General features: G+C 41.3%; 3 protein-coding genes and 1 long non-coding RNA gene across 16 annotated transcripts; 2 read left to right on the top strand and 2 right to left on the bottom strand.

The window, feature by feature from the left end:
• Nucleotides 1-1,478: 1,478 nt before the first annotated feature.
• On the bottom strand, nucleotides 1,479-7,987 carry LOC128420985 (uncharacterized). 2 transcript variants are annotated; one of them, XR_008332197.1, is made up of 3 exons: nucleotides 7,900-7,987; nucleotides 7,235-7,378; nucleotides 1,479-2,695 (listed from the first exon to the last, which is right to left on the bottom strand). It is a non-coding gene; the product is annotated as an uncharacterized LOC128420985 (long non-coding RNA). The 2 variants fall into 2 exon arrangements; XR_008332195.1 differs by lacking the exon at nucleotides 7,900-7,987 and adding an exon at nucleotides 7,751-7,824 and having other exon boundaries at nucleotides 7,235-7,375.
• On the top strand, nucleotides 7,920-92,828 carry EPB41L5 (erythrocyte membrane protein band 4.1 like 5). Of its 6 annotated transcripts, XM_053403051.1 has the most exons (26): nucleotides 7,920-8,012; nucleotides 12,763-12,947; nucleotides 17,531-17,635; nucleotides 22,224-22,266; nucleotides 24,008-24,086; nucleotides 24,994-25,038; nucleotides 25,773-25,825; nucleotides 28,420-28,540; nucleotides 29,065-29,152; nucleotides 30,054-30,142; nucleotides 31,180-31,249; nucleotides 32,714-32,883; nucleotides 34,065-34,171; nucleotides 35,038-35,065; nucleotides 36,349-36,391; nucleotides 36,657-36,772; nucleotides 47,345-47,517; nucleotides 47,906-47,994; nucleotides 51,816-51,944; nucleotides 53,045-53,106; nucleotides 54,695-54,808; nucleotides 56,404-56,497; nucleotides 57,676-57,753; nucleotides 58,649-58,690; nucleotides 59,823-59,956; nucleotides 60,563-60,917. In XM_053403051.1, exons 2-26 carry the CDS (start codon nucleotides 12,768-12,770, stop codon nucleotides 60,618-60,620), a joined length of 2,310 nt encoding a protein of 769 aa, XP_053259026.1. In that variant the 5' UTR covers nucleotides 7,920-8,012; nucleotides 12,763-12,767; the 3' UTR covers nucleotides 60,621-60,917. The 6 variants fall into 6 exon arrangements, 5 of the variants coding, with proteins under 5 accessions (XP_053259026.1, XP_053259037.1, XP_053259043.1 ...); XM_053403062.1 differs by lacking the exons at nucleotides 7,920-8,012; nucleotides 60,563-60,917 and adding an exon at nucleotides 91,463-92,828; XM_053403068.1 differs by lacking the exons at nucleotides 7,920-8,012; nucleotides 54,695-54,808.
• Nucleotides 65,898-85,470, bottom strand: LOC128420978 (ras guanine nucleotide exchange factor F-like). Of its 2 annotated transcripts, XM_053403100.1 has the most exons (8): nucleotides 85,309-85,470; nucleotides 77,760-77,986; nucleotides 76,249-76,328; nucleotides 73,648-73,726; nucleotides 72,372-72,418; nucleotides 70,083-70,203; nucleotides 68,340-68,520; nucleotides 65,898-67,457 (listed from the first exon to the last, which is right to left on the bottom strand). In XM_053403100.1, the coding sequence occupies exons 2-8, from the start codon at nucleotides 77,920-77,922 to the stop codon at nucleotides 66,761-66,763; spliced, it is 1,368 nt and encodes a 455-aa protein (XP_053259075.1). In that variant the 5' UTR covers nucleotides 77,923-77,986; nucleotides 85,309-85,470; the 3' UTR covers nucleotides 65,898-66,760. The 2 variants fall into 2 exon arrangements, with proteins under 2 accessions (XP_053259075.1, XP_053259084.1); XM_053403109.1 differs by lacking the exon at nucleotides 85,309-85,470 and having other exon boundaries at nucleotides 77,760-78,404.
• Nucleotides 92,829-99,095: 6,267 nt separating the features above from the next.
• Nucleotides 99,096-128,938, top strand: RALB (RAS like proto-oncogene B). 6 transcript variants are annotated; one of them, XM_053403143.1, is made up of 5 exons: nucleotides 99,096-99,254; nucleotides 123,505-123,661; nucleotides 124,956-125,164; nucleotides 126,175-126,352; nucleotides 127,372-128,938. In XM_053403143.1, the coding sequence occupies exons 2-5, from the start codon at nucleotides 123,548-123,550 to the stop codon at nucleotides 127,489-127,491; spliced, it is 621 nt and encodes a 206-aa protein (XP_053259118.1). In that variant the 5' UTR covers nucleotides 99,096-99,254; nucleotides 123,505-123,547; the 3' UTR covers nucleotides 127,492-128,938. The 6 variants fall into 6 exon arrangements, with proteins under 6 accessions (XP_053259118.1, XP_053259154.1, XP_053259134.1 ...); XM_053403179.1 differs by lacking the exon at nucleotides 99,096-99,254 and adding an exon at nucleotides 114,591-114,654; XM_053403159.1 differs by lacking the exon at nucleotides 99,096-99,254 and adding an exon at nucleotides 114,674-114,760.
• The last annotated feature ends 15,241 nt before the right edge of the window (nucleotides 128,939-144,179 follow it).

Genomic DNA, 144,179 nt, shown 5'->3' on the forward strand with positions numbered 1-144,179 from the left:
TAATAAAGCCTATCATATTAATACATTGTAATCCAGCCTATTAACATACTAGAGAAGTAATATCTTATAGGGTAGCAGTATCCCACAGCTCCCAATTTAGAAATGCTGTCCTATCACAGAAAGCACAAAATGCAAGTGCAGAGAGCTGGGGAGAGGTTTTTGATGGAAGTAGTATGGCTTGCACCTTGCCGCAAGCGATGTGCAGATTTAGGTTTGTTGCATCTGTGGAAGGTTGAAAAGCAGCAGAAATGCTTCAGTTGCAGCTGTGCATGAAGGCCCAGAAGAAGGAAATGTCGTATTGTAGAATCTCAGCAGTTTTTTCCATCTGGTGGAGCAGAACTCTATTATTTTTTTGGGAAGGGGCTGCTTGATAGGGGGCAGAGTGTTACTAAGAATAGGCAGTGTGTGGTTGGCAATGGATGGTTACCCAAGCTCCTGAAAGTCTTAGGAGTTCTTGCCATATACCGTATCTTGCAGGTGCTGTTCCTCAGTCTTTGACTTGGCTGTTGGAAAGCAGTGGAGACACCTGGTACTACCTGCACTTTTTAAATTTCTGGCCTTAAACTTGCCTGTATAGTTAGATTCACAGATCACTTAGATCAGCATATGCTGTGCAAGAGAAAGTTCAGCATATTATGCAGTCTCTCCTATTTTTACGTCCCAACGCGTAACAAAATACAGACTGAATCCATGGCATTGTAAATATTCATGTGCAGAGAGAGGGGGAGAGAAGCAGCCCGAGAAAGCAGCTTGGGATGTGCAGGGGAATTGCTCATTGCCCTGGTTATTAAAATAAGCCTCCGGATGTTATCCACAAGGCTCTTGGGGTGTTGAAATGAAGTTGTATGTTGACCAGAGGGTTCAATGAATTGTGTCTCCTTCCCTTTTTGCAGTGCAACCGTAAGCAGTTGATATTCTTCACTGCAGTCCTTGTTGGGCTGAGAAGCTGATTAAGGGGGGGGGGGAGCTTCAACCAAGTGAAGTGACAGATGCCTTATATGAATACAGTGGCTTGGATCCAAAGGCATTCTTGTTCAAGTGGAAAGCACTTGACCACAATTTCTGCTGATTTTCCTCCTCCTCCTACAGACCCTGTACCACATCACTTGCCATGCTAGAAGGTCCCTTGACCCTCAGGAGTATAATTTAGAGGCTTTAGTGAAGAGGAATGGTGGGAAAGCCCATATCTTTGGATGCAAGTTGATAATTAAAAGTCTTGTAACTTTGGATCTGGGAATCATCTTAAATTATGTGTCCTAGATTTCCTGCAGATATCCCTTGGGTCTGTTGTAGTAGCTTGTGTGTATGTGTGTGCATGCATGCTCTTCCTAATTTTAATACCCAGCTGCCATGTAGAAACAAACACAAGCCTTTGTTTCCATCATTATGCAACACTAACTTTCAGTTTGCGCTATTACCGCTTGCAATGGAGGAAAGAAATTTTGGGTACAGATGTTAAATTGTAACCAACAAGTTCATTGTATAACAAAGCAGTTATTTCATTTGTTAAAACTGCAGAGCCAAGTATGGCAATACTGGAAGTGACGTACAGGAAAATCAATATGTTCGCTTTGATTTATTCAATGCCGCCAAATTAGAAGAAATACAAACCAAAGTTAAAATGGTTGCTTCTCAGTCTTCGGAATGGTGTAGTAAAAAGATTAGGAGAAAGTCTTCTTTGCCTATCCGGAACTTTGAATGCTTAACTTTAACAACCCATAGGCTTTCACATCAGTTGCAATCTGAGTTTTTAAGAAAGTTTAGAAAGTATTTGCTTTCAGTCATTGGAGGGCAAGTGGTGAAATTGTATTGCCTTTAAAGCAGAGGTTACTAATCTGTTGCCCTCCAAGATGATGTTGGGACTCTTAACTCCCAACAGCCTTGGCCAGTGTGGCCAGTTGTCAGAAATGATGAGTGTTGTAATTCAGCAACATGCGGAGGGGAATAGGTTAGCCGCCCCGCCTCAAACCAAATGTTCTGGCCTTTGAGAGATTTGAAGACCATGTTAACACTTTGGAAATGGCTCTTTGGAAACAATGTTAATACTATGGAAATGAAGAGACCTTGACGGACATTATTTGGTGGAATTACTTGATATTTAACACATTTTAAAATATTTACTTTTTGCCTAAATTTCTTGAATTTCAAATAGTAGCACTTTATCTAATGCTTTACTACTGACAGAGGTTTTGGAGAAAATAAAATTTGCTACCAGGTTGGAGAGAGAGATACTTAACTGTTTCCTGTTCAGAGTTGATTGGGATTGTTCCTCGTGTGAATTGTTTTATCAGTGCGCTACACTTCTGACCTGTTTTCATCTGTTTTAAAATGCATTCTAGTAAGCTAAACACTGTCTACACTACCACACAGCATACGGACCTTAAATATCAAGGCCTGAGTACCATTCTGTAGTTCTCGTACAGCATCCTGTTTTGTGGTATTATAGCAGTGCAACTGTTGATAAACATATTTCTGGTTTAGGTTTTAAAACCGTAATCATCATAATAATGATACTAAAAGTAACCCCCACAATGTAGCTGCTTACAAGTTCTGATTGTTTTTTCTCGGTGGATTTCATTTAATTTAGTAGTTTGCTGTGCCTAGGGACTCCTGGGTTGGGCAGAGAGTTTTTCTATGTGCTGCTTCTTGGCTCCATCCTTGTTGCTTCCAGACTTTAAAGACCTTTGGGAGTAACCTCTGAGGAAGAATAGGGAGTTGTGGTTAGGGGAAACATCAGTGCTTACTTGGAAGTACTTCTGTGTATCCAGGGAGCTCTCTGAATCCTGGCTTATATATTTATAGCTGCTTAGCATTACTAATATTTGCATAAAACTCTGGAAATTGGGGGTTGGAGGTGGGTATTTAAGTTGTAAATTATAAAGAATAGATAATGCACAAAAATAGTTTTTAAAGGGAAAAAGTTGCAATTCCTTATACACAAAGGCTATAATATGGTTGGAGCAGTTAAAACAATTGGCACTAAGTTCTTTTGTATTCCTCTATAGGAGTATGTCCACAAACTTCCCGGTGCAATTTGAAGGGGCTGGGCTTCAAATTTAACATGAATTTATATGGCTCTGATCGTCCTAGCAAATACTAAAAAAAAAGAAAAAAGTGATTTGTCTAGTTTCCCCACCCCTTTCCTGTCACAGGTGCTATAGTATATGTGTAAATGTAAACCTAATACTGTGTCTTGATCATAATCCACAATCCTTTTGGGTGCCCAAATTCATTTATTTTTGTTGCTAGTGGTAATGAATTTGCATCCCCCCCCCCGGTGATGTTGCATTGTCCAATTCAGTTGGGTGTTGCACTGCCCAGTGAGCTGGCTTTGAGCATCTCAGTAGGTCATCTCTAATATAATTGTGCATCTTCTGTTTACTACACAAGTTTATCTGATATAGATTTCTCTTTTAAATCTATGTGTTTATTTTATTTTTAAGGGGGGAAAACACTATTTAGCTAAGAACCTCTATGCTAAGCAGCAGGAAATGTGCTCCGTTGAAAATGACATGCACTTGAATTTGGTCAACACTGGACAATGAAAAGAATTCAGCATTCATCACTGCAGCTACTGTATGCTTTAAAAGGGCCTTATGTATCTTGCCTGCATTGGGGTAAAATGAGAGTTCTTGCCATTAATAAAGTACACTAATGTTCTACATACTATACCAGCAGCTCCCCAGAAATAAGAGAAATATAACATTTAACAAATCTTGTTTTTAGTCTTAAGAGCAACTTCATTATGTGAAATATATGCTGTTATACATATTTTGTGGATATATTTAATTTTGATTGACAAATAGTTGTCTAGGTACAAACTTGAAGAAAAAAACATAGTTTACTTGTGGATCTTAATTGTTTAATTGCAAAATAAAGATGTGCTTTAGTAATTTAAAGTTTGGAGATTTTTTTTTTTCATTACTGAAAGTTGCTAGATATTCTGCAGCAGTACTGATAATTATCAATGGGTTTTTTGATCTTGGTCTTTGGACAGATTTTTTTTTTGCATGCAAACCGTGAGGGAATTGCTGCTTCATTTGGTTGTAAACTTACAGTATATGGAAATTCAGTGATACTTAAGCATTGTTGATCCCATTGTGAACATGCTGCCCTTACCAGAGTTAATACTAAAGGTGATCTAACCTTGGGGCTATTTTGTGTGCACACACACACACACACACCTCGGTAGTGATAAAAGAGTCTCCTGTATAACATGCTACTGCTGACCACTTTGCTGTTTGATCATGCACATTTATCCTAATGAGGAATAGTAATACTAGTTTGGCATATCACAGATAAAGACAGAATTAGGTTGAAAATAGTGAAAAGCCAAGGCTATGTTAACAATGAGTTTTGGAAACTTAATGTGTTTGTTTGCTTGCTTGTTTGCATTTATTTTCCATCCCCAAGCTCAAGGTGGCGTACGTCCCTCCCTCTCATTTAATCCCCACAACAATTCTGTGAGGTAGGTTAGGCTGAGAGGCAGTGACTGGCCAAGGTCACCCAGGGAGCTTCATGGCCGAGTGGGAATTCGAACACTAACCACTTTACTATACTATAGTGGCATTAACTATAGAGAAATATCAGAAGACCACAGCAGGGTTAAATTCCCTTCCTCCCATGCCGTGTTTCTATTCATGTGTAATGATGAGGGCATACTGGCTACTATAATTAAAAATCAGCTAGACAAGGCCAAACAATGTGACAAATCAGTTTCTCTACCTTGGTGTTCCATTTGCCTTCTACAAATCACAGGTTTCTGCTTCTTCAGGATAACGGGAAATATTTGAGCAGGGGATGGAAGACTACAATTCTCCATTGCCTTACTTGGTGAATCGTGTAATTTGCCAATTATTTTTATCTTAATATTTCAAGAAAAATCTCACATCTCTTACACTATTTTATATACAGTAGTACCTCGAGTTAAGTACTTAATTCGTTCCGGAGGTCTGTTCTTAACCTGAAACTGTTCTTAACCTGAAGCACCACTTTAGCTAATGGGGCCTCCTGCTGCTGCCGTGCCGCCGGAGCACGATTTCTGTTCTCATCCTGAAGCAAAGTTCTTAACCCGAGGTACTATTTCTGGGTTAGCGGAGTCTGTAACCTGAAGCGTATGTAACCTGAAGCATATGTAACCCGAGGTACCACTGTATATATATTTTGCCACATCTTAATTCTGTATCCCTTCTCAATAGAAATAGGCTCCATGCAATCTAGTCCTGAAATTGTTTCAAACAGTTCTTCCAGGTATTTTGCTAAATTGGTATAATCAACCTTTTAATACCTTATCTTTACCCCTATATTTCTCTTTTGTCATCCAGTTCTTCAATTATTTCTTGTATTTTATCTCCCCCCCCCCTTCATTTCTTCCTACAAGTCTTCAGACTGACACTTTCACCTTAGTTACATGTTGATCAAATACTTTAAAAATATTCTTTCATTGTGTTTACAATGTGTAGAACTAGTGCAGATTTGACCTTGATCTCACAATGCCCAGCCACATGCCCACAGAAACCTGCAAGCCGGACATAAGTGCAACAGCCCACCTGTGATTTCCAGCAATTGGCATTCACAGGTACAATGCCTCTGACAATGGAAGCAGAACACGGTCATCTACTTGCTACTGATAGTGTTGTTTTCCACGAATTTGTCTAATCCACTTTTAAGGCCAAGTTGGTAGCTATTACTGCCTCGTATGGGAGCAAGTTCTATATTTTTAACTATGCAACTGATTCAGCTCCATTCAGATGTCCACTAGTTCTAGTGTTAGGGAGAGGAGAAAAACTTCTCTTTATCCAATTTCTCCATGTTGTGCATAATTTTATAAACTTCTATCATGTCACTTCTTTATTCTCACTGCAATCCTAACACTGCAGGGGAAGGCTGGTGCATAGCCAAGGTAGGCAGGTGTCTGTTCAGAGATGTAAAAGATCTTGCGATGCCTCTCGGGCAGCCCAAAAGACCTCCACATGTATTAATGAGAGAAATTTAATTATACCTGCCTTTTAAGTCTCAGGTAAAGGGCACAGGTGATTAGTTTGGACTTCAGGCTCTGTATCACTGAGAAAAAGGAAAGTTCCAGAAATGCTGACATGCATATGACTTTCCCTACAGCATAAGGAACACTGTGCTGCCTTGCTTACCTTCAAGTGGCTTAATTGAATGTTAGGCTGAACACACCTTTTTGGCTGGTATCTGCTAGCACAAGAAGCAACATTACTATTTGCTGAAAATTGTCTTTGGATTTGGGTAGTAGGTGTATGGAACTGGTGCATGTATTTGGCATGTGTGGGGGTCATTCTACACCATACATGGCAGCGAACCCACTTTTACCAATGAATGTACACTCAAAAAAGTGAGGTGGGTCCACTCCTATATCTGAGTGATCAGGGATGGAGAGCCCGGGGGTTCTCCAGCTGAAATAGTGAGTATGCACCTACTTTTCTAGGTTGCTTCCAAACAACCTGTTTGTTGAACATCCTAATTTGTTTGCAGGGAGCTTGTAAGACACCTGTTTTATCAGGTGTCAGGCTGTTATACAGTGCCATGTCAAGCAATTGTCCTGCGCACTTTCCTGTCATTCATCACAGAAGCCTGGGTTTTTGTGGAAGTGGGTTTGCTGCACAATAGCACCAATAGCTCCATGGACAACCTGAATTTGCCGGTAGGCAAATGAATCGGAGCAGCAAAACAAGAGAACTTTTGGAAGCGTTCCTAATAAATTTTGCTTAATGTGGGTTCATTGCCCCTAACATTGTCTTTATGGCATCATATATAGCTGGGTGGATGTGAATGTGGTAATCCTATGCACATTTACATGTGGGAGAGTAAGCCCCCTTGAACCACAGTTTACTTCTAAGTAAATAGGCATAGGATGGTGCTGTAAATATTTTTTGATCATATATGCTGGGGCAAGGAACTTCTGGGCTAAGGGAATGTTGCTTCCTCAACCTAATTCTATGTGATTTAGGGACCCTAGGTAGGAGAAGGGGGGCACGGGACGGGTCTTAATCAAATGGAAGGAACAGAAAGAGGCCTCTGCCAGCTATGAGGTCAGGCTTCTGGCAAAAGGTATCTGTCCCCCCTCCTCCCAGTTCTTCACCCGCAGCGGCTGCTGGACGAGGGGCGGGAAGAGGAGAGATGGCCCTGCCTACCTACCACCAGGATGCACCGTCGCGGATTATCCGCCAGGGAAGGCAGCCTTCTATACATGCAATATGTGCGTCTTTACCTGCGTTTTTTGCACGATGTGTTCGAGATGCACGGAGTTGGGCCGCGTTTCCCACTTGTTCGTGTTATCCGGAGCGCACTGCTTAGCATTTTAATATAAATCGTTGGCTGCGAGAGCTGACTCGGACAATGTTGCTTCTTCCTGCTGATTTAAAGTAGAATATATCAGCGATCAGGTCTTGCAAGGGAATATTTAACCACGGACTTTCTCAACTCGCCTCCCCAGTTGATTGATTGATTGATTGAATTTATATACCGCCCTATATCCAGAGGTCTCAGGGCGGTTCACAGTACACGGGTTTAGCCCCCCTATACCTGGTAACATTAGGGCTGCAGCTCCAATATAAGCAAGGGAGGCGCTTTCCCCCTATGGGTAAAATATGGGGACCTGTTCGGAGCCGGCAGTGTCTTAAACAAACAAATGCATTTGGATTTTTAAAAATGTGACCGGGGGGCGGGTTCGTGTGATGCAGCCAGGCTGCCTCGTGCTTTCTGGAAACGAGAGGTGGTTGTTGACCTGTTTGTTTTGTTGCTGCCTTTCCCTTCTCTCTCTCTCTCGCGGCGGGAGCTGGGAGAGGAGGAGGCCCCAGCAAGGGAGGGGAGGGAAAAAAGAAACACAGGGCGAGGTGGAGGAGGAGGAGGAAAGAGGCGGCTCCTTGGCCTTACTCAGCGGCCATTTGCCTCCGCCCCTCGTCGCTTAGCCGGGAGTCCTTCCCTTCGGAGGCGACGCGCCGGTCGGGAAAAAGCGCAGCTGGGCGAGGAAAAGAAGAGGGAGGCTGGTAGGTGGCTTTGGGCGTCTGGGTCTCGCGGAGGCTGTCGACCGTTTTCTGGAGGGGAAAGGCGGGAAAATAATGTCCGGGTTGGAGGGGGGCCGGGGGGGGGGAATGTGCGCTGAGAAGGTGCGTCTCTCTCTCTCTCCTCCCTGTTGCGTCTCGCCTGTTGCTTGCCTGGCGCTTTCCGAAATCTCTCTTTATTTAAAAGCAACATCCAGCCCTCTCTCTTTCTCTCAGGGTCTCGTTCCCCCAAAGCGACGCCTCGTACTTCCCAGGCGTTCCCGTGGCTCTCCAGCCTTTAGCGGCCGCCCCATAAGTAGCTATGCCTTTCCGAGTGTGGGGCGACGACGACCGCCCGCCTTGCTGACGCTGCCATGCCTTTCCCCAGCCCCTCCGTCCTCACCTTTCCCCTCCCTCCCGTCCCTCCGCCTCCCCCGGCCAGTTGTAAGTTTCTGCGACCTAATTATCACAGCCATAGGAAGCGACGACAAAGGGGAGGGGGGATGGCGGGCGTCAAATCCCGACAAAGGTGGGATTAAGGATGGGTTGAAATGGGAGGCGGGTGCAGAAATCCGTCAGGAAGGGTTAAAAAGTGACCCTTTTCATGGACTGGCTTCCTGTTTACCTTTCCCTGTGTCTTAATCAAGCGCTGTGTTTTCATCGGCTGCGTGTTTAGGTATCTCATTTGAGTTTTGACGGTGCCCTCAAGCTTCCTACCTTTGTTCCCTTCATGTTGTTTGGGAGTGATATTTTAGTTTACTTTTTTCGCCTGACAACGCTACAATCCTTAATATAAGGGGTGTATTAATCCCTGTGTATTCCACCCAATTTCCATTAGTGCATAGCAACCATACTCATTTGCTTCATATTCCCCATCTTTTAACTGTGGAGGGGAATAATGGAAGATGTTTCATCACCTTAGTGTCTAAACAAAGAGGTGTCATTAGTTCAATCCCTGCTCTGTGAGACCTGAAAGCATTTATTTCCTTGAATGGACGTGGATGTAGTTAGTTATGATGGAAAGGTACTCTGTACCTTCTTGGGCATTATTTTCTTCACATGGTCCCATATCTATTTCCTTTCTGGTGTCAGGATGCTATGACCACATTCTGAATGTGTGGTCCTCCCCACTATAGTCAGCAAGTCATAAACAAAATTTGGCTTGCTGGTGAAATAAACCACAATCCCTGGTTTGGGCATAGCAACAAGCCAAACTTCATGGCTGCTTGTTCGTGCAAGGAAAAGAGTGAAGCAACTGTGATCATGCAATGAGTTCTTGTTCACAGTAAGCCATTAACCATGTAGTGTGCAACACTTGCCACCTCCTACCCCACCCTGCTTCTCATGTATATTCATTTCCTTTGTCATAGCCAAAGGAATTTCCACTTACTTAAAACTAGGATCCTCAAAATATGAAATGAGCCCCTATGTGGAGCTGAACAGGTTTTTTGTGGGGTGTGGAGTTCATCATGACTCAGTTCTTACTGATTACTTGAATATGCAAGGAGGTAAAGCATAGAACACTTCTTCCCAGTTTCCAGTCATAATATAGACAGCTCTGAGGCAACCCCTTTGTTTTGTTGACAAATGATGCAGAGACAATACTGCCACCCCCCTTTAAAACGCTCAGTTTTTGCAAATAATTTTTAAAAATCCCTCTTCTTGAAACCTGGTTCAGAGTGATATTTTCCCCTTTTCTAGAGACCAGCCCTGTGCCTGAAACAAAAATACACTCTGGACCCTTCTTGTCTGGTTATAGTTAATGTTTGGAGAGACTAACCATAGTCTCGAGCTATATATTGAGCCTCTTCCCTAAACTGTATTGTTTGTTATTCTTACCTCTACCTCTTGATCTGTCCTGCTATTATCTGTTGGGTATTGGGGAAGTGGTCCTTTTTCCAGTACTACTTTAGCATCCTATACATATCATAGATATGCTGTCCATGGTTATGCCACAATAGTAAAAATATTGTGTGTTATTCAACCAAGTTTTGCTCAGAGTAGACCTGTTGAAATGAATGGACCTAATTTAGTAATGTTCATTAATTTCAGTTGGTCTAACTCTGTGAAACTTAGTTGAATGCCACTCATTGCTGTTATGTGGGTTTCTTCTTTTACTTTAGACATCATGAAACATCTTGTCAGGAGAGGAAATTTAAGCTTGAACAGTTCAAATAGTTGCAGTGCAAGCTGTTCTCTGTTTTGAATATTTGTTGAGGGCTTGTTCAGAAACAATAACATACTGTATGCTTGCCAGTTCTGATATTTGCAGGCTTCACAAAACAAAACTGATTTGTTGGTTGCCTAACCTTGAAATAAATTGGCAGTGTTGTTCAGTTTCTTTAAAGAACAAGCAAACCACAGAAGAGGTCTTAGTTTTTATTGTAAATCACCTTGGAGCTTTCTCAGTGGAAAGTGATGTACAATTCTAAATATTGGGGAGTGTTGAGGTTATTGTGCTTGAGGTTTGAGGGGTACATTTTTTAAAAATAATAATAAAATAGGGAGATACAGTGGTACCTCGGGTTACATACGCTTCAGGTTACAGACTCCACTAACCCAGAAATAGTGCTTCAGGTTAAGAACTTTGCTTCAGGATGAGAGCAGAAATCATGCTCCGGTGGCGTGGCAGCAGCAGGAGGCTCCATTAGCTAAAGTGGTGGTTCAGGTTAAGTACAGACCTCCAGAACAAATTAAGTACTTAACCCGAGGTACCACTGTATGAGGTGGCTTTGCAGTATGATGTTGCACTGACTGGCAGACCCCAGACTTAATTCCAGATTTTGTTCAGTTCTCATTATTGGCCTTTAAGAGCCCCTCTGAAGTCCTATATCAGTCAGACACATGTGTTTTTATTTAATAAACACACCAGTTGCACAACTGGTTACTACAATGACTATGTCATTTCAGCTTTAGCTTGTTCACATGTTGAACAAAATTCCTTGCATGTGTTTTACTGGTTTTCTGAGCTGCTCTTTCATCAGCTTTACATATCACATAAGAGATCATACTGTAAGATATGTGCATCTACCTTGAGGTGAAAAGATGCTCTCGGCAGGTGTGAGTTCCACATCATCTTCGGTCTATGTGTTTATGGAAAGGGGTACAGGGTGGCTCAGCAAACAGGTGTGGCAATGAAAGTGGGTCAGGCATTCTAGTATCTGGTAGTGAGTACTTGTCAGCCCCAGGTTGTATGATGTAGGAGGTTGCACAATAAAGGGCTTTGAACAATGAAACACCTTAGAATAAATATATGTTCTTGTTCTCCAAACCTTCCACTAGCCTATCCTATACGGGAGGGGACAATAGTTCAGTGATACAGCAGGTGGCAAGCATACATAAATGCCAGCTTCAGTTCGGCTTCAGAAGCTTGAATGAAAGAACTTAACTAGAAAAGATCTCAGTCTGAGACCTCTCAAAGCTTTGTAAGTCAAAGTAGACAATATAGAAGCAGGTGAACCAGTTTCAGTATGAGACCGCTCTGTATATGTATAAGAATTCAGAGATGCTATTTTCTAAGCTAGACTGAGTTATTTAAAAGCCAAGGAACAAACCCAGAATTAAAGGAGATAAATGCTTCTTCTTTTTGGGCAGAATTAACATTCTGAATAGAAGTAGATATTATTGGATTATATTGATATTACTAGGGGCTTATGCCATAGTCAATAAATCTGGAGTAGTTAAAAATTTTAATCTTCCAGTTGTGCTAATTTAACCTTTTAAGAATTCCAGCCTCTCACGGTGATAGCATGTGGCAGACAAGCCCAGACAGACAGAAGGTGGAAGGCGTATGTGCCAGTTTATCCTTTTTGGCTCGTAGTGGAGACTGAAACTTCTGTCAAGAGTCCAGATTGTTTGGATTCAGCTATGAGTCATGCAAGGTGCAAACTTTTGAGTGCCCTTAATGTGTACTGTATGTGGGTGGGCTAGCTTCCCTTGTCCTTCCTCGAAACCTTCCTGTAATCTTTATGCAGACAAAATCTGCTTTGTACCAAGCAGAACCTAACATGTGTGAGCATGCTCTTTGTTCTTGAAACAGAAAAGTGAATGTGGAGGCTGATTTTGAAGTCTCTAGGCCCCGTTGTGTCCAGTAAGCTGTGAATTCCAAAGTATTCAAGAACAAATGTTGAACTATTTAAACAACTATGTACCATGCTACTGAGAGGTATATTTGTCTTCTCACTGTGTAGGGTGTAGCTCTATCTTACTTGTGAAAAAGTTGTATTCTAAAACATGTATTTAAAGCGGAGCCTCCTTAAGTAGCCCTTAAAATGATTTCCTAGTGCCATAAAAGTATGAGAGACACTGTGATCTACCTACATTCTTTCTCTCCCTCTCTGCCTTATGGGATTCTGTTGTAAATCCGAACTTCCTTCTTCTTTGTCCCTAGTCCTATTACTAATGTTTTGCAGTCATTAATTGCATGGGTGCTGCAGCCTCAGAAGGATCTGGGCATGCTTTTGAATCAAGCACCTGCAAGTTGACAGCTGAGTTCTTGAGATGTCTTATTTCCAGGTGGTGTCTGAAAGCAGCACTTCTAATTGCTGTAGGGCTGCTAAGTTCTCTTGGCAGGGGAACTGACCCTTTCAGGAGCATTACAAATATCTGCTTTTCTGCTTCTTTTCTATAGTGCATAATTACTTAGAAATTTAGTGAGATGTGAATATTTACCTCCCTTGATTTTGAAATAGTTCATTTGAAAGCCGTTAGACTTTTTCCTTTTGAAACATTCACAACTTTTTATTGGCCTGTTTAGTAACGATGCTGAGTTTCTTTCGACGAACGCTTGGGCGCAGGTCTATGCGCAAACATGCTGAGAAGGAACGGCTAAGAGAGGCCCAGCGAGCTGCAACTCACATCCCTGCTGCTGGAGATGAGAAATCCATAATTACATGCCGTGTCTCTTTGCTGGATGGAACTGATGTCAGTGTGGACTTGCCGGTATGATAATTACATTACTTTTTCAACATGGTTGAATCATGTTTGAGAGAATAATTGTGTTCTTCTTTATCTCAGAATTGAATTAGATCATTGTGCTCATGTCATGGTTTTCAGCCATAGTAGCCACAGTGAGCTGTGTATTACTATCCTCAAGGTTGGATTACTGTAATGTGCTGAACGTGGGGATGCCCTTGAGCAGCAGTTAGTGCAAAACATGACAGCTAGACTGCTGTATGGTGCAGCCTGCTGGAAAGAAATTAATAGTAGTTTGGGACTGCCAGTTTGCTAAATTCAAAGTGCTTATACAGTGGTACCTCGGGTTACATACACTTCAGGTTACAGGCGCTTCAGGTTACAGACTCTGCTAACCCAGAAATAGTACCTCGGGTTAAGAACTTTGCTTCAAGATGAGAACAGAAATCGTGCTCCAGAGGCGCGGCCGCAGCGGGAGGCCCCATTAGCTAAAGTGGTGCTTCAGGTTAAGAACAGTTTCAGGTTAAGAACGGACCTCCAGAACGAATTAAGTACTTAACCTGAGGTACCACTGTAATTGTAACAGGATATACATTTTGTGTAGTTAATGTGCAACACACTAGCAGATTGAAATTTACACATTTCAATTTGTGCTCAATTTCTCTCTTAATCCAAAGCCTGGACATTCCACTTTATGAACTTTGATTTCCAGCCTAACTGAAATTAACAAGAAAAATATGGCATAGCTCTATTCAAGGGACACGGTTAATTTCATAATTTCACTGTTTACTGTGTACAAAGGGCACCAATATAAAAGCACTTTGACAAACATAAGAGATTGAAGCACAGGGACCAGCCTTCAAATTTCTGGTTTTTATTATTTTAATGTTTTCCATGTTCTACTCTGGAAACATTTGAGTTGAAGGGTTAATACACACACAAAGATACATCCATGTTTAATATCCAGATAGATAGATAGATAAATAGATATCCTTGTCTATTTTTATTGGTTCCTTGGTCTGATTTTAGAAACTGCAGTGATGTGAACCATGAAGTCATACCAACACTGTACTGGTATATGGAAAAGGGGAGGATAAGTCGATAGTTACATAACCCTATATTTGTCATTCTTGGCAGCAAGATTTGGAACTGGAACATCTGGCAGGAAGCTGAGCTGACCTAGCAATATTGCACTGGAGAAGCATAGTATTTGCTCTAGGAAATATTTGCTTAAGCCAACACATAAGAGAGTGGGCTGCCCACTTAACAGAGGCAGCTTTCTGATCACCGTTCACTAGTGAATATTACTGATCAAGCTACATACACCAGTTTAATATACCGTATTTTTCGCTCTATAAGACGCACCAGACCATAAGGCGCACCTAGTTTTTGGAAGAGGAAAACAAGAAAAAAAAATATTCTGAATCCCAGAAGCCAGGACAGCAAGTGGGATCGCTGCACAGCAATCCCGCTTGCTGTCCTGGCTTATGGGATAGCTGCGGGCAGCCTCTCCCGGGCAGGGGATGAAGGCTCCCCTTGCCCCGGAGAGGCTGCACGCGGCTAAGGCTCCCCCAAGAGCCGCGCTCCCTTTAAAGAGTGGGCGGAGTGTGAAACGTATGTAACCTGAAGCATATGTAACCCGAGGTACCACTGAATATAAGTGCAATTCTTCCTTTCTTTCTCTCTCTCTGAAGAAAAGTGTATAGATTGTGCATTACCATTTGCCTGTGTTGTAAGCTACAGTGGTACCTCGGGTTACAGACACTTCAGGTTACAGACACTTCAGGTTACAGACTTCGCTAACCCAGAAATAGTACCTCAGGTTAAGAACTTTGCTTCAGGATGAGAACAGAAATTGTGCTCCAGAGGCGTGGCAGCAGCGGGAGGCCCCGTTAGCTAAAGTGGTGCTTCAGGTTAAGAACAGTTTCAGGTTAAGAACAGACCTCCAGAACGAATTAAGTTCTTAACCCAAAGTACCACTGTATAGAGCAGGCACATCCAACTCCCAAGAGAATGCAATCTACTCCCAGTACAAAAAAAGCTGGCAGTGATCTACCCATTGTCATTGCTAATAGTTGTTAAGCTTTTTTGGGGGGGACAAGCCAAAGTTGTTGAGCTTTTTGGAGGGCAGCGCTACAGACAACATTGCTTCTACTTTCAGCGTCCTTTTACATTTACACCAGCTAAGCAGACAGCTAGCACCAGGGGCAGAAGGCGGAGTCATTACTAGCCCGCGATCTACCACTAACGTGAGGCTATTGATCGCGATCGACCTGTTGGACATGCCTGCTATATATCAACCAAAGAGGGCTGCTTTGTTTTAGTTGTGACTACCTGCTTTTTTCAGAAACCTCAGGAGTTGTTAGCAATGATGTGGTGTGGAAATTTTTCCACTGCTTTGCTGTTCCATTGAAAATGTTCTGTTTATTATTATTTCACTGGTAACAATTATGTGTGTTGTTTTGCCTCACATTGTAGAATGTATAGTTACCATTTTGACAGACAAAGGCTTGTGGGGTGGGGTTATATTGCAAAACCCATAGGATTCCTGTATTTAAAAAGTTGAGGCACAATACACACAAAAGATCACTTGCATAAAATCTTACTGTGAATGCAGAGATTGTGAATTATTCTTTTCTTTTTTCAGTAAATGCAGCCCTGTTCTCCATGTCAATTACTTTAAACTTTCTGGCCACAAACAGATTTCACTTTGCAGTATTTTTGTGGGTTTCTTTTTCTTTCTTTCTTTCTTTCCTTTTTTCTTTCTTTCTTTTTTGCTATTTAACCTCTCTGGGTGGCTGGGCATGGGAAAGAGCAGGCTGGAGATCAAGGCGACCCTGGGTGGAAAATTCTAGTAGCTGCATTGTGGATGGATGCTTAGGGACATTCTTTCTTTCGTATAACTTGTTAACATCAGTGCCATTTTTTCTGCACCCAGCTAGACGTTTTGAAGCATCTAGGAGCAATTTCACAATGCAATAAAACAAATTTTAAAATGCATCTATAAAAACAATTTCAAATCCAATACAGATACTGACTAAGATAAAACTCTTCTCTCAGAGGGCTTGTTGAAAGTGGAAGATCTTAACAAACACCAAACAGGCAGTAGAAGTAGTGCCTGATATGGCCTGATAAGATGGTACCTGCAGGAGGCCCTGCCCAGCAGAGCACAATGGATGATTAGATATATAAGGGAAGGAGATGATATTTTTGTCCTGGTCCTCAGCTGTATAGGGCTTTGTGCATCAGTACCAGCACCTTGTAACTAGCCGAGTAGTTAATTGGCAGCCAGAGCTGCAGCACCCATGTACTTTTGGAATAGGGTTCTTAGCCTTCCTGAAACAAGCTATTTGACTATTGTGGGCTTTCATGAGTGCAATGTAAAGTTTGCTGTCAAACTTAGCCTCTCAAGAATTGAGACACTAAGAACATTGTCAGAGCACTGAGAAACATAAATATTTTTGGTGACATTTTTAGATTTCCTCTTCAATTCCGTTTCAAATGAAGTGATTCTAAATGAAGTTATTGAGTGTTTGTGAGGTTATGTTGAACAATTTGTGTGCATTGCAAATCATTTTGTTCGGCTTTTTTGCCTACGCATATTCACATTATTTGTGACTGTAGAGGCCAGAAATGAAATCTGCAATTCCGTGAAGTTCATAGGTTGAAGAAAGGGCCTCTGGACCTCCAGAATTACAGGCTGCATATTGTTCCAATGAGTTCTTAAATGTTTAATGTGTTTATTTTTTCAGTAACTTTGGATTCAGTAATGAATATTAAAAGAAGTTGGGGCAGTGGGAGAGGTAAAACAGTTGGGAAATAACAGTTATCAGGCAGTTCATAAGGGTGCTGAGTTTCAGGACTAGATCAGTAACTTCTGGTTCGTTAAGGTCAGCGATCTAGAGATAGTGACTGCTGAGATTGAGTTTAGGGGAGAAGAAAGATGCTAATGTAGTCCTGAACCTGGCTGTCACAGTGCTGGGAAGGAGATGCTTTCCCCCCTACTATACTTTTGGGGAGAGTGGGGGTGGGGAAATTGAGTTTACAGGATCCATATATTCATGGTACGCATCTCTGAACCCTAATTCCATCTCTGGATAGTTTTAAGCTGTTAATTTTTCTGCTGAACTGGGCAGGGAGTTATTAATCAGAATTGGAAGAATCACCCCCCCCCTTCTCCACTGATATGATTTAATTTTAATTGTGATTTTGATGTAGTTATATTAATTTTTGTGGTTTTAATATATCTGTAAACTGGGGTCTACACATGAAGGATGGCATAGAAATTAATCAGATAAATCTTGTGCTTCCTGGAGGGCAAGAAGCATGTTCAGTCTTCTTCAGGCTATTTTTGTGTACATGTGTGAGAGAGTATAAAGTGAATATGCAGAAACCATTGCCTTCTGTTTTGTTACCAAAATGATAGTCAAAGGCTATCAGGTTTGCTATTAGAAGTAATATAAGCAGTTGACAGAATTGGTGTCTAGAGAGGAGCACTGCATTATTTTTTTTACTGGGATTTCTGAGTGCATGCAGAATTGCCCTCAAAAATAAGGTTAATCATCAACTAATCAGCCTCTTACTAACACAAGTTCCTCTTGTAATTTCAGAAAAAAGCCAAAGGACAGCAGCTGTTTGAACAGATCATGTACCATCTGGACCTCATTGAAAATGACTATTTTGGATTACGATTCATGGATTCTGCACAAGTAGCAGTGAGTGGCATAGGGGTTTTTTCCTTCTTACAGTAGTAAAGTTAATTAAATCATACTAGGCCAAACACAAGATTTGTGCAAGTGTTAAGTTGTTCTTGGTACAACAAAATTTATAGATGAGTTTAAGAAATTGTCCTGAACTTCGGTATAAAACCAGTTTCCCTTTTTCATGTCCTCTGTCCTAGATAAAATAGATAAAAAATAGGGACCAGAGACTTGGTTCTAATTCAAATCTCAAAAATGAGAATATGTTTAATTTTCCCCCCCTTTTAATTTGTATTGAAGTAAATCAAACAAATCAAGACAATAAAATAATAGAAGTTCATGACTTCTGTTTCTTTCATAGTATGAAAAGTATTTTTTTAGTGCCTTGGAGTCTTTGTTGCATGTAATTCATGTTACACCATATTTATTGGATCATAGTTTAAAGGTCCTGGCCGCTTTGGACTGAACCATCAGAAAGGAGGGTCAGAAGGGGGTAAAACCCCCTTGGGCTTTCTGTGGAGGTGTGTGTATGACCTCTCAGTGCCCCAGACCTGATCCATAAAATCTTAATGCAGCATCATAGAAACTTTAAAGCAGGGGTGGGGAAACTCTGCCCCTCCAGGCCATGCTTTTAAAACCACACTTATCTGCTGGTCAACTGACATCACTCTGATGGGGGAGAAAGAAGTTGATTGGCGAGGGGGTTAATTTTGGTGTTGCCTTCAAAGCTTAGTGTCACCTACCACCACTATGATTTGGCCTTCCAGGAGATAAGGATCTGGTCCACGAGGCAGAAAAGGATCCCCACCCCTGCTTTAAGGTCATCTGAGAAAAACTATCATTCCAAATGGCAGATCTGACTTCAGTGCAGTTGCAGTTCTGTGTGCTCTGAGAATGCAGGGCTCTAGTAATCCCATCTTCCAGGATTGTTAGAATTCTTTTTTGGTGTTCTGGTCAGGCACAAAACCTTTCTGGTTTTTGCGTGTGTTGCTGGACTGTTTCTACCCAGTCTTAAATTCATGATTCAGTCAAAAGGCATATGCACCAAGCACACACAATTTAGTCATGATCTTGGTTAATTAAGTGTGTCTGTATATATTACATAGAATTTCACAACTGAGATTATTTTGGTAGTTCTTCATTGCATTTCCACCACCTCACATGCCAGTGCAATGAAAAACTCTTCTGACCTTAATCATATTTTCTTGTGACTTGTTCTTATAGCCTAGGGTTCCATGAGCCTCACTTGATACTGTATGATTTACTTGCTTTAGGCAATTTATATTTGTTTGCATTCAGCTGGTCATTGTGCACTTGGAAGAGTGCATTGCTCAGTCTAATGCAATTGCTTCAGCTTTCTGTTTATTGTGATGCAGTGCTAATGTTTGTCAGGTATATAAAAATGGTGTTAAAGACCATGTCTTTTTTATTTTAATGAGCTCTGCCTTTTATACAAATAGTTGAATCTTGAATGATGTTGATGTAGTACAGGCTAATTCTGTAAGTATAATTTGGGAGTTGTCTTTACAATTCAAGAGACTTTTTTGTTCCAGTGTCTCTGTTGCTTCCCCCTCCCATTGTATTTTTGGTTAACATTGAGTTAGAAGGGACCCTAAACAACACCAATGCAAATAATTCACCTTAGTGCTGTATATTCAACCTTAAACCTACTGCCCAGGAAATCATCAAAAATCATCCCAGGAGGAAAAAGGCTTTTGATTGTATTCATTTTGTAATTACAGCAGGAGGTTCATGGCTTGCAGGGATGGCTAGCAGCCCAATAGTAGGGAGATCTGTGAGTAGCTTGGCTCAGGCCAAAAAAGTTGCAGGGCACTTTCTCAGATTGTAAATTTTTCAGTAGGGAGTATCCTCTGGCTTAATCTTTTGACCCATTACTCTTACCATAACCTTGCCTTGTTTCGTGAAGTGTGTATTTCTGCAGGATTAGAGTTCGTGCCTGACCCTGCTGAATTTGACAGCTGCGGTAGGAAAAGTAATATATTCCAAGCATTGTGTTGCAGTTTACTTGGAGTAAAGTATAGTTACCAAGTGCAACTGCAACATGAGATCAGGTCTCAGTGTCTCCCAGGCTTTGTTCTGTAAAAGTAATTCCCTCCCCCTCTTCTGTGTGCCAGTCAAGCTGAACTCTTGGAGATGGCGCTGGTGTTAGGAACTGAGTTGAACTAAGTGGTGTCGGTGCCTGTCTCTGGTCTGTTAACTGCCTTTCTGTGGAATGTGGAGGAGGTGAAAGAAAACAGATTGGAGATGAAGCAAACTTATACTTTGCCCTACAGTCTGGGAACATCTTTCTTTTTTTCTTTTTTCTCTTTTCTTTTCTTTTCTTTTCTTTTCTTCCTTCCCTGTCCCTATTGTTTATGTATACAGCACCATAGCACTTGTAATACTCTACTTTGGTGGATTTGTTTTCTTACCAAAGGAAACTTATGTTGGATGGGTGCAGACAACTGATGGAAAACTATCCAAAGAAGGCATGCTTATAGTATAACTTCCTATAATTGATTGATTGCATTGAATGAAATAATTTTATTTCGTTCCAAAGCAGTAGGACAGTTCCATGAAAATATCAACCAACAGGCCCTTTTTTATCTTCCTATATAGTTAACATGCTATGTATCTTTTTAAAGATAGTTTTCCAAAGTTTTATTATCTGGCAACAGTTCTACACATGAGTGAAACATCCAGAAGCAGGGCATGCAGAATGATTCAGAATTTCTCTTAATTTTTTTACTAACTTTTAGCTAAATACTTTTCAATTCATTTAACAACCCATTATTTTATTGGTAGTTTCACTTTTGCTTTTGATACCTGAGAAGAAATGGTATGTTAGGAATAAATATTAGTGAGGTCTTGTTTTGTAGGTTGCGTGTGAGTGAGTGACTTATCACAAGCAATGTTGGTCACATTAAGCTGGTCACAGAAAACGTTTTCCCCACAGGGATAAATAAACAGTATGAGAAGTTTGACACTTGCCCATGAAACATTAGCTGTTTTTGTATGTGGCTGCAGATGGGGAAAATTGATTCACACTTTAAGAGAATACAGTTATCTAAGTTACAGATATATTCTTGAAGTTGCAAAACTCTTGTGTTGGTCAAATACTTTAAAACACAGTTCTAAAAAGGCAAACGTTAACTATTTGGCATGCTTCTTGGTTTTTGGTTTTTGTAGGGAAGATCAATCCAGTTAAACCACAAATAGTTTAATGTTATTTGGAGTTCAAATAATATTAGTTAACACACAAATTATTATGTAAACAAGCTTACAAATATAATGGTGGTAATTATGGAATTACCTAACAACAACAAGAACAACAACAGCTGTCATTTAATTATGATTCCACTACTGCTACTCCATTGGTATAGTTTAGGAACAGTTTACTCATGTGGTCTTTGCTGGTTTAGATGAATTTTGTCAAGTTTCCCAAATGCCTAGAAATTTGATGGTGTAAGATGGGTGTATGTTGTTTCATACTGCTTGTAATGTATTTTAAATTGCAATCCTGGGGCTTTGGTATATTATTAGTATTAGTATTAGTATCATCCACATTTGCTGCAGGTGGGATTAGAGTTGCTATAGCTGCTGTCATTGTGAACATCCTGTGTTTAGAGGTGAGCCCATATTTATCACAGGGCTGTATGTGCCATTTTGGGTCAGTCTCAGTCTGGGGGAGTGAGGATTAGGTGATGTCAAGTTGTACTAGCATCAGGTCTGACAACCATCTCCATTATAAGATGCCTGTCGGCACACTATTGACTACAGCATGGGGTGGGGAGCCACGTAATGTATTCTGAGTGATAGCAGTGGTATTTAAAGGAAAGCCTGAGGCCACAGGTGGTAACTCTACAGTATTATATTTGGAATGGTATCATTACATATAAGGATGTTATCACCTAGGAAAAATACTTGGCAGATTTAAGGAAATACCCAACCCGCAGTTAACATATTTTGTGAACTTAGCTGCTACATCCTTATGTTCTGAACTTAATGTGATCTGCAAGTTTTTATCTTGTACTACTTGCTTCATTCCAGCTGCTGAGCTCTCTGAGAGGAACTTGTATAAACAATTCATGCTAATGCTTGTGTCAGCACTTGAAAGAGACAATGCATTCCACAATACTAGTTTTTAAGCGTAACTGTGAGAAAGTTTGTGTGCTTGAATAGAAAGGATGCACTTTTAAGTGAAAAGTTACATTGGCATGCCTTTTCCTTTCGTAGATGGGAGATATAATCTTTTCCATATCTCTTTGGTAAGATGGCAGCCTGAAACGCATTGAAACATATGTTAGAATTCTGACAATCCCAGCAGCTTTCTGGCTCTATGACTTGCAAAGATACATTTGTGCTGCAAATTGCAGATCATGATTTCAGTGCTTGAGAAATTATTAACTTGCCTCTTGAAACGTATTCTAGCAAGCTGTTACAGTCAATTAACTGTAGGTCAGGCACACTGAATATGTTGCTCTTAAAATGCTTTATACTGCTTAGAACTATTTTGGCTTGTTCTGTTCTATGAGTTTCTAATTTGCATACTATATTTTTGTGTTGAAAGCATAAAGTTTATTATTATTAATTTTTCTTTCAGCACTGGTTGGACAACACAAAGAGTATTAAAAAACAAGTTAAAAGTAAGTGAAGTTTGTGTTTTTAAAAATCTGATTTACTTGAGTATCGACGAAGACTTTGTTTCCCCAAAATATACCATGGCAGTATGAAACTGTTCGAAGAACAATGTTGTAATGCCAAGTTTCTGGCATTACAACTGATCTTTGACTCACATTACATTTACTACATGACGTATTGAAAGTTAATTCAGTACAGGGCAAAAAAGAAAAGAAAAAAGGGGCTCCAATTGTTTAAAGATTCTGTAGGACATTTCTTTTTGCACTTTCTGCTTTATGAGTATTACAAAAATGGATTTGGTGAACTATATTTTGTGGTTCGAGGATCCGTACCCCGCGCAGTGGAATGAAACACAAGGACACGTGATATAAGGTTAATGGGCAAGAAAAGGCCACAACTTTATTGATTACAGCAAGTGAAAAGGTATTGGCTTAGGCATTGGATTACGTCAGCTGACTCCACCCACTCGGAGAGGGGTGAGTCTAAAAAACAAGGGGGGGTTATTCACCGGTAGGTGGAGCCTGTTGATGCTAATCCAACTATAAGCTCTCCCCTGATGTCACCGAGGGTCGTGCCATGGCCTCCCGCCACGCAGGCATCGGACAGAATACACGACCGCCGGATTCCTTTAACGGAATACCCAAAAATTGAAGGCGCAGGCGATGGCCACACATAGCCCTTCGACACCACAACACATTATTCCAATGCCTAACCTACCCACCAATACCACGAAAGTTGTGACGATTGCTACGAGGTAGGCGAAAAAACCAAAAAGCCTAATGCCAAATGGAAAAATTCCTACCAGGCCCCCCGAACAATCAGGGCGACCAACCTAAGGTCCATAGCAAGGCCAAAAGAAAACTGGAACCCTGCTCTAAGGGAGTGGAGGGTGGGTGACTCGCGATGGGACGACGAAAAGTGAGGGCTGGAGGCTGGCGCCGCAGCAATTTAGGCTGCTGTACACGCCCCCCTTGAAGGCACCTGGTTGGGTGCCTGGCCGAGGGCGTGGGTGCCAGCCAGGTGAGTGGGAGGCAGGGGGCAAATGCCCCCTGCTTGAGGCGGAGTCCGGCTCCCTGCCACAACCACTCCCCTCTCTTGCAGGGAGGAGAGTCTTTAGTAATCTTTGCTTTGCTGACCTATTGTGATGTGTATTTGTATTTTTTCTGTGACTGATATACATTGACTTTTTTAAAAGGAACTGTTCTAGTAATGTAAATCAAAAGGGGGAAGGAACTTTGAAGATCTGGTATTACAGGTGACCTGAATCAGTGGGTGTTGAGGAGGTGCATGAGTAACATATTCCTGGTTTAGAATTTCTCTCATTGGAAGGAAATGAGGTGTGGAGTCAGCCGCAATAAAATGTTTAGCTAGCTGTCTTCCTATGACACAAACTAACAACTGGAGGTACTCCCCAAAACTTAAGACTGCCTGGGCAGAGTTTATAAGGATTTGATTGGGGTACAAAGCTGAGATTGATGGATTTCTCAGTTCATGGAATAGAGCCTTGTAATATTGGGATTAACCTAGATTTGTCTGTTCTTCTTGGCAAGACAAATCAACTTAATGTAATGAGACTGAGTTGGCTTCTGGTATATAAAACTACTACTGTTTGTTTAGCATTCTCTTTTTTTGCTAGTGTGCTCAGTATTACAGATGGGATTCCCACCCCCTTTGAATTCTGATTAGTGAATATATTTACAAAATAATATCCTTGCTGTCAGAAACCTAATATATTCACTTTTGTAGTTGGTCCACCATACTGTCTACATCTTCGTGTAAAGTTTTACTCTTCCGAGCCAAACAACCTACGTGAAGAGCTCACCAGGTATGTCGTATTCAGTGATACAAACTGGAGATCTCAAATCCAGTACAATGACCAATTTATGTGCGTCTATCACACACACATGCACAGCACCAAACCTGGAAGTGACCCTAAAACATTACTAAAAGGGTGGGGAGGGGAGGGGGGGAACATTTTACATGGGCCCCTCCAATGCGTGCAAGGGTCAAGAACATAGCGTCCTGTGCAAAACAAGGATGGCTTGCTTGTTTGCAGTACATTTGCTTTTTGTGCTGTATCTGTCATACTAATCTGAATATGATTGTTGGCGGTCTCTCTTTTTCCCCGTTCATAGATGAATAAAAATTCCAATCCACCTGGTTATATCTCACTACTGTAATGTCCCTGAATGATAAAATTGCAGGGAAGGCATTTGGGCAGAATCTCACATACATTGTCACAGTTTCAAGGTGTTCCATTCCCACAGTACAGTGAATAGGAGTTCCCAACACTTCAGGGAACTGGTAGTTCTTTGGTGCTGGGCGCTTTCCTTTCTGCTGTGAGTAATCCTTATACCCAGTCCTTCTGCTCTGGCCTTTGCTGTAAATTGGGTCCTGATAATCTTTACAAAATCATTAATGAACTGTAGTTTTGAGGAAACACTGAGCTTTTATAGAAATATTTTTAGACATGTTTGGGAAATCCATCCACCCCCTTTCAGTATTGCACACTAGGAAATCAGAGAAAACAGAAACTACAAATTGGATATTCTTTTATTAGAATTTCATTCTCTTGCGATGAAATATACTGCTCCATGTTTCCATACTTGAAATGAGAGACCACAGTGCGTTATCTCATAATTAAGTCTAGCTGCTGATATTTGCTGCTCTTCTCCAGTGCTGGAATTGTTCACAAACTCATGGATGTTTCTTGCTCTTTCTTCCTGAAATAGATATTTATTTGTTCTTCAGCTAAAACAGGACATTTTGAGTGGCAAGTAAGTACTGTTGATAATTATGCTAAATGAAGGGGGCTTGTCTCTTATCAAATATGTGCAGGAAATTTAGGATACAAATATAGAACATGTGCATCTCCAAGGTGCTGAAAGTATTAGTAGCTACTTACAATGCTTTGTAGCAGTGGACATTAATGGACTCTGGTAGTTATAATTAGCCATTTGTTTAGATTCTTTGCTCAGATTTAGTATTTAAAATTCCACAGTTGCATCTTAGAAATCTTCCTAATTTTTTACCACCTAAAGCAGTGGTTCTCAAAGGGTGTGGCCTGGAGAAGTAAGTTTGAGAACCACTGGCCTAAAGACTATGGTCAGGTTTCTGCAAGGATGTACAAAAGAGGAGAATGGGGATGTGCTGCTGTAGGTGGTGCATAACCTGTGTGATGTCAGTTATTAATGGTTCCTTTAATTCAAATGCAGACTTTTTGGGACAGATTTGGTGTGGCGTAATTGAAGAATATATTAATGATTCCCCAGTCCATATACTTGTAGGATCTAGGCTGACTTAGGCAAGCTTATTTGCTCCTTTAATGTAAAGCGTACATTTCCGAAAATCCAAGTGCTATAGGAACATGGGCTTTAAGTATATTTCTGAGTAATATGTCAAGTTCGCTGAAACGGTTCACTACATCTTCTCCTTCCAAATCGTTGACCCATAATCATTTCCTCATACTGCCGTTAAAATTTGCTTGACATTCTTTTTTTTCTCATTGCAGGTTGGAGTGTCCATTTGAAACAGCTGTGCAGTTGTCAGCTTACATGTTACAAGGTGAGCTGCCTTAAGGGAACAGCCTTTGTGTGGGTGTATTGCTTGAGGTGCAGGACTGATTCGGATAAGACAAGGTTTCCTTTACAGATAGCAAACCTTATGCAAACTGCTGGTCACATTAATTGCCAGGGATTCAGATAAATTACTGTACTTGAGCTATTTCTGGGCATTGTTGCTTTTTTGCTTTAGGGATATATTTTGTAGCCAGAGGATTATAACAGCTGATAGGGCTCAGTCATGTGAGGCTTATCACTAAGATCTTAGCTTTTTCTCGCTACTGTACAATCTAGCACGAGTGGGAAGTATGAGTGGAATCCTGGGGTGTGGACTACCTTATAGTCCTTGTGTAGGAAAAAGGGGGGCAGGCGTGAGAAGAATTAACTTACTTAAGTGAAATAAGTATTTTTCCATAGATGCCTCAGAGCTTTGGTTCCATTCAGAAAAACACTGTGAACCTCATATTGAGATTTGTTGGTTATTTTGGCAAAGCAAGCACAGAATTCTGCACTTTGACCTCTTTACATTTGTACTTACTGAAAGAGCTGTCAGCTTGGAAGTGTTTATTAGGGATATTTTGCAACAGAAATTAAATGTTTTATTCATTACCTTGCATGATTCTGTGTGTGGTGTGCGCGCGCATGCACCTTTATGTCAACAAAATCCTGATTTCATTTTTAAGAGTAACTGCATTACAATGGGTTGTAGTCGCACAGCCTGTGCCTATTTTAGGACTTTAAAACCTTTTTATATAGAAATAAGTCCAACTACATTCATTCAATGAAACCTCTAAGTAAGCATGTCTAGAATTATTATTGCAAGATCGTTACTGCAGAGCAAAAGGAATTTTCTGTGATTCTCATAGTTCTGATTGTAGATAACCGAGTTGGAAGTAGATACTCATAAGTTCCTAATCAGTGATCAGTGGCTGTTAGTCTTGTATCAAATGTAGTTTTTAAAGTTATCTATATTTCCTGTGGGACTTAGAATCTTAGAAAGTATTATATATGCCTGCCAGGTAAAACAGTATGTCGCAAAAAGGTACTTCCCCACACAAAAGGAGCGGGTGCCACTGTGGTCTAAACCACTGAGCCTCTTTGGCTTGCTGATCGGAAGGTCAGCAGTTCAAATCCACACAACGGTGGTGAGCTCCTGTTGCTGTGTCCTAGCTTCTACCAACCCATCAGTTCTAAAGCATACCAGTGCAAGTAGATAAATAGGTACTGTTGCGGTAGGAAGGTAAACGGCATTTCCATGCACTCTGGCACTCGTCAGGGTGTTCTGTTGTGCCAGAAGTGTTTTAGTTATGCTGACCACATGACCCCACAGCCTTGGTACAAAAGGTTATATATGTGGAAATATTTATAAATTAATGTTGATCATTTTTTTAATGTATGAGGCAACGAGGAACACACAAAAAATGTGATTTTCTGTATTGCTTAGATAGGAGAGGGGGACAGACTTTGCGATGTATTCTGACAATCTTTCAGAGGAATTCATAAATTTGCTGTTTGTTGGGATGGTAAAACCCAACTCTTGATTTTTTTTCCTACTAACAATCTATAGATAGTAGTGTTCAGTTGACAGATAAGAACTCAAGTAACACTGGTAAGATAGTGTTGGAAGATACTGGGTTTGATGGTATGGGTAGGCAACTCATATATCTGTGTAATAAGAGAAGACACTTTTGAATCAATTCCCCAGAAGATAGTAATTTTGCAACATGCAACAATGAAGTGTTGGTATTCATGTTTCTGTAGTGGTGGGATGCAGAGATCCAACTCTGTGAAGAGGGCTGCAGCAAAGCCTTAAAGAATTCATGCCTTGATCCCATTTTGGCATAGATTCTGTTTATAAATTTGCATGACAGTAAATGTTTGATTCCAGGCTTTGATGACAGTGCCCAGTACTCAGTAGAATGCTGAGTAGATCCTATTTAAATTAGCTGGAGGTTAACCTAGCTTTGGAAGCAAGCAAGCATCAAGTAAATTATGGATTTAGAAACTTCCTTAACTTCAAATTGAAAGACTCATGAAAATGCAGCTTAAAATATTTATTCAGTAAGCTCAGTTGTGTTCAAGACCCAAGAAATCTATTAAAATATTTACATAGCACAAAATTTAACAAACATGTTATATTATTCAGTGCTTCTTCTTACATTTCCAGCTGCTGCTTTTTACATTTTAAAAGACTGCATTAAAAATTTCATGTTTGTGATGGTAAAAAAAGAAAGTGATCTCACTAAGCATCTGCAAGTCTGAGTATCTTAAAAAAAGAGGAATGAAAGAAGTTAAATAACAATGCTAGTTCCCCCACCAACATACAGTTTCAGCAGTAAATGAAAATACTCTTCCATATAAGTTTTTGTTTGTGTCTATAGTTCTTCCAAAGCTGATTTAAGATTCAGTTTTAACATACCTGTACTAAGATCAAAATACTGATTTCCTATTAAACTGTAAATATTTAAATGAAGTTTTAATTATCTTTGAATAAATGTTCAGTGTGTCAATGAAATGAGTCATTGTAGGCACTTCGGATTTTGCCATTTGCAAATTTGCTTTTGCTAGAATTTTCTTGAAGTATTCTTCTCTTTCCAGCTGAACTTGGTGACTACGACCCTGCTGAACACATCCCTGATATAGTTTCAGAGTTCAGGTTTGTGCCCGAGCAAACTGAAGACATGGAACTCGCCATTTTTGAGAAGTGGAAGGAATACAGGTAAAAAATCTCAAATGGTAAATTGCCACATCCATCCAACGCATACCATTGTATGCATTGCTTGCTTTTGCTGAGTGAAAGGGGACTTTAAATTCCTATGAATACCTTCCTGAGTGTTGGTGTTGTATTTCTGTTGAGACAAACTAGAACATAGTCCAAAAGCTGCCTTCATTTTCTGAAGCAATCACAGCAAGCTACAAGACACATCTAAGACCAGATAGTATCATCTGGACAATAGGGTATGCATTTTATGCAGTCTACAGCCTTAGCACTTCTTGATGTTATCAATACAGCTCTGTAAGCTTCTACAGCTTAATTTAGCAGTTCAGTATTTTCTTAGCCCCTTGATTTCAAAACAAAACTCAAGTTGGCCATTATTAAAACTGAGTCGAGATGAGCACTATTTGGCTTGCTCTACATATATCAAGTTCCCCTTTTTTGTATTCTTTCTGTAACCTCACTTTTTTATCAAGGCATGTTATTTTTAACTTCATGTGATTTTTGTGTAATATAAATCATTTCAGGGGGCAAACACCAGCTCAGGCAGAAACAAATTATTTGAACAAAGCAAAATGGCTGGAAATGTATGGAGTAGACATGCATATAGTCAAGGTAAGTTTATGGTTGTAGGCCGTGCTTTTGGGAACGTTATTTTTAGTACTTCTATAAGCATAAAAATACCTAAACTTGCAGTCTTTGTAGCAATGAGTGGGATCTGCTTCTTATAATAGCCTAGTCTGCTTACCTATACAAGTTACGGAGGACAATTTAGTTAATACATATCTTGCTGTGCATCTGCCAGAAATGGCTATGATCTGAAGCTACTGCTTATATACCCAGCTGCTATAACAACAACCACATTTGTGAGCTTACCAAAGGTGGGCTGCATGGCTGGGTGGGGACTTTAACCCTGGTCTCCCATGTCAAAGTCCAACAATGGATCTCTAGACCAGACACAGTGAATTTATTATCCCAGTGTATTTTGTAGCTAAGAAATGAATTGCTCTGAAATTCTTAATCATAATGTTAAACATATTCAGAATAAATATAAATCGCGGAAGTCTTGAGAGATGAGTGCTGAAAATAAACTGAGATTTAATATTGTTTGACTTAGGACCAGGTTTGTAGCCTAATGTTAAGTAATTCTCAAGAAACCACAAATGATAAAGCATAAATGTAGCTTTCAGTGTAGATTAATATAAGTGAAATGTTCTATGTAACTATGTATGTTTCTAGAATTCATATCTGTCAACTTGGCTTGATCAAATCCTCAGAGCAGTAGACAATGTCCTTATAAGCAGTGAAAATAATATCCAAAGATAAAATATTTAATAAAACAAAAAATAATAATAGAATAAATGCTTGGTAAGGGGCTTGTTAATAACATCTGTGACTAAGGCCTTTAATTTTGCTGCAGTATCTTAACAGTGAATGAAAGTATAATTAAAGTAACTTGTACCAGCATAAAGTCACATCTGTGGGAATATTCTAATCTAATTTGTATCCCTCTTAGGCAAGAGATGGAAATGATTACAGCCTCGGACTAACACCCACAGGAGTTCTTGTGTTTGAAGGAGAAACTAAGATTGGATTGTTCTTCTGGTAAGCAGAATAATTTATAAAATAAATTATTTTAGAGTCTGCAGCCTAGCCCTAGGCTAGAATTTGTAAGTCTTGTAAGCAAGCACGGTTCTATGTTGGCATTCTCTGTGATTTGCCATAACAGAGCTCTAGGTGTATTGTGAATGGGTGGAATGATTCTTGAAAATGGCAGTACAGCTATTTAGTTTGGGCTTTTGAGAAATTAATGTCTGTGTTAGGCTGCGTGTTTATATGTAAAAAAGAGTGGTTTTTCCTGAGAGTGCAGATATGTCTGGGTGTGGGACATTTATTCAGTAGGATGAGTGTATACTTCTCATTCACTGGAAGGAACTAAGAAACTGGTCTACATGAATCAAGCATAAACATTCAAAATCAGAAAATTCAATTAGAATTTCCCTTTAAAAAACTCATTTAACATTGACATTTGTGTTAAAGCACCCCATGGTTAAACTTGTAATTTTTAAATTTTAATTTATAGCACAAGATAATAGCTGGTGTTCTTGCCATTACATAGTGTCAGGGAACTGACATCGGAGCCAGAGGCGGAGGCAAGGCTCCCAAGCGATGCTGGAGAAGGGCCCAGCAGGGAGAGAGGCAGCTCATCAGCTGGGGAAAGAAATCAGCGTAACACCAGGGATAAAGGGGGGCAGATGGGGGAATCGGCGAGGGGGCTCTAGGACTCCTCGCCGGAGACCAGCAAGGAGAGCACAGGTCCTCCGCTACCCACACCCACCCTGCGCAGAAGACTTCCGCGCAGGGAAAGTAGGCGTAGACTTGGCGTCAAAGAACTTCTTTGCTGGAAGAAGTTCAAGAAACACCCACTGACTGATTCTGCTAGTGACTGAACAGCCACGAAGTGAATGGCTGTCCAGACAGAAAAGGTTTAACCAGGCAACCTAGCCTAGAGTGGCGGTAACTTACGCACGAGCAACCCCTAAAACCATTACACATAGGTTTTTACTAGGTGCTGTATGAATTGTGGTGCAATTGCAGTAAAGTACATACATCTTTTGCATTTTAACTTTTTCCCATTGCAGGCCAAAGATCACTAGGTTGGACTTCAGAAAGAATAAATTAACACTAGTGGTGGTTGAAGATGATGAACAGGTAGAAGGAAGTCTTTGTTCATCTTGCTTCTATTGTTGTGCGTTAGTTTAAGCATAAGTATCGTAGCCAAAATAAATTAAGGATGGTTGTGGGTGATAACGTAAACATTTTTCCTATTGATTGTAATAGGCAGTTAGTGAAAATTATTGTTTGAAAGTGAATAGTGACCTGTCATATTCTGAAGAGACTGTCCTTAAAATTTATTTTTCTAACCAAGAATGAATAATGAATAACTATTACAGATAGTTGAAACATTTACCTAATTGTTGAAACATAATATCATTTTAACACCAACAGGCATTGTTCATCTTTTTGAAGTAACACAAGTGTTACTTGATCTCCTCCACATACAGTATTAGTATTCTTGTATTCCATTCTTCCACCAAGTTACTCAAGCCAGCACTCGTTTGTTCATCTGCCACCCCCTCCAACTTTATCCTCATAATAGTCCAATGAGATATAGGCTGAAAGTTACTAGCCTTAAGATCAATCACTCAGTGAGAGCACCATGGCTGAATGAGGATTTTAACCTGGCTACTTCTCCCAGGCTAGGGTTCAGTATTCTAATCACTAATAATACACTGGATTTCAAGAGTGATCTTTAAGTTTCTACCAATAGTAATGTGAGGTTTCTTCCTCTTTGCATTTGATAAGGCATATTGCTACAGAAGTAGCACTACCGTTCTTTGTTTATATTAAGTATGGAGAAATTTGGCTGACTTTGTATTACTTCCAAGTAAAAATATGTTGGATTTTAAGTGCCTAATTAGTGTGTGTTGATTGATTTGGTAAAGAAACTAGAAAATCAGCCTAGGGGAAGGCAGATTGTAAACACTGGTACTCCAAGCCTTCTTTAAAAAGAAGTAAAAAATGGTTTTAATAAATAGATGTCAACTATCTTGAAGAAACCACTTGGAAAATAGAAATGCAATCTTTTGCATTCTGTTTGTCTTCTTCTTGTCAGGCTACTCAAGTTGTTGAAAACCATTATTCTCCTCCCCACTCCCAATCCACAGTCAGCACAAAGTATAGCAGCTCCTATGTCAAGAAGGCAACATATCGCTCAGCAAGGTCACATGTCTTCAGTTGTGGCTTGGCATTTTTAAAGAAGTTGTGCAGTTTTCCCTTTAAGTGACTAGCGCTGTATAACATGTTTTATAATTGTAATGCTTTTTTCTGTCATAATAACAAAAAAGATAAACTGATCCTCTGCTATTTATATTTTATCTCTCTGGCTTATTCTGTGTCAAGGAAACAGGAAGAACTTGTTATATCAGTAATGCTATAAAATACTGAGAGCACATTGTTCTCTTCAGTATTTTATAACATTCTTGGTTGAACTTACCTTTGAGTTATGGGTTCTATGAATGCCTGCAATTCGTGACTGTAGCTGCGATAATCTGAAGGTAGCATTCATAGTAGTTTTCTAAATGCTCCTGTGGTGGTCCTCCCCCCCCCCCCCAGGGCAAGGAGCAGGAGCACACTTTCGTCTTTAGGCTGGATCACCCAAAGGCCTGCAAACATTTGTGGAAATGTGCAGTCGAGCATCATGCCTTCTTCCGCCTCCGTGGACCCGTCCAAAAAGGTTCCAGTCGGTCAAGCTTCATTCGGCTGGGGTCAAGGTTCAGATACAGGTCAGCAGTCTCTTTTGTTCAATACCTTCTTCCCTGACTTTTTCTCAGATAAGGCACAGGAAAGAAAGCTGGTCCGTGGTTTTGTTTGTAGTAGTCACTACTCTAGGTTCCTATTGGCATAAAGGGAAAGGATTGAAAGAGGCACTTAGCTCAGTCAAAATATTCTGTAGGCATGGAAAATCTGCCGCGTGTTAAGCCTTTCTGCTGCTGTGTTCTGCGAAATACCAAAGCCTAACTTTTACCTTGGCCAAATCCAGAAAAGACTGAATTTCTAGATCTCGTGATTAGAGAAAGAAGCCTGAACTGTTTTTGCATATGCTTCTTTATTGGAGGAAATGGATCTGTAGTTACTCAGCTCGAGTATACATCCTTCCCTACTTTCCCTCCCCCATTTAGGGGATAAAGCATTAAAAAACATTAAACTGAGCCCATGAACAGATTGGTAGTCAGAGGAGTCAATGTAATATTGGTGTCTTCAGATCTGATGATTGGGCTCCTGTCAGCAGTTCAGCTGCTCATTTTGAACCAATTAAGTTCCCAAATGCTTTTCAAAGGAAGCACAGTGTGGAACACATTACACAGTGATCTAAGATGGTTGTAACCATTGGATGTGGAACTGTGGCCATTTCTCTTCTCCAGTAGTTATAGCTGGCTCACCAGTTGAAACTGTATTGAAAAGGGCTATGTCAAAGAGCACTCCCATTCTACAAAACTGCTCTAGTAGGTACTAGTGAATCCTTGAGTTTTCTCCACCGCGTCTTTTGACTGACTCGCACACAAAGTGTAGAGATGATCTAATGGAAGTGGGGGTAAAGTTTAGCTTCTACAAATGTAGGTTTTTGTGATGAAACTGATATTTTTGGCACAAAATATATACAGTTGCAGTAATTATCAGCTGAGTGCACATATGGACTATAGTTTTCATCCTATTCATGTTTCTTGTTTCATTCCATTTTTCCTTGTCTCTGTTTTGTTCTTGGATTTTATACTATGTCATCTGGTAAGGATCATGTCTGTTTAATATGATTATAGAATCTAATAGTATGTATATAACTGGCTTTAAATAAAACAAAAGCACATGAGAACTAAGTGTTTAGAAGAGCAAGGATAATTGGGTGCTGTCACTTACATCAACTTTTCCAATATAAATGTTTTCTCTTGTTCTTTCCACTTCAATCTAGTGGGAAAACAGAGTACCAGACAACAAAGACCAACAAAGCCAGACGATCGGCATCTTTTGAAAGAAGGCCTAGCAAGCGATACTCAAGGAGAACGCTACAAATGAGAGGTAGCTTGACTCATTGGTAGGCGGTGCCACTCGACTTGATCCAAATTACTACTTTGACTTACACTAACTAACATAATACCTGATCCCCATGCTGTAGCTTAAACTGTTTTTGAAACTAAAAGGTGCTTAATAACTATTGTGGCATGAGTGTAGAGCCTGATGTTTCAGAATATCAAATCCACCCCCTTGAGTTCCTAGAGCCAGTATCTTTGGATCCTTGCCCGTTCTACAAACAGCATACAATATTGTTAATGGGGCAATTGCCTGGACTTTCCTTCCCTGTCTTCCAACTTATCCATTGTATTTACTAGGGCTGTGCCAGGCACCCGCAGTTCGGCTCAGGGCCCAATTGGTGATCCTGATCATGCTCAATCTGGGCTATGAGCTGGACTTGGGGCCTTTCATAGTTCTAATGTTTATTCAGCATTTGAAACCCTAATGAACCATGTGTTTGATGACAAGGGAACTCTTACCTGCATCATCTTCTCTCCCCCACCTGTTACTGCCTGAACACTCTCTCCCCTTTTGGCAATCCCAGACCACTCCAGGTGAACCTAGGGTGCTTGGGGCTGCTTCAACCCAGTCTAGACAAATCATGGATCTGCCAGAATCCATTTGGAATCTTGGATTTGTCTGGACTGGATGCAAGGCCCTAGTATTTAGTGGAAGTGTCTGTGAAAGGTGGTAAAGCTGCATGATAGGTAACCCTACAAATAGTATATACCTATTTCCCCGCACATTCTAAGTTTTAGTCTGTTTTAAAGTGTGTCCCTAACACTTTGCACAAGTATCTTTGGAAAAAAATAATGCAAGCTTTTTGATATTGTGTAATTGATATATTGGACAATTTTTTTGTTTTATTACAGGAAACACTCATAAATCTGAAGAAACTAGGTAAGAGGACCTGTCGGCATTAGGCTTCCACAGTAAAGATTTATTCCATGAATATGTCTTGCTCATCTCTATAGGATTATCAGGAATATTCTCTGATAATATGTTAAAAGCCCCTTTCCTGTTGCTTACGTATTTTTTCATGAATTAGACACCATTCAAATTAAACAGTAAAACTCATGCAAGGCAGAGAGCTTAAAAGCTCTTTCTGTGCCACATTTTCCTGCCATGGAAAGAGCTTTGTAAGCTCTGCCTTGCTTACCAGGCTCTGGGAAGGTCTTGCACAGACTCTGGAGATCTCACAAGACCTTGGGATAACCCTGCAAGATTTCCCAGGAGTCCACAACCTCCCAGTGCCCAGTACGCAAAGCCTGTTTGGTGTGCTGGCTTTGGAAATGTAGGCATGGTCACACTGGGCTTGTTCTGACTATACACAATTTTGGCTTCACATGCTACCCCCCCAGAGTGTAACCCCCCCACAAGATGCGATCCTACTGTACTTATTTTTTTACTCCTTTTCTTAGTTAGTGAAAGAGGTAGGTAGCCTCATGGGAGTCTGCCATCTTCCCTCTACTTATTTTTAATGGTGGTATTAGGATATCATGGTATGTTCACCCTAGAGCTAATCAATTCTATGTTTGACTATGCATGTTAATTAACATTGCTGATTAAAATTGATTTTAAAAGATGCATGTCGTTTCACTGAAAGTTATTAGATCAGCAGTGAATTTTTTGCTGTTGTTGAAAGAAGTGCTCTTTCATACCTGCTTTTTATGGTGTGGTGTTTGACTTAACAGATCTGTGCAAGTTAGCTTCATGTGGAAACCACAACAACCATTCCTTGATGGAACTGGAAACATACACAGATAAGATAAATTAATGTGTTTTGGTTCCAGGCATCAGGGCTCAGTATTTCACTCTTACCATCATTGAAAATTTGGCTTTGGTTTATTGCACTCCTACCCCTGTTCATGCAGATTGGTAAGATTTGCCTTGATAAGTTCTGCCTACCAGAACTTCATATGGATTATGATGGCTTAGGAAAAAGTCCAGCATATGTGTGAGATCTTAGTGTAAAACAGTCCAAGTAAGGGCTGCCTTGGAGTCAAGTGATGCATACAAATGTAAATACAGAAAATGCTGGTTTGGCCTCAGTTTTATTTATTTATTAATGTCCCTGTTGCTGATCCTACTTGGAGCTGGCAGACCCAGATAAGCCTTAAAATCCTAACAGTTTGATCTTTGATAAATTAACTTTAAACTATTGGTTTTTTTCCCCATTTCAGCCTTCCAAATAATGTTTTCAGCCAAAATAATGGATCACAGCAAGTAAGTTTGTCTAAGCTGTTTACTTAACATTTTTCTAAGTTTTTGCATCAAAAGTAAACTAATCTCAAATGCAGTTGCCTTGACCTCAGAATTTAGAACCTGTAGTAAATGGAAAGTTGGATCATTTGGTTCTCTTGGCCATAAATGTTAAGCTAATATGAAAATTTACAAACCAAAGTAGAAAACCTTGTGTTCTCATTTTCAAGGCTTAAAAAAACCCAATGAAGGCAAAACTACATTTTTGCTTTGTATTTTGTCTTTCAAGAACTGGAGTGCAATGCCCGCCCTACCCTCAGTTACAGCAGTTCCTTCTGGGCCAGTCTTAGTTGAAATAGAAAATCTCCCACGGAGTCCCGGGACCAGCCAGCAAGACAAGAAATGGTGCGTCACTCTGGTCTCACTTTGCTCTGATTTGGAAATGATGAGTTATTGGTCATTTCACATACCTTTCCTGCAACTGATATTGTTCATATTTGTGTCTTCTAAGAAGAATATATTGTTGTGGGGGTCATAGATTGTTCTTTTCAGCCTAATTTGGATACTTTGTCAATTCATAATTTGCAGTCCCAGTGTTGCTGGGTAGCACCTTGCTATTCTGCACCCTCATTATGTGTTCCCGCAGTGAAGTGAGTTGAATGACTTGTCCTTCAACCAGGATTGTGCTCTAAGTTCTGGCCAGATGAGAAAAGCCATACTTTTCATTACTGCAGGCTTTTCTTCAAAAAAAATTATAAAACCATCAAGCTTCACAGCTGCAGGTTTTTGGTTTTTGGTTTGTTTTTTGCAGTGACCAGGAGGGGTTCACTTAAGAAAATGGAAAAGGTTGCAAATAAGAGCTTATATTTCATTTAAATTCCTTTTCCTGATGGTCCAGGCTCTGGCTATCCATCAAGATAAGACCATATTACTTAGCTTTCAGCCCCATTCTGGCTCAAAAATACTTTTTGCTTCAAAGGGGACAATTTAATCTTGGAGAAAAACTTTTAATTCTCTCAGACACTTTGAAAAACTGCAGCATTACAATGCAGTAGACTTAAAATTTATCTTAGGCTGTTCCATCCATGCAGTGAACCTTTGACATGTGATCATAATCTGATTTGTTTTGCTTTTGTACAACTTATTTATTTGATCTCATTTAATTTGTATGCTATTTAATTGTAAAGAAACATACTTCGAAGTGGTTATAACAGTGATACAGCAAGTATCGCTAATTTGTGGTCCTAATTGTTCAGATGTATTTGTCTTTTATGCAAACTTAGCTAATTGTATCTGTTGACTTAAAAATGCTCTTGACTTTGGCTTTATATCTTGAAGCTGTTCTGAGCTATGATCAAAAACATAATCAAAAGGTGCTTTCTCTTTTCTCTTGCCCTTGATTTATCCAGTGTCTGAAATTGGAGGTTTTTCTCTTGAGCTCTTGGTTGCTCTGTCAGTTTCTTCCTTCCCACTGGTGGTGATTGTAAGGTGGTGATACTTTATTTTTTAAATTCTGTTTTGCCTTATTGGTATGATGGCCTGTCTTGCATAAGCTCAGTATAACTGCTGTGCACATGCTTTTTGGTAACATTCTTGTGTGTGGTCTTTAGACTCCAGCTCCAAACAGCTCTGACTATGCTTTAACAGCCTTCTAGCGATTTATCAAGGAGTTGCTGCTTCTAAGAATATAAGTGGTGTATTTAGAAATGTGCACAGCAGTGATTGTGCTGTGAATTGCAGAATTTGGAAAACTTCAATTTGCTCCCGTTCTCCCTCTAAAATGGGTGGGGAGCTGTGGACCTCCAGATGATGTTAAACTCCAAACCCCATTACCGCAAACTGTTAGGAGTCAGTGATCAGGGATGGTGGGAGTTGCAGTCCAGCATCATATTGCTCGAGAGGTTTTCCCTTTTTTATACCCAGTACAATTGCGAAGAAAAGTAAGTGTGTGGTAACTTCAATTAAGGCTTTTGCCACATGTAGTTCCCTTCATTAATATTAATTAAAATTTCAAAGTGTGTATAATCACATATAGTATATACACATCTCTTCCACTGAGAGAAATTGCTAATTTGGCTTCCCACCACAAGAGCCTGCTGTAAAATAGGCATATATGAGTCAATAGGGCGGTCAGATACAAAAGACAGCAGAGTCCCTGCACTTTTAATAGCTGTGTAAAAGAAGGAATTAATTATAGCAGGTACAGTTGGTTGCCCTAGATATACATATGGGCTACACACTCCTATACCACTGCTATGTAAAAAAGGACCATTTTGGAAGTACGGTAGCTGTTACGAGCTACAGAAACCTTAATAGATAAGAAAGGGTTGTTTTTCACCATAGTTCCTGTTCCATCAACCCCTGGATATTATAGCTTTTCCATCCATGTGTTGCAGTGGTCTATTCCAGACCTTAGTGGCACAAGGAGAACTTTTTAACTGTAGCAGACGTGCATATTCGATAAAACTTGTCACACAACCTGTCTGTTTATCCTCGCCCTGTGTGCCTATACTGGCTCTGGGCGCTTGGAGGAAAACATGGACCATGTGTTCAGAACTTCAGGTGTAAGTTCGCTTCAGCAGTAGCCCAGTATGTGATATGGGCAGTATATTGATTAGATCCTACATCACCTTGGGATTTTGTGGGGAAATCTGCATTCTTCCATTTCAGAATTAAATATTCATCAAGCAGCCTACATTTTTGTTATTCTGCATGGTACGGCCCAGTTCACAGATGATGTTAAAACATTAGTTTAATGCAAACATTAAATGCTCATTTTTGGCTTACTCCTCATAGTAAGCCACCAGTGATGGTTCTTGCACAGCACTAAGCCAACATCTGGTTTTGTTTAATGGTGGAACAGCACAGCAGCAGTGGGAGAGGAGTAAAATGGACACTCATGAAAATCCTGCCCCAGTATGCTGCTTGTTCACATTAAACAGGTGTTTGTTTCTAACTATGATTTAATGTTATACATGAACTCGGCATGTATGTATGCATTTTAACAGGTTGTGCTGCTATTCTCAGGGGTCAGGGGAAGGGGAAGCAGTAAAGAATTGTTTGGAGCTGTATGGTCAGTCAAGTGTGTTGCGTTCAGTCTGAAGTTTGGAATGAGATTAAGCTGGATGCATTGATGGAATGTGTGTCTCTGCTTGGAGGAGAGCGACTTGAATGTCTCGATGCTGCCTATGGGGCTTTCCTGCATCAACCTCTTATCCCTTTTAATTGGTCTGGTCCCACAGCTTGGCTTTGGTCTTGCTCCTTTCACTTCATCAGCCTTCTTTAGAGAATTTTTATTTAAGCTCAAAATTGTTAGAACTATGGTGCATTGAACTTCTTAATTTGGTAAAGGATCTGAACATTTTTAAAGGAATGGTTCTTTGCATGTATGGAAATGTGGCTGTGTTTCATTATGTCATTTTGAGACATAATTTGAGCTGCAGTGCTGACAGTGCCACTCAAAAGGATAAGCAATGCAACACCATTCAGAGAGCTAACTATGAGTTCACATTTTTTATTGTGGAGGTTCCTAATCTATTGATTGTGAAGACAAGGATATTCAGTGTAAACTCCAAAGTTAGGTTTGCACTTAGGTTTTACAGGATTGTCAAGGTTAATTCCTGATCATAAGGTACTATTGAAATCTTGCTCTGTGTTTAAGGGGCGAATGAGCAGCCTGTGTCTTCTCAAATTCACATTCAATTTTAAACATGTTTGTTGCTGCCTTGATAGTGGAACAGAGCAGATGTGGGGCTAGGATGTCAGGTGCTGGTGATCCATCTTCAGGGATTACCAGCTCCCATGAGAACAAAGAATAGGGCCATCTTGAGCAGACCTGCCCAGATGTTCCAAGTTCCACTCCTACCCTCCATTAGGCTAATAGATATTAGTCTAGGCTAACAGTGTGAACACCTGTAGGGCCTTATGTAGCTGTACATGCAAAGACTTCCACAAACTCTGGAACCCTGAAATTTATTGCTGGCAGCCATTATGATGAGCTGTTCATAAAATAAAGGTGGTGTTTGAATTCATACGGCAATGAACCAGATACTCAACATAAGAAACAGGAGTTGATTTGATTTGAAATTGCTTCTAAAGAAGGCTTCTTTGCAATAGGCTTGGTATCTTGCATGCTTTTCAAATCTCCTTTACTCTGATGTGCATATTCTTCCTGCGATGCTGCTTGATTGCATAGTGATGCGATTTTAGTGGAACATTACAACAGACAGAACTGTCATACTGTATTTTCCAAAATGGATAAGTTGATCAGTAGCGGTCTCACAACCATACTGATAGGCTTTCCCCCAGTCTTCATTGGATAGTTGTTGTACTGTCAGTAGAACTACAGGCTTTAGGGCACAAGCTTTGAATATGGTTAAATATTCAGCACACACATATACATGTGTACACCCACACACTCCAGAAACCAGCCAAAGACTATCAGATACTCAAACTATCTAAGAAAAAAGCCCTGAGAAAACTCCCCTCGTGTATACAGTAGCACCAAAAGTGGCATGGTACTGTTGAAAATAATAGTTATGACTGTTACTAATTATTAGATTGAAGGATTTAAGAATTCTAAAAGTCTTGTTCAGTTGAGTTGCCTTCCTTAGCTGGCTTTGGCAGCAACACTCAATTCAATCAAGTGTTCTGATCAAATTTAGTAGGAGTAAGTGTGGGAGACAGGAAGCCAAGCAAAGGTTTTTACTAATCTCCTGCATTCTTAGGCAGTTTCCTGGTCAAAACCCCCACAGGCATTATAGTTATCTTTTGCTGTCATCCAAAATGGGCATTCCTAAGTTTTCTTTGAACACACTAAGCTTTTGGGAAGTGCTTCATTCCATTTTAAAATCAGTTGTTATGCCAATAGGTAGGTGTAGAAGTTCAGATCTATAGATGCATTAATACAGTTAATTTTAAAATACTTATTATTAGGAAATTTGGAATTCAGAACATAAAAGAATGTGATTCTGAATCCAGCTAAAAAGCAAACTTCCTTGATGTGTAATATTAAGGAACCAAGTGTCCAAGATATCTTCAATATGGAGCAACTCCAGCTATGCTCATAGGCATTAATTAGCAGTAGAGCGGAGGAGAAAAAACTAGCCCTTCCTCTTTCTGAAGCGCTAAAGATTTTCTGTCATAACAAGATGGTTTTCCAAGACCATGCACTAATCAGAACTGGGCAAGTCCAGGACAGCTTCATTCATTAACACACTGTGTCTGTGTTAATGTTGAAAATTGCGCATATCTAAGAAGATTGATTTTACAATTTCCTAAAATGAAATTTGGGTACAGAAAAAATGGCAGAAACCATGCCAAGCAAGCAGGATCCAGATCAGTTAATTCTGAATAACATGTGCATGAAATACTCTTGTTTTCCCTGGCCATGTTCGCATGCCATGTTAAACCATGGTTTAAGCATTATGTGGATAAGCCTTCCTGAGCTCAGAGCGTCAGGCTTCTGCATTTTCCCCCTCCCCTCACTTGTGCAGCAAGGATGAGGACTTCTTCTGTGTTATCTTTGCTGCTTACCATTGCATATGAACCAGAGGTCCTGGTTTAAAACAAACAATACAGTAATTAGTTACACACGCAAACTTCATAATCCATGGTTTGAAGTTGACTTGTTCAGAAACTAGTCATGCGAACTGGGCCACAGTGTTTATGGTGAGCTTCTTTATCATTCTTCTTTGCTTCAGACTCAAAAACTATTTTCTGATACGTCAAAGTAGTTCTCCTGTTAAGAATAGTATGTTTGTCCTAAATGTTTAACAGTGTCATTTAAATCCTTTATCGCTGCTGTGCCTATCAGGTATTTTGCTTAAAGAAGGAATATAGTGTTAAGCCTGCACATTTAGGCAAATCTATAGCCATTCATATTATAGTAAGCCATGATAAGCCAGTGGGCTGGATAGGTATCTGCATTCATTTCTAATTTCATTTTCTGAATGGAGTAGATGCCATGTGAAAAAGTGGGGGAGTATTCAAATTAACTGTTGCATTGGTCACCCTGAAACCAGCATGACGTCATAGCAGCCGTGGAGGGTTTGACTTGACAGTCCACAGTTCCATTTCATTAAACCACGCATTGTGCTTGCCACTAAACAAGTTTGTTCTTGCTAGTCTGCCACTTCCTCAGCTACCTCTTGCTCCTTCCATTCTCTCTCCTCATTTGTGTCTAGATACTAACTGTGCCTCATCCCATTCCCCAAACCAATCCAGGCCCCATGATGCTGGTGACTGCTGTCAACGTGGTGGAAGTGCATGGAACGCGTGGTCCCCACCCTCGGCCCACTCAGTGGATAGACACCACTACCGTGACTTTGTCCGTGACCGCAATGTGAAGAATGCAGGAATGTACAGACAGGCTTTTGGTTCTGGTGTCCAAACCTCTGTGACTGACCTGTAGGACTTTTGACCTTTAGGAAGCCTTGATTGTTCCCTGTGGCACCCTGGAACTTTGAAGGACAGGAGAAGACATCTTTTAAAAATAATTAACCTATGTGCTGAAACACCTGAATATGAAGGAATAGCTTTCTAGGTATTTCTCTTTCCACTTAAGAGAAAATACCTTAAGTTTTTTCTTAGTGGAAGAAAGGTTTAAATAGCTTCCTTGGTTGTAACAAAGCTGCATATTCTAACCATAGAAACTATATTTTGTTCTCAAAGTGTTTCAAGTAAGCATAGCTACCATGAGCGGTTTAATTGTGCTTGACATGATCTTTTAACTGTTTTATATTTTTTAAAACAAGAGGAGATGGCAACTGGCAGGTGAAGGCTGCTCCTTTTTAGTTCTTCTGCACTTTTAATTATGTGCCTAACTGGATATTAAATAGAATTATACTTTTGATATTAAAAATAAAAAGCTTTTAAGGAAACCTGAAGGACTCTAAGTAGGTTGTCTGAGAGTGTCTTTCTGAGATGTTTTGCTTGAATGCAAAAACCTGTTCAATTGTGTTTTCTGGAAAAGCATGTCAGCTTGCCAGTATCCTTATTGGTGTGACCAGTTCAGGTTGTATGATGTAGCTGCATGTGACCAGTTTTCTTTTGCTTCGAAAATGCTAGTTCAACAATGCAGTAACAGCAAAAACAAAGAGGTGCCTCCCTGCAATCTCAGGGGCTGAGAATCATGAGCCATTTACATCTCCTTCATTCCTTATCTTCTTTGGAAGAAAAATTGTTCTGCAGCCTTCCCAGCTTCCCACATGTCAGTTTGAAGTCCATGACATTAGATAATTCATCCCTTAGAGCTTTTCTAATTTGAAGGCACAGGCATCTAGGAGGCTGCAAAGCACTGGAAAAATGTTTACTATAAAGAAAAACACAGAAAACTAAAGCCAGCTTGCAACAATAAACTAAGTTCAATCCTGCACCAACAAAATTCTAAAGAAAACAGAAGCTTCTTTTGCAAGGGAAGAAAAATTAGGAGGGCACAGATGTTGGCACAGCTCTACTTTACACTGCATAGATGCAATGTTAAACCACCTAGAAGGGTTGTAGAGGGTTTATTTGTAGTCACTCCATTGAAATGTCAGATGATGCATAGCAATGATTGCTCTGGATTAGAGAAGCTTGGAGTTAAACAATAACAAACCTTAAAAACAAAAGTTGAAAAATAGCCAGCTTTATCAAGCTGCACTTCGTTTGTGGTTATTTGCTTAAAGATAAATAAACATTAAAAGGAGTCCAGGGCATCTAAGCCAAGTCAGTTACTAGCCTCACTTTTTGCCAGCCCCTAGAGGTATCAAAAGACTTAAAAAGAGGCTCATGCTACCCTGAGCACAGGGCAGGGTTGGATTAGAAAAATGTGTCCCTCTCCCAAATCCTGCTACCCTCTGCCCTCAGTGTTACACTGCCTGTGCGGAGCTCCCTCTTCCATTTTGTTAGGGGGATCTCTACTTATGGAAGCCCACAGAGAATCCCTAAATGGAGCGTTCCAGGAAGGGGGCTGAGCTGACCCAAAATCTTCTGGATCTCAATATGGGCCCGCTGCGATCACTTGATGCTTTTGCCTGCTTTCTTCCCAGGCCAGTTTAAGTGATGTGGCTGTGTACACACTTGCAAACTGCTCATCATTATGATTGGAAGATGGAGACATTGTGAAACATAGGAACCTTAGAGGCTACAAACATCATTTCCCCATCCTGGATGGAAGCCTGTGCACACAGCACAGAATACTTTCTCAATATTTGTTAAGTAGGGCGCATTCTAAACGTACTGTACCTCCCAAGTCTTAAAACCCACCGGCAGCCATCTCTTTGGCGCATACCTCTTTGTATGCGTGGATCGGGGCACTAATTCAATCATGGTATTAGAAATGTACTAGAAAAATCACACCTCGTTTTATTTCCTAATATCAGCCAGCCATGCTGGACATGATGAGAAGCAGATATTGTGGTCAGAAGTTCCCTCTCACACACACACCATTATGGTTAGCATAGCACTTTGTGTATCTTTGCCGGCTACAGGATGTTCTCCTCCCTGTTAACTATACTGTGCATTCTCTTGCGGGGAGAGTGCACTATAGTTTGGGAACCACAGCACTACAAGGTAATGTATTAATCTCCATTATGTGAAAATCAACGAATGAAATGGAAGTTGAGAATCAGTGAAATCAATAAAGCAGCCTAACTTCTTAGATTGTTTTCTATGGGAGAGCAGCAGTTCTCTTCATCACAGAAGATAACTTCTTTCCCATTCCACCCTCTGGGTCTCCTCCCTCCCTACTCCCCACCTACATAAAATGTGGTTGTGATCTGCAAGTTATCCACCCCAGACTTGCACAAAGCTTTGGTGAGAATTGCACTCGAGATTTGGGTTGGGATGTCATCAATATTCTGATGACACTTGGCTGCATCTTTTGTGTACATGTTTTGATTCCAGAGCAGTGGTGTTTCTGACAATAGTGATTAGTACCAGAACTAAAGTGGATGGGGGCAACCAAACTTAAAGCAGACATGATAGCAGTCCTGTTGCTTAGAGGGTCTGGAAGTATGAGAGTAAGCTGCTCTGGATAATGTTCCAGTCTCTTAGAGATCAGGTCACAAGTTGCATTTGCTTCTGGATGTCCCAAGTGGTGGGGGTGCTTTTTATCAGCTTTAGTTTGTATACCAGCAATTACTGGTTTTTTCAAGTCCTTTGCCCACAGATTGTATGCCATGTATAGTCTCTGTGCTATTAAAAAGTGGAGAAATTGGGTGGGTGGGACATACAGATGAATTATGCATAATGATCTACAGCAGGTGAGTGGATCTGACATTTGCTGCTGCACTGCAACATGCGCAGGTAAACTGGGTCAAGCAACCATTAAAAATAAAAGTTAAGATGGCAGGGATGGCAGAGCTTCTGAAACAGGAACCTTTTGTACTATTTGGCTTCCCATAAGATTTAGAACCCTGGATAATCAAAGTTCTAAGTCATGGGGGGAAACTCCATGAGTACAGGATCTCCCTGCTTTAAAAGTTTGCCCTCATGCACCAGAGGGCATAGAGACAGATGGTAGGGAACCTTTGGCCCTCCAGACATTGCTGAACTGCAAGCATGACCAATGACCACAGGTGGTGGGCGCTGGTAGTTCATGAACATCTGAAGAGCCAAAGCTCTTTTGAGCCTTCCCTTGCTCTCCTTAGCTGTTTGTTATATGAAGAAACTGAACAGCCAAATAGAGTCAGTGAAGAAGGTTTTTCTTTGATACATGGTAACTTCATGAGATGATCATCATGAAATGTAATCAAAGGTTGCAGTTTTCCCAGTCTAGGTTGGGGAGGGTATTATAGCAAGGGTGGTGTTTTATCATGTGTATTTGGGAAGAGTGCTGCAGGAAAATGGAAGTGAAAGATGTTACCGCAATAATTGTTGTGACATGAAGAGTAAAAGAGAAGTGCTGTGTACTAAAGATTGTAAGGAGGATGAACAGAACACTTCCATTCTACTTCTTAGAATTGTTGTTGTTGGCATCAGTCTATCTTGAAAGACAATGGAGCGCACCTCTGGGGGCAAAGCCAAACCGCCAGAGAATCACAGCTGTGGCTGTGGCTGCAGTAACTACTGCCTCCTACATTGTTTTTGCTGTGTTAGCAGCACCAAAGTGATCTCTCCAGGGCGCAAGCCTGGGCGGTGTGTATGGACGTCTTGGGACAACATTAATTACATAAGATTGCCATCTGTATCCAGATCTTTTAAAAACAACTGTAAAAAAGCATCTGCATTATTAGCATGCCAGCTTCATTACAGATCAGGAAAAGCGCACATCAGTGGTTGCCAAATTGGAGTGCTTTGTTTAAAAATGCAAATAATCACTTGCTTAGGTGTTCGTGGTTTGCCTGACAGGAAAAGGTGGGTACCACAAGAATGTTCACATTCTAGAAAATAATTGTGTAATATCTGAGAGGGCCTCAGTCATAGATAGCACGGTGTTATGCTATTTATTTAAAGGATTATACTCTGCCTGGAGGAAAAAGCCCTCTCAAGGTAGCTTACAGAAATCTTTAAAAGCACATGCAAATGCCTGACCAATCCATACACTTTGTGATTTTTTAATTTTATTTTTAATGCTGGGTTGGAGCTTAAGGAGCCCTGCAGTTGTACTTGCATAGCACACAGCAGAAGGAGGGAACCCTTTTTCAGCTTGAACACCACATTTCCTTGTTGGTAACTTTTGGGGGCGCTGCATGGTGGATGGGGCAGAGCCATAGGTGAATGGATATGACCCTTCTCTTTTCTAGTCATGCAGAAGTCAGAGGTTTCTGAGCACACATCTCTCTATCCAGGCAAGTAAGAGGCATTGTCTCAGTTCAAGGACTTCATTCCAGCAAAGCAAAAGGACTTAGGGAGGGCCTAGATCAAAAACGGTGTGGGTTGTCCTGAGGGCTGCATCAAGAGGCTCCTAGGCCTAAAGTTCCCCACCCTTGCTGCAGAAGCTTGCTTTGAATTGTTTGTGCCTAAAACCTTGTTTCCTTTTCATATCCCATGTAGTGTGCCCCTGATTGTTGATTTACTGGATAACAAGGAATTGTTGGAAACTTGTATTGACAATACTACTGATTTTCCTCCTGCCGGAGGGTCAGCTGAAGCTTTGGAACAAACGGGTCTTGGCTTCACTCCTCTTGGCACAAAGGAGCAACCCTCCGACAAGGCGGATCCTGTTGGTAAGGAAATGCCTTACCATTTATTGGGACATTTAAAATACCTGCTTACTTGTCTGTGATACTGCAAAGTATCTGATGTGTATCTGGAAAGTATCTGGAACGCTGTAACGTTCAACAAGGATTGTGATCCTTCCTAACCTACCAACGTGAGCTTATCTGCAACAGATCACAGTTCTTAACAAAACAGTAGGATTTCCAGATGCTTCCAGCTGGTGCATATGCAATACTCATGTATGGCTGCACAGACGATGTTAAAAAAGCAGATAAATTACAGAATTTTCTGTAGAAAAGTGTAATCCTGGTTTTAATAATTGACAGAAATGACAAAAGATTTTCAGAGCGCCATTCCAGTCTTAGGTTGACTTATATCCTATCTCTATTTGAGCAGGTGAGGATGCATCATTGAAACTCAAGCGGCTGGAAGCAGAACTCAACCCTTTGCTGGTTTCCCAGTCCAACATAAACATCAACAAACAGGTACTGAGTGTTCATTCCTCCCAAAGTTACTGAGTGTAAAGTTTAGGTTTCAGTGAAATTTGTTACTTTCCTGCTCTTTAGCCCTGCCTATAGTCTGTTTTTGGGAAACCCCTGTAAAAGCTGAATAGATGCACGTGTGAATCTGATAGAAATTCTCTGGGATCTTCCTGAATAACCTAGACTGGTTTACAGTCTGAGAGGCACCATATCTTGTTGGGAATACAGCTCCTTTAATTGAGAACAGATTTCCTCCTAAGACAGACAGCTTCTTGCAGGAGAATTTCAGCCCCAAGGAGTCTCCATGCTAGCGCATGGGTTACTGGCTCCCTGACCAAACAGAAGAACCAAGTGCATTTCCATGAGTGATGTGGAGCTGAACATCTGCTCCCACTCTGAGGCCCAGGTCATGTTCTCTAAAATAATTCTCATGCAACAATCTGTCTTAGCAGCATCGAGGAAATACTGTATGCGCTGACAAGGTCCACTAGATGCCAGCAATTCATGGGAACGCAGGGGATATTTTTTCGTTCCCTGTGTTCATGCACGTCACCATCAGAAACTTTTGGGGTTTCAGCAATTCACAACACACTTTTTTCTTTTGCCTGGTTTGGTGGGGATTTTGGTGCTTTAAGTCTACAAACAAGCATGTTAGTGTGACCCTTGTCATCCAGCTGCATGCAACCAACAAACTGATTTTATCAATGGGGGAGAGGGAAACTAACATCATATTCCTCCTCCACTGTTCTTGGAATCAACTCCAGCACAGAATCTTCTTTCTTCTAGCTAGCAGTGATAATGAAGGAAAGCCTGTGACTAGTTACTCCTCCATCATTCCTAGATCTAGCTAAAACTCAACAACAGCAGACAGAATCCTGCATGGCCTTCTAATCATTTAATTGCTGTGAGACCACCGTGGGAGCCAATTTTTGGTTGAAAAGCAGGATGAAAAGGCAATGAACTAATAAATAATGGGTCTTTTTTGCTCGCTCTTTAGTTGGCAGGAGTAGCAGAGCATTGTAGCTTACTGAGAGTATTGAGGAACATGCAGGTCCTCATGGTTGTTTCTGTTTTCTGGCCTATGTTGAAGCACCTCACAAGGAAAAAGTAGTTACTTCTGAATGCTCACGTTTTCCTCAATGGCTTTCATCTGCCTTGTGCACAGTTCATGGCTAGTGTATTATAAAGATTACACAGTCTGTAAGAAGATTAGCCTTGGGGTTCTTTTCTGATGGCTCTTCCTCATAAACAGAAGTAAACACAATCCTGATCAGTGTCTAAGTCTGTTTTTTATTGTGCTTCAGCTTTAAAAAATGAAGAAAACAAGACTTCAAGTGATTAAGGAAATGAAGGTTTCTCAAACGATAATTAAACTAAAAATATGCGGACCCCCATGAGTATAGGTTATTTGTTCAACTTATGTATTCAGTTTATATTAACAAACAAATGCCATATGAATAGAACTAATGATTTTGTGCATGTTGGTACTTGCATAAACTAGGTTCTGTGTTAGGGAGTCTTACACTGTGATTAAAAAGTGTGGAGGGTTATAGCTGCCTTTGCATAACTGATGTGTGGATTTTTCAAAATCAGACTGTCCTATGCAGGGAACCCTTAAATCCAGAACAGATCACCATGTACTTAACCTGTTTTGTTACCATTAAATGGATTCTTTTAAGAGTGCCAAGTTATGTTTTCTTTTCCTCAGTGAAGGTGCAACTCATTTAAGCTTTATAAATCATCATTTCATTTGCATCCAGAAGCACAAAGTAACACAGGAACCCTGTGTTACTCGCTGCCGTTTCAAATGCTTACAAAATTGTGAATTTAATGCTCATATACAATAATGCAGATGTGGCCTAACTTAATTGTAGCTTTTAAACTTTTTAGAAAAGTTTTTTTTGCAGAAATGCTTGTATGTTTTATTTCATTTTGTACCTTTTTCCATAGGCTGGGGGTGGCTCCACAGCCATTTGTAGCGTCTGTCCCTCACTGCTCAACTTATTTCCTTCCCACACTAACCTTAACCCTCCTTATGTACAAAATATTCATATAGCAAATAAGCAATTGTACCCGAGGGCTAAAACTTGCTAATTTTCTGGACTTCTCAAGATGGTTTAATATTTTACTATTACTTATGATAGCATAATGTAGGGATAATGCTGAAGTCTTGTGGGAGGACAGACCTTCCAACAAGCTCAGCAACAAGATGAGAACCACAAACCATTGGCTCTCTATTTAGCTGCAGAGGTTTTATCTCACTGCAGTGGGTCCTATAACTTCCCCCCAAATGGCATTCTGAAATACCTTCAGATTCCTTTCATAAACTGATGATGCAAATAGTTTAAAATTCAGTTTGCTTTGCCAGCATTTATTTTCTTGCGTTAGGACGGCAGTGAAATATTTTGTTGGAAAATAATCTCCCTGTTTCATGTTTGAAACTGTAGTATGAATGGCCCTATTCTTACAAGAGAGTTGCTGTTGTTTTTGGCAGCTTGCTGGACTGGAAGCTTGCAAGGTTGGCAGTGCCAAGATCTAGACAATCATGCTGGCACTGAAGGGAGCAATTAATTTCTAAATGCACAGGCATTCCAGTTTCTTGAGTTTCTGGAATGTAGGGAACAATGCAAGTAAAACTTCATTAGTGATTTTTTTAAAAATGGCATTTTGTAAGATAGATACTGAGCAGTAGGTGGAAAAATGTAGCTTGAAAACATGACTAAACTCCATAAACACACCCATAGCTGGAGAAGCACATCAGAACGACTCTGCTGCTCCTGGGACCAAGTCAGCTCTTCTGAGTCCTGCTTTCTCTCTGGAACCCTTTGTGGATGAGTTCACTTTTAAGGGCATTCTACAGGGGAGGGGGTAATTGTTCTATTGAAATCCAACTCTTGGAAGATTAAATACAACAGCAGACAGATTAAATAATCTGGACTTCGCTCAGCAACCATTGTGTCTACAAATCACTATAATTCTGGTTGGAAGGCAGAAAGAAACCAGAGAGGCAAAAAGAATATTGCCTCTCCCCATTTGGACATCAACAAGGAAGAGGAAGGAGAAGAGGAGGGAGCTCATTTGGATAAAATAGTATCTTAACAGGAAATGGATTTTTAATGTGGAGGTAAAATTGGAAAATTACTTTTTGCTACAAGCATTTACAAAGTTTATGGGAATCAAAAATTTCCCCCCTCACCCTGGCCCCAGTACCTTTTATTTTGTTTATTTATCAATACTTTATCCCACCTTTGCTCCCAAGGTGCTCAAGGCAGCATATACAGTTCTTTCTCCCTATTTTATCCGCACAACAACCCTTAGGTAGGTTAGCCTGAGAGACTGTGACTGGCCCAAGATCACCCAGTGAGTTTCATGGCTGAGAAAGGATTTAACCCTGGTCTCCCAGGTTCAACACTCTAACCACTATACCATACTCACTCTCTGTGTTTCCCTTTTTATCCCAGTTGTATACCTGCACTAATAAGCATGTGTTAATGAGCATGTGCCCCTCCGGTTTGGCTCTGGTTTCTTAATACAGTGTGTGTTCCAAAACATTAGCAAGCAGACCTTGTTCCTAGTCAGAGCTTTTGCAAAATGTTCCAAATTCTTTATACTGCAGTTGAAACCACACATCTCTGATTGCACAGGCTTTTCTCCAGTACACTATGTATTCAGCCCTACTTGTCTGTTTGAAGCATAATTATTTACAGGTTCTGGTTTTGTGACCCCTGTTTGTGTGTCCTCTGTGCTGCTCCCGGTGGCTATTAATCTACCTAGATTCTCCCTAGAGAGATGCTGCTAATTAATGCACCTCTGTCACTTTGTAGCAGGAGGTGGTGAAGCTGACAGAGAAATGTCTCAACAATGCCATTGAGAGCCCAGTGAGTGCCTCTGTACGGCTGCCTCCAGACATCAAGAGCAACATTCTGAAGGCCCAGGCCGAGGCAGTGAACAAGGTAAGTGCTGTAATCCAAGCGTTTGCCATTGTGATCAGTAAATGCACATTTCTGCAGTATTTTCTTTGAGTGACTTAGATCTTGCTAATATTCCTTGTGCCTGGTATGCAGATATTTTTTGTGGCTCCAGTTTTTGGAAAGCTAAGAAAATCCTGAGGGTGAAACTAATCTCTGTCATCTTGTGCCCTCCCACTTTCTGTCTGTGGCTCTCATAGAATATTGATGAGTAAAGCTTTCCATTGTAGATGGCGTGCAGACTTTTTCTTAGCAAGTGGTGGCTTTTTTTATTTAGCGTGAGAAAACCATACTTTGTCCCCTCACACCTTTCCACATGGTAGTGTAGTATTTTTCTTCTTTGCTGCTCCCCCATTATAAGTCACAGATGCTGCCACATAAAAATTTGCTGCATTCTCTAATTCTCATTTCCAAAGCTGTCATTTTAATATTACTCAGGAAATTATATTTAACAGGCGCATTGTAGGATTCAGAGCCCAACTTGACTTTCAGATCACAAGTGATTGAATACGAATAAGTACTTGGGGTCATAACTTGATGTGCTCATGCTATACAGAAGCATCAAAGTGAGATAGCTCTGAATGCTAAGCAGGCTACAAGATACAGTATGGTTTTCTATCTCAGTATCCGTTCTGTGCAGCCTGGCTCCCTTCTGGTTTTGAAAGTGTAATAGTAATACTTTTGTTATTCAGGGCATTTGGAGATAGCTATGGGGAGTGAGTGATTTGTATCTGCCTGTTTTTGATGCAACTATTTTGACCTTGCTGTGTGGTTGGTGTTTTGTTTTTGTTTTGTTTTTTGTCTTTCTTACTTTTATTGTGGAGCTTAGTATTATACTTATTTTGTATTGTAAACCACTTTAGAAACCCTAATAAGATGCAAAGGTGCTGTTTAAATTTTAAAATAAATATGTATTGGGATACGTTGCCCATGTAAAATGGGACTGTATTCTGTTTCCTTTTCACAGTAAGCATGTAGCCTGTCCTTGACCTGTTGCAGAGGAATGGCCTTGCTTTTTATAAAATCATAAATCTCTGCAAAATTCTCAGTTTCTGAAGTGTTCTGTTATGTCTCTTTTCTTTCAGGTCATGAGGGAGGACAGCATGTCCGGCAATAAGAACACCAACCTTCAAGACGCTGCTGGCAGGTATAGGCACTGAGGGTGAATTGTGCTGAGGGATTCAGGTATAACTGCACTCATGGCAATGTGGCCAGTTTGCTTCAGTTACTCTGTGAATCAAGAAGCCACATGGGAAAGGTTCCCATAAAATTGGAATTAGCTAGTAGTTTAGAAAGACTACTATTTCTGTTGTTATCATGAATGCTTAATTTACAAGTAGGCTTGACTGCTTGTCCCTTGAATTTATGAACCCAATGAAAGTGCTTAGCCCTTTAAAGAGAGAGAGAGAGATTACTTTTCCTCATTACTAGATTGGGAACCTGAGAGAGGGAGGATATCACCACCTGGCCTGCAGATCAAATGCAAGTATATGGAGGGTAGAGGAATTCCCATGGCTTAGTGTCACTTCTTGGCCGCCCTTCTGAGAGAGGCAGAAAAGGAATTAGTTTCAGTGCACTGGTGTGTGGTGTAAATGCCATGGGAAGTCCTGGCACCAGCAACTCTTGGCTTCCCGCAGGCTAAGGATTTGCAAAGATTTCTGTCTGCTAAATTGGGACTAGATTGGGTGCATAAGATCATAAGGTGGAAAGAGAGGTGGAATTCTGCAATTCTCTAATCTTGCACAGCTCCAGTGTAGAATTCAGTATCCTGAGAATGTTCGCTTTAGTTTTAAAATACTCTGTTTCTATCCACTCAGGCTGTGGGGATCTGTTTGAATGCATGTGGGCAATTATATGAGTGTGGCATTTTTATTCCACCTTGCATAGAAAGCTGTCTTATACCAAAACACAGTGTTTTCCTGTGTAGCCTAGTATTACCTATTGTGATTTAACAGCATCTGCCCAGGGTCTCAGGCTGAGATACCTCCCCTGCTATTGGATTCTTCTAGCTGGAGATGTCAGGAATTCAACCAGAAATCACCTCTATGTGCTTCCACCACTGAGCTGTAGTTTCTCTAAGATGTTCAGGGCGGTGCTACCTTTATTGTCAGAACAATCCTCTGAGGCAGGCTAGGCCAAGCACGTGTGACTGGCCCAGGCCCACACAGGAAGCTTCGTCACTAAGAGGAGATGTGACCTTGGTTTTCCCTGGTCATAATTGAATGCTGCTCAACTCTGCTATACGTATAGCTCTCTCGAATGTGTAATCTTTCCCTCTGTTGTCTAGCAGAAGCGTAAAAAATTACACAAAATAAATTTGTTCCTGGTATATTTATATACAGTCAACTTTATTTCATTTGCTCATACTTACTTCTCCCAGCTTCTAGCAGAATTATGCTTTCTTGAAATCGACATTGCACTAAAGCCTTGGGCACATGGTTGAAAATAGCCTAAAGCAGTGTTTCCCAAATATGGGTCTCCAGCTGCTTTTAGACTACAACTCCCATCATCCCTGACCACTGGTCCTGCCTAGCTAGGAATGTTGGGAGTTGTAGTCCCAACAACAGCTGGAGACCCAAGTTTGAGAAGCACTGGCCTGCACCTTGGCTTTTTATTGCTAATGCAAAGGTTTGTTCACTGGAGAATAGTGGCAAAGGTGGTATGATTTATATATATGAGATCTTAGAATTCCTGTGACATGCTCATAGTCAAACTTTTGGGTCTGGTTTGTTCAGGAGCATTCTTCTGTCCGGAAAAGTTCAGAACAGCCCTCTGAGAGCCCACAGCCCCGTGTTCCAGGAGTCGAGAGAGAGGCCGAAAGTGATTCCTATCTCCAATGCCTTCATTCCGTAAGTCCTCTGGGAGGGAGTATTCTTAAGGCAGGGAAACAGCAGGAAGATTGCATAGAGATTAAGTCTAGGAAAGAATAAAACAGCTCAGCATTTGAGTGGCTCACTCAGTTAATCCTAGCAATTTCTAGCCAGGTTAGTCATTTTGCTTGTCTGCCAGAAACCCAGGAACAATTAGTATGGCTTATTTATTCACAGTCTAAACAATCAATACCAGAGGAACAGAACTCAACCTCTTAGTGGAGTGCTTCCTCTTGGACACTGTTGCTGTCCATCCAGCCCTGTAACAGTGTTACCATCCTATTTATAACACAAAATCAATACGAGAAATAATTTTTAAAGGCATTATAAATTCAGTTTTGCATTTCTTCACAGCCTTTTCAGTTGTGGCACCCAGAATTTGGAGCAACCTTCCATCACTGTATGCTTTAAGAAAAGCAATGAAAATAGTTTTATTTCTGTGAGTTTTTTCTGGGTAATTGTTCTTTTTCATGGATTCCAACACATCTACTGCTCTGAAATTTGATTGTAGCTACTCCTGGATTTTTGTTTATTAGCCACCTTTATGCAGAAAAGTGGATAAAAAGCCTTAGGAATAAAATAAAATCTTAAGCTCCCTTAGCTTTCTGAAGAGGACCAGTGTTGTTTCAGCTGTAGCCCTACACTACTTAGTAAAGGGCAATATCTAAAGATAAAAGATTGTGGTGGTGTGCTTCAGGGCATATTAGAATTGCTTCATTCTAGCTGCATCATTGCTTACTTCCATGGAAACCAATATGCTAATGAAGAGTCTTCGTATCTTTACTAATTGAGTTCTCTCATACATTCACTGAATACTCTTCTCATGGCTTATGGTTGGAATTATAACCAACTCTGCTGTGCCCCTAATTTGCTCATTTTTTTTGTTTTGTTTCTAAACCATTAGTCCTTTATTTAATAACATGGTCCTTGCTGAGTTTGCAAAAGGCAAAGTGGTCCTCTCTCTCTTCCCCTTCCTCCTGCCTTTTTACTGATTGATACAATTTTTTACACCCTGTAAACCCAAAGAACGGTCACATCTGAGGTTTCACTGCTGGGAGGAAAAGAATCATTTGCGCATAAGAAGGAATGAAATGATTGAATGCGAGAGAATGTAAAAATACAGTATCAGTTAAGACAGTTGTATGAAACCACGGAAATTATCAGTCTTTTCATGACTTCATATGTTAAATAGATCTCTGAAAGCATTGTTGCCATATAGATTGTCCTTTTTGCATGTGCTTGAGAGTGGACAGAGCTTTTGGCATCCACTTATCTGGCCATTACTTGGATTCCTGTAAAGGAGTGTGTGCTGAATACTCTGGAATAATGTCTTTTTGCAGCCATCTGTCCACAGCACAATGCATTTTAGGGGGCTTGCCTGAGGCAGCAGGTGCTAAGATGCTGTCGTTCACATGACAAAAGACTTCAAAGGCACCCTTTGCTCCCAGGCAATAAACTTTTCTTTGCCATGAGGCAGAGTGATCATTTGTCATGTCTTCAGATTGTTTGTGAAGAGCAACACTGGTTATTTTGCACATGCTGTGCATGATGGTGGACGTGTTTTCATCTTGCAGGAATGAATTAAATGAGAATAATGCTGCCTCTAGCCCTGAGGATTCTTTGAGTCCTCCTAATCTGGCTCCTACAGAGGAGGCTGCTATTGTAAAGGTATGTTGTATCATTGTGGGGACTAGTGGGTTTTCCTGCATGAGTCAGTTACAATTGCAGCACAGAAGAGTAGGGGCTGCATACAAAACACTTAGTTGTGCATTGAAACATGCAGCAACATTCCTTTTCTAACTGCAGCGTTTCTTGATTCACCCAGACATTTTGGCTTTGTTCAGGCATACCATTAAGCCATAGCTAAACATTACTGTGTGTATGAACTGTATGCACTCCCCTTCTCGTCGCTCTCTTATTCAGGGAAAGCCTCAAGAAGATTGGGTGCGTCTACTTCTGTTTCTAGCTAACTGCAGTTTATTATGTATGAACTCCGGGACAAACCATGGTTCGTGTTATCTATGGTTTATTGAAACAAGTCAACTTCAGATTGTAGCAATTTTGACTTATTTGTTTCAGTAAACCACAGCGCTAATCATCAAACTTCCAGTCTCCTCCTCTTGGCTGTGCCAAGGGAAGTGGGTTCAAGCCCAAGGCTCATGCAAGAAACTCATAAAAGAACATAAGAAGAGCCTGCTGGATCAGACCAAAGTCCCATCTAGTCCAGCATTCTGTTCTTACAGTGGCCACCCATATGTGTATCAGCAGCCCACAAGCAGGAATGGAGCACAACAGCACTCTTCACACTTGCAATCCCCAGCAAAGAGAGGCATATTGTATTCTGACAGTGAAGGTAGAAACAATAGCTATTGTGGCTATTAACCATTGGTACCTTTATCCTCCATTGATTTGCCAAATCGTTTTAAGCCATCCAAGTTGGTGGCCATCTCTTCCTCTTGTGGGAGCGGATTCCATAGTTTACCTGTGCACTGCATGATGTTTAAAATTATGTACAAACTAGGATTTTGAAAGCCTGCCACTAAAGTCACTATTCTCTCAAACTGAAGAGCTTTTGTGTAGGAAACCTTCTTTACATGTGGTTTGAGCTTCCCATTGCATGCAGTTTAGCGTAGCAACAGTGGGATTCTTTGCTACTGTATTTTATTGTTTCAATGGCTTAATGAAAAGTGTATTCTTGTATACCAAACCAACATATAAGAGGAAAAGATTCACAAACTTCATCCTCACAACTTGCAGCTTTTTCAAAAGTGGATGAGATAGTAGGGGGGAAAACCAGCAGTTCCACCCGGTGACAGATTGTAATTTAATTAACTTGTGTTTTGCAGAACTCTCCAGAGGACTTAGAGATTTTGTTAACATCACAGGCAGAGAATCTAATTGACTTTACAGAAGCCATGCCTCGGGTAAGAGTGGAAATTAAATGGAACTCAATGATTTCATTGTGCTGTTGATAATTTTAGAAGGAAAACATGATTGATTTATGCTTCCATCATTTGCACACAAGGCATCTGTAGTTCCAGTTGATACTTGTCTAAGCTGGTTTCTCATGTAATAATTCTCTTCTAAGTGAGCCTTTGGGCTAGTTGAGTTACATTAGAATCCTGTACTACATGTTCATGCAAGCAAAATTCTGGATTGTCTGCAAGTCCTTCCTAGGCAGTAATTTTTTTTCTGCCAGCCCATGACCCTCCTTTCTTACTGGTATCTTTAAAACCTTCCTTTGAGCCAAACAAGTATCTGACAGAACAAAATGTCTACACGTGGTGAATGTTAAGAGAGCCGTTGAGAATTACATTACATGCAAACCAATGGAAGGAATGAGTCCCACTGCAGCTGGGTGGTTTGGGAATAATTTTCTGATATGAGCTTGCTTCATTTTAAGAAATCTGGTACAAGTATTCTGTGATTAGTACTTAGAGTAGAACCCACTCTCCTGATTCTCCGTGAGTGAAGAAACAAGCCATCTGTCTGCTCTCTTGGCTTCCCTGCGCTCCTTTGGAGAATAGGGTGCCACCATTCATTCATTCCCTTTTCCGCCAGGGATTTAAGGCCATAGTCTCTTCAACCTCAGTGATGTATAGAGAACATGGCTACCTCTTGGGATAGCCTTTCTTCTAGCCCTAGGCGTTTTGAGGAGGGGGTACCAGTGATACTGCCTGTGCTGCTGTTCAGCTATGTGATCTTTTTGATGTAATGAGGTGATATAAGAGAGGGGAGAGCAGTGGAGAGCCTTAGGAGAGCCAAACACTTCCTATGTCTTTCTGTGTTTCTAATATCATTTTTGCTTCTGGGTTTTAGGTGTCTTCACCACCAACAGTTTTGCCCAGGTGGTTGGTGCCAGTACGTATATTCACTAATTCTTAAAAGTGATATATATGCTTTTATTTTTAAGCATGCATTCAGGTAATTGTTTTAAAAATAGCTCACGTCTAACCAATAGTAACAGTAACTGAACAGTATATTAGCCTGAATTGTGGAAGTCCCTTTTAAAAAAAGAAAAGGCTTTACTATGGTTCTGTGCAATAAATTTCTCAAAACCCATCACTTATATTGCATTGCACTGAAGAGTAAAAACTGCTTTTGCGATTCTCGTTTTATCAGTGTTTCCTTTTAGTGTTTGTGACAGTTATGGTGCCTTGGGAGCCTAGCTCTACTCCAAAGCAGCTGTGCTGTCTCTATATTCAGGGTTTTCCTTCTAAAGTAGATGCTAGGGCAGTGGCAGGCAAGAGACAGTGACATTTCATCATCATGAGAGGACATCTGATGATATGGGCAGCTCCTCTTTACTTATCTTCACGATGCTGTCTTCTTCAGTGACCAGAAATAACCCTTCCTGGCAAGTTCAGTATTTCCTTCCCCTGCCCTCCACCCTTGCAAATTGCCTCCATGACTTTTGTCATCCAGAGTTTGGAAATAAGCCCAGCTGGGAAAACAAAAACAAGGTTGGGGCATTTAGCCTTCTTCCAGCCCATCGGTCCCCCTCTGTAAGCATCTCCCTGTATCTGCAGTATCTTGACAAACACATTTTTGGGACCATGTACTTGAGGGAATGGGTGGCGCTGTGGGTTAAACCACAGAGCCTAGGACTTGCCGATCAGAAGGTCGGCGGTTCGAATCCCCGCGACGGGGTGAGCTCCCGTTGCTCGGTCCCTGCTCCTGCCAACCTAGCAGTTCGAAAGCACGTCAAAGTGCAAGTAGATAAACAGGTACCGCTCTGGCGGGAAGGTAAACGGCATTTCCGTGCACTGCTCTGGTTCACCGGAAGCAGCTTAGTCATGCTGGCCAAATGTCCTGGAAGCTGTACGCCGACTCCCTCGGCCAATAAAGCGAGATGAGCGCCGCAACTCCAGAGTCGGCCACGACTGGACCTAATGGTCAGGGGTCCCCTTTACCTTTACTTTACTTGAGGGAATACATGGACCAGGTTGCTTTCTGTGACCTTACTGACCTTCCTTTGGTTTTTGTTCTGTAGAGTGGACTGGTTTCCAATGGGCCTTTAGGGAATGATGTTGCCTTAGCTCTTAAGGCAGTGAAAGGCAGCACTGAGGCACTGACCATCTCTGCTGGCTCCCCACCTCCACTTTACTCGCCCGAAATCATGCCCAGGTAAGTCTTTTCTCCTTGCTCCTACATTGGGTTAAGGGAATGCTATGCTACTTGAATTCTAATTTGAATCTTATTTTATTCCATGCAGGGTGTTTTTTGTTTTTGTTTTTACTAGTCCAGTTCTCCTATTAAGCACTGGGAAGCACAATAACATTTTGCAATTCGCTATTCTTTTACCAAGCGACTTTTACCAGTGGCTTTCTGTCAGTCTATGTAACTGCTGCTGCATTTCACAGAAATGCATGTACTACTGGGGCATTTTGTCAGAAGTTAGCATTGTAGGCATTCTGCTTATCAGCATATGCACTTCACTGCAGATACTTGTAAAGTTTTATCATTGTTGGCTGTAGGTGGCAAAGGTGATTCTACTAATAGCGGGCAGCTCTTAATTTGATCATTACAATATTTACCTTTCGTGTTTCCCATGTAAAATAACACTGCATCGGTTCTGATAGAGATGAATTACCTTACCTCGTTTGGAATTGTTTGCTTTCCCATCAGGTTATTGAATTGATTGGCTGAGTTCATTCAGTTGCAGGACCCCTCTTCTGTGTAGGACCCTCCCCTTAAATCTCCCACACAGATTATGTGTTGCTTTCATTTCAGCCCTGCTGCAGAAGATGTTACAACAAGGCCGAAATGTTTACTTACCACTGAACTCTGAGCTTTGACAGAGTCTCATCTTCCTAGCATCTGCAACGTGCTCCTGGAATGGACTTAACCTGGAATTGACCCATGCTCAGACCATGGTTAAAGCAAAAATGCCTGGCAGTTTTACTGTAGATTCATGCAACTGGAAATCTAGTATGAAGAGCTGCTGGGAAGCCTGAGCACCTTTTGTAAAGTACACTGGAACACATTCTGACGCGTAATGAAATCTGCAAGGTTTCCATCCATAGCAGTGCTTTTGTCTATAAAGCTCTTTGCTGCTTTAGGGGTGTAAATAAAGTCATCACTGTGATGAACGAGTTAGTAATGGGGAGGATAGGGACTTCTAAGGCCACCTGCTGGTTGTTGCTATAAAAAGCAAGTAGTGCTAATGGTGTTTTTATAGAGCAAGCTCTTCTTTCTTAACATCTCCTTTGAATCCTCTTTTGTACTGATATCTGTCAAATGTTCTTGGCCTTAATCCACTTTCTAGACTTTGCACTTTTGCTCACCATGTATGAAAGAAACTGAATATGCAGCACCTCGATAGGTTACCCAACTGGCAGGTTCTGCTCTCTCTAGTCAAAGAGACAAAGCAATTTTCTACCAAACGCTTTTAGGCTACCATAGTGTGTGAGTGTAACTGTTCCACATTTTGTCCCATTCTCTATAACATGTGTTTAAAATACTGCTAGTGCGTAAACTTCTGCTGCAGAAGAGCTTCAGAATGGAAAGGCATGTTCCCCTGCAGCTTTTCACTGGCTTCTGTTTGGAAAGTTCCTTCCAACGAAACTGAAAATTGTTTTAAGGTATGTTCTATGAACTTGTCAATAGCTGATTTCTGTACTATAAGTACAGACTAATTAGAATTACTGCCTTTTTCCTATGTTCCACTACAATTTTTTTCTTCAAATGAGGTTGCAATTGGCAGGTTTTACATCTTGATTTTCTAGTCTTGTTCAGATACATTCCAGTAGTTCACCTATCTTCTTCAAATTTGACCAGTGACTGGACATTTAGTGAAAGAGTCTCCCTCAGTATATTGAAGTGCTAATAGTTTTGGACCAGTGGGGAAATCTTTTTCCACTACAAACTCAGGGAAATTGCTGTTCATTGGTGGAACTATGTGAATCCCAAGTTTAACTCATGCTTAGCATTTTTTTGTTTGTGGACCAATTTCTCCATGGGCACTGAGAGCGAACAATAAAACTTGGTAGGACACAGTTATTGGTTAGGACACGATTCCATTGTTAATGTTCAAAAAATAACTTTATTCTTTTGGTTTTCAAAAAAGACAAAAAATGTAGAAATGTGATCAAAATGGCTCTCAACTCGCTGCCCAGTTGGAAGGGTAGGTTAAAAGAATTGGAGCAAGTTCTCTTAAACTTGATTTATTTAGTGTTGTATCTGTTTCAAGAAGCCATTTTATGGTGCAAGAAACCTTCCTTGTTTTGAGGGTGGGTTGACACAGGCTAATGAACCAATACACTATGAACAGCTTGATCACCCTTCCCTTTCCCCATTCTTTACTTGTTAATTGCTGCTTTTGAAATAAGAGCAGTTGCAATGCTTTTTATGTGTAGCATTGTGAGGACCAAGTTTCATGTTTAAAGTAGGCTCTGAGTGTAGATCTGAACACTTCACCTTTACCAGTAGCTGAACTCTTATGTGCAAGATGCATCAGATTAGCATTTGCCTTTGAGATATCCTTCATTACTATCAGCAAACTGGAAAAGAAACTGCCTAAACCATTTCAAACAATCTGGAGGTAAAATCTAAATCACCTCATGAGTTTTATCAGTAATTTTAACAGAAGAGTGTATTTTAGATGCTACAGTAATTATTTTTAATATTCTCCCGATTACAAGAGAGTGGAAGTAGAAGAAAGGTTAATCAATGGTTTGCTATCTAGAATGTTAGTGAAACTTCATTGAGTTTCCTAGATTGCAGGTATAGCTAGTTTCTAAAATGTTGCATGTTAGGGTTGTTAGAGAATGACTACTTAACAATAACAAAATTTGTGTTACTCTGTGTGATTTAGAGTCCTATGCAATCCAAGCCAAAAACAAAGGAAAAATGGAGAGATGCTCAGATGTAAGAAATTGTTCTCATTTCCACTACTGTAAAATTCTGAATTACTAGGAAGTCTTAGACTACAATATTGCTGACCGCTATAGCTATCAAATGTATTTTAAAAAATATATAGCCAAAATTGATTATTCATTTGACTGATGGAGGAATACTGTGCAAGACACAGATCTCACAATCTATATTTATATTTTATTTAACAGTGAACCTACATGACTTGCAAAGTAGACAGTCTTTTTCCTAGAAACAAATGCCTATTCCTGTTCACAGTAAGAAACTGGGTGTGGTATATAGCCCTTGTTATTGCCATGCAGTTCATGATGAGATGTCATCAGTATCCAATGGTTGCGTTGTACAAAAGAAATAATGCTTATTGTGTCGTTCAAACACTGTCATATGAAAGGTGCAGTTATCACAGAGGGAACTCAGTCTTTCATAAATGCAATATGTGTCAGTGGAGGTGAGCAGTAAAGTTGCTCACCTGAGCATTTGGCTATAAGACACTGGCTTTAGGAGTTAATTAAGGTTGACGGCATATTTGCAGATTACTGTTAACTGATGTTAGAAGGATTGTGCTGGTTGAGAGCAACCACCATATTGAGAAATGCTTGGAAAGTAGCTTTTGTTCTGCCTATTGCAGGGGTGTGGAACCTGGTGCCCTTTAGATGTTGCTGGACTACAAGTGAGTTGGAGACATCTGAAGAGCCACAAATTCTCCAACCCTGGCCCAATGCATGCAGAATTGCACTTTTGTTTACAGCAACTGATCATAAACTAGTTCATGGGCTGACCATGCTTAGAGTTCATACATTTACCAAATGGCAATCCTATCTACATGCTAAAGGAATAAGTGCCAGCCTTGGCCTCCAGCTCCCCAAACCAGTAATGTGTGAAGCAACAGCTTTAGATGGAGTCCTATACAAGTGTAAAGCCAATGGAGAATCATGCCTGTGTGTCTCTACTGTAGACCACACGTCTTGTATGTTACAGTACATGCACAGTACAGTTTGTAAGGAGGCTCACTCCTATCTATCTATCTATCTATCTATCTATCTATCTATCTGGTGAGCTAGACCTTGTGTTTCACTAGTGATTATGGCTGTTTTGTTCTCTGGTGCAAACACTGAATATCAACAGTCATCCTCCTGAAGCAAAATGTTCAACTTTTTTCTTACTGTGAAATTGATGGCCCTGGGGGAGGTATGGCATTCCGCATGCATCAGAGAATAGGGAGCATTCTACTGCAGCACCCCCAGCAGAAAGGTTTGGTGACTGATTTGTTTATCCTCTTACTTCCCTCAACTGGACAAACTTACTTTAAAGTATGTAAGATTTATTATTTTGAGTTGGAGTATTTTGTTTGTTTTTAAAAAATCACACCCACTAACTGCTGTATTTGTAATTCTTTTTAAATGATGTAGAGCTTGACACTAGCTCTGAGTATAACTTATTTGTTTTTTTAAGTATTATATATAAGGAACACTGTGTTTCATGGTAACATATATAAACTGTGCTACAGTAACTGCACTGAACTGAACATCTGTATATGGGAACTGTGATTTGTAGTCCACTTGGAATCAGTCACAAACTGTTGTAGTTTATTTCTAAATATAACACAACTGTGCAAAATGACTGCCTCTACCTGTTTTTCTTTTACAATAATTTTGCAATGTGCAAACAATCTGCTTCATTCCTGCATTTTTGCCTGTCCCTGGCAACCCCCCCTTGTCTTGGGTGAAGTTCTGTGTTTCTCATACAGAACTGACAACACACTATTTTCTGCTGACCTCTCATATGAATGATAGCAAGTAATAGTTGCACCCAAGGAGAGAAGTTCAGTCTTAAGATTTCTACCCACAATTTTGTCTGGAAAGTGAATTGACTTGCTGACCTAGAATTAGGCTTTAAATTTTATTCCAGAATCCAAATTGCTTCTTAGATCAACAATTTTGACCTCCACTTCATTCTAAGGGGGTACACTGCTTCTTAAAAGTGTTTTACACAGTTGCTACAGGTAAGGTGCCACATTAAGTCTAACTCAAATGGTGACTAATAACCAGCCATATTGCCAACAATTTAATAATATATGCTTTTGTCATTATTATCCAACTTTAAATCCTTCATCAATCATGCATTGCTTCTCAGATACAAACAGCATACATACAAAAAATGATGCTTATATAGTTTAATCACAAAAACATAGTAATATAATTTTATGTAGTTTTATCACAAAAAATAAATGTCAAAGTCTAAAAATATAAAAATAAGATCACTTATAAAGCTCACCATGTGCTGTTTAGTGGCAGCTAAACTTTTAAAGACAATTTGAAGAGCAGCACTTCTGAAACCGATAAGGCATACTGCAAGCTTTTACAATAGCTATGTACTTTGTAATCTTGTTTTCTGGCAAATGTCAGGAAAGGTTAACTTCAAGGGACCATTTTCCATCTCTGATTGAGCACAGCAGATTTCAAGATTCACCAGTGGGAATGGCCAAACAAAAAAATTTCCTTCCTTGGGGACCAGCAAAGTACTGTGATAGTCTCAAACAAGCACCAGAATTGGTTTTCAGCATAATATTCAGTTACTATAGAATCATAGAATTGTAGAGTTGGAAGGGACCACAAGGGTCATGCAGTCCAACCCCTTGCAATGCAGAAACATATATACCCCAGTGTGGGGCTCAAAGCCCCAGCTGTGGCATGCACATACCCCTTCTGCAATTGGTTTTGAAAAAAGCTAGGGAGAAATTATCTCATTTCCCCACCTAAACTCCAAGTAGATCACATCTTCCAATAGACTGGCAGAAGGGGTGGGGACACCCTCCTCCCACCCAAAGCCTAGCTACTGGGGAAGGATGGAGTGAGTGTATGCACATCTGTGCACTCTGCCCATTAACCCTTCCCTGGCTGAGGGAGAAGCCTGCTTATCTTAACTACAGGGGATTTAAGTTAATTTTGGTTCTTTTTCTATGAGTCTATAGAGATGATGGGGTGATGTAGGTACAAGTGGTATGGCAAATCAGCTAAGAACTAAGTTGTCCACTGGTTTAAACATGCCCTTATGTACACCTCTAAAGCAGTGCTTCCAAAACATTTCCTCATGGACCACTTGAAGGTTGCTGAGAGTCTTGGTAGACTGATTAAGGGTTTTTGTGCCTGTTGTAGCAACTGTAATGTGCTAGGCTGGCTGCAGTATGATTTTTAATTGTATTTTTATTGTTCCTTTTGTTTTCTCTATATTGTATTCCAATTCAAATGCCATAGATTTCAAATTATAATTCAGTAAGAATACAATATAAGGCATTAAAAAAACAATTAAAAATCAACACGACTATTGATGTTCCATCTTCAACTACAAATCCAGAGCCATGCTGAAGACCACCATGGGCCACAATTTGAGCAGCTCTGCTCTATATAAATAAAATAATTAGCTGTAGGAACAAGCAGCAGGTTTACTGGACGCTTTTTCTGCATTCACACTGATTACTGCTTAATCCAAGTAAAGGTAAAGGGACCCCTGACCATTAGGTCCAGTCGTGACCGACTCTGGGGTTGCGGCGCTCATCTCGCTTTATTGGCCGAGGGAGCCGGCGTACAGCTTCCAGGTCATGTGGCCAGCATGACTAAGCCGCTGCTGGCGAACCAGAGCAGTGCACGGAAACGCCGTTTACCTTCCCACCGGAGCGGTACCTATTTATCTACTTGCACTTTGACATGCTTTTGAACTGCTAGGTGGGCAGGAGCAGGGACCGAGGAACGGGAGCTCACCCCATCGTGGGGATTAGAACCGCCGACCTTCTGATTGGCAAGTCCTAGGCTCTGTGGTTTAACCCACAGTGCCACCCGCGTCCCTGCTTAATCCAAGTATGCGGGCCTAAACCAATTCATTGAAAATAGCAGCATGGTTTATTTCCCTGAGTGAGTGGCTCCATGAAGTGGTAACGCTGTCATTCTCAAATACTTAGATACTTCATATTCACATGACATTTTGGTTTCATGACAAAATGGGTAAAATACAACAGGGTGTATTTTTGTTCTCACTCCTTAGTATGTGTATATGCACTATTTAAATTTTGTCTAGCTCCATTTGCCAAAATGAAATTGAAGAGGAACTTGACAAAGGTTTACCTCCAATAAGCAGCAGCACAGCAGAAGACTCACTAATGTCCATGGAGGCAGAAGACTCACAAATGTCCACAGAGGCAGGTGTCAGATCAATGAAACTTGCATTTTCCTCTGTAAAGTCCTGTTCTCTTGGTAGGTTTAGGTAGGATGTTCTCTCTCTCTCGGACAATATGCATGCTTTCTCATTTACACTCAGTTCTGAACTTGAAGTGGTTTGGCGTGAGCAAAATCCTGGCTCCTCCTGAGACAGGTAAAAGGTTTTCATTTCAATTTCAGTGCTACCGTCATTGCTGAATGTTTGGTATGAGGGCTCCTGGTGAATATACTCACAGAAACAGGCATGCTGCTTAGAGATGGCCAGTAGCTTTGAACAACCCATTTCCTTCTGATGCAAATAGCTGAGTGACTTCCTTGAAGAACCAGCAATCCCTTGGAAGCCATATCCAATCCCCAACATGCAGTGAAAAGCTTTGGATGAAGATTCTGTTGTCCTAGCCAGTTGTTTCCACATCTGAGATGGAAAATGGTATTTCCACAGAATACTGCTTGACCTGGTATTAGCAATTCCTCCGCCAAAGAGCAGCATGGAATCTTCAAATATTAAAGCTGAGTGTCCCACCACTTTAGGAGGCCCGTGACTAAACACAAGCACAACAGAGAACAAGGAACACAGATCAGTAATGTTTATGCTGATGAAAATGAGGTAGGATTTTGATTTCTGTTTGGTCAGCACTATACAGCATCATTAATTACATAATATAGAGGGAACTGCACTGAATGAAGGTAACTGAATGTATAATGCTCCCTAAATTGACTGTTACGGATCATTATGCAATAATTCTTGGTCAGCCCAAGTTGAATATACTTTCTTTTAAAAAGTACGAACATTTGTGAAACTGCCCTAATTTTAAAAAGGTACCTCCTCAGAAAGTCTTGGCCTGATTCTGACAGAAATGTGTAGCTCAGTATATAAATGTAATCCTCCCTTATCACAGCATTGTAGTTTTGCATATCAGGGCCTGACTTCCCACAGCAGCCTCTTCCAGAACAGGAGACCTTGCCCAAGAAATGCATTAGAAATGCCTTCTGCTTTTCAACAGCGTTCTTTGGATCACAGAGAATGTGATTACAATGATGTGAACATGTGCATTATTAAAGCATGAGTTCAACAGCTTATAAGCAGAGGTGGGGATCTTTTGACCCTCTGGATGTTGCTAGACTACAACTCCCACCATCCCCAATGAACTGGACACACTAGATGGGGCTGATGGGGGTTGGGAGTCCCACAACATCCAGAGCACCACACATTCCCTACCCCACGTTAGAAAGGGAACCAACTTGCTGTTCCACAAAGTACAAATGCAGCATAATCCTCATCCCTCAGAGGCAGCCGTCATAGCTGCCTAGCTCCCTGAGACACACATATTTTTAACCTTTCTAATTTTTGGGTAGTTTTATCTACTCCTTCTCAAACTACAGCTTGCTGAAACTGCTGGTGAATAGCTCTCAAAAGATTTTACCTCGTTCTGATACTAGACCAGTTGGCAGCCATGAAATCCCACTTCCAGAAGTCTTTTTGTTCACTCAGACCCATCAGCCCTCCAAACAAGTACATGTTGTTGCCATGAACCACAGCTGAGTGGCCATGTCGAGGACCTGGGCTACCACCGTAAGATACAGCTGGTGTCCACTGTTTTTTATCTGAAGGAAGAAGATTACAGTCCATTTCTGTTTCAGCATAGGGGCAGGGAACCTTGTTCAGCCCAACATCTACATTCACTTCTGGGGCTTGCATGCCAGTGGGGTAGGACCAGAGACAAAAATCAACAGATGTTACTAAAGGCTGTGCACAGCTCCCCAGATCCAAATCATTTCAGGTGGTGAGCTGATGTTTAATAAGGGTTTGCAAAAACCTAACTAAACATACGGTTGGAAGGGGAGCAGGGGAAGAAGCTGTGTCTTGTCCCCTTTCTCAATGGAGAGCAGGAGGGTTTAATCCTGCAAAGTACTCCTTCACAAGTGCCTTTACAACAGGAATACAAAGTTAAGAGGTTCCTACATATACGCCATCCTCCTTCAAGGCATGCAAATGACATCCTGTTGCCGTTACACATTCCAGACAGGCATAAGCATTTGAGGAGGGCATGTGTGGAACAGGGCTCTTAGAGGTGTGGCCTGGGAAGAATCTAGAGGACCAGGTAGAGAGGCTTGAAAGGTCATATTTGTGTTGGGATACTGCCAGGGAGATAAAGTCCATCATGACTCCACGTCGTCTCCGGACGTCCATCAATCTCCCGTAGACACGCAGTATCAGCAATTAGCGACACGAGCTCCAGAAATAGATTGCCACATTCCTGGGCTGATGCACGCTCTATCAGCAGAATTCACACAGCGAAAGATGCACAGCAGGAGAGCATTTTTCCAAGTTTATTCAGCGTTGGTCAGAACAAAGAAAAACATGACTGCCTGCTTGCGTGTTCAGGCAAAGAGAGAAACGAAAGCAATAGAAAACATAAACATCCTGTGAACAGGAAATACGCAGACTCTGTGACTCACATAGCCTGCTCCCTTTTAAGGTGGAACGGAAATATCCTAACAATTTGGTCCATAAGCTTGAAGTTCCTCCATTCCTGGTTTAATTCAATACCCAGATAAACATGGAGCCGAAGCCAGCTACAGGATTGCATTTTCATTCTGGATGTTTCAAAAGGGTTTTGTATCATAACCACCAGCCACTTCAGTAGGGTTAGGGAGCAGGATCCAAAATTCCCCTACCCACTGCTGGCCACTTTGACAGAACTGTCCACCTGCCAGTCACATGACATCAGGGGATTGAGTTTCAAAGGAAGAACCCAAAGTACACTCTTAAATTCAAGCTGTGGCTGCAAAGAATCAAATGAATTTCTAGCTGTTTCCTTTCTAACTAATTGGGTGGTTGCTAAATTTGAAACACACACACACAAAATACCACTTTGACAGGTGGGTAGGGTGACAGAAAAAGTGCAAAATTCTACCAGCAGCTGGAAAGCAACAATTGGAAGTGCACATAGAGTGCACTACCAATTATTCATTTTCAAGATGGCCCTGCAGGTTTACCTGTCTGTCCCATGGCTGATGCCTTATGACACCAAGTGATGGCTGCAGTTTGGGCCAAATCACACCACAGCCCAAAGAGGATGCCTGATAAGCCTAATAAGGACACAAGCCAGAGGTTCCTCACTGCTGGGTTGCAGTAACATGCCTACAGAGAAAGCTCAACTTACTTAGACATAAAGTCCAGAATTCTTGAGAAGCACCCTTAAGGTCAACGTATCCGCCATACATGTACATGATTCCTTTGTAGACGACAGCACTGTGGCCCTTCCGATTAACTGGAGCCGTTCCCTGCAGAGAGGATAGTAATGAAATAACTACCATTAACAGTTGTTGCCATCACATCTATCCAAGCAGACACCCTCCTTACTGCTTCCACTTAAAAATGCATTCACACTGGCCTTGTAAAACACCAGTAACTGACACCTTTATGAACATCAGTACAGTGGTACCTCAGGTTACAGACACTTCAGGTTACAGACACCTCTAACCCAGAAATGGTACTCAGGTTAAGAACTTTGCTTCACGATGAGAACAGAAATCGTGCAGCGGCAGCGGGAGGCCCCATTAGCTAAAGCGCTTCAGGTTAAGAACAGTTTCAGGTTAAGAACGGACCTGCAGAATGAATTATGTTCTTAACCCGAGGTACCACTGAGCATTTCTGTTCGTACAACCACTTGATGGGTATGGGACAGGGGCTTGTTCTCAGTTGAAGGAGTAGAAAAAAAGCAATGAACAGCCATGAGAGTTACTCATATTCCATTGCACTGCATAAGCAAGCATGGTGGTGCCTCTGGAAAGGGCATATTTTCCAAACATTTCTACCATGGAAGGCAGAGTTAGTTACATGGTCACTCTACTCCAGAATCACCTACTACTATAAAAATTAGGTAACAGAAAATTCAAGTCCAGAATGAGCAGTAGGAGCACTTCTAATAATAAATCGCTAGTGCAATGAAGTGCAAGAAATGTATTGTGTCCACGCAATGTTTCCACCAGAAGAAACCATCCTAACTATAGAGAAGGGCATCATCTAGGAAAATAAACCCCACTCAGAAAAGGATGGATTAGCGAATAGTGCATGGGGGAGGGAGAGAGAAGGGGGGGAACCTTCATGTTAAAAGTGGCAATTACATCATAGTTGAGGCTGTGCCTCAGGCAACAACCCTCAGAACACGTCAGGTTTGTTTGAATAGTGAGTCTCCAAAGTGCTTTCCCCCTGAAAAAAGTGATAATACAGCACTGTTTGCAAAGTTGGTTAGGACGAAGTGTGTCTGATGGAGGATGAAAGCAGCCTGGAAGCTCTTTACAACATAGAAATAAAGCTCTGGTACAGTTTCACAGGAGAAAAAGTTGGAAAGGCAAGGCTGCCTCTGTTCACCCTTTGACTAAGCCCCTTGCATCACTACTACTGCTGCTTAGGAGGGAAGGTAGTTCAAAACTTGAAGGAACAAGTACAGGCTGCCCCCACCACACAAGACCTTGATCCTTGATGTTAAGAGCTGCCTGAACCTAAGCTCTTGGTTGTGTGTGCTTGCCTTCATGAAGTGTGGCAGCCTACACTTCCCTAGTGCCCCATGCTTCCAAATGGTATGCCTGGTTTTCACCAAAATATTCTTTAGTACCTATATACATGAAGAAACCCTGGTATTTATTAATGAAAAATTATATAGCTACCCTTTAACATTATCTGGGCAGTTCATAATCTATAATTAATAAACCATAAGTAATTTGGTATAGAGAGCACTTATAAATGTGCTACATATTATAACCAAAGAAACACTCATGGGTTGTGTCCAACTGTGTTGCTCAGCTGGCAGTAAAGTCAGTAGAATGGGGAAGGAAGCCATTTTCAGCTGTCCCCCCCCCCCCCAGTACAGTGGTACCTCGGGTTAAGAACTTAATTCGCTCCGGAGGTTCATTCTTAACCTGAAACTGTTCTTAACCTGAGGTACCACTTTAGCTAATGAGGCCTCCCGCTGCCACCGCAGCACGATTTCTGTTCTCATCCTGAAGCAAAGTTCTTAACCTGAGGTACTATTTCTGGGTTAGCGGAGTCTGTAACCTGAAGCATCGAGGTACCACTGTAATATGCTCCAGTGTGCTGGGGGACCCTTCAAAGCAGATTTTGAAGGGTGCCAGAGGCTGCAGGGGATGAAAGCTGCTGGAAATTTCTTCCTTCCCTGTATTGACAAAGGCCAAGTGATACACCACTCCTATTTTAAGATCCAAAAATATACATGCTATATAGATGATTTAAGAATATAGAGGAAATAAGGATCCCTCCCCTTACAGTGAAAAAGTGATACCAACAGCATAAAATTACTCTGCTGCTGCATTTCCCTGGATGAACCCAGTCTGGAACAGTTTTCAGAACATATTCCTAAGCAAGCTGTTGGATCAACAAAGCAACATGTTTCATGTATGATTCACACATTTCTGTTTTCCAAATTTCTTACCTCACTCTCCCCTGCTGTGAGTTGGCGCTCCATCCACTTAGCTGAATCTGCAGTTTCAATAAAATATCAGTTACAATACTAACCACAAGAGGGTACTCCTGCTCTATTTGTAATGTCATGCAAGGCCCATTGAACTGTGGAGATGGGAACCAAGAAAGTTGTTCAGTTCTCCTTAACAGCAACTAAGGTAGCTTTCATCTGTCATAAATATCGCCCCAAAGTAGCATCTCAACAGTGTTTGTCAGAAGTGACACTGGCAAAAAATAAGAAGTACCCATGCCTCAGTGTCTTGCATATTTAATGCTACAGGTTCAATCCTAGGTATATTCAGTTATTTTTTTTAAAAAAATCTGATATCATGGCAAAAAGAGACCTGGGGGAGCCACTTTGAACCAGGATAGACAATATTGGATGGGACAAACCACTGATCAGACTCAGCTTCCTATGGTCAAAAAATACAACCATATTTATTGTCCCCAATCCAAAGAAGATGATGAATGTACTGTTGTTATGATGTTACAGTATTGGCTGGTAAGGCTTTGTGTCCCCACCCACCATCCTTGGGAATATGCAGAAGATCTCATCTTGCTTTCTCATGAGGCCTGAACCTAAGAAATGTTTTGCATGCACTATAGCAAAAGAGCAGACCCCTGGTTCTCAGCCACAAGCCAACTATATCTCTTCTGTAATGTTTGAAAAGTATTAGTATGCCATTAAATTGGCTTGAGGCTTCTGGCTGCAATTCATGGTTCCCAGGAACTGAATCCCTGCCAACTATACAGAAAAGACATGATCAACAAATGAAAGAATGCTAGGACTGCCCTGGCCCTAATACTCAGTGTTCTGTCACAAATATATAGCTGAATTACTAAATTTGTGTTTAGTGAAACATTGATTCCAACACAAAGGTAGTTAAGTGGATTTCTCAACCTCCTCCTACTCCTGTACTTTTGCTGGGTAGTTTTGCTGTGAATAATCCTATAGTGAATGAGACACGGGGAAAGCTGCTTGTTAAATAGCCTGGTGTTTCTTTTTCTATAGATACGTTTACTTGAAATGTTAAAACATTCTATAGTTCAAATGGATTGAATATTGATCTTACTGGAACTTGACTGGAAATCTGATGCTTCAAGCAAGCTCAGGCAGATATAATGGCAAACAAGGCATGTCAAAAGATTCTCACCTGTCTACTCCACCCAAACAGGCTGCCCTACCTACGTAGTTATCAAATCTATATGCAATCCTGTTTAAAGATGTTGCCTGTCTAGTTCCATACCAGTGTCATACATCCAAAGAGGATTCTTTCTCAGTGTGAAAGCAGAATCCACCATTCCACCAAAGATATAGAGGATACCCTGAAAGTAAAATAATGATTTCTTGTAAAACATACTTGTATCTTCCAAAGTCAAATGCAATCAAGTGAATTCATTGTAAATTTCAAATCACAATCTAAGCTGCACTCCAGCAACAGACATATGGAAGGAGTAATGGTCCCATGCACCATGCTCTACACATACATACATACAAACACACACACACACACACACACACCCCGCAAAGAAGCTAAAACCATACTCCAGTCTGGCCTGCAATGAATCCTCAGAAGTGAATGTTGCATGTTTCAATGGAGAGAGGCGCAGAATGGGCTGTGCCAACTTTTGTGATTGCAAGCACACTTAAATATTGAACACACAGAATTAAATCCAAAAGACTTGCTTACTAAGGCAGATCCCTATAGCCACTTCAGGTGGATAGTACTGTGTTCACAAACATTTATTACAATATTTTTTGACAATGAACCTTTCTGCAAGGTGTTAAAGCCTACAGCCAGAATGAAGAACCCTTTTCAGCCCAAGGCTACATTCCCTCGTGAGCAACTTTTGGGGACCATGTGCCAGTGGTGATGAGAGGGCAAAGACAGTGGGGCAATGGATTTGACAGGAGGGCTACATTGCTGTAATGCAAAATGCCAGGCAAGCAAGAGGCATTATCATGGGGAAAAGAAAGTCAGGGCGCGGAGCAGTGCCAGTGAGGGGAGAGGGCTAAGAGAGTTTAAGTGCCAGATAAAAAAGGTAAGGGGACCCCTGACCATTAGGTCCAGTCGTGACCAACTCTGGGGTTACGGCGCTCATCTCGCTTTTTTGGCCGAGGGAGCCGGCGTACAGCTTCCGGGTCATGTGGCCAGCATGACTAAGTAAGTGCCAGATAGAGTGGCCCAAATGTGAGTTTCCTCATGCTTGGCCTGTAGGAATGACAAAAATATTTTAAATACACTATTGTCGGGGGTATCTATAATGTCTACTGAACAAATAATAATTTCGAGGCACATCTTTTAAGGGGGCTGTGCAAATTGATTTGTGGGACATATACTTGGGGCTGATTTGAAATGTTATGTTACCTCCACAGAGGCTGCAGAAACGCATCAGGTGTAACATTTAAAATGGGTAGTGTCAGCAGTCACAAAGATAACTGAGGAACATGGCAGATGCTGCACATACTAAGCTGACACACAAGATAAGATGTTTTTAAAGTGTCTGCTTGCCAGCCAGAGCACCACATAGATGTGCTTTTTGACAGCTTCCACATAGGCCAGCTGTAAGGTTTCTAATATTTAAATCAACCCTAGTAGGTAAAAATAAATTGAATAACGTTACTGAAAGGAATGTCCTCCTACAGCTGACTGGCTGTTTCATTGTCATTCCCTCTCAACGAAACAATTGTCACTAACAGAGAACAATATGCCAAAAAAAGCCACCTGCAAAAAAACCATGGTACTCTGTTCCTTATTTCACCTAAAAGGAGAACAGCAAACTATCATCTTACTCCAATAATAACGCTACCCACTCACTAATTTAGTTAAAGAAAAACAACAACAATACATATGTTTGCAAGTGTGTGTTTGTTCAATCACACTTTGTATTTATAGGTTTATGTCTCAAAAATGTAATCAGTGAAAGGAGGCCCTCAAAGAACACAGTAGCAGAACCTCTCTCTAGGAAAGAAGGGCTGTTCCCTCCCCTTCTAGAGTTCTTTCTGCTAACAACAGTTACCTGACCTGTAGGAACACAAGTGTTACACATACCCAGCAGTTTCTTGGGGGTGGGGGTGGATATTTTTGCTGCTGCAGGAAGAAGAGAATAGAGATTCTTACCCTGAAGCAGAAGTCTGAGCCTACCAGGAAACTAAACTACAGAACAGCACCAGCCACACAGACTATAATGGGGAAATGACAGGTAGAATCTAGACACATATAAAAAACGCTGTGGAAATGCTTTTTTAAGAAGTGTTTTGAAAAATATATTGAATTTGCCATAAGCTCACCATCTAGTGTCACATTTGTATAATGCACTTAAAATACACTTAAAACATTATATTTGCAGCTGTATAGCTGAGTCCACAGTAGCAAAGAAGAACTAGTTATTGTATTGTACAGGACTAAATCAATTCAAACCATAAAGAAGGCTGATCGCCGAAGAATTGATGCTTTTGAATTATGGTGCTGGAGGAGACTCTTGAGAGTCCCATGGACTGCAAGAAGGTCAAACCTATCCATTCTTAAGGAAATCAGCCCTGAGTGCTCACTGGAAGGACAGATCCTGAAGCTGAGGCTCCAATACTTTGACCACCTCATGAGAAGAGAAGACTCCCTGGAAAAGACCCTGATGTTGGGAAAGATGGAGGGCACAAGAAGAAGGGGACAACAGAGGACGAGATGGTTGGACAGTGTTCTCGAAGCTACAAACATGAGTCTGACCAAACTGCGGGAGGCAGTGGAAGACAGGAGTGCCTGGCGTGCTCTGGTCCATGGGGTCACGAAGAGTTGGACACGACTAAATGACTAAACAACGACAACAACAACAAATCAATTCAAACTTGCCTGATAATCCACCATTGTGTGCTCCTCCAGTTCTTCAGGGCCATCTTCTGAGTTTTCCAGTCTCTCCCATTCATTATTCTCTAGAAAGTGTTTTGATTAAGATTGTCAAGGTGTGAAAGGGACCCATGAAATCACCTAACCTGTCTTTCTCCCAACATGGAGCAGTTATTTATATCAAGCTCTGTTAAAATTCCACAGAGATTAAGCAAGTAAAACATGGACTGTCATCCTCTGTGATGCATTGAAGTGGATACCTGTGGGTCCCTGTGTATTAGAAAAACAAGGCAAGAGCTTCAGCTCTATGCACAAGTTTCACAATGGCCAGTCTGCAGCGCTGGAAAATACTGGCTTCATCTGCTTGCACTAGTCTCCAACAAGACTTGTCTATTAAAAAGGGTGCATGTTATTGGACAAATGCAATCTCCGTTTGCATTTTATTGAGTCTCTCAAACAGTTGCTGGCCACAGACAAAACACATGGCTGAGGCAGAAAATGCACATCAGAAATATGGGCTGCCACCAAAAACAGTCACCACTTACGGGTACCAAGTTTCATCCTTTCCCTCCATAACCATAGTTTAACTTGCTTAGCATGAGAATGCAGTGAGACTTCCTGCCCCTCCAGTGTCAGCTGATGTAGAACAGCAGCAAGGAAATGCATGTATTTTACTATATGTTATAGAGGCAGCGTGGACTGGACATATGACATTTTGGCAGCAGCTTGATTTTTGATAATGTGTAATGTGTAATTAAACCCCGTATTTATCCCATGGCCTAGTACCCTGTGACTTGATATAAACTCAGCATTCTCCTAGTTTCTGAAATGGTAATGACATAAAAGCTGTTGCACTGGATCACAGAAGAGAAACAGCAATGGTTTCTGAACAGGTATGTTCACTTTTCCTTATCAACACAGGAAACCAAGGGTATGATTTACCAGAAAAACAAAAACATTTGCCTGCAAGTGCCTCAGGTAGTCATCATAATACTTCTACATTATTTTTATTTTCATATGTGGAAAAGGTTTGTGTTAGCTTTCCATAAAGGTGGGCTTGAATGAAGAATCCACATAACGATCATTATTATTATTGTAATCTTGTTAGGGTGATAAAGTTTATTCATTAATCTTACTTTGTTTACTTGGATTGGGGGGGCAGGAATCTGCTATAGAAAGAATCTGGTGGAAATTTCATCAGGTTGTCTTGGGATAATTGTTACCACCAGAAGAAAAACAGGTTTGTGTGAATACAGCATGTAGATTTGGTTTAGTCAGTGGCATAATGATACATGTAACTACAATATATTACTTTTAGACAACATCTGAAGGCAGCTCTCTATAGGAAAGTTTTTAATGTTTGATGTTTTACTGTGTTTTTATAATTTGTTGGAGCAACCCAGTCAAATGGGTAGGATACAAATAAAACTTTTTATTATTATTAAAATAATAATAATAATAATAATAATAATAATAATTATTATTATTATTATTATTTGGTGAACAGGAAAACTTACCTATCTTGTATCGCCAGAAATCATTCAAGCTAGTATTTTGCCGTCCACCATAAACATAAAGAAACCCCCTGCAGATGCAGCAGGCATGCTTGAATCGGTCACATGGAGAAGATTTGCTCTGTGGTACTGGCTTCCATGAATACTCTTCTGTTTTTCTTTTCATCCCTGGGTTAGCTGGAAGGCATACCCATGTCAAAAAGATTTCTCCAGAGTGTCACAGTCCTAACCTGAATACAGGAAGAGAAAGTCAAGAAAACAAAGATGGTTGATGGAACATACTAGAATGCTAGAACTTCCAGAAATGACCAAAATGTTGCTAGGTTCAAACTGGTTATCTAAGGGTTTTATGATATAAGTTAACTCATGCACCATGATGCACTGTGAGTCTCAGATCTGTAGACTTACACTGGCTTTACTGAAACTTCTCTCATTGATTAAATAAAATAAAAACAACTCTGTCCAGGAGCCAAACATTAAAGACAGTTCTACAACAATGGAAACAATTCTTATTATTTGAGCCTGCTGAAGTAGAGAAGTTACTACAGAGAGACGTGCCTCCACAGATTCATTAATGTTTTGATGATGATTCTATTATTTGCAACAGAAGTACAAACTCAAAGAGGAAAATGGGTAATGTGACAAGAACAGCAGCACTCCAAAGTTTGTTAAATATTATAGTTTATTGTCATAACAAAAAAAATAAAATTATATTTTTCAGAAAGGAAAGGAAATAGAGGAGATTTTGACAGTGAAAGTTCAACGTAATAATCAAGAAATGTGTGAAAGGGGACTCAGAGGGAACAGAATTAAGAAATATTGAACAGACAAGGTGCAAGGACAGGGCAGTCCTAACCATATCTAACTCAGAAGTAAGTCCAACTGAATTAAATGGGGCTTACTTCCAGGCAAGCTGGGTTAGGACTGCATCCTAGATTAGGAGAGAAAGCACTTTGACTTAGTAGAGACAGAGCAGATAAATAGAGAAATATATAGTCAAGAAATAAATAGTTTGAATTCATCAAGAATTACTGGTACTACTTTTCTGATTTGAAAAACAAACAAAACCTTACACTGTTTGCTCAAAGGATAATACACTGCACAAAATCATCCTGTAAAACCAGTTTTTGGCTTCCATTTTGGCAAAGCAACAGTGGCCAAGAATGTTCTAATCACATAAACCTTTGGATAATTTTAGGTTCTTTGCTATAATAATTAGTCACTGTATGCTGGATCTCTTACCATCCCCTGGGCACTGCGAGTTTGGCTATATACCTAGTCAAATGTGTTAACATGTGGTTAGCTTTGCTGCCCAAATTGGAACTGAAACTTCTAGTTAGTAGTCAAACTCTCTAGACATGCCATTTAATACCACAGTGGATTTCTTATGTTAGCATACACAAATAATCAGTAAGTATACTTTCCTTTCTGAGAGAGTTGGCTCCTAGAAAGATTCGAACCACTTTGTGAAGTTTGCTGGGGCTGAAGTCCCTTCATTTGAAAGGGGGCCCAAGTTGATTGGCATTGCCATTCAAATGGTGTGCATGTCTTATGATCAGCTATGTAGGGTGGGGCTGCCCCATTGTTAGATAATCCACTTGCTATGTTCAAGAAAAGAACACATCCTTCTTTTACTAATTAGATACCTGCTAACAAATAAACTTTTGGCTTCTATAGGAATAGACCACAGCACAGTGGTACGGCACACACTTTGCATATAGAAGGTTTCAGGATTCAGTCCCTGACATCTCCAGAAAATAATGATGATGATACATGTTATGTGAAAACACTTTGCTAAGATCCCAGACAGCACTGCAAACCAGAATAGAAAATATTGGACGAAGTAGACCATATCCCGTAATGGTTCAATGCAGCAATCTATGTTCCTACAGGCAGCCCCATGTAGAGTATATTACAGTAATCAAGTCTGGATGTACCAAGCACATATAACATAACCAAGGCCAAAGCTGCTTTGTGCAGATAAATTCACAGGTGGTAAAAGGATGTCAAGAAATAAAGGAGCACCACTCTGATGGGGGGGGGGGGAGGAATCCACAGACTGGGACACAACCTAAAGTGTTTTGCTCAGGGAATGTTTGGAAAATATTCAACATGGGTCAGCTCATTTCAGGGCTGCAATACATGTAATGCCCAATAGTTCCAGTGATGAGACAACATAGGAAGTAGAAAGACTGTAGTTGCACAAATAAATTTCCAACTTGTTTCTTCTCTTAAGGAGAACTCTTTATCATTGCTAAGGTAGAACTACCCAAAGCGACAGTAAATAACTGAGTATAGTATAAGTATATCAGTTTCCTCTCTGTTTGCTTCTAAGGTTGCTACACCTAACACCAAGATGATTGCCAATCAAAAATCAAGCCCTATATTATTTATTTAAGACTATTACGTAGCAGTTCCACTGGTTAACACTGCATTTCTAGATCCACTGCAAACTGCTGGTTTTACTCTATAAAAAGCCTTAAATGGTTTTTGTGACCAGGTAGTTTGAAAGAAGGGACGCGGGTGGCGCTGTGGGTAAAAGCCTCAGCGCCTAGGGCTTGCCGATCGAAAGGTCGGCGGTTCGAATCCCCGTAGCGGGGTGCGCTCCCGCTGCTCGGTCCCAGCGCCTGCCAACCTAGCAGTTCGTTTTTGTTTTTTTTAATAATAATATTTTATTAAATTTAACAATAAGGAAAAACATCACCAAACAAAGGACAATAAAAGCACAAAACCAAGATTTCACAATACCTAAAATACCTAAAATACAAACATTTAACCTAAAAAAGAAAAAAGAAAAAAGTAAGAAAAAAAGAGAAAAAAAACACCAGTCAACACACAGAAGTAAAATAAGAAAAAACACAAGTCACTCTTTTCTAATTATTCAACATTGATTAACTTATTTTCCTGACTTCCTCACGTCTCCCTTTTTTGTATCCCTTTTTGACAGTTGGTTCAGCAAATTCATATCCTACCACTTTGTCCTTAAGTATCCTACCTCCCAAATTTATAATTTCAAACTTTCACTCTCATCACTAAAACCCCTTCATTTCATTTCAATGTCATCAGCATTCATACATTTTACACTGCTTCTGTAAATAAATTTTAAATTTCCTCCAATCTTCTTCCACCAACTCTTCTCCCTGGTCTCGGATTCTGCCAGTCATCTCAGCCATTTCCATATAGTCGATTACTTGCATCTGCCATTCTTCCAAGGTGGGTAATTCTTGTGTCTTCCAATGCTTTGCAATGAGTATTCTTGCTGCTGCTGTAGCGTACATAAAAAAAGTTCTATCCTTCTTTGGCACCAATTGGCCGACTATGCCCAGGAGAAAGGCCTCTGGTTTCTTCACAAAAGTGTATTTGAATATCTTTTTCAATTCATTATAAACCATCTCCCAGAAAGCCTTGATCCTCGGGCACGTCCACCAAAGGTGAAAGAATGTGCCTTCAATTTCTTTACATTTCCAACATTTATTATCGGGCAAATGGTAAATTTTTGCAAGCTTGACTGGGGTCATGTACCACCTGTACGTCATTTTCATAATATTCTCTCTTAAGGCATTACATGCCGTAAATTTAATCCCAGTGGTCCACAACTGCTCCCAGTCAGCAAACATAATATTGTGTCCTATATCTTGTGCCCATTTAATCATGGCAGATTTTACCGTTTCTTCCTCAGTACTCCATTTCAACAGCAAATTATACATTCTTGACAATATCTTAGCATTGGGTTCTAGCAATTCTGTTTCCAACTTTGATTTTTCCACCTGGAAACCAATTTTTCTGTCTTGATTATAAACCTCTCTTATTTGAAAATAATGTAACCAGTCTCGCACCTTCCCTTTAAGCTTCTCATAACTCAACCTAGCAGTTCGAAAGCACCCCCGGGTGCAAGTAGATAAATAGGGACCGCTTACTGGCGGGAAGGTAAACGGCGTTTCCGTGCGCTGCGCTGGCTCGCCAGATGCAGCTTTGTCACGCTGGCCACGTGACCCGGAAGTGTCTCCGGACAGCGCTGGCCCCTGGCCTCTTAAGTGAGATGGGCGCACAACCCCAGAGTCTGTCAAGACTGGCCCGTACAGGCAGGGGTACCTTTACCTTTAGTTTGAAAGAATCCTTGTATGAACTGCATGAACCTGCCCATGCCTTAACAACAGCATCTGAGGCCCTGCTTGTTGGCCCTTCTTTCATTGGTAGGCAGTGATTCAATCTGAAGTCGTTTGTAATCAGAGAACAGAGATCTTTATAGAGAGATTGCAATAAGATACTTAACATTAAGGACAAAAGTCACCACAGTGGTTACATTACTATTGCTCATATAGCACCATCAATGTACATGGCACCTTGCATCACAGACAAAAATTGATACGTGCCTGCCACCAAGGACCTAACCATATAAATCAGATATTGGAGAAAAGAACAGAGCAAGGGGAAGAGAAAGAGAAAGAGAAAGGAGAAAGCCTGAATGTGAGAAAACACACATATAAATTGTTAGGAGCAGTGTTCAAAACTCCCATTGTTCTAGGCACATTTTGTGACATGAAATTTCATTAGTGTGAGCAGTTTGAGCTCTGGGCGCAGTACTTGCCTAAGATTTCAGATTAAAACTGCAGAGTGGAAGGAAAGGAGGACCTTTTTCTGTCTCCCCACTTCCAGCTACTCTCTAAAGCAGCGGTCAGCAACCTTTTTCAGCTGTGGGCTGGTCTACCATCCCTCAGACCATGTGGTGGGCCAGACTATTTTTTTTTGGGGGGGGGAGGATGAACGAATTCCTATGCCCCACAAATAACCCAGAGATGCATTTTAAATAGGACACATTCTGCTCATGTAAAAACATGCTGATTCCCGTACTGTCCATGGGCCAGATTGAGAAGGCAATTGGGCCGCATCCGGCCCATGGGCCTTAGGTTGCCTACCCCTGCTCTAAAGGCTGGAGAAGAGACCCTTTTAAGAATATTAGGGGGTGAGCCGGGGAAGGACTAGACCACGTGAAAAATGAACATATTTTAGCTGCAGTTTATTCATTTTCAGCTTTGTATTTTTGTTATAAAAAAGTGCACCTAGACATTCTGTTGTTGCACCCATAATCTAGGTTTAAGGTGCTATTTAGCTCCTAGCTTTCACTCTCAGTTTCTAACACTGGTCAGGAATTAGGACTCCTCTAAGTACAGGGGAAAGCTTGACAAGCTCTGGAAGTCTGGACCAAGCATCATTAAGTGAGAGCAGAGCCAAGAGAAACAGAGCTTAAGTTGTCATCCCCTGATGTACCTATACTACAAGACTGCCGAAGCAGCTAATTTTCCAAGCAGATCCTAGCAAGGTAGCCCTATCAATTCCACTCCTTCCTGCTCTGTAACAATGTTGGCACCCAGAAACAGAGTGGCTACAGAAGAGGGCCCCCTCCCCAAGATTGGACAGGGAAGTATGAACAAGAATTCACAGAAAAAGAACCATGCCTAACCCTAAGGGGAGCAGGTGTGGGGACTGGATGTGGCCCTCCAGACCTCTCTATTTGACTCTCAGGAATCTCCTAGACCCTGCCCTTCACCAGTCCTGCTCTAAGCTCATCTCAAGTGCTGTTGCCTGGCTGAAATGCATCCTTCAACCATAACAATGTCTCTTGCTTGCATGGATGGAGAGATTTGTGTGGGTGTGTAGATGTGTAGAAACTTTCAACTTCTACATAGTTGCAATGTAGCCTACTCTACAAAGGTAAGAGTCACATCTGTTGCTACACCCCCATTTGCCTCTGGGGGTGCCCTACAAGCAGCTCCCAGGTGGCTACCCATGAGGGAATACTGAAAAAGGTATCCACCTCTGCTCTAAGCATTAGACCAACCAGTGAGGTAGCTGAAAAGCCTATACAGACAGATTTAACCTCTTACCTGCTTCGCTGTTCCTTCCTGCATTGTTTGTGTGTGTCAAAGGTATGTGGCATTTCAAAAATACAGTTCAGAAATTATATGCCCTTTAATGTTGCACTGCATACCCAAGTGTCACCTGAGTTTGATCACACTCTCCTGAAATCCCAGTTACCTTGGAAGCCCATGAGCAAAGGAAAGTTGTGAAAGAACCCTAGTTATTTCAAGAAAGCATGCTCTTCCTGGCCCACTGACTTCTACACAAGTGAGCACCAACTGCCAGTGTGAGATAGCGGGCAGCCTTTTAAGTTTGGAAGGAGTTGCATGTCCATTTAGCTATTAATAATCACCAAATGGTCTTGGGCAAGTACTGTTTCTCAGCTTCACAGGCTTATTTAGATAACTGGAAAGCATGCTATGCCACTATAAAGTTCTACAGAATATATTACAAAGCATAGGCTACGATCCTGGCACATTTAAAAGCAGACAACTGTTCTGCATTAGTTAACAGAAAGTGTCAGTCACAGTTTGCAAGTCTACTCTTATGGCACTTTATTTTTGTACTCCTGGCTGTGATGGTTTCAGATTTCCTTCCGATTAATAGGATGTCACTGCCTGTTTCCCAACAGAGAGGCAAGCAGGACACAAAACGCCTGTTTCAAAACCAACAGTGTTGCTCCTCCGCTCTCCTCTCCTTTTCATTAAGGGGAAGAAGGGTGGCTGTAGGCAGTTTGTTAAAAGGGTCTGGCCTGTTCCCTCCTAATGTCCCAGTAACATAAACTAAAACCCGGTGAATGCCCTATGGCCCTGTAGTACAACCCTGAAGCTTTTCCCTCTCCCTCTCCCCATGCCAGGGCTCAGCTGTGGAGCAAAATATGGCAACAACAGAGAAGGGAGTGCATTCCCTCACCAATAAACAACTGTAAGCAGCTGCCACGCAAGTAGGATTGGGGAGGAGGAGCAGATATTGACAGCCAGGAGTTGTGCCTCCTTAGTTAGAAACTGAGCACTGCGTATTCCTTGCAGCCATAAAAGACAAGTCCCAGATGGTTGAACTTGAAACCCATCCTTACAAAGATATGCAAACGGAGAGAATGGGAAATGAAGGGGGTGGGAATTGGAGGACGCCACAGTTTCCATCCCATCTCCCCCCCTTCCTCTCACCCCATATAATAAACACAACAAGCTGGAGGGAACAGGAAGAACAGAGCTCTTTATAAGAGAAATAAAAGTTGCACGCAGCTCTCTCCCCGCCTCCAATTCTTTCTTTTCTCCCTTTAGCTACCTCCTCAAAAACGAGCTGAGGGAGAGGCAGAAAGCCCCACAGACTGAAAGGAGGACATAGGAGACAAGCATTCCTCTCCACAAACCAATATTATTAGACACACACACCGGGGTTGGAGTGAAGGTGGGGAGGGGAGCTCCCTCCCCAGCTGTTAAAAAGGAACAGTCCACCACCACACAACAATGCATTTTTTTTTAACTTCGAGGAGCTGCAGTATCAAACCAAAGTATCACTAGCTGTAGTCATGTATAAATAAGCGCAGGCGAGGAAGCCCGACCAAGCTCTGCCCCCCCACCCCGCCCGCCCCGCGCCCTTTCCTCTGCCCCTAAGGTACCAACATCCCCCCGCAGCCCCCCCTCACAAGACACCCCCTCATCCTTTGCACGCTTTTCCCGTTATAGCTTACGGTACTTGCCGGCGCTCGCCTTGGGCGTTCAGGAAGGCGCGTGCCCGTCAGGGCGCGCGCTCCCGCGAGCAACTGTTGGCCCGAGGTCAGGAGGAAAGGCGTCGCCTCAGCCGCCTCCTTCGGGCCCCTCAGCAGCTTGTGCGGGAAGGAACCGGGGCGGAGAGATACTCATGCTCAAGTTGACTTAGCGCGGATTTATGTTGCGATGTTCAATTCGCTCGCTCTCTCTTTTACACACAGAGAGATAATTCGGAGCATGAAATTTAAAGGGAGGGAAGGAAAGCACACTTCGTGGGGAATATCATGTGCCATTAATAGGACTGACTGACGAGAGAGCCTGCTTTAGGGTCGCGTTTCTAGACCCACCTTACGCCATCAGCCCAGACTGCTCAGGGTGTCTAAACTTTAAAGGAGGGTTGGCTCCTTTAAAACACATGGGGGGGCACACGGGGGCGGGCAATAAGTTTCCTTTTCTGGGAAGAAAGTGCAATCGGGGCAAGTGTGTGTCCTGTTGAACTTCTGAGTACATAGTGTAGGTGACATAGTTGGAGACTTAATTGGGGCTGGGTGGGACGCGGGTGGCGCTGTGGGTTAAACCACAGAGCCTAGGACTTGTCAATCAGAAGGTTGGCGGTTCGAATCCGCAATGGAGCTAGACAAAATTTAAATAGTGCATATACACATACTAAGGAGTGAGAACAAAAATACACCCTGTTGTATTTTACCCATTTTGTCATGAAACCAAAATGTCATGTGAATATGAAGTATCTAAGTATTTGAGAATGACAGCGTTACCACTTCATGGAGCCACTCACTCAGGGAAATAAACCATGCTGCTATTTTCAATGAATTGGTTTAGGCCCGCATACTTGGATTAAGCAGGGACGCGGGTGGCACTGTGGGTTAAACCACAGAGCCTAGGACTTGCCAATCAGAAGGTCGGCGGTTCTAATCCCCACGATGGGGTGAGCTCCCGTTCCTCGGTCCCTGCTCCTGCCCACCTAGCAGTTCGAAAGCACGTCAAAGTGCAAGTAGATAAATAGGTACCGCTCCGGTGGGAAGGTAAACGGTGTTTCCGTGCGCTGCTCTGGTTCGCCAGCAGCGGCTTAGTCATGCTGGCCACATGACCCGGAAGCTGTACGCCGGCCACCTCGGCCAATAAAGCGAGATGAGCGCCGCAACCCCAGAGTCGGCCACGACTGGACCTAATGGTCAGGGGTCCCTTTACCTTTACCTTGTTTGTTTTCAAAAAAGACATTTTTATTGTATTGTATCCTGCCTTCCTGCCAGAGAAAGGAGCAAACTAGGAGCAAATTGCTAGGAGCAAACTAGCAATTCATATACTGTCATAAGGTGTGGGGGGACGGGACGGACCTAAACCTAAGAAATTAATGAATGTCGGAATCTAGCTAATATTTAGGATAGGAAGGGAAAATGCAAGCTGTATAACTGTGCCAGATAAGGAGGCTCATGCAAACCATCCTGGCCAGGCTAGTTAAACACATAGCCTTAAAGAAGAGTCCTGGGCCGTTAAGGGCCATTGGCCGTGCAAAAGAGCTGCCCTCCCCACCCCAGCTCAGAGGAGTTGGCAGAGCAGGAGAATTGGCAGGTTACCAAAGTGATGGAGGGCTGACAGAGAAAAGTGTCTTTACAGGAGGCTTGGGATTTTGGCAAGAGGTGTGCTGGGAAGGAGGAGAAGAACAAAGGTCAGAACTATCTTGGGTGCTGACTGGAGAGGCTGTAACCCAGAGACTGAGTAGCATGGTTGGCTGATCTGGACTCAAGCTGGCTGAAGCTGTGGGAGAAGCAAAGAGAGACTCTCTGGAGATGTAATGCTGTGGGTTTTCTTTCTCTGTGTGTAGATTGAGGTTTATATAGGTGTAAAATAAACCATCTATCTTAAAACACTACAGCCTCTGCCATGCCCCGAATTCACAATGGAAACATGACCCTGGGTGAGTGTTTTGCTACTGCTCAGCAGAGATTGGAGTGGCATGTAACAATACAATTACAGTGGTACCTCGAGTTACAGACGCTTCAGGTTACAGACTCCGCTAACCCAGAAATAGTACCTTGGGTTAAGAACTTTGCTTCAGGATGAGAACAGAAATCACGCAGCGGCAGCGCGGCGGCAGTGGGAGGCCCCTTTAGCTAAAGCAGTACCTCAGATTAAGAACAGTTTCAGGTTAAGAACGGACCTCTGGAACGAATTAAGTGCTTAACCCGAGGTACCACTGTATAATCCCTTAAAACAGAGGTTTTCAACCCTTTTGAGTCCACAGCTCCCTTAACAAACTACATTCTTTCTGCGGCACCCCTGTGGGGCTCAGGAGCCCATTTACTATATGTCACCCCTTGCCTGCAGAGCTGGCAGCCTCTCACCCTTTTTGGAACACCCTCGTGGAGTCTTCCCACAGCCTCCTCTCCTCTCCCCTCTCCTTGAGAGTCCTCTGGGCAGCTGCTACTGCCACCCCTGGTCTCTGAGCTGCCCAGTCCCAGAGAGAGGTGCCTCCCAGAGGCACCATTAGCTTCTGGAGCTCATAGCCAGGGTTGCTGCAATAAACAGCTGTGCAAGCCTTTGGGAGGCAGAGACGCAAGAGGGCATCAGAGGAGGGAGGGAAGGAAGGAAGGAAGGAAGGAAGGAAAGAGGGACAGAGGCCAGTGTTGCCCATGGCACCCTGACCATCATTCAAGGCACCCCAGGGTGCCACAGCACACTGGTTGAAAATCACTGCCTTAAAAGATCAATCATAAAAGCAAAGACAAACAAAACATAGCACAAGCAGCAAGGGAATAGTCAAATGCATTCCAAAATAAGAAAACTAAGTGATATGAGACTGATTTTACTTGCCAGGTTGTATGCAAATGCATAATTTTAAAAGACATATCCTTACAAAATATGTTTCCTACAGGTGAAAGTGGGATGATGCATATCTCCCAATCAGCACCCCTCTTTTAAAAAATATTGAGTTTTTGAAGGTGGGGTAGCTATTGTCAGTTTCCAATAGCAGTTTCCAATGTGTGGAAGATTAGTCCTATAATAAGCTGGGAAAGGATGAGGATCAGAAAACAAGCAAGAAAAGGAAAAAGAGGGACAACTTACAGATTTATAATCAGGGTGTGCTGTAGCCTGACAGTAAGCGCTGATGGTTAACAGCTTCCAGGCTGAGATCTAAAGAACAAAGGGCATCGAAAGCGGGAAGACAGCAAAGTACAAGGTTCTGGAGACTGTGGAGCAATCAGTAGCCTGCTTGCTAAGAAATGACTCCTGTAAGGAAAGTGTTAGCAGCTGTTAGGCTCCTTACTGCAGTCTCTCTACCTAATTGCTGTAGGGAGGCGTCTTTTCCTTAGCCATTTAAGGTTTTCACAGTGGTCATTATATTGACTCCACTGTTAGAGGCAGTAAGTCTCTGAATACCAATATGAGCAGAAGAGTCCCACACATGAGTCTTGCTTGTTTGACTCCCTATAGGATCTTCTTCACATCAAAAACAGACCTTTCCAAACTTTTATTTTACACACAATTTATTCGTCAAGTTCTGTCTTCAATCCAGATTTTAGCTGGGAAAGCTTTTCCTTTTTCTTAAACCCACTTCTCACCCTTCCAGCACTCTATTCATTTCCATGTCCAAAGTGATTTCTTATGCCCTTGCTAGAGTTCCCAACTGGATTATATTGGGGGGGGGGCACCTGCCCTAGAAGTGGAAGAGGGGGGAAACACCAGAACAGGAGTGGGAACTGTACCCTACGTATGTGGGGCAGGGAAGAAGGCGAGGAACAGAGAACAGAACCTCCCCCAAGTCATTCTCTTGAGTTGGGTAGGCAGAAATGAGATCCAAATTCAGACCTTTGTGACTCATCATTGAGCCTACATTGTACCAGAGGTTTTTCTTGTAAAGACTTCTTTCCCTCCAGGCCTTCCCCGATCCATAATACTGAACACTGTTTTTATTTGTTTGAATTAATTGAAATCCTGTTTTTATTGGTTTTTACATGCTGTTATACTGTGATTTTACCAGGTTAGTGTTGTATTCTTGTTTTAATTATATTGTTTATTATTTTTACATTTTATAGCATGTAGAGTTGTGTGTTATTTTTAACCATCAAGCCATTTATAAATTACTGTAAATGAACACATGAATAAAAGTTCACATTAATTGATCCTGAAGCAAATACTGTACTGGACCTAGAAGGTATATTTCAACTAAAAGAGAACTTTTCAAACCCTAGCAATCCTAGGCCAGCTATACCGAGCCCCGTGGATTTTGTCCTTCAAGGCAGGAACTTGACAATTTAAGGCAGTTTATTGAAGTCTTTGCTGTAGTGATCAGGTGCTGACGCTTTCCCTGCAGAGAAAGCATTTGACTGCTTGGGAATTTTCTGTATCACACTCTCTCTCAGCATTCATGCTATCTCTGGACTTAACATAATGGATTTAGTTACGGTATTTCCATCCAGTTCTAAAACTGTCACCATGGAATCTATTTTGGATCTTGTTAAGTTGGCTAGGGACATTAGCCAGGGCTGCCAATCATTTCTTCTGATTCCAGATCTTCTAGTATGTGCAATCTGGCAGACAGCAGATACTAAAGGAGTTAAGATTGGGGAGATTCAAACCCTGGCGTACATGAATGGAAAACACTCACATTCACACTGAGAAGAAACTTGAAAAAGTTCCTTCCAATAGCACTCCCTCATTCCTTACAAAGGACCACCCCGGAATGCCCCCCAATCTTGATTGTTTCAAGAGGTGGTCCCCTATTGCTTAAAGGGGTGACAGCAATAAAGCCCCTCCATGACAGTTGAGTAACGGCAAGTGGCTGGATTTCAACCCATATGTTCAAGTTCCTGTTGTATGCTAATGATGCATTTTTGTTGCTTTCATATCTTTAAATATCTCTGCCAGCCCTGATTAAATGCAATATGAGATGCTGAGAATCTCACTGGCTGTAAAATAAATTGGGATACATCTGTTGCTTCTCTGATTAGCAATTTCAGTTTTATTTTGCGTTTGTGTGAAAAGGTGTTTAACATTTCAAATGACTATATAAAACACTTACAAAGGAAAGGTCCCAAGGTTGTTAATCATATAGTACATTTCCATATGAGAACAGTTTTGGAAAATATCTATCTGCACTTGCCCTGAGTTTATAGAGTGAAATTGGTATCTTGAAAATGAATGGGTCATTTATATTCTTAGAGATCTCCCTGCCCATGTCCCTCAATTTTATTTTAAGAAAATTGATGTTCTGTTTCATAAATCCTTATGGGGACCTGAAAGAACACTACACATTCATTTTAAAATATACAATTCCCAGTGGAACCTGGAAGCTCTTGCCTTCATAACTATCAAGTACCATAGTGCTTTTTAATGCTTTTCTTCTATCTGATGGGGGTGACTGAATGGGCAAAGATAGAAATTTGTCACAATTAACTCCTTTGGAAGAGCTGGCATTACTTAATCTGAATTTCCCTAAGACCCCAAACCTAATGGCTTCTTTGGTTGGCCTGGAAATCAATTAATATTTCCTTAGACGCAGCCCCTTTCCCCACATGGATCTGAAATTGGCCTATCACATGCAACATTAAATCCTTATTTAAAATCAACAATGTTTTAACACTCACAAGGACTTTGCTTCTCCCCCAGGCCTGACTGTGCTTCCACATGAGGGAGGAAACAAGCCAGAAATAAGCTAGTCATGACATGTGACTCTAGGCTTATGATCTGTTTCCGCCAAACAAACCATGAGTAATTTAGTAAGAACAAATCTTGGGTTCCCTTTGTTGTTTGTTTGGAGAGAAGAAAACCACAAACCCTGGTTCACATGTTAGGACAAGCCAAACTCTGGCTTACTTCCTGGTTGCACAGTCAGGCTTCTAGGAAGAGTAAAGTGCTCATGATCATTAAACCACAGCCTATGGTTTAATGTTGTTGCGTGCAGTCCAGCAACTCTTGAAAAACTCAAGAGATTTGTATTTGAAGCATGTCAGTTGTATAGGCTCGATTGGTATCTCTGCTGATTGGATCATATAATGTTAAGAGCTGCTTCAAGCAGAATTGAATTTGCCTCCTAATATGCTATGGCAATATTTACAATTGCAGTGTTGCTTGGTTTCTGAATCATATCCTGAAGTCCCGTACCCATTTTTTTAGGTGTGGTCTGAAAACATTCAGGAAAACCTGGTCCATATGAACCATAGATGTCCTAGGTTTGGGAAGCAGTGGCTCTGCAGATGTTGTTGGATTCTAACACCAAACCCTCCAAGTGCCCCTGTTTTCCAGGGATGTCCCTGATTTAGAGAAGCCGTCCCAGTTTCTGATTTGATCTTGGAATGTTCCACTTTTCCTTAGAATGTCCCTATTTTCATTGGAGAAATGTTGGAGGGTATGTAACACTCTTCATCCCTGGCCATTGGCCATGCTGGCTGTGACTGATGGCAGCTGGAGTCCAAGTTCTGGAGGGACACAGGTTCCCTGAAGGGCAATTTAGGCGCTTTCTAAATATGAACTTTCAGTTCTTTCATATTGAAGAGGATAGTATTTCAGCTTTGGCAGTCCCTTTGCTTTTCTCATATTGAACAATTCTTAAGAAGACAGGTTGTAACTCAGTGGAAAAGAAGTTGCAACAAATGTGAGGTTTCTGATACCTACAATTTAATTTAGCAGAAATATGTTTGCTTTTGAATTATGGTGCTGGAGGAGACTCTTGAGAGTCCCATGGACTGCAAGAAGATAAAACCTACCCATTCTTAAGGAAATCAGCCCTGTGCTCACTGGAAGGACAGATCCTGAAGCTGAGGCTCCAATACTTTGGCCACCTCATGAGAAGAGAAGACTCCCTGGAAAAGACCCTGATGTTGGGAAAGATGGAGGGCACAAGGAGAAGGAGATGACAGAGGACAAGATGGTTGGACAGTGTTCTCGAAGCTACCAGCATGAGTTTGACCAAACTGCGGGAGGCAGTGGAAGACAGGAGTACCTGGAGTGCTCTGGTCCATGAGGTCACGAAGAGTCAGACACGACTAAACGACTAAACAACAACAACATGTTTAAGCACAGAGGCCTATGCATGTTCTGTCTACCCCACACCCTTTCCCCCTTTCCCATTCTTTCTCTCTATTCTGGTTTTTTCATTATCCTACTCTTGAAAATGCATTCCACTTAATTTTCCCATTTTAAAACAAAGGGAAGTTTATAATGATGGCTGATTTCCATTATTTGGATTGCTCTGAAATTTAGCAAGTAAACTAACTTCAGTTGTTTACATGTTATAAATCTGATTCTCTCAAACAAGGCTGAGTGGTTTCAGATTTACTTGGATTTCTGAGTGGATTTACTTAGACCCACCACTCACCCTTTAAAAAAGGTATTGTTGTTGCTTCTACTGGAATGCTGTGAGAAGCATCTCTCAGCTCTGCAAGGATTATCTTGTAGCTGTGGCCTTAGAGCTCTGAGTAATTGAATTTCAGCTCTGAAGTAAAATGAATGTGGAAGACTAAAATGAGATCGCTGCATGAAATTATTTAATCTGTGAGCAATCAAGACAAACTAATCCATTAATCACTCTTGTGTTTACATGCTTCTATAGATGCAATAACTACAAAGGGAAACACTACTGACACCATGTGGGGCTGAAATTAAAGCAGATTACAGTCAGCAACAACAACATAAGAGGCTGTTTTAAAAAAGGAATAAATAATTACTGCCACCTAATTTTTTGTTTTTATTATGGCACAGATATATATCATTCATATCTATTAGTTCCAATGGCTATGAATGGCTCCTTACCCTTTTTCTCACTAGAACAGGGTCTCTCAAATATTATACTGAAGCAAAATATACAACACTAGAATTTTACAATTGAAATGCACTTATCTATCTTACTTCTTGATGTTAGGAATCACATTCTCACCTTAACCTGCTATAAATCTTGTTCCAAACAATTGCTCCTGGCAGTATACCTACAACAAGCATTTTATGACCACACTGGGAGCAATATTGACCCAGTGCTTATGAATCTCTGCGCTGCCTTCAAACATTATTCTAGACTAGTGAGGACCACTTAGCAGAAAAGGTGCACCCCATCAGGCTCATTCACATTTAGATCATTTAGATCGGGGTGGAGAACCCAAGCCATCCCAATGTTCTGAACTACAATTCCCATCATCCCTGACCACTGGCCATACAGGATGGAGTTGATGGAAGTTGGATTCCAACAACACCTGGAGGGTTCCAGGCTCCTCACCCCTGAGTTAGCTCCCACTCCTGGTCCTGTAGACAAAGGTTTCTACAAGAAGCACCTTCAATAGCACCATTACTAGAAGCTCACTGATCATGTAAGGAGACCTTCTCTTAATGGTTTTGTATTTGAAGCCTCATAGTAACTCAGATGACCTCATTGATTAACACTGAATTTGAGGGTAGGGTTTGTGCTCTTTCCTCACTGTCCTATTATCCCAGCTGATTAGGGGAGTGGGGGAGAGTTCATGGAAAGCAGCTGTTTTATTGAAATTACGTTTTTCTGTGCTAGAAGATACAGATGTTCAGTTCTTTCATCTTCTAAAACCAGTGACTTAATCTCAGGATTCTTGCATGCTTTAGCAGGCTTCATGCACACTATTATGTTCAAGGACATCCAATTCATAGGCTCACATAGAGAAGAAATATTTGGGGCCAGTTTGTGGGGCCCAGAAGATGGAGTAAGTTTGCAAGAGGGGCCTGATTTTTAAAAGCTTGAGAATCACTGTGCATATGATAATCACAACAAACCAGGAACAACAATGAGTGACAATGAGCAGCTAATGCTATCAAGAACAAAAATTATAGCAGTTGTGCTACAGCTTTGATGATGCTTTCTCTAGTTTATGAAACATCTGAAACCTGTATTTTCAACTTCCAGCAGAGGGCCTGCAAGCTCCCTGCTTTCAACTCATCCAGCAACACACAGCATGTCCAGTTGTCACACTACCTGGTAGTAGTATCCTGTCGTTAACCATAGGGGGGCTGGGATGGAGGATCTAAAATTGGCAAAAACAACACTGCCTACATGGGCTGCCATACATTTGGATTTTCCCAGACATCTAGCCAATTTCTGCCTGGACTGCTTGTGGCCGCAGTAATCCACATATGTCCAGGTAATTCTAGATGGATGGCAACCCATTAAACTCTGGGATTAGATCCCTAATTTCTATTTAGGCTTATAACACCTCAGAAGTGTGTACAGACCTATTAAATGAAGTTCAGAACATTCCTGTGTTACTCAGAAAAGAAGAATATTATTCTATTCCTGGCAAAAACACTCCAGGAGGGTGTAAGGTTCAGGAGGGTGCGCCACCTAGAGAAAGTCCTGAGTGCCAAACATGTGGCCCACAGGCCTCTGATTTCACACCCCTGGTCTAAATATTTGTATATCTGAAATACACAGTGGCTAATGATATATAACTGGAGAAGGAACTGGCAAACCACTCCAGTATTTTGCCAAGAAAACTCCATGGACATAAAAAAGGAGAAGCTTTGAGAAGAAAGTGAGAGTTTCCAAGGCATGCTCTAGTTCATGGGGTCACAGAGAGTCGAACATGGCTAAGACGACTAAACAACAAACAACAATGATACATACATTTTGAATCAGATGTGCCTCTATACACTGAAAAGGCATGAGTGAGGTGGCCGCAGGCCTGCTTTGGATCAGCCAGCCACCCTGCCAACACAACCACCCCCACCACACTCATGCACAGGTTAAATGTGTGGTAACCAGGAAAAGGGGCCGTGCACATGTACATCAGGGTGTACTCAAGTGAACAAGCATACCCCACAGTGCTGGGTTAAACCCTGTGGAGGCCCCTAGGCAGTCAAAATCTTGGCCTCCCCCTTGCAAGTTATCTCAAAGCTTTTACTCAGCTACTCATGAATATTCTACTAGGATCTGGAGTCAGTGGGAACGTGTGACACACTCACAGAAAGCTTCTTATCTGGATGTTTCTCGTGTGCACACTCCAGTGCAATAACACTGAACTCAGAAAGATTTATTGCAATTTTCTTTCAAGATCAAATCAATAATATTTTGAACTGTTGTCACAGGGCCCCTAGAAGGCATGGGGCCCATAGGCCGGTGTCTACTCTGCCTATTTGGTAATCCAGCACTCATACCCCACTCCCATTTATTGCCCTGCTTCCCACTGAACCCTGTGTAATATAACAATTACGAGTGGCTAATTCCAATAATCACTTTCTAGTCCCTAGTTCCCCATCATGAAGCAGGAATGCTTCTGTCACCCTTTTTCAGAAAAATGTCCACTTTTCTTTGCAACAAGTTCCTTGAAATGTTGCCTAGAAGGCTCTAATAATGAGGAAGGATCTTTTGTCCAGTTTATTTCCTTCCTAATCCACTCATGTCTATGTTCCATGAAGGAAACGAGCCTGTGCTGGGCAATTATTTTGGAGAAGAAAACACAGAAACAGCTCTTTGCTCCACTGAGCCCTGTGCTAGGGAGTCCTAAAGAGGTCAGACCTTGACTCAGAGAGGAAGTTTGCTGCAGGCAGATAGACTGGCGGAACAGAAGAGAGCTTGATGGGATGGGGTGTGCTGCAAAGGAACTTCCTGACTCTTGCTCTCCCCCCCCCCGCCCCAACTAAAAGATTTATGCTATTTCTAGCTGTTCCAAAATCCAATGACAGAAGAAACAAATCACCACAGTGGGAGGAATCTTTAATCACAGCACCCTTACCCAGCAGATGCTGGTAAGCTGATCTGTATGAAGTGGGAGGTCAATGCTATTTGGTGGTTCTGAACGCCAATTCAAGACATGCTGAGATGCTTTCCTTGCCTTGACATTGCCCATCACAGTGTTATATCTGCTTGTATGTCACAATTGTAAAAAATCTATCTATCATCTATCTATCTATCTATCTATCTATCTATCTATCTATCTATCTATCGTCTATCTATCATCTATCATCTATTTATCTATCTATACCACATAAAACATTAAACATTATGCTACACCTGCTACTTCAGATGAACATGACGGTGGGCAAAATTTGAATTGGGGTTATCCAGTGTCCAAGGTGATGGATCTGTGCTTCAGTAAGAGCATTCAAAAGTGCCCATCCTTTTATGTAGGTAGTCAGGTACATATATTAGCAGTATTCAGCTTCAAAGTTCTTTGGAGAACTTATCATGCTACTCAGATGCAAGTTATTTTGATCACAGTTAACGCTCCCAGGCAACAGAGATTTCTGTCACGTTATAAAATTCTGGGTATTACTGTGCAGTAGGAGGTAAAAATAATTTGCCAGCATACAAACAAACTCCGATAAGCATAAACTAAACCTAAAAAAAATAAAAATAATCCCCCTCTCATTGTGCTTAATTCTCCACAGTTCACAGTGTGTTTTAAATGGCTTTCAGGAAGCTTGAGGCCACAATGTTAGAGTCTGCTGAATCAGCATCAGAAACTGGAGTGAGTGGTTGCTGGGAAGAAGTGATGGATTTGGGGTAGCAGAATTGCATGAGGTGAATGTCAGCATAGCAAGCTACTTAAATGAATCCTGGAGGTGAGGACTTGAATCAACTGGAGAACAGGGATAGGAAATCTGTGGCCTTTTAGATCTCATTGAACTCCAACTCCCAGCACCCCTGACCATTGGCCATGCTGGCTGGAGCTGATGGGAGTCAGAGTCCATCAACATCTGGGAGGGCACCACACTGGTGATTCCTGCCCTAATGTTTAAAATATTACTGGTCAAATTGTGGGAATTAGACTTTAGTTCCCATTTGCACAGTATGCAGAAGACAGCCCTGGGTTAGAATCATAGAATCATAGAGTTGGAAGAGACCGCTTAAAGACCTCCAAAGAAGGAGACTCCACCACACTCATTGGCAGCAAATTCCACTGTCGAACAGCTCTTACTGTCAGGAAGTTCTTCCTAATGTTTAGGTGGAATCTTCTTTCTTGTTGTTTGACTCTTTAATTAGTTCTCTTTTTCCCTCCTATAAAAACCACGCAAAACACTCTCTTTTAAAGTTAAAGAATAAATACCGTAACTTTTCCTTCGTGTACGTGCAGTTCCTGCTTAAATATACTATGCAGGTAGGTGATGAGAATTCTGTAAACTGCCCTGAGACCTGTGGGTATAGGGCAGTATATAAAATCTATCTATCTATCTATCATCTATCTATCTATCTATCTATCTATCTATCTATCTATCTATCTATCTATCATTCCCAGGCTTCTAAAAACCAGTAAAAAGAGTTAGGGGAAAAGATCTGCTATAAAAATCCTACTCCTACGTATGGTTCTCCATTTTTAACCCCATGTGGTTAAAAATCCTACTCTCCACAACTTCAGCAGTCTCGTCCCACACATGAAATTTTACTTTTCACTGTTTGGGGGCCACTAAAATGATGATTACCTATTCATTATCGTGATAAGAGTCCTCTTCCTACGGGAGCAGACCCGCAATGTGCAAAATAGCTTCCCTTCTCAGTGATGTGGCCTCTCCAGCAGACATGAGCTGCAGAGCTAACTAATGTTTGCTGTCTGTGTGTGGGATTTGTCATTTTCCATGGTTATTCTGGTCTATATTCAGTGCTTTGGAACTTTTCTGCACAATAAATGGCTGATTCAGCATGCCCAATGGGTGGTGAGGTGAGTCATACTCATGCAATTTAAGTCAACGTCCCCAGCTGTAGGAGATGCAGTGTACTTTGGCCATGGCAAGAAAACAACAGTCATTGCTGAGGTAACCGGAGGGAGAGGAAGCAGAACTCAGAGCTCCACCAGATAACCTGTTTATGGAACATTCATCCTGATTTGCTTGCACAAAGCTTACATGGTGGTTAGAATATGGTCTGTCTTTATTGGGCATGTGTTTTGAGTTGTTTACAATGCGGTTATATGACAATGGACATTTACCTGCATCCATTCTGATTCGCTTGCAAGGTGTTCACACGTCTTCCCAGTAATATTTATCTCACACTTTTCAGTCCATGGCACCGACACTTCCCAAAATGCAAAAAGTCTATTTTCGGGGGTTTTTATTAGAGTGAATTTGTTCCTCTAGAGCAGGGGTGGCCAACTCCCAAGAGACGGCGGTCTACTCACAGAGTTAAAAACTGGCAGTTTTTTGGGGTTCAGTTCAAAGTTGTTGAGCTTCTTTTTATGGGCTGCAGGGCTAAAATGTCTAGGGGAGCCAAATTCCTTGGGCTTCTTTGGGGGGAGCCAGTGATCTACCACTGACATCCAGTGATCTACCGGTAGATCATGATCTAGCTGTTGGACGTGCCTGCTCCAGAGCAGCTTTTCTTAACCTTGGGTTCATAGATGTTGTTGAACTACAACTCCCATCGTGGCCAGTGGTCAGGGATTATGGAAACTGTAGTTCAAGAACATCTGGGGACCTAAGGATGGGAAAGGCAGAGAGGGAGAGGGAGACTTTCTCCTATAATCATAATTATCCGGCTTTCTGGGAAAGAGGAAGTCAACACACGGTCCAAAGATTTCAGCAACAAAAGCACAACTCTTTGGGGCAATCACGTGCACTTATGGACTTCCCTGATACTTCCAAATTATTGCCTCCAACAAATGTTGAATGACCTCTCTATTTTTATGGCAGATGGAACAATGTGGAGAATGCTTATGATAAGATCCACTCCCTGATTCTCAAACACTAACCTTTCGTTATCTCTGCTAGTTTCCTTTAAAAACAAACAACAACCCCCCCACACACACCCAGGGTGCATGATGTCATATCCTGAGCCCTCCCCATTCCCTGCCTGTCTTTGAAACTCTTACAGAAAGCTAGACACACTAAACAAGTGGACTGCTCTGTTCTGAACATAAGACAATTTATGTGTGGCTTTTGCCTGTTTCATTCAGTCCTGAAGAATTTGATTCAAGGAATCTGAATTCACCACAGTTCAAAGGAAGGGAGAATCCCAAGCACGGTGAGTACAGCCAACGTAGTATGCTTTGAGTCATAAGGAGGGAGTTTAGAAATTCAAATGTGTGTTGCAAATGTGAAATATTGTCTCTATTGCAAACTCAAGAAGGTTGTTCGGTATGGTGAAAACATCAGCTTTAATTTAAAAACCCACATGTATAGTTCTAAATCTTGGATCCCTTAAGATGTGTTCAGTGCTCTCTTCTCTCTGTCTCTCACAGTCTCTGTCTCTCTGGGTTGTTGTTGTTTGCAGGGGGGACCCTCGTTGAAAATATCTAGCAAAGTAGACTAGAAGTCAGAAATTTTCACTCAGAAAAGCTCTATCACATATGGGGGGGGGGAATGAACACAACCTTCTCAAGTTTTAAGATTGTGCAATATGGCTTTGACACAAATTCAAAAAAAATCCTCACAAATATCCACAATGTAATTCAGCTTCAGCACCTAGATTTTGAGCCTAACAATGAAGCATTCTAAAGAGCCTGTTACACATTTGGTTGCAAGTATTTTAAAAATTAGTTGGTTCAGTAAAATGGCACGTTTTTCATTTTGTAGGATCAATGAAACCACTAATGCCCAGGACCCAACATTCCCATCTGTGTACTAGACTTACTTTCATTAGTGCAGTAAACACAGTGGGTTTGATCTAATCTAATTGTGACTGCATCCCAAAGAAATCAGCCTGAAATGTTAATCATGGCTTAGATTCCATTAATTCCAAAAGGAACTTACAATGCAATCCTAGGCATATTAAATCAGAAGGAAATTCCACTATGTTATATAGGACTTACTCCCATGTAAGCCCCATGGAACTCAATGTGACTTATGTGTGAAGAGATATGTACAGGATTGCATGATTACTTTAGATCTATCTCTATGTATGTATTGGCTCAATGCTTCAATTCTGTGCACACTTATATGGGAGTAAATTCCATTGAACATTGTGGAATTTACTTCCAAGTAACCATGGACAGGATTGTTCTACTTAGGAGTAAGGATGGAGGATAAATTTCATTCAGTTCATATTTAAAGCTGAATGTATCAAATCTGCACTTTTTGAAACAAAATGTGAACCAAAACATAGCTGTCCTCCTAAAAATTGCACTTATCTGAATATTGCAATGTAGTTCTCTATCCAGTGTTTGCAAAATTGCATCTATTAGGAGAAATTGTGTGTAAAAATGAAGGCATTGGTGAAAATAACATACAAAAAATGCATTATGATAGGGGAAATTGCTTGCAAAAATGTGTACATTGGTCAATAAAATGTAAATAAAATGTATTTATTAGGAGAAAATTACAGAAATATGCTGCTGAATTTTCATGAGAATTTTTTAAAATTGCAAATTGCTGCAAAGTACGGAGAGCTGAATTTAGACTGCTTGCTTGCACAACAGGAATCTGCTTACCCAACAGAATTTCTGGTTTCTCCCCCCCCCACACCTCCTCCCCATGCCCACCCAAACCTGGAGGGTCCCCCAAACCTCTGGAGCAAATTATGAAGGGACACACAGGGGTGTAAGGGAAGGAAAAGCCCTATTCTATGAGCAGAAATACTGTCATGCTACATTGGATTTCACCTCCTGAAATGAATGGGATGTACATTCCAATGATGGTGCTAAATAACTCCTAGTTTCATTGTACAGCTCCAGCCAAAGGAACTGTGCCAGATGATTTAGTGTGCTGTCTGGTTCTCAGAATCATTAGTGGAGTTTCCTATCAGCAGTTGTGTCAACACACTGCTCTTCCTGCTGATTCAGGAACAAACAGTTTCATGCTAAGTGATGAGGATTCCAATGAGAACATGACTCTGTACTAAAGTGCTCTGATGGGCACATCTTCTCGCAGAACATCTTTCGTGGAACTGATAAATCAACTAAGCTTACCAGAGCGAAACAAAACACATTATTCAAAATGGTTTTCTGTCAGTCTCAACTCATTTTTAAAGCACAGAGGCTGAGCAAATGCATCAGTGTGAATTGTTGACATGGCTTAGCACAAGGACAAAAAAGTTCTGGTTTGGGGAGCTGTGTGGACTGAGGGTGGGTATAATATTATACTCTAATCTAAGAATAACTAGGTAGCTGCCAGGTTGTATGTGTGGCATATTCTAAGGACATAATTCAACAGACCTAAGTGTGGGGGGGTGCTGTCAGGGCAGGACTTTGGGGCAGAAGGCCATGACCCCACCCAGGCAGGATGAGCAGAATGGTCCCCAAATGCTGCAGGACTGGCTTGCCATAGAAGTGTAGATTTAGAAGGTACCTCAAGGGTCATCTAGTCCAACCTCCTGCAATGCAGGAATCACAGCTAAAGAATACCCAAAAGATGGCCATCCAACCTCTGTTTAAAAACCTCCAGTGAAGGAGAGTCTACCACCTACGAAGGTGGTTCATTCCACTATAAAAGAGCTCTTAACCACCAGGACATTCTTTTTCCCAATGTTTAGTCAGAATCTCCATTCTTGTTACTTGAATCCATTCGTTTGGGTCCTACCACGTAGAACAGCAGAAAATAGGCTTCCTCCATCTTCCATGTGACAGCCATTCAGATAGCTGAAGATGGCTATCATATCAACTTTCTGTCATCCCTTATCCAGGCTCAACATACCCAGTTATTCGTAAGAATCCTTCTTCATAAGTCCTAGTTTCCAGACCCTTTGTCATCCTTTGCACATCCTTTGTCAATATCCTTCTCAAATTGTGGTGCCCAGAACTGGACTCAGTATTCCAGGCAGGGTTTGACCAAGGTGGAATAGAAAATGCAGAAAGTAATGCAGAAAGAAACCACCACCACTGTAAGTCCATAGTGTGAAATTACCCAACTGCACCCCTGTGGGGATAGGCTAGTGCAGGGGTATGCATCCTAAGGACCGGGGGCCGGATGTGACCCATTCACCTTCTCAATCCGGCCCGTGGATGGTCCGGGAATCGGCGTATATTTACATGAGTAGTAGTAGTAATAATAATAATAATAATAATAATAATAATAATAATAATAATTTATTATTTGTACCCCGCCCATCTGGCTGGGTTTCCCCAGCCACTCTGGGCGGCTTCCAACAAAGATTAAAAATACATTAAAAGTAGAATGTGTCCTTTTATTTAAAATGCATCTCTGGGGCATTGGAATTTGTTCATTCCCCCCCCCCCAAAAAAAAAAAATATAGTCCGGCCCACCACATGGTCTGAGGGACGGTGGACTGGCCCATGGCTGAAAAAGGTTGCTGAACCCTGGGCTAGTGTGACCGAATGCTGCCCCATAGGAAAAACAATACAAAGAACATTGCAAACTAGTAGACTGGGGAGAATGCTAGATTGGATCTTTTTGTTTGGCTTGTCGTTTTTCTGTGTAGAAGGGTTTTTGGGAGGGGTATAGGGAACCCTTCGATCACGTCATGCTGCACCTGCATTTATAATGTTGCAGTTTTACCTCCCCAGTGAGAACAAGGAACTATTTTTAGGGTAGTAAATAGACTGTTGTGCTTGGACTAGGTAGCCTACTGCAAATAAAGGCACTTCTGGCACAGTGCATAAAAAGTCAAATACAAGGGAAGGGTGGAGAGAATTTGCTTTTCTGATAGCACATCATACAGTAAGCAATTTTGCTTTCTTCCTGTCACCCTTGGAAAGAACTTGCCTTTCCTGGAAAGAATTCATCAATCTGTTTTACTCATCCAGTATCTTCCTTTTAAAAAAAACAAAAAACACTTATGTTGCAGAAACAAGCACTCTTTTCTGTTTTTAAATAACTTTCTCCACTCACGACTTATGAAATATTAAATATGTTGCATGACTTATAAGTGGGATAGCAAGCACTCCTTAAGGAGAAACCTACCTTGTTGCTGAGCCTTCTTGCAAAGGAAAGCAGTCTCCTGTCCTTTAAATAGTTGTGTGTGGATTTTGGTAGGTGAAAATGCTACGCTTCCTGCAATCCCTCCCACCCATGAGACCTCTGCCTTTTAATAATACTGTGATTATGATTTAATAGATAGAAGATAGGGTGCAGCAGAACGGGAGAGACAACAACTCCCTGGAAAAAGGGGTGGGAAGTCAATAAAAATAAGAGAAAAGATCCCAGGGTGGGGTAGGGAGAGAACTCTGTATTTGAGTGTGATTGCTCTTTAAATCCAAGGGTGTAGGTGCAAATGTCACTTAATGCAGATTAGTTACTCTTTAACACAATTTGAGCACCCTTCTGTTCATGCAGATGGGATTTCTCCAGAGCAGAGCACTCACATGAGTTTATTTTCTCCACTCTACAAAATCAGGAGGGAAGACACCCTTTCATCAGCTGGAATGTTCCCATTTTTCCATGCTTCCTTGACACCATAATGTTTCATACACAGAATTAATTTACATTGCTAGGTCTAAAGTCATCTGTACTGTTTGGAGCGTTTATGCCTTCAAAATTGTAAAATAACAAGCTGATTCTTTGATACCCGATGTATCTCTGTTGTTCCCTAAGGAAGGCAGCCCTTCTTAGGATACTGCATGCTGATTCATGGATTTAACACTGCCCTTATGTTGATCTGAGACAGATTTCTTTCCTCAGTAGACACCCAGTTTTGCCCACAAATAGAGGAGGAAAATTCCAGCTTTTCTGTTATATAATATATGCTCTTTAAAATATTTACACAGCCAGCCATGGTGAAGTCTTCCAGGGAATAGCAGGCCTAAAACTGTAAACTGTATCTATCTATCTATCTATCTATCTATCTATCTATCTATCTATCTATCTATCTATCTAAGTACAAATACTCTGTTAGGAACAAAGAATGTAATCATTCATTCTGCAGACACCATTCCAGTAGAGCTAAGCAGGGAATGGTTAATAAACCCAGGGAGAGTACATTTCCTGTTGCTCAGTGGCAATTGCTGAGGAAGCTTGCTTAATCCATCAACAGAGCTGAGTTAACTCTCGATGGAAGGGAAACAATTGTAATTTCCTTTAAGGTATGTCTAAAAGAAAGAGAAAAATAAATCCCAAACTGTATCAAGGCCTTCTTTGCACATAATAATTCCAGAATGGTTACCCAGATTTTCCATTCTGATACAATTTTGTTTTTCTTGGGATTTTGAGTTTCTTATCTGCATGAACACGGAATTCTCGGTTTTGCAGTTACGCCTCCTTGCTGATCAACTCTGGTTTCTCATGTGTCACGGTAGCAGAATGCTAAGAGCAGCACTGCAATATAGCATTCTCTGCTTACACCTTAATAAACTGACCCTGTGTTCTGATATCATCATAATGCATTTTTTCCTCATTTTGAATAGATGCCATTTGGGGCATACACTATAGTATATGTGAGAATTCCACCCAACTGTTAAAGGTTTAGCTGGGAATCATTAATGCACTCTTCCCATCTGCTGTACGTAAAATGCAGACCTGTATCTGCTGAGTAACAGGCAGCAATCTAGCAGGTACAGGTCTGCATTTCTATGTACACAGAGCTTCTGTAAAGTGAAAAAGGTGGTGTGTTTAGAAACCAGCTGTTTAAAACAGCAATCCTAGCAAGTTTCTAGCACAACTTTCAATAGGGGGTGGAGGTTATGAAATGTATGTCATGGGTTAATTTCTAAATAAAGAGAATATGCATGAAATGAGAGAGCGGCAGGGTGTGTGTGTGTGGAGAGATTATTTGGATGTCTGAGCAACTAGTGGTTCATTGTGATACGCACAAGCTTCAGTGGGCCTTGTGTTTACAAGCTTCCTGTTCCAGGACAGCCACAAGGGAATCATGGACATTTGCTTTAATTTTTTATTAATTGTGGTGTATTATTTTATCTGAACCCAACTAATCAGTTTAACTTAATTGTGGTTTGTTTGAAACAAGGCATCCTCAAGCCATGGGTTGTGAATCTGGTTTCTTTCAATAAAGCATAGTTAAGATTAAACACTAAACTGCAATTCATGAAAAGCAGAAGTGATTTCTCCTTGAGGTTGTTCCAGAGGAGGAGAGAGGAAATATATACACCCAAAGCTTACTGCAGTTCCCAGGGCCGTCTTAAGCATTTCCGGCGCCCCCCTCCTTCCCAGAGTTGCCAACCTTTTTGAGGGAGGACGGCGCTGCTGGCGACGCGCCCAGCTCTGTGGGGCTGGAGGAGGCAGGCAACGGCTGGAGGGAAGCTCCTCCAGTGGGGAAGAGGCAGAGGTGGACGCGGTAGCTCCAGGCTCAGCTAGCCGCTTCATGCTGTGGTGGCTACAGCAGGCAGAGGCTCTGGGCGTGGCGCTGCTTTGGCACAGCATGGCGGAGGCGGGCAAGAGCGGTGAGCTGATGCTGGGAGGCACCACATCCAGCCTCCGCCTCTTCCCTGGCGCCCTCAAGAACTAGGCGCCCTGCGCCACTAGCCTCTATGGGTAAGATGCCCCTGGCAGTTCCCTCCCATCACAATAAACTATTATTTGTAGCAGTGTCTGAACTGGGCCAGACTGTGAATGTTCTGTAGCAAGGGAACCAGGCCTTCAGAAGCTCCCTTCTTTATTAGAACTTCCCATCTTGCCAAACAAAGTCCTGGCATTCAGAATAGTTTCCAGGGGTGAATCCCGTAAATGCAGCCTCAAATCAAGTCCAGTAATACACTTTTCGAGCTTCTTTCCAAAAGAAGCCCTGCTGCCCAGAAACATTTTGGGGAATGGGAAAAGGCAGCTGGGGTGGAGGGACAGTTATATTTTTTCTAAAATTTATCAGATCAGACAATGAGCCTCCACATCCATTTTTGCTGCAGATGCTTTACACGGGTGTGTAGCAGACTTGAACATATTTGCATAAGAGATAGCTGGACTTCCTGCCAACTTCCGTATCAGTTTGATAACAATAGTTTTGGAAGAAGCATGTCAGGGTCAATAAAAGAAATTTGGCCTCAGGAAAGTTGTAAACAAAGAAAAAGGTGGTTCCTCTCTTTCTGTTTCCTGTTTCCTTGACAGGCTGCGCTTCCTTTTGTTTAATTACCACATCATGCGGATATGTGCATCAACACCTAAATCAGAAGTGGGCAACCCTTTTCCAGTTGAAAGCCTCATACCCTCCAGGGCTATCTGTGGGGTGGGGGTGGGGGGTCACATGCTGGTGATAGGCATCCCTGCTTTTGACTTTCAAGCATCTCTTCAAAACTTTTTGGCACTGACAGGCCTTCACAGCTGTTTAGCTTTTGATTAACCAGTCACTGTAACGGTTATCTGCATTTTAAATTTTTTATTGATGTTTTATAATGTACACTGCTTTGATATTTTATGTTATGGTGGTGCAGAAATACTTCTATAGATAAATGACGGCCAGGACTAAAGTCCAAATTGGATAGGTTTGCTGCTTTTTCTTTCTCTCTCTGCCACCACTTTCTGTCTGTCTGTCCCCACTCCCTCTCTATTATTCCCTTCCCTTTCCCCATCTTTCCCCAGTAGGCTGACAAGAGAGAGACAAATTGCTCTTGCCAGAGGCTTGAACTGATCACTTGCAGAGAACTTTTGAAACTGGGTCGAGGGCACAGGTTGCATGCCACTCACTTGCATGATCAACAGCTGGGGCAGCGCTGACTTGTCTGTAGGAAGCCTGGACAATGGAAGCAGCAGGGTATCAGAAGATAAAAATCTGGGTCACCTTGGAGATCTGAGACTCAGGAAAAGGAAAGCAGCTCACGTATTGCTTCTCCTGCCAGAAATTACCCCTGTAGCACCATCTTTCAGTAGGTTAGGAAATTGTGACTTGCATGCAAGGACACAAGAAGGGATTCCCCCGCCCCCCCCGTTCCGCCCTGTATTCATCGCACATCATTATTTGTGCTCTGCTACAGTTCACTTTCTGCCAAAAACTAAGTTACTTGTCTCACTTTCCACTGCAGAAAAATTATGTAAGTAATCATGTAAATTATGTAGTCAGTATGTTATCCCACCCCAAAACTACACACACAATGAAAATGGGGTGTGTGATGTAATCAATTTCTTATCAAATGGGGGAAATGACAGTGAATACAGATTATATTTGGTGGACTGAATTTACAAGTAATAATTACTTTTGCACTGAAAAAATAAAAAGGTAATGATATGTAAGACATATCACACAATGAACAACGTTTCCTTTAATATTAAAGTGAATGTGTGTGTGTGAGAGAAAGGCTTAGATTTGTTGTGGCATGAACTGGGTTGTGCACACAGCACCATCTGCGCACAGCCAATTGCACATGCAATTTGTAAAGGCTGTATGAGCTGCATGAACATGTCTGATCTCCACACAAATCCAATGCAGACATGCCCTTATCATTTTCCATTGCACATTAAGATCCTTTGGGCCCAACTACCTTTAACATCCACAATCCAACCCATAATCTATAAGTGGGTGTGATGCCTTTCCCTATGATTAGAACATGGGCTGGATATGTGGATCTGATTAAATTTCATGAATTTAATTTGAGAATGGGTAATTTGGGCCCCTATTGGCTACTGTAGACTAATTGGATGACTGAAATATAGCCTAATAAACTAAGAGCAACAACAGCGGAGCTGGTTTTTATAAAATCCACTTTCCTGTGAACTGAAAGTCAAACAACAACCTCCACCACTGCCCAGCCCTGTGATGAATGGGAAATCTCTGGGGGAATTTGTGGGAAAGTAGCAGCTATAAACGTGTGCAGAGAGACTCAGTGGATTATGGCTGATGCCAGAAAAGCATCCTCTCACTTGCTAATAAAAGATGCAACAGCATGTTCAGAGGCTTTGGGAAAGGTAAAGCACAATTGCTGAATCCAACACGTACAAGCCGTGATTACTGCAATCAGCACCTGCCTGTGTGCCTCACCCCACAAAAAACGCAATCAAGAGATCCTTCATTTATGAAAGGCCATGGAAAAACCCTGGCACAGGTGGGGGAGGGGAAAGAGGAGGAATGACAGCCTGTGTTACTCTCTCCCCTTAGGCTGCAGGCTTTTAGTTAATGTGGGGAAGGCATTGAACACAAAAAAGTAACTAAATACTAAAATATCTACAATCTGAAGGAAACATATAATTATGTCAGGGAACCAAGAAAATACTGGTTGGAGCAGGGTCAACCCCAGTGTTTTCCAACACAAAATCCCAGTTTGAACTATGGTGACATTGTGTGAGTGCTGTAGAAAAGATGTGGATGAACAGCACCAATTCCAAAGTAAACTCCCATCTTGAATCATCTGTTACTTACAAAAACAAAAGTGGATGCTTTCTATCTCTGCATTTGATGCACAAAATGGGGGCAGAGGAGAGCATGTTCACCTGAAGTTTGAACAGGCACTTTCTCATAGCCCCAAACCACCACTTCCTGTTTCAACTGAGCTTGCTGGAAATTTCCCTAGGCATGTTAACCACTGATACATTTGAAGTGTATCTGCGTCTGATTTCAGGTCACTTCCAGACCTGTTTATTGAACAGTCATCCTAATTTATTTGTGGGAAGTTTAGATGATGTTGGTTATCCATTGAGCATTCGTTCTGATTTGTTTGCCAGGAGCTTAGATGACATTGAGTCAAGCAAATGTTATCCCATGCTTTCAAGGATGTTTTCCTGTCAACTTCCTTTTTGCAAAAAGTCTGATCTTCTGATGTTCACTGTGCAAGACCTCCAAATCAACTCTGATTTCACAAGCTGAATTTGCCAGTTTGTGATTGAATCCTACCCCAAAAGAGTGACTGGCTGGAAGTGGTCTCAATGCAGCACTGCTGCACTACATTGGAAACACAGAAAACGTCCAGAAAAGGGCAGATAGTTCCCCACCAGGAACCTGAAGGAGAATTTAGGAAGTGAAGTTCACTCACACTTAGCTTCATTCCAGGAGCACAGTTTCATTCTGCTTAATTTTCTGCATTTCAAATTCCTGTTAAGGCAGGACACTAAAAAAAATAAAAATGGCAACCTTGATCCAGCTTCTCTTCCCTTCCCCATAAATCATGATGAGCAAAGTTCCTCCCAATTTCAAAAGGGCAAAAAAAAAAAAGAACACCCCCCCAAAAAAACACTGTATTCTGCCAGTCCCCCCAAGCACTCACTCAGAATTCCCAGTTGACATTGGCCAGTGTCAAAATTGTAGAAACGAGTCAGTCTGGATTCCTGACCTATCAATTTTTCAGTATGCTATTTCACTGTTGGGCATAACTGACCTTTTCATTCACTTTTTGATCAGAAAATGAATGCTGATGTACTTGTCAGAAGATGTTAGCACATTAGAACAAAGCGTGAGAACAGAGGATGGAAAGCAAATCCAAATGAAAAATGTCTTACTGACCCAAAGAGAGGCTTTGATGTTACACACAGAATAATTACTTCTCTGTTGTGCTTGCACCTGTTTACACAGGAACTGAAAAGACTCCGCACCTCAGTTGTGGTCAGTAGGTTACATTCTGTTCCCCTTGTCCATATGCTATGCTTAGAGTCCAGGAATTAAATGGAAGGCCTATTCTGAAAGGACCAATGGACCCATTTAGTCCAGCATCCTATTCTCACAGTCGCTGACCAGATGCCTGTGGGAAGCACACAAACTGGACCTTTTTTGGGGGGGGGAGCAAGATAGGAAATAAATAAATAGTGGACAAGCCTGATGAGAGGATTTGCTGCCAGCCCTAAGTGAAAGAAGTGGCAGCCTGGCAGGGAATTGTCTAGAGCACACCATTACATCTGACCTGGTCCTGTGTCTGCAGGAAATATCCCAAGCACCTTGTTAACAAATCACTCTTGAGCTGCCTCCTCGTAATACAACAGTGCCCAGGAAACACTTTTCCTGCTTTCTCCACTTTTCTTCCTTCTGGCTTTATATTGTTGTTGTTTAGTCATTTAGTTGTGTCCGACTCTTCATGACCCCATGGACCAGAGCATGCCAGGCACTCCTGTCTTCCACTGCCTCCCACAGTTTGGTCAAACTCATGCTGGTAGCTTCAAGAACACTGTCCAACCATCTCGTCCTCTGTCGTCCCCTATCCTTGTGCCCTCCATCTTTCCCAACATCAGGGTCTTTTCCAGGGAGTCTTCTCTTCTCATGAGGTGGCCAAAGTATTGGAGCCTCAGCTTCACGATCTGGCCTTCCAGTGAGCACTCAGGGCTGATTTCCTTAAGAATGGATAGGTTTGATCTTCTTGCAGTCCATGGGACTCTCAAGAGTCTCCTCCAGCACCATAATTCAAAAGCTTTATATTAATGCATCACATTAGATAGATGGGAAGTTATTTTTGCTAATGCTGGCAGGTAGATCCCACAATATTGCCTTAAAAGCTGTGCTGTGCACACACCTTACCTTGGCTTTTTGCAACACAATACTTTCCATGTTTACTCAGAAGTCCCACTGAGTTCAGTGAGTACTTCTTTGACTCAAACCCCAAGTCTATTTGCTTAAAGAGGTTAACTTCCAAGTAAGTGTTAACAACAGAACTAGAGCCTTAAAGGCCTACCTTTATTGATTTGGAACTGAAAGCCAGTGCAAAACAAGGCATTCAGCAAGGTTACGTGGTAAATTTCAGTATCAGCCTACCCTACTCACAAGATAAGTGTTATAAGCCTTGAGACACGTAAATGGCTCATTAAGCAGTAGAGTTAATTGAATGCCTGAGTGAGACTATTATAGACAGTGTGTGCTAGTGATTTACCACTGACATAATTAGCTGGTGGTAGTTTGGCTTCTAATGAAAATATAATTTCAACTGCTGCTGACAATTAAAAAAACCAAAAACACTATCTGCTGTAAACTGATTAAGAAGATAGCAGAGCTGATCTACAATATTTGTCTAACAGAAAGCATGCTCTCCCTTTTTCTGCCCTAAAGCAGAAAAAAGTGTAGCTCTGGCATTTTAATATGTGAGGGAAACCAAAGCTGCATATCAGATGGTGTGGAATCACCTTCAGTATGTCTTTGTTGCAATAACTGAAGAGTTCCATACATGCCCATTATTTATTTATTTATTTATTTACTTTTAAAATATGGTTATGCCTGTACATATACAAGAGGTAAATATACAACATACATGTATATAATAAAACTGTAATGATAACAAAAACAGCACAGCTATATTCTTCCTTCATGCTGCTATTCAGGGTGATAAAATCATAATGGTCAAGTCAGTAAAGAGTTCTTTCATATGTTCTGAAGTTGTCACATTAAGAGCAATGGGACCTCTCTGGGAAGATTTTGGTTTAAGCCTGTTTGGAAATGTAAAAAGTTGGATATTATTTTCATACGTTCTAAGAGTTTTCCAGGTACCTACTTCCTCCACCTGCCTTTTTCTTTTCATTTTATTTAACACATTAACTGTACAGGAAACCTTAAAATAAATCACAGGACATGATATTTGTCAGCAATAGAGAGCAAACATTGCAGTGTATCCTCACCTCCTAACATGAGTGCTCCATCTCAGAGTCGACCTAAACTTTGGGGACACTCCGTTCCACTAAGAACCCCCAACTGACTCTCTAGCACTCCAGGCTACTTAGAATGCTCATTCTTCATTAAGATGTAATGTAGTGTATGTGTGTTAAAAATAGTAGTTCTACAAACCTTGGGATTCCCCGAAACATTATACCACCTCTCTCTTGTTTCAGTTCCAGTTTGGTTGGCACTCACTACCTATGCATTATTCTACTGGGAATGATCTGGAATGCCAAGGAACATATTTCTAGAGGGGTAATTGTGTGAGTCTCTTGCACCCCCAAAAATCAAAGCCTCTTGTGGAAACTTAAAGACTAACAAATGTCTTGTGGATGAGGCATCTGATCAAGGCCTGTATTTTAAAATGAGCTTAAAGATATATTTGCAAATGTTTGTATGTTTTATGCCAGGCAGAAAAGCAGCTGGCTAAGGACTTTGGCAGATGTTTATCCTCCTGGACAAGGCCCCCCCTGATTTATAGCAGGAGCCAAAATTCTCAAAGTTGTAAAAGGGAATTATAGGCTGGGAGCAAAGGTTACACTGACCCTGCATATTACAGAATACAATCAAGCTGCAAAAACACCAATTAAGAGTTAGTAAATAGTAGGATTTATTGTTTAACAGAAAATAATACCATGTGCCTCCCGTTAGAGACTAGCCACATTTTCCTAAGGTTAAAGGGCAAGAGCTAATGGGAAAAGCAGCTGGCTGGGAAAGGAGGGTGTAAACTGAAGAGTTTTACTTTGAAAATCCCTTTTCTTCTAAAAAGCTATCTATGTCAATGTATGAGATTTGTTGGCTTAAATGTAATTATGCAAAGGATTTAGAAAGTAAGAAATGTTAGATTCTTATGTTAGATTCTCATTTCATTGATGGTGTGTGAGAATGTGAACCCAAGATCTCTGTTTAAGACAAAATGTAAGACCATGAGCCATCTGTTTTAGCCATCTATTTTGGAATGGAGGGGCAACAAGGGCAAAAGGTGATCTGGTAATTAAGGTGCCTTGTCGAGGCAAATGTAAGACATATGGCTACTTGTCTGCCATTTATGGATATAAGGAAATATAGCTCTTTGTCTCCCATAAAAGGTAATAGGAAATGGGTGTATCTTTTATGATTGGTTCTAGCAAACAGCCAATAGGAATTTCAACCAGGCTGATTGGACAGAGGCAGCCAAAGGAGGAGCAAGGGGGCTGGGCTGAGGAAATATAAGTGCTGGCCATCAGGGCTGGAGGATGGGCAGAGCTTTGGTAACCATATACCACTGTGCCTATCATTTATTTGTCTGACAAATAAATTATTATTTTAATTTCTCTATTGCTGCGTCGAGTATTTCATTCCAGCTAAGCGTTAACCACAAGCAGGGTGCTACATGGACTCAAGCCCAGTTTGCTCTTATGTACCCTGATCTCCAAGCAGTTTCAGTTCATACCCTGGGTTGTTTCCATGGAATGAAGCCACTAAAGGTTTGGTGTCCCTTTGTGATCTAGGGTTATATTTACGCCTTTAGGTAGAAATCCGCTTGAATGCCAACAGATGCCCCAAAGTTCACTGCTTCCCATTGGATTTTGAGGGGGGTGCAGCCAACCCACAAATTTTTGTTAGCTCCTACCATCTAGTACTCAAGCTTCTTTCTCTGACTCTGTGTGCCTCTTGAAAACTATGAGTTTATTATACTCTGACAATCTGATGACAGAACTTCCAGCCAGGGAGGAAGAAAGATATGCTGACGTTTTACTACACTGCCTGTCATCTTCTAGAAGTGTGTCCAGCAATTCAGTTTCTGTGACACAGGCCAAGTCTATTTTTCTGAAGAAAAGAGACATTTTAGCAGACCTCTTCTGTAGACCCCAATCTTACAATTATACAGGGTGTTCAAAAAGTAACTATACACCTATGGACAATGTAATACATAGCAGGTGTATAGTTACTTTTCGAACACCCTGTAGAATCACAAGTTTGGAGGGGACAACTCCAGCCCATAGCAATATATTATATAGATATAATGTAACAAGCGTTCAGATTTCCTAACTGTACAGTACATGCAGAAGTGTTCACATAAACTTGCATATCTACTTGAAAACTAAGAAAAGTGATCTAAAAATGTGCATGTATTTTTTGGTGAGGAATCTTTTTTTCTAAAATACCAGTACCTTCTTGCTACTGGTACTTAACATAACCAGCTACCCATTAACATTTTCACTTGGAAAAAGGAATTTCCTTGCTATGAAGATGACTTATTTCTCTGATTACATATTGCACATTGCAGTTTCCAGTTTGGTTTAACATATTTTCCTTATTAAATTGGATTACCATTTTTGAATACCTGGTTGCACCTTTAACAAAGATCTGAGGCAATTAAATAGTAACAATTTTTATCTATATGCAAGGAAAAGCTTTGCCTGCTAACTTCTGCTGACAAAAACACTGGTACAGCTGCTGTTGTTGGACTACAACTCCCATCATCCCTAGCTAGCAGGACCAATGGTCAGGGATGCCACGAGTTGTAGTCCAAAAACAGCTGGGGATCAAACTCTGAGAAACAATGGACCAGACTTCAGCCTTACAGCCCTTTTCAAGGCGCCCAGGAAACGCGTATTACGACATATCGCCTTAAAAGCTTGAGATAAGAGTGAAAACCGTTGCAGATGTTGAGAAACCTCCCACTGTATTAATTCAAACTCGATCGGCACTTATTAATAGAAGTTGCCATGCCCATTTATTCCTTTATTTCGCAGCATTGTGCACGCAGCTCTACGCGTGGCTTACAATAAATAAGTCAGAAGGGTGAGTTGGGGGAATGCTCCAACTTAATGACGGGGGGGGGGACATCCCGGACTTCTTCCGCTCCCACTCCGTTCTCCTCGTTTTAAACGAATCATGTGAGTGTGTGAAAACGTCCTCTTCCGCCTCCGATTGGATAGTGCGTGGCACGTGACCGCCACCAACGTCCCACCCCGTCCCTTGTACGGACGGACCCTGGAGGTGATACGAGGATGCGCGTGGGAAGGACGTGGGCGTGAACGCGAGGGTAGGGGCGGGGCGGGATTCCTCCTCCCCCTCCTTTTTTTTTAAAGGAACACCCACACGCTGGAGATGCGGCGTTCGCTTGAAGTCGATTTGCGTGCTCCGTGGTGGTAATGGCGGGGGTGGGGTGGAATCGCGCGCGCGCTCGGGAAGGTCAGGCGCTCGCGCTCGCTGGCTGGTGTGTGGGCGTGTGTGGCTAGCGCGGGGCCGCGCTTTCATTGATTGGGGCGGTCTTACTGGGAGAGGGAGCGCGCGAGGGCGTGCGGAACGCGCGCAGCAAGGCAGCGGCACCCGCCCCACTAAGAAAACCGAGGCGGCGGCGGCGGCGCTGGAGGTGGCCAGCCCGGGGAGGTGAGGGGAGATTCGTTTGCTCCGGAGGTGGGGAAAAAGAAAAGCAGCAGCGAGGTGAGGGGGCGGGGTCATTTAATTATTATATGCATATATTCCAAAGGGATCCCCTCTTTCTTCCCTGGCAGGGAGGATGAGGCGAGAGGTGGTTGTAGTAAGTAAGGGCGGGTGGCTGGGCTGCTCCCGCTGCTGCAAATTGCGAAAGCGGGGGGGGGGGGGGAGATATTGAGCTTCTTTTCATTCAGTGCCCTTGTTTCCAGGGTGTGGGGTGTGTGGCAGGGGGAAGAGAAACTCAGCTGTTGACCTGGGAAAGTTGTGCGTGTGGCGCGGGGTGGGGGGGGGAGGGAGTTACCCCAAGCTGGAGAGACTTTTGCCATCTCTTTGCATTGCTCTCCGTGGGGTTTGGGGATTGGTTCTGGCGGAGAGATGGAGGTGCTGCTGCTGCTGCTGCTCTGCTTTTAAGCACTTCCCTTTTCTGTGGAGTTCCGAGTGTTTTCCTTGGTGGCGCCACCGAAATGGTGTCCGCCTGGGCTGAAGCAGAGGGGCGGGATTGTGCGGCTTCTCGACCTCAAGCCAGACGATGCCTTGGGGTGTGTTCAGCGGCAGGATACCTTCGAAATAGCATGTGCTGGGGGCAAACAACAGGTGGAAGCTCCATGGCTTCGTTGCGGAGAGTTGGTGTAATGCAGAGATGGGAGGCCTTTGACTTTTCAGTTGCTTTTGGACGCGATTCCCATCGAGCCCAGAGAACCTGGTTAATGGTCAAGGGCAGCGGAGGGCCACAGGTTCACTGGTTTAGTGTCTGACAGGCTAAGGCTGCAGTCCTCAGTTGATCCCATTGGATTCACTGAGACTACTGTGTGGACATGGTTAGGAGTGCAATGAACTGGGAAATCCCAGGGTCACTTTCAGGTCTCCGCCATCTGCGTTTTGTGACACACACATTGCATAGAATAGTATACAAATTGTAAATATTATCCACTTCCTGCGTGTGGACCCTGTAAGGTTGGCTAGAAGGGATCTTTGTATAGTTGTCATTGGGGTAGAGCTAGGAACGCTTTGAGACAAAGTAAAGAGTGTAGGGAAAGAGGGGTCATTAACCAGTATGTCTGGATTATGAATTGTGAGAAAGGAGGATTTCCCCTTTCAGTTACTGGGGGAGGTCAGTAGGCAGGAGCAGACTTTGGATCTGCCAAGGTTATTCTAATGAGTTTGTGAGTGCAGGGTATTTATAGAATTGGGCAGGAGTACTTGAAATTCCTCCTCTCTGGCCAGGTTATAATTGTATACATCGATTGAAACATGAATATGATGTGGCCAAATTGTAAGCATAGCTGACTCAATTGTTTGGGCTTGTCCGGTTCTTCAGATATGGATTGGGGTGCTGTAACATGGATATGGCAATACTTGAATTGCTATTGCTCTATCCTGGCTTTTGACACCTGTTATATGGACCCACCTTATTTTCCATTAAAATTGCTATATTTTCATATTGCTGTAACCTGCTCCGGGACCTTGTGGTAAGGGTTCTTAAGAAATAATGGGTGCATATATATATATAGTCCCATGAAAATGATAAGAATATGTGGTGAAAGAAAATGAGAAGCTGCTGCTTATAGATGCAGCTCTTTTTGGCCTGGTTATTTTTTTCCAGAGCCCCAACAATACTTGCTGTCAAATCTTGTATGGAATATAAGTTGAAATGTTGGGTGGAGAAGACTGGTCTGCTTTTATGGTGTTGGTCACATTGCCAGATCCATAAGCATGTGTGATGGAAAGGTAGTTGTCTGTCTTCAGTGCGCGTCCTTTCACTGGGCACATTTTTGCTGTGACATCCCAGCTGGGGTTGTTTAGATGCACAATGTTGATTTTGAGCTATGTGGAGAAGACAGCAGCACAAGAGATGCTCTGTAAAGGAAGGGATAGACAGGCTTGAGTTAGGGTGCTTGTGATGCCAGTGAAAACTGCTGCTTGAGAAGACTTTCCTTTCCCACTGGAGTAGGAGCTGACAGATTGTCTGTAAATCTGAGGGTTGCTGTACTGATTTAAAGCCCTTCTCCAGAAAGGCATGATGTGTATGCAGATTTTAACCGAGCATGTGATACTAGCCAAGCATTGAGTCATTGTTAATTGGAAACTTAATACTTACTCTTTCTGCAGCTGCACAGAAAGACAGGGGTTATTAACTACTGCTTATTATTTTTAATCAAATACTTGCTAATTTGTGGAGTTTCCTTTTCTTAAAAAAATCTGAAGCTGGCAGGCTTAAGAAAATTCACTTCTTTAAATCACTGTAAAAAGCTGTAAAGGAGATTGTAGTTGAGGTTATTTTCTATAAGGTTGCTGCTCAATTTAACAGATGAATACATCATGGTTAGAAGAAAAGAACAAATCCAAATCTCTTGCCAACCATCTCTTTCCTATTGGTGCCAGCCTTTCTACTGGTAGTAAATTCGAAAGTTTAAATGATTTAGAGTTTCAACTTGTAGAGGAATTATTCCATTAATTGCTAATGTAAATGTTTTTCGAATGGCAAGCTTGTGTCTATTGTTCTATCAGGTGGTGCTGTGTGATATATGTGTGTTACTTACAATCCACTGCATATTGTAGCCTTGACTGTAGCTTTGCCTACAAAGTATGATGATAATGTAATGTACCTTAAAATTGGTAGAACTGTGCAGGATGGATTGGCAGTTACCGGGCATGTTTTCCAATTAGATGGAAAGTAAATTCCCATGTTGGTTGGTTGAGTAGTACAGTACATATTACTAATTTTAAAACTGAACACATCCTTTCCTCCTTCATCCATCACAGCTGTGGCCTTTCCTATGGATCTTCCTGATGTAAACTCTCAATCTAAGCCAGTGAGAAAGAATCTGAACTGAACATTAAACCAAACTGGCCTGCGGTTATAAGGTCTGCAGTGGGTTGTTTTGTCTGCTGGATAGGTTCTTGCATTGTATCTTACAATAAATGTGCAATCCAATGCAGAGGAATGTTTTGATCTGAACTACACTTCCCTTCAGTGTGATGCATATTGCAGGTTCATGACATGATTGAGATTCAGGTTAGTAGGTTACTGGAGTAAACAACCAGTGCACAAGCTTTGATTAGAAGCCTGGAATCAAATTTGGTGACTGTAAGGAAATGTTTTAAATACAGTGGTACCTCGGGTTACAGATGCTTCAGGTAACAGACTCTGCTAACCCAGAAATAGTACCTCGGGTTAAGAACTTTGCTTCAGGATGAGAACAGAAATTGCGCGGCGGCAGTGGGAGGCCCCATTAGCTAAAGTGGTGCTTCAGGTTAAGAACAGTTTCAGGTTAAGAACGGACCTCCAGAACGAATGAAGTACTTAACCCAAGGTACCACTGTGTGTGTTATGTTTCTAGTGTTATTTTTGAAGCCTAACAAATATTTGCTAGCCTGGCTGCAACTAGAAACAAGGGTTTTGGTTTGTTTTTTGTTTTTAAAAAAGCTTAGTTGTCTCAGTTGTATATATCAACTTGATGTAAACAGTCAGCCTTGTCAGTCTGAATAAATTATTTCTTAAGCACACACAAATATGACAACTTTTAATCTCTTATTTTGATAAAATATGTAGGCTTCTGCCCAAGGCAAGATTTGAAGGTACTGGTGGAAGAGAATGTACAATTATGTATATATGTGAAAATAGCTACTGAGGCTTTTGCATAAATGACTGCTTCGGAAGCTAAACTGGGTGTAACAGTACAGATAAATTTAACAAAAGATCAGAATTCTATGGTCCAGAGATCACCAAGCTTTTGTGGGGCTTGTGCATGTTTGCAACCCAGAGAAAATGTTGGTGTGCATCACACAAACACCCCAACCAATTACACACTGCATCCTACTATTTTGGCTACAAGGCAATTCTTCTTTCCAGTCTTATTTCAGTGAGTAGATGGGATTCTGTTTGTTCCAGGAAAGGCCTCTGCAGATGTACCTGAGGGTGCCATGTTTGCAACCCCTGCTATAGTCTCTGGAGTGGCATCCCAGGACAGGAGAGGGAGAGTTGCTCTTGCAGGTTTCCCTGTCTGAAGCATGGCAACCTCTGCTGTTCTTGCTCCTCTGCTGGTGGGAATATCCAAACCCTCCTGTTCCCCTAACATGATGCCAGAATATTGTAGGGGGCAGGGGCAGGGGCAGGAGAATGCCGTCCTGGAGCAGGCATAACTTGTTTTCCCTCCAGCCATGTCTATATTGACAAACATGAGAGAGGCAGGGCTTTGGATTTCCCCATTCTTTTGCTGCTGTTTCTCCCTTCCCTGATGCTTTGAGGAAAAAATGGCAAATTCCTGGATTAAAACACAGTTTACTGTTTTAAATAAATATTTAAACTATTTATGTAATAAAGAATTTTAGACTTGCTATCATACTGCTAAAACAAATGTCTAAACAACAACAAAAAATACTTAACAGCTTCCTGATGATTGCATATAACCTACCAAGGTATAATAAACATTTTACTTGTTTATTTAGTTCATTTGTGTATTTTTGTTTAAATTAGTAGTTGTACCTTTTTGAGGCTTCATGGGAAATGTACTCAAAGTATTTGAGACTCAGAAATAGGCTGTCCCAGTCAGTGGCCGAGCAATATTGAGAAATTTCCAAAACAGTTACTCAGGTTAATGAAAACAGGGGGAAATGAATGCCTGCCACACAATGTTGCATCCTATTTTGGCCCGGGCTGCATTTCCCTATGCTTGACTCACTGCTTCAAGATCAGAGCTCTGTGGAGTTGATGGTGACTTGATATAAACTAGTTTTTCCTCTTTGATATGCCAGTTTTGATTGCATCACTAATGAGCCCAGAGCATGTATTTCCCTAAACTTTTATATTTGGTCACTGAGCAAGCTTGACTGTTTATGTCGACAAAAAGGGTAGAATGCTCCTTTAGATTCAGTGAATAATATTATGGTCCCAAGAAAGAAAGCAGAATGATGGCATGTAGCCATGGCAACAACATTTTGTGTGTGGGCTTTTTAATGTAGGAGGATTCAGGTATCCTTGGTTATTGCTCAGCATTTTTTATCTAGGTTAAGGAAGAAATTTGCATTTTTAAACAAAATCAGCTTGGGAAATGTATGCACTCTGTTGCTCAGAATGCATATGTTATTATTATTTTTTTTAAAGGACTTGGCTTGCAGTAGAAGGCTATCTTCTACATAGGTTTCAATTAAACTCTTGGGACTCCAAGCCTGAAGCTACTTGTGCCTAATACTGAAAGGCAAAATATTCTTTCTGTTTAACATTGAGAGATAAGAATAGACAAAAAAGTGCCTAGCTTTGTTCTAATTTAATCTATCAATACACTTCTGTCATATAAAGCATTACCCTTTGGGCTTTCTGAATGTTCTGACCTATTGTTCAAGGCTAAGTGATGTGGGGAGAGAAGCAAAAATAGCTGTCTAATTTATTTAGATATAAAGAGCAGCAAAAGGTAACCATTTGAACAGCTGAAGTATCTCTTCATAATATAAATCATAATATAAGTGGCAATCCCTTGACTTAAACTTAATAGTACAGTACTTACAGCCTGGCCCAAGTTTTATAGCTTGCCTTTGAATGATTCACTTGAATAAATGTACTCTTGAATGATTAAAGGCTGCTCGGCCACCTCTCTATCTCTCTCTTTCATGTGGCAAACATGGTGTTCTTAAATACATGGTGACTAAACCGATCACTTGTTGGTACATGTTTAGTCCTTCAGCTTTTCTGGTAGTTAGTCACAGTAGACTATTAGTGTTGTCACCTGCCCCTGGCATAACATGCACACACATTCTCTAACAATGTATATATGAAAATTGTGTGGTGATCTGGTGGTGGGAGAGCTCCTATACATCCTTATTGGGAGAACATTAGAACAATTAGGCTTGCCTATAAGCTCTCTTTGATACAGTGGTACCTCGGGTTAAGAACTTAATTTGTTCCAGAGGTCCGTTCTTAACCTGAAACGTTTCTTAACCTGAGGTACCACTTTAGCTAATGGGGCCTCCTGCTGCTGCTGTGCCGCCACTGTGCAATTTCTGTTCTCATCCTGAAGCAAAGTTCTTAACCCGAGGTACTATTTCTGGGTTAGCGGACTCTGTAACCTGAAGCGTGGTACCACTGTACATGGATTTGTTTTATGCTGATCAGAGTCAGGGGGTTACCAGACAGTTTAAGTTGTCACTGGAACACCTAGGGTCCTCAATCCTCCAGGTGTTTCTTTTTCAGTGGTCTTTAATTACTCTTAAGAACATTATTATATTTTGGTAAAACTGCTAAATGTATAATGTATGTAACTTGAACCTTGTGACTTCATAGTCTCTGTATCTTTCTGTGCCATACATGAACTATGAAGATACAAAATACAACACAATACAGTATTGCAATTTATACAGAATATATTTAGTTTAAAATTTCAGCCAATAATTTAGAAGTTGGTTACTGGAAGGGTTTCACAAAGGAGTTCTGTTTGTATCTGTATAAACTAAAGCCCCTCTGAAGAATGGCTGCTTTCAGTTGCATTGTAGCTGGAGAAAGTCTGTAAACGCCAGCTGCATGGCAAGTAAAATGAGAATGATTGAGCATGCTTGCTTAACTGTAGTTTGCTTCCTACTTCACAGATTCTATTTTAAGATGCTAAATAATGAAATGGAAAGCAACGGACTCTTGAAGCCATTTGATTGTTTTAAAATTGATTTAAGTTGTACTGAAATAATGTAATATTCATCTCTTTGGGTGTATTTACATAAACATTGCCTATATAAAGAGCCTCATACTACAAAGCAGCTTCTAAAAATGTAAGGTGTCTCAAGGAAATTCCTGTTCATAGGTTACAGGGGTGGCCAACTCCCAAGAGACTGCGGTCTACTCACAGAGTTAAAAACTGGCAGTGATCTACCCCTGTTTTTTGGGGTTCAGGTCAAAGTTGTTGAGCTCTTTTAGGGGAGCCAAAGTTGTTGTTAAGGGAAATGTGTGGTTTAAGTGAATGCAGAGTTAAGACATCATCTCAAAGGTGTCTTGCTTATCCTGAGTTCCTATAAACTGGATATGAGGGAAGGGTCAATACTATAGATATGCGGGGGCAACACAGAGGGTGCTTTACTCCAGTGGTTTGTTTCCCTGAGGTGGTTATACCATGCAATATAGCTAAATTTGGTGTAAAATGAGTTTGACAGTTTCTGGTCCATTCCGAAACACAGCCTACGGTAGCCCTATTCAGGCATTCTGAATTGGGCATAAGTCAGTGCATGAAGAGAAGAGAGCATGCAGTAGCTGCGCCCTACCAAACCATGTCCTTTTAGTCCTCCAGGGGGTTGTTTTATTTTTTGACAGACCTTTACAGCTCTAGTTTGATATTTTAAACTAAAATGTATGTCCCTGTTTAGGCAAAATATCTTGGTGGTATCCATTGTAGTACAGTGGTACCTTGGGTTACATATCCTTCAGGTTCCATACGCTTCAGGTTACAGACTCCGCTAACCCAGAAATAGTACCTCGGGTTAAGAACTTTGCTTCAGGATGGGAACAGAAATCGTGTGGTGGCGGCACAGCGGCAGCAGGAGACCCCATTAGCTAAAGTGGTCTTCAGGTTAAGAACAGATCTCCAGAATGAATTAAGTACGTAACCAAAGGTACCACTGCAGTACCATTGGTGCAAGGGTTTCCATTTGTACAACAGAAATTCCCTACCCTCTCTTTGTGTGCCCTTCCCCGTATCTGCTGCAGAGGGTTGGAGATAACCCAGAAGAGATTTGGGTCCACAAAAAGAGGAAGAAGAAGGTCCATTACACAGCCAGAAGTCCTTGAGCTGATGGTACTACTTCATTGGATCCCACCATTAACTGTAGTTGGTTGAAAACAAATGGCTGCTTCCAAGCTCCACCTGGTAGATGAGCCAGAAGAAGAGAGAATGGGGAACACACAAACCTGAGGCACTCTGTTCATGTGGCACTCTGGTTCGGTGTCATGTTGTGGCCAGTAAAATTGGGGATAGTTCATAAATGCTCCTTTGGTCTCTTCACTTAACAGTTGCAGGTTGTATGATGAGCTGTGTGTTGGAGTTGCTCAAATTTTACTTGCTTCATTCTGCCTTGGCTGCGGCAAAGAGAAACAAACCACAGGGCTGAATTAGCATCACATGTCATGTGATCCATTACCTGTGACTTGTTTTTCTCCAAACAAACCAGAAACATAAACCAGGGCTTGTTGCTTCCCACTCAGGGTTTGTTTGGGGGACAGGAATGCTGGTTTGCCTAGTGTGTCAAGCCTCATGACCTGTTTGCTGCAGTTGAGCAGGGTGAGCAGGGTATCTAGCAATACTGCTCATTCATTGGAAGCCATAGTTTATGCCTGACTGTAGCTTACCAAGGTGTGCACTGTTAATACTGTAGAGCAAAAGCATTAATCAAAGGGCGTTGTGATAAATCTCTACACTGATTCTAAATTTTAAATACTTGATTTACATACCAAACACGTTTTCTGTTTCTTACCTTTTAGCTCATCAGTCTGCTTTGGTGGTGCTTGACAACAGTGCAGAAAAATGGCTGCTAACAAGGCAAAAAACCAGAGCTCTCTGGCCCTCCACAAAGTAATCATGGTTGGCAGCGGAGGTGTGGGCAAATCAGCACTTACACTTCAGTTTATGTATGATGAGGTAAGATTTGTTATCTTTGTGTACATTTTCAGTTACAGTGGAGTGGACCATTATTGGATCTGCACTTTGCTTCCTTAATATGAAATAACTAAGCACAGACATAGATTGGTTCAGAAACACAGGAAAAAACCATTATTCTTCAAAACTGAAGTTTCTTCCTAAAAGAGCTATAACCCCATTAACTATAGCAGGGCCAGTAAAACAGTTGATTTTATATTGTTGAATTCTTGCATTTACAGCTTAGTTCAGAGATTAAGTTCCTCTTTCACAAAAACTTGGAGGTTCAAGTAGGCTGTTCTGCTCTTATCTGTCTGAAGCACTCCAGAGAATTTGTTGTGCTATATATAAATACTTTATGATAACAATAGTACATCAAATGTCACTTAGAGCTGTGTGTGTTCTGTGGTTCCATGCTTGTGCTGCAGAAGCACAGAATCTGACATTGGGTTGGCTCCTCAAGAAAACTTCAATCTATAGAAATGACCAGGGCATTGTTTGAACAGTGTGAAATCTCAGAAGCTGGGGTGGGAGCTTGCAGGGAATGATGTTGTCTTTTCTCATCACAAAAAGAAACATACCGTACATATTTTTAAAATGCTGTATTTCTTTTTGCTAAGAATCTCATATTCCAGCCCCACCCGTATAAACTCTTAATGTCTGCACAACTCTAATTCCATAGTGAAGGAGGCATTTTTAGCCTTGTGTCCTGTGCTCTTCAGGGTCAAAACCGCAGCCTTAAAATAGCAGAACGAAAGAAAATACTTTGTATCCAAGAAGCATGATAAGATTCGATAGTTGGTTTCCAACTGCTAAGAGAATGTATAAATAGTATATTGTCTATCGCTTGAGACCTACATGTTGGTCACAGTTCATGTGGGTCCTCAGATGTTCATAGAATTGTAGAGTTGAAAGGGACCCTGAGGGGCATTTAGTTCAACCCCCTGCAATGCAGGAATCTCAACTAAAGTATGCTGGACTGCAGTTCTCATAATCCCCAGTCACCTTAGCCAGTAATCAGGGATGATGGGAATTGTAGTCCAAAAATATCAGGGCACCCAAGGTTGAAGAACACTTATATAAGGTGGCTTGTAAGGTAAACTATTTTGCTACATTGTTCCCAGAAGTCACTACTGATAATTTGATAACCCATCCATATTGGTCTTTGATGTCTAGTCTTCTTGGCATATGGGCTGAAGGAATCCTTATTGGCATATGGGCTGAAGTTGACAAAAATCAGGTATCAGAAGCTGAGTATGGGTACTCTACAGTTAATTACTCCTCTTATAACTCTTAGTTTGTTGAAGACTATGAACCTACGAAGGCTGATAGTTACAGAAAGAAAGTAGTTTTGGATGGTGAGGAAGTACAGATCGATATTTTGGATACAGCTGGACAAGAAGATTATGCAGCTATTCGAGACAATTACTTCCGTAGTGGAGAGGGTTTTCTCCTAGTTTTCTCCATAACTGAGCATGAATCCTTTACAGCAACAGCAGAGTTTAGGTAAGTAGTGATGTCTAGGCATTTTCTGTAGGCTTTGTGTGTGGTGCATATACTGTGTGCCAAAAAAGGAATATGGTCCAATGAACTGAATAATATGCCAAAGTGAACATCATTTTACAAGTGTAACTAATAGTGAAATTGAGGTGGTTACCTGGGTGGAATTCATTTGACCCAGGTAACACAGACGTTTCCTTACTTTTTGCCACTGAAGGGTAAGATAATCTTCTTTGCCCTGCCCTGCCTTGCCTCCCAGGGACAACATTTTAAGTGTTGTGCTTCACTTTCTTAATATTTTGTTCCTGCAGTTGGAACAGGAAAATATTGAGCACATCTGAAGGTATAAAGGCTATGGATGAACATTAGCAATATTTGTGTTAAGTATGTTTAGCTGTTTCTTGGGGTGAATGTTTGCAGCAGAATCTTAGTTTTGGAAGGGACCTCAGAGGTCATCCAGTCCAACCTTTGCAAATGCAGGAAACACACTATTACGGTATCCCTGTTTGTTTGCTATTGAGCCTTCTCTTAAAAATGTCTAATGAAGAAAATTACACCAACTTTCAAGGAAGTCTGTTCCACTGTTGGAATAGCTTGTACCATCAATAGGTTATTCCTAATGTTTAGTTTTATCCCTTTCATTTATCATTTGAACCCATTGGTTCATGCCCTACTGTCTGGAGCGAACAAAAGCAAATTTTCTTCATCTCCGTGTGGCAGCTGTTTGTATATTTGAAGATGTCTATTATAACCTCTTGCTAAACTTATCAAACTCCTTCAACTTTTCTTGGCCTTTGTCTCCAGGCCCACACTATCTCTGTCAACTTCCTTGAGACACATTCCTTTTGTAGTTTTAGTTGAGCAAAGAACTTTAAATCTGTATTTATTTCAGAAATGCTCCCATCTTTCCTTGGCATGCGAAATAATAAATTGGTGTACATTTGCCATAGTTTTAGACCACTGGGAAATTGCTATGATAGCCACCTCAGTTGCTTGTGTTTAATATTTTTTACTAGGGAGCAGATCCTGCGTGTAAAAGCTGAAGAGGACAAGATACCTTTACTTGTGGTGGGAAATAAATCTGACTTGGAAGACCGTCGGCAAGTGCCTGTAGAAGCGGCTAGAAGTAAAGCAGACGAGTGGGGAGTGCAATATGTAGAGACATCAGCAAAAACCAGAGCAAATGTAGATAAGGTAAAGTACTAAGTTGGTTTTGGGACAGCAGCCTTCTAAATGTGGTTACTGACTTGCAGTTGTGGATAAATACAAAGCAAGAAACTTCTGCCTTTTGAGGACTCCTTTTATTGTGGAGAATTTGAGGGGAGTCGTGTTTAAGAACTATAGGGCTCTCATTCGGATAGCAAGGAAACTTGCTACTTTTATGTGAGAATACAGGATTCCTGTCTTGGCTGCTGGTTTTCCTCTTAAATTATGCTCCGACTACAAACTGTGTAATGTGGCTGGGTTAAATGAATATTAGTATGACCATGCTGAACACATCTTGTAGTATATTCATGGCATATAATGACTTGGCATGAGTTTAATTGAGAAGTACTGGTTTCCTTGCAACCTTGCTAAATGCCTTCCAAAGGTAGCCTTCTCAGTTGCTCTCGATCACCAAAACTTCTTTAAAAAGTGCATTGGGGGTTATTGCAATATAATCTGGGCTTCAGATCTCATTTCCGAAAATCTTGTCAGCAAATTCAGAAGCTCACTAAGATTGAATTCAAAGTTCTTCATCTTAAATATGTGTCATTAAGCTTCATGTTAGTATGCATAAAGACTAGGTCTCCATTTAAACTTTTCGTGTGTCCATAGGAAAATGTTCCTATAGAATTCTTCTAGATTCCACTGTAATCCATGTATTCTGCACTAAATTTGGATCTTTATGCAAAAGTAATAATTCTAGATTCCACCATAATCCATGTATTCTGCACTAAATTTGGATCTTTATGCAAAAGTAATTAAAAAGAGTGTTGATTTAGTAGTCATTAAAACATTTCATTATGGACAAAATGTAATATTCTGTAGATACCTGTTGTATCTATTTCATTGTGTTCTTGTGTTTAGATTTTAAATCTATCTAAAACAACGGTAAAAAGGTCTATTCCTGTGGTAATTTTAACTTTTCTTATAAAGCAAACAACATATTGTATAATATTATTATTGGCCGAATCCCTATATGCTAAAAAAAATTCTGTTATTAATTTTAGGTATTCTTTGATCTAATGAGAGAGATTAGAGCCAAGAAGATGTCGGAAAACAAAGACAAGAATGGCAAGAAGAGCAGCAAGAACAAGAAGAGCTTTAAAGAAAGATGCTGCTTATTGTGATCTTTAGGAACTGTACATACAGGCTGCGGAATTAACAAGACATTTACCACTAAGGGTAGAGGACTGGATGAATGAGAAGACATCTTGATCCAATAAGCTTTTCCACTCACATAATAGCCTTTTTGAAAGTGCAAAACTTGGTTTGAAAAATTATGAAGTTCAACAAATCCATGTATACTGAAAGGGACAATTCTTGAAAGCAACTGTCCATGCTAAAAATATTGCCAGCAAATCTTCCTATCAGCAGTATGATCACTCTGAATTTCTCTCCTGTTGTTGCTCCCAATGTTGGCACTCCCTCTACAGACTCCTCCTCAGTCTTATGCAGTGGCTAGTTCTGATTGAAGTTCAACCAAAGTTACCTGCCTCTCCTATGTGACTTCCGTTTTGGTGCTCCTAATAAAGGCATAAGCCTTTCGCCATTCTTTTAAAAGGGAAAGTTAAGACATACTGAGATCTCTCTGGTCTCTGAAATTTGCACACAACTGTATTAAAGTAGGTTATGATGCTACTATTTTGCCAACATATTGGATGGACGCTATAAGGACTTAGTCATTCAGAAACAAAGACTCAGTAGTGAGTTGGTCTTTGAGTCATCGCTGCAGTATTCCTGAATTGAGCCTATAATTTCAGAGCATTAGTGGTTATTTTCTGGCACGCTGTATTTCCAATTTATTTCCTCCTTCATTCCAACAGCTTATTCGGGGTAAATGGACAAGGCAACTTTCTAATATTGAGAAATTCAAGTAATTCCATCCTGTCTGCCAAATACTAGACTTGCTCCCCCCTCCCCCCCAAAAAACTTGAACATTCTATTTGTGGTGTTGCAGTGAGTTTGTAAACATGTATTGAAGCTGTAGAAATTGGTGCATTTTTACTCTTTCAGTGTTTAACAAGGAAATTTGTTTCTTTTTTAAAAAAAATTGTGAGGGCGGCCCACACTGAAATCTAGTGAGTTTCCATTCAGTCTCATTTAAAGTCTGAGACGACCATCCATGAGTAACTAACTCTGCACACACTCAATTGAAATTAATTGTAATTATGCAAATCTAAGGCCCTTGTGCAGCAGAGTCCTGGGGATTGTGCCATACAGAAGCACTTTGCTATTTAACTATGCTGGGTTTTCCTTCCCTGTCTGTAATGAGTTATTGCTGTATTTGTAATTTCAAGAGTTGCATTTGAACACTCAGTACTGTTTTGCTAAGAGCAGGAGTGTGTGGGATTAAAGCAAGTGAAATGAGTGATCTTTTCACATCTTTACACTTGCCCCTTTAAAGTGACATCTGAGCTAATTATGTGAAGTTGCCAAAAAGCCCTGACCCTTATTGTTGTTGCACAGGTTGTATTAATTCTGCTGCTGCTGCAAAACTTTTTATATAGTTACTCAATAAATCATGGGGAGAAGTCTGTATTATAAAGGCAGCTAAATATACGCACTAAAAGCTTTTTTTCTGATTTTGTCACTACTTCATTGTTAATGTTGTGGATGGAAAAGCATGTGAAGGTGAGCAGATGAGCTTTTGAAATTATTTTTTTGCAGGCACAATAGGTGAACAACTTGGGTGTGATCACACAGGTGATCATTATTTTATCTGATTACAAAATAAGTTCAGAATCCACCTGGGAAGAAAGCTGTGCATGGGTACTCTGGTATAGCAGCAGCTTTGCGACATCAGCTGCTGCTTATAAATCTGAGAAGAGGGGGCAGCAGTCTGGAAACTGCAACTAAGAGTAAGTTACAAAACTCAGTGTTTCTCTTGCATAAGGGCAGAGGTTAGTTACCAAATAGGACTATGAGAGCTGCCGAAGTAAAGAAATCTCGATTTAAAGCTGCATACATTTGCATGCAAATGAAACAGTACTAAAGTGATAAATGAACATGTGGCAATATGCACCCTCTTTAGTTGCATTCTTCCTATGCTTGAGATAAGGTTTTTAAGCTACTGGTATCTCTAGATTTTTCTTTTTCTGCGTGATGGCAAAACCTGTTCAACCTAGCCTCTGTACAGTTGCTGAAAACTGCGTTTTGGCTGCTGGTGTCATCAGGGTTAAGTCCTGCTCATGCAGCAAGTCTGATTTGCCAGCATGTCATAGCTTCACCTCTCTGTGCCTCATCGAAGTACCATTTCTCTCTCACTCTTGCAGCAAGAAGGCCAAGTGCTGCCAGAACAGTTGATTGATTCCAGATCAGGAGTGTTGATTGAGAAGACAGAAACCTGTTCCCCACCATCACCAAAGTTGGTTTAGAAATTGTTGATTGGGGAGATCTAGGAGCATATCTAGAACTTGAGGGAGAAATCCCCATTCCAGCTTACCTGTAGGGAAGGACAGCTTTTTCACCCAACAGATCCTATTTCTTGGGCAGCTTCTGTTTCTCAAAGTGGGAATGAGTTAACACATCCCTAGGTTTCATCAGCTCTGATTGTTCCCTGCCTGAAATCAATAACGTTTCCTCAGTCTTATGTAAGGACTCTCCAGGGTTGTTTACCAGGTCCTGTTCTACAATCCAGTGTTGACTGACCACCTGTGCAGAGAAACAGCCAATTTACTTGGGCAAGCACTTCCCAATAATTGATGGGAAAATTATAACTCAACCATGTTCCCTAGTGTTAGTGAAATCTTTTTTTTTCTTTTCAGTCCACCCAAGTCTTTGGAAAGAAACAGGACGTTGACTGTGCAATGAGTCTTGGATGTGAGACTTCTGGGTACAGCTTTGTTTTTAATCTCTCATAAAATCACCAGCAGCTAGTAACTTTCATTAATTAGCTGTGACATATCCATCTGGATTTACAGCCACTCTTTCACCAAATAAAAGCGATAGAATGGTAAGACTATTTTTTTAATGGTTAGTATTTCCTTAAATCATAATTACAGGAGGGCTATATAGTTAACATTGCTGTGGTTTAGGAGGAATATGGCCCTTAAACTGAAAAATTGACTGCTCTCATTGCAGAAATGGCAATAAGAGGGAAAGCAATGGCATGATAATGTGCTTGGGTCACATTGCTTCTTCATGTTATTGGGGAAAAGGTTTCTTAATATAAGGAAAATAACTACAATAATTTTAAAACCAATATTGAAACAATTACAGATGCTTTTTGGAAGAGATAAGAAACAATGTTACAAAACAAATTGTCAAGGCAGATCAAATCAACAACAATGAAAATATCAAGCAAGACCAATAAGGCACAGTAACCCATCAGTGTCAATAAAGGGCAAATGGTTCTGATATTGCTGAGGATTTGTCTCTTCCTTCCAGCATCCCATTAATCAGGAATGAAAGCCAAGCACTAAGTAAAGATTCTTATCTAGAGATGGACCTTTTGATCTCTCAATTGTTAGGTTAGTTCAAGGTGGTCCCACATGCATCCCAAGGGCCACACGCAGCCCTTGGGGTCTTTTTTTGGTAGCCCTCAGCAACATTTGCACTCTCCCCAGCCCTTTCACTGCCTTTTCAAAGCCAAGTAAGCAAGGTGCTGGGCTTGGGGAAGTAGGTGTGAGGACTCTGACAGGACCCTGCCTCCTTCCCAATCCCTTGTTAGCACTTTTCCAGCCAGAGCCTTGTGCCTTCTCTTCCCAAAGCCCAGCGCCAAGGTTTCCTTTTCTTAAAGGCCAGTCATCTAATAGCTTCATTTTGCTAATGTATGCACACTAAGCAATGTTGTGCATCACTGAATCGGCCATGTTTCCATATTGTGCAGTTGCACCCACATACACATCTGTATGTGCACATTTTGGATGTAACATCTGTCAGACACATCTAACCCAAAGGGTGGCTTCCAGCTGATGAGCAGAAAGACACCAAATGACTTGTGTTTTTGCACTGTCTGGGCAGAGGAGCTCGTATGTAATATTTACTAGTGACCAAGGCTGCTAATCCAGTGTGTGTGCGTGCGTGCGCGCACGTGCCTATGTGTAAAGCAACCACCAAAGTATCAATAAAATTTGCATAAATGGGACAGTGTAAACCACTTGCTATACAAAGGAACCAATTTCTCTATGCAGTACTGAAAGTCCTTTTTAGTCCCAGTCAGGCCACACATCTCCAGGAACTGGCCTCCTGGGTTTTAGCTGTTCCTTTTAAAAAGGCCAAGCACCAGGTATTTATTTGCATAGACCACACACATCAATCTGATTTTGGTATTTTATTTTTTCCTCATCATCCTCTAATTCATGTACTGCCTTGCCTAATGAAAGAGTTCAAGAGAACTCTAAAGCTTGCTCCACTTCTGTGACATTTTGGTTGGTTCCAATAAAGCTTTGCCCAATTGGATTTTGGAGGCTTTTAAAATTATGTACCAACAAAGCTCCTTTTTGATTCTTTAAATATAAAACATTGCATGTTCTTCAGTATGAACATAGGCCATTTTGGAACTTTACAGTTTTGGGACCTATTCCAAGCCCTTGCTTTGCTGCAGAAGTGAAGGCAGGACTCATCTGTTTGCCCCTCCAAAGTGCTTCCAAACCTCTCCCTACATTCCTTGTCTTGGAGCTAAATCCACTTTAATGTCCACACCCTTTAAATGCTATTTGAACATCACTCTGGTGCCACATCAATGGTGCTTGCAACTATCAGTGCGAAGCCTTTTTGGCTTTTCCTCCCTGTTTCATGGCTTCATAGATGAACATTTCTATTGCTAGACCTTATGCTTACAGAGATTACTTTGAAAAGTCATCAAAGATGCACGATAAGCTGATTTTTCTGAATAAGCCCTTAAATGTGTACAAGCTGGCCAAATGCATGTTGCTTACCATGACTGCAGTGTAAGAAAAACACTGGGGCCTAATTTGATTAGTAAAATGTATGGCATCTGGTGGGCGGGGCTTTTGTGCTGTGCTCTGGAATCAGCCCCTCCCTTTGGGTGTTCAGTTAAATTCAGTCATTCTTGCCTCATGATGTTGTTTTTCGTTTCTCTCAGTATGTAATTGCGTTACAGTTTTCTGTACTGTTGAAGCTTTGTTTGACATATACGTAAGATGCTTACTTTGCTGAAAGAAAAGAAACTCTGCTGAAGAATGGTGGAATATCCTAAACTGGGTGAGTGAGGAGATATTCCCAGTCTGACAGAAGGATTGCTTTCTTTAATCACCCCCACCCTCCACAACACACAGAAGACCCTAGCTCTGCATCTTAGTCAAGATCTGTCTAGCGATTAGTTTTAGGATAAGGATCAAAAATAAGGTGTGTTAGGATCCTATTGTGAGAGGTGGAAAGACAAGATGCAATTGTTTTCAATATCTGAAATACAACTTAGTTGTGCATGGATAAAATCTCCTACAGAACATGTCTCTCAGAAATCCTGAATAGGTGGGTTTTTTCACCAGGTCCATCAAGCTATGTGCTGAGTAGTATGCCTATTACATAGGCTGCAGTGGCTGATAAATGTAGACATAGACCAGTTCCATTTAATGGTTTGAATGAATCTCCCTGGTAATTAAAGTCTGCTCGCTTGGGGTGTGATTAAAAAGCCTGTGCCCCGTGGGCTTTTTCAAACATTTTCAGGTGTTGTCATTAGACCCAGACATATTTATTCATTTAAAGGAATGTGCAGTTACTATTGTTGCATATCACAAGGACCCTGTAGGATGATGGTGAGTGGTTCCCAAAAATTGCACATGAGGAGTTTTTGGTTTTTTAAAGCCCTGCAGTAGAGCTGAAAGATCTGAGCACAATGTTTGACATTGTTTCATGTCGCTGATGCGATCCCAGCTGCATCGAAGAGTCTTTGGAAAAGCAAAATAAAGTACTCTGTGTTGTTAGTCATTTACGTATAAATGGAACTGACGCACAGGAGAAGGAGTTGTGCACTCTATCAAAGATCTTCAGCCATGTCCAAAATCTTGGATGTGTATAATAAGCACTTTAGGTGGAACAAATTAATGAGATACCCATTAATTGTTGGGAATGTGCTTGGAAATATGATGGACATGGACACACACACACACACACACACACACTGAAATGATGAGCAGAATCTATCACTGCCTCCTATCCCCTATCAGCCACCCCACTGTTTGCCTATAGCCCTGAACGGTGTGTGTTTATTTTGCTTGTGCTATCACATTTCTGACTTCTGTATGTCTGCATTCATATTGACCTTTTCATTTCAGTGGAGGCTCAGTGTGGCTCAGTGGTAAAGCACCTGATTTTCATGCAGAATATCCCCTGTTCAATCTCTGGCATTTCCAAGCAGGGCTTGGAGAGTACCTAGTCCGAGAGTACCCTGGAGAGCGGCTGCAAGTCAGTGTAGACAGTATTGAGCTGACCCAGTATAAAGCAGCTTCCTATGTTCCATATCTTACATATGGGAATTATTGCCTCTTGCGTACAGGTTCATTTCAAGCATAGTTGTTTAAGTGGGCACTCATCACAGTGGAATGGCGATCTGTAAATACGAGACATAAATCATTGTTTCTCTGTTTCCGCCTACAGAGCATCTCAGTATATTGATTAGCAATCATGTTTTAACTGTTATAATTAATTATATTATGCTCCCCTAATCCTCAGGGGAGCAGGACACATAGCTGCCTAAGTGCTACAAAAATGGGGGGATGCCAAGGCAAATATGATTAGGGGTTTTTATCTGAAGTGGGGCCAGTTGTTCACTATGCAGGCTTTTGAGTAAGCAGCTGCTTATCTGGGGCAAACTACGTGTGACGCTATCTGCTTTACAAAGTGCAGCTGCAGAGGCTGTAAACTAAAGCAAAAGATGTGTGGCAGGGGAGGGGATTCTTAACCTTTCCCACTTTTTGCTTTTGTTGCTCTTAAATCTTACATTAAGGGAAAGAAAACATACCTGTATCTTTCCCTCTTCTCAGTGCTCTTTGCCCACAAGGGTAAATCTTCCTCTTTCTGCAGAGCAATTTCATGAGCTAAAAGGGTTAAGAACCCGCATCCTGGTCTTGCACATTGGTTTGCAGTCTCTGTGCCTGAATAGTTGTATAGTTGGCTGTAAGTACTGATAATCTTGCAAATGGCTGTGATAAGAGGCAATGGACTGGTACAAAATTTGAGAGATCCTATTTGAGGGTACATGAGTGTATTTACATGTGTGACTGTAGTTGAAATACTTTGTCCTCAACACTGCTTGTAACTGGGCTGATAGGTCAATTAAAAGAAGAAGAAGTTAGGACCACTAATCTCCAGCAGGAAACTAGGTGCATGTTTAGATTCTAACTAAATGAGCAGTGCTTTCAAAAGAACCACTCCATTGCTTCCTGTTCATGTCTTTGGAAGCTAGATGGCAGAATGGTCACATGGGTAATGGTAGTTTAACCACAATGTATTTTCATTGAGCAACTGAATCATCTTGTACAAACTCCTTCAGAGTTTTGGTTATAGATATGGGACAAAACATATTTGAAAAATATCTCCATTCCCTGAAAGCCCTGATGAGATGGGCCTTGCATATTTCGTCTAGTCATTTGTTTTGTTCTTACGCTCTCAACATTCATTGTCTCTTACTTTATTCTCGGTGCTTTGCTTTCCATGGCCTTGAACCCTAAGATAAGTTAGCTTAAGGTAGTTCATGGAAGGAAACACTCTCATAGCTTCCTTCTCCCTGCAGTCTCTGGCACCCCATTCTACATTGTTCAGGGATGCTTCTTTAGAAGCTCTTTAGAGAACCTGAATGGCTGCAGGAGGTTGGAGGAGACTATTGATGCAATATTCAACACCATTCACAGCGCCACAAGCAGCCTCACTTCTCCGAGCATTTCCAGATAACCTGTTTGTTGAGCATTCATCCTTATTTGACAATGTTGGCGCTTTAAAAAGCACACATTCTGATATTTTGTGTAGAGGTTAGATGACGGTTGTGTTCAGACATGGAGTTAATTGCATTGCTTCCCCAGATTATAATGCTAGTGGTTCTGTCCTGTTTTCTAATGTTCCTTTCACAGTGCAGTACCTGTTGCATTATGAAACTGTGGCTTTTTGACCACCGTGTCACATGAAGATTCATTCACACTAGTGGATGTGATGTGGCGCAACAGCGTACATCATTGGACATTTTGTCACTTTTATGTGCACACATGCTTCTGTTCCCCCATGATTCTATTGCAGATGTTAATATTGCACAGCATGAAGTGACTGGATGCATAAGAACTGACTTCTTTTGGATATAAAGCATTATCCAGACCTATAAAAAATATTCTGTTTTACTTGCAGAGCTTTCTATTAAAATGTAACAGAAACATCAAAGATACATTCAAAACACCCATGCAGTGCTTCTGCTGTCTAACACAGGCTCAGTATCTTAGAAATAAAAGATAATTCCAAAAATCTAAACTGTGTCTCTCTTTCAGAACCTGCATTCCAGCCTCCATTAGCCTTAGGCTATGCAGCTGTTGGAGAACCATTTACTTCACTTTGTTCCCTGTGGCGCTCAAAGAAAGACTAACAGCCACCACCCTTTCAAGATGGCCATTTTGCAACTCAATACCTTTGTCACTTGATCTAAGGTTACAACACCAACATGTTAGTTAGCAGGAAACAACAACGGTTATTTATCAACTAGTTAAAGCTCAGAGACAGCTCTTTTCGGAAGTCCCCATGTCACCTCTCTGTCATCTATAATTGTTCAACTTGCATTTGCCCGCATGTGATTAACATCGCCCTCACAAAAAATAACAGCGGTCTGAAAGTGCCCTTTGAAAGTGAATGCAAATATAAATGAAAGGTGGGACAAAGAGAGGGGATGAGAGAATTTAAACTTTCTCAGCTGATGGGCAAGGCGTGTCTTCCATGCAGCTTGACAACAAGGATGAAGTGATCTCCCTGCCAGTCTGCAGGCAGCGCACAGCTAGTATCAGCATATTTTTCAGAATGCTGAAAGAATCATCAGGCTAGAGTTAGCTACGCTTGGCTGAGATTTTATTGTTCTCTAGTGACCCCCTGTGGATAAATCATATGCCTGATGTAATCCTTGAGACACAGCACCAAAAAGGGTGAATTCTTACCACATGTGATGAATAATACTGAACATGATATCTGGAAAGGTTATTATAACCTTAAGAGTTTGAAAACAGGTGGTAGTTCTGTAACAATCACTTGGTTTTATGTGTAATCACAGTTTTAACCATACCTAGCCCCTGCCCACCTTTCGTTTTTATTTCATCACAATTTCTGCATGTGAAACACTTGGTTTTGCAAATGAAATTGTTGTCAAAGGCTGACCAGATGTGCGTGCTTGACTCTGCATTATAGAAAATGAGAAGCTGCTAAACTTAGGAGGAGTCTGCAGTCTTACTATTTTACACCCGGTGCCTCCTCAAAGTGGATGGGATTCACCTAACAAACCCTGTCAACAGAGGCCCCGCTGCCTCAAATTTCCCATCACAGGCAAGTGCCCTGTTTGCCCTCCCATAAATATAACTCTGAATATCCTGGAAGATGATAAGATACCCACATAGTGCAGTCAGTAGAGCAAGAGACTTTTAATCTCGGCCTCATGGGTTCAAGCATCATGTTGAGCAAAAAGATTCCTGCATTTTAGGGAGCTGGACTAGATGACCCTCATGGTTCCTTCCAACTCTATGATCCTGTGACTGGTTGACTGCAGCCCTAAACAGGAGCACTATTCACTGCAACATTTTGTTGCAAGCCCCAAATGTGATAAGTACATATAATCCACATACAGTGTAGCTCAAAGAAGGGCTGGCCCTATCATGGGTGCTGTGAAAGGATAACAGATTGGTAATTGTTTCATTTACTATTATTGTAGTTTTACTGCTAGGGAGCAACCAGGGTATTTGTGGAATTATCTTCCTGGGGTTCTAAAATAACGTGGCTGGCCATAGGTATTACATATCTTAAAAACTGATCGGAGGAAAAGTTTCTCCAGATCAGGGGTAGGCAACCTAAGGCCCGCGGGCCAGATGCGGCCCAATCGCCTTCTCAATCCGGCCCACGGGCGGTCTGGGAATCAGCATGTTTTTACATGAGTAGAATGTGTCCTTTTATTTAAAATGCATCTCTGGGTTATTTGTGGGGCACAAGAATTTGTTCATTTTTATTTATTTTTTCAAAATATAGTCCGGCCCACAGCTGAAAAAGGTTGCTGACCCCTGCTCTAGATCACATTATGGACTGGCCTTGGTTCAGAGTATCTCCTATGGCTCCTCTGAAAGGTCTGGCTGCATTTGAACAGCAGTTCATTCAATTCCCCTGATGTTCCCTAACTGCAAATGCCACTTCTGGAAAACTATTGGTATACAGTGTATGTTTAGCACCCATTTCTATGTTATCTAATTCCATAAAGAATCAGTTTGCAGCTCAGAAGCATGGGCGAGTAGCAACGTTGTCCATTGATGTTTAATAGAATCATAAAATTGTAGAGTTGGAAGGGACCATGGGGTTCATCTAATCTAACCCCTTGCAATACAGAAATCTTTTACCCAACGTGGGGTTTGAACCCACAACCCCGAGATTAAGAGTCTCATGTTGTTGTGTTACAACACGCCCACTGGTGTCAATTAAATTTAGCATGATACACTAGTATATCAGTCAAAAACTCACCGTTCCACAACACAATGAGTACCACAGTGTGAAAGGAACATTAGAAAATGGGACAGAAGCACAAGCATTATAATCAGGAGAAGTAATATAATTTCCATGAGGTTTGAATGTACCCTCAGTAAATAACGGCTCAAAAGTTCACATTGTATGAGAGCCGATTCACTCTTCCTGCTCAGTACCAGTCTGCACTGGCTCAGCCTCTCTAACACGTCCCCGTGGCAGCCATTTCATTTTATGCCGCACCATGGCAGCCATTTTGTGACAGGCACCCACAGCACTTTCTCAAAATTCCAAATGTGCCCACTGACCCCCCAAAGGTTGGCGACTGCTGCTCTAAGCCTGCCACTTGATGAGATGCAGTCTTGTTATTTTGCCAAAGTGAGCATACATGCCACAAATCGTGCCTATTTTTGCTTGTGCTTATCATGAGATATATAAATTCGGAACACTTGGCAGTCATTTAGCACCCATGCTTCTCCAAGGTAAACAAGAGACTTCACATTTCAGCTCAGTTCATTTTTTAACATCAATGCTGGCTAATGACTGCACTTTTGTTTTAACTGGAAGCATATATAAACCCTGCAGCATTTACATTTTGGCAAAACGTCTCTGAAGAAGCTAGTTTTGGTGGTTTCAGTGATTCCTTTTCCAATGCCAGCCCCACTACTTTCACTCCGAGGCAAATAAATCAACACAGAGATATCCGTAGTTGCATCCAAATGTGCTGCAGGAGCCACTTAAAATGAAGGCCTTTTGATTTTGTCCAATTTCAGTGGAATAGACCACGTGTGAAAATCTCTCCCACTGAATGGAACTAGCGCTTCAGTTGGGCTTGTTCATTCTGTGAGTGGGAAGAATACCCAGTGTGTCGCATGTTTCCTGCCTGTTATTGACTGGACACATGAACAAGTGCAACACCTACATACAGACCAGTGTCTGCTTTGGGAGGCCTAGGTGTGCCTCCCATGTGTGTAGTTCCAGCAGCTCTGTTCTTCTCAAGGGTCAAACATACAAGTTATTCCTGCACAGGACACAAATAGCCTTTGTGTGCATCTCTAGGCACAAGTTAGAAGATGACTGAATTTCTCTTTATGAGGAGCATATGGACTTCCCATAAAAGGTAATGGCTGATGCAGTGCACCCTGTATGCACCTGGTTGAACACTCAAGGGAAAGTAGTGGATTTTACTCATTGTTTGGTGTCATTTCTTCCGTAATTGTGCAAACAATAGGACTTCTTTCTTTTTTAATTTTTTAATTTTTATTAATTTTTAAATTTTCTGATGTAAGATTTTCCCATTCTACTCTAACACAGTAATACTAGCTTTTTTGTGACAATACTCAATAGTATGGAGTACCTGCACCTCTTTTTTTTGCTGCCTGTGGCAGCCATTTTGTGTTTGCACCCACAACACTTTCATTATTTTTACCATAAAAGCACTCTGTGTATAAAAACAGCAAACAGCACTTTAGAGTACCTTGCTCTGAATCGCTTTTAGGATTCAGTTAAACACAAAAATAAAATATACTGTACGTGTTGCTGTGATTAACAAAACAGAATTGTTGTTGCTTTATTTATGTGGCAGAACATTTCAGCTTCTGTTTCCATCAGGTGTTCTGGTAAAAACGAAATGATGCTGTTTCCAAGGTGGCAGTTCTAAAACGCTGAGGAGGGGATGCTCAGAAGGGCTTCATTCACTGATGCTAGGCAATGCTTAGGCTCACTGATAATATACACATCCTTTTTCTTGATGTCCTCCTCACCACTGAGAACAGCAAAATAGCCACTGACCTCTATAAGGAATCCACTGATGCCCACAGCTACCTATATTGGGAATCTTGCCATCTCAAACACATACAGAAAAGCAATGTCTACAGCTTGGTTCTCATAATCAAATCCATTTGCAATAACAAAGATGAATACCAAAGAAGAATCAGTGAACTTTAAAAAAAACACCTTCTCCACAGAGGATATCCAGTATTAACCCATCCATTGAGTATCGGCTGCAAATTACTGATTGAGAGCAACCATCAGCCATTTTGGTTATTATAAAATTAATACCTGCTCTTAAAAAAAAAAGTTCTTTGAAGATTCCCCCACTCATGAAGAAGGGGATCCAAGAGGGTGTGGAATGTGATAAGGTATCTTAGGTGTTGAGGAATGAATGGCAGACCCAGCTGCATGCCATCTGCAATTAAGGTTTGAACTCGCCATGTATACTAATAAATCTCTCATCTGCGGGAACATTGGATGAATAAATCATATTTCAAGCCACTTTATTAATAACCTATCTTCCATGAGGTAGTAGTATTGGAATGTCAGTAATGAAATTTGCTGCTAGCAACTTTGGATAAAATAAAACAAAACATGAAATGAGAAGTGGCTCAATATATCAGCCAAAAATTTATGATGATAAAGTAAAAACTTTGTGATGGAAGTTAACTGGTGAAGTTGACATGTTTGTGCTGACTTTGGTGATACTTACAGGGTAGTCACCGAGACAATGGGAACTGGTTTGAAAGAAAGTAAGGATAGAACAGTTAGAACTACAGTTAGAACTGGATATGGAACAACTGATTGGTTCAAAATTGGGAAAGGAGTACGGCAAGGCTGTATATTGTCTTCCTGCTTATTTAACTTATATGCAGAATTCATCATGCGAAAGGCTGGGCTGGATGAATCCCAAGCCGGAATTAAGATCACTGGAAGAAATATCAACAACCTCAGATATGCAGATGACACAACCTTGATGGCAGAAAGTGAGGAGGAATAAAAGAACCTTTTAATGAGGGTGAAAGAGGAGAGAGCAAAATATGGTCTGAAGCTTAACATAAAAAAACACACGAAGATCATGGCCACTGGGCCCATCACCTCCTGGCAAATAGAAGGGGAAGAAATGGAGGCAGTGAGAGATTTTACTTTTTTGGGCTCCATGATCACTGCAGATGGTGACAGCAGTCACGAAATTAAAAGACGCCTGCTCCTTGGGAGAAAGGCGATGGCAAACCTAGACAGCATCTTAAAAAGCAGAGACATCATCTTGCCAACAAAGTTCCGTGTAGTTAAAGCCATGGTTTTCCCAGTAGTGATGTATGGAAGTGAGAGCTGGACCATAAAGAAGGCTGATCGCCGAAGAATTGATGCTTTCAAATTATGGTGCTGGAGGAGACTCTTGAGAGTCCCATGGACTGCAAGAAGATCAAACATATCCATTCTTAAGGAAATCATCCCTGAGTGCTCACTGGAAGGACAGATCGTGAAGCTGAGACTCCAATACTTTGGCCACATCATGAGAAGAGAAGACTCCCTGGAAAAGACCCTGATGTTGAGAAAGATGGAGGGCACAAGGAGAAGGGGAAGACAGAGGATGAGATGGTTGGACAGTGTTCTTGAAGCTACAAACATGAGTCTGACCAAACTGCGGGAGGCAGTGGAAGACAGGAGTGCCTGGCGTGCTCTGGTCCATGGGGTCATGAACAGTCGGACACGACTAAACGACTAAACAACAACAACAAGGATAGAACAGCCTTTGCTAACTTGGTGCCCTCTGGATGTCCTGAACTACGGCTTCTATCAGTGCCAACTTAAACAGACAGTGGTGCACCCACTTCTTAAGAAGTCCAGCCTGGGCCCAATGGAGTGTAGTAACTTCAGACCAGTAACCAACTGCCTTTTCTTGGCAAAGGTGGGAGAGAGGGTGGCTGTGGAGTGGGTATTCCTGGATAAGAGTGATTATCTGGATCTACTACAATCGGTTCTGACTCATTTTTTACAACTCAACCTGGTGGATGACCTATATTGTGAAAGAGGCAGGGAGAGTGCAACCCTGTTACTTCTGCTAGATCTCTCAGTGGCTTTTGATACAATCAACCACGGTATCCTCCTGGACCGCCTCAGTGGGATAGGTATCAAAGGCATCGTATTACCTTCATGGCCATGTTCAGCAAATGCTGCTCTAATCAGTCCGGGTTCCTGCTTCACACCAGGCTAGAAGGTCTTTCGGAATTGGCTTCCAAATTGCCTCTCACACGCCTGAGCCTTTGGTTAGATGCATCAGCTCTTATAAACTCACTGAGCAGGGAAGTTAACCTGGGAGCCTTTATCTGGCAGGGTGGCATGGGACAGGGCCTATTTGAATATTCCCAACTTTTACAGTAAAGAAAATCTGGTGCCCTTCAGATGTTGTTTGATTCCAATATCCCCAGCCAGCAAAGCAGATGGCCATGGATGATGGGAATTGTAGTGCAGCACCAGCAGGAAGGTCACAGGTTCCCTATCCCTGCTATAAAATATGGGGAGAGAAATGCTTTTTATACCACATCTGAAATCATAATCAGGGAAGAAGCCTTCAAGCACTTGCCTTCCAGTGTAAGAAATCCCTGAAGCTGAAATGTGAACCTTCAGGAGACGTCTGTCCAGACATTGACCATTCCCTTCTCTGATTATCATTCATTGCAGCAACACATTTCCACCTTCTCTTGGAAGCATGCTTCCCTAATTAACTATAAATACATTTCCCCATTGGTCACGAATCTGATCTTTCTCTATTTCCGATTTAATTTTTTTAAGTCTTTTAGCATTTCAGTCTGCATTTAATGAATCAGGCAAGCATGACCCTGAATAAACTGAACACAAGGCAGCTTGAGATCGCATGTGCGAAGAAGGGGGGGAAATCCATACTTTCTCAGATTAGTATAGCACAGTGAGCAACCTAGGAAAGTGAAAGGGTGTTGGGGAGGAGGCGAGGAGAGAGGAAACACCAAGAGTGCAAAGAAATCATCCTGCTAATAGTTCAGCTTCTGTGCATATGCAGGAGATTTTGCCCTGAGGGAAAGTGCTGAAAATTCAGAGAAGGCTTGAAATTCGTCTTCTTTTTAAAGGGCACTTTCACATTTCAAAAAACCAAGTTGGGCCATTTCATACCTGGGTGAATTGGGTGCTGCTGCCAAATTAGAAAATGTGTGTGCGTGAAGGGTTCCATAATCTTTGCCTTTTTTGGGGTGGGAGCGGGGTGGGGGAATCTGAGAATAATTCCTTTCCAGATTAATGGAAGATATTATTTCAGATCTGCAGGAGAGTGTGAATGTGAGTGTGTGTGGTGGAAGCTCAGAGGCAGGGGACAAGCTTGCATGAAAAAGGCCCCAGGTCCAGTCATCACCATCTCCCCTTAAGCTTGGGAGAGTGTCCCTGGAGTGTCCTGGAGTGTCCCTGGAGAGATGCTGTCAGTCAGTGTTGGCAGTATTGAGCTAGGTGAGTCTGATTCAGTATAAAGTAACTTCCTATGTTCTTATGGAAAGCATAACAGGGGTGGGATCTGGTCTTAATTATCATCATCTTGGGGGGTCTCAGTATTTAACCATTTATTTGTAATATGTTAACATACACAAAGACCTATTAAGAAAATTAACATTCAGTTTATTTTTACACGTTTATTCTAATCAGAATATATCCACCACTGCTATAGCAGGCTCCAGAATTCCTCAGATTTATTTATTTTTTGCTGTATATTTGCTTGAATTGCCTCTTGGCCTTGTTGCTTAATGCTGAATGACAACCTGTGAGGAGCTACAGTGGGATGTAATGGAAGCATCAGGTCATCTGTTGAAATTCCACTTCTGGTAATCTAGAGAAAACTAGTTCACATAAACAAGTTTCTGCTATGACCTATTAAGAAATCGTTTTTCATAACCCTGTTTGCACTGCATCCTACAGATGTGTACCAAATCTCCTTATTCTGTTTCCAATCAATATTTTTTTATTGTAAGACATCCATGCATCTGAGGTTGTGATCCTGTTACCCTTACGTGAGAAAAGGTCTTATGGCGGTGAATGGGAGTACACATGCACTGGATCGTGCTGTTAAAACTCATGAGCTACATGTATATGTCTGAACACAATGATGATATCAGTAGGTTGTCTTGACAGTTACAGTGGTACCTCGGGTTACAGACGCTTCAGGTTACAGACTCTGCTAACCCAGAAATAGTACCTCGGGTTAAGAACTTTGCTTCAGGATGAGAACAGAAATTTTGTGGCAGCAGCGGGAGGCCCCATTAGCTAAAGTGGTGCTTCAGGTTAAGAACAGTTTCAGGTTAAGAATGGACCTCCAGAATGAATTAAGTTCTTAACCAGAGGTACCACTGTATATCTAAATGGTGTGCCAGGAGTG

The sequence above is a fragment of the Podarcis raffonei genome, chromosome 1 (genome assembly GCF_027172205.1).
Source record: "Podarcis raffonei isolate rPodRaf1 chromosome 1, rPodRaf1.pri, whole genome shotgun sequence".
Taxonomy (NCBI): domain Eukaryota; kingdom Metazoa; phylum Chordata; class Lepidosauria; order Squamata; family Lacertidae; genus Podarcis; species Podarcis raffonei.

Coding starts and splice junctions, on each gene's coding strand:
- EPB41L5 (XM_053403051.1), top strand. CDS start 12,768: ATGCTGAGTTTCTTTCGACGAACGCTTGGGCGCAGGTCTATGCGCAAA. Junction 17,636..22,223: donor TGGATTCTGCACAAGTAGCA/GTGAGTGGCATA, acceptor TTTTTCTTTCAG/CACTGGTTGGACAACACAAA. Junction 25,039..25,772: donor CAGGACATTTTGAGTGGCAA/GTAAGTACTGTT, acceptor TTCTCATTGCAG/GTTGGAGTGTCCATTTGAAA.
- LOC128420978 (XM_053403100.1), bottom strand. CDS start 77,922: ATGAAAAGAAAAACAGAAGAGTATTCATGGAAGCCAGTACCACAGAGC. Junction 73,727..76,248: donor ACACAATGGTGGATTATCAG/GCAAGTTTGAAT, acceptor TTTTACTTTCAG/GGTATCCTCTATATCTTTGG. Junction 72,419..73,647: donor TCTTTGGATGTATGACACTG/GTATGGAACTAG, acceptor TTGAAACTGCAG/ATTCAGCTAAGTGGATGGAG.
- RALB (XM_053403143.1), top strand. CDS start 123,548: ATGGCTGCTAACAAGGCAAAAAACCAGAGCTCTCTGGCCCTCCACAAA. Junction 123,662..124,955: donor TTCAGTTTATGTATGATGAG/GTAAGATTTGTT, acceptor TATAACTCTTAG/TTTGTTGAAGACTATGAACC. Junction 126,353..127,371: donor CCAGAGCAAATGTAGATAAG/GTAAAGTACTAA, acceptor TATTAATTTTAG/GTATTCTTTGATCTAATGAG.